At 43.7% G+C, this 143,635-nt stretch overlaps 4 protein-coding genes and 1 pseudogene across 28 annotated transcripts in view; 2 read left to right on the top strand and 3 right to left on the bottom strand.

Moving 5' to 3' along the window:
• Positions 1-13,646: 13,646 nt before the first annotated feature.
• Positions 13,647-16,066, bottom strand: RHOB (ras homolog family member B). Its single transcript, XM_036434691.2, has one exon. It carries the CDS (start codon positions 15,650-15,652, stop codon positions 15,062-15,064), a length of 591 nt encoding a protein of 196 aa, XP_036290584.1. The 5' UTR covers positions 15,653-16,066; the 3' UTR covers positions 13,647-15,061.
• Positions 16,067-34,133: 18,067 nt separating this feature from the next.
• LOC118717735 (b(0,+)-type amino acid transporter 1-like) lies at positions 34,134-41,235 on the bottom strand. Its single transcript, XM_045580491.1, has 6 exons — positions 40,483-41,235; positions 38,328-38,461; positions 37,814-37,943; positions 36,701-36,825; positions 34,952-35,039; positions 34,134-34,437 (listed from the first exon to the last, which is right to left on the bottom strand). The coding sequence occupies exons 1-6, from the start codon at positions 41,233-41,235 to the stop codon at positions 34,204-34,206; spliced, it is 1,464 nt and encodes a 487-aa protein (XP_045436447.1). The 3' UTR covers positions 34,134-34,203.
• Positions 41,236-59,950: 18,715 nt separating this feature from the next.
• On the top strand, positions 59,951-127,816 carry PUM2 (pumilio RNA binding family member 2). Of its 24 annotated transcripts, XM_036434674.2 has the most exons (23): positions 60,088-60,221; positions 75,227-75,295; positions 76,182-76,306; positions 77,173-77,246; positions 81,649-81,757; positions 85,146-85,333; positions 85,880-86,049; positions 89,331-89,601; positions 89,843-89,936; positions 91,200-91,325; positions 94,169-94,311; positions 95,873-96,002; positions 99,809-99,952; positions 100,066-100,356; positions 104,327-104,563; positions 113,522-113,789; positions 116,110-116,239; positions 118,270-118,404; positions 120,140-120,277; positions 120,935-121,060; positions 121,347-121,468; positions 122,234-122,426; positions 124,885-127,816. In XM_036434674.2, exons 6-23 carry the CDS (start codon positions 85,169-85,171, stop codon positions 125,014-125,016), a joined length of 3,015 nt encoding a protein of 1,004 aa, XP_036290567.1. In that variant the 5' UTR covers positions 60,088-60,221; positions 75,227-75,295; positions 76,182-76,306; positions 77,173-77,246; positions 81,649-81,757; positions 85,146-85,168; the 3' UTR covers positions 125,017-127,816. The 24 variants fall into 24 exon arrangements, with proteins under 24 accessions (XP_036290564.1, XP_036290562.1, XP_036290573.1 ...); XM_036434675.2 differs by lacking the exons at positions 76,182-76,306; positions 77,173-77,246 and adding an exon at positions 75,664-75,774; XM_045580486.1 differs by lacking the exons at positions 60,088-60,221; positions 76,182-76,306; positions 77,173-77,246 and adding exons at positions 61,540-61,550; positions 65,289-65,293.
• LOC118717712 lies at positions 96,731-98,285 on the bottom strand (annotated as a pseudogene).
• A 12,728-nt stretch (positions 127,817-140,544) lies between the features above and the next one.
• The window catches only part of SDC1 (syndecan 1), a 22,112-nt gene continuing 19,021 nt past the window's right edge, over positions 140,545-143,635 (top strand). Inside the window, exon 1 of one of the 2 annotated variants that reach the window (XM_036434686.2) lies at positions 140,545-140,897. In XM_036434686.2, the coding sequence (XP_036290579.1) occupies positions 140,832-140,897 (66 nt within the window). In that variant the 5' untranslated portion in view covers positions 140,545-140,831. Of the gene's footprint in view, positions 140,898-141,884; positions 142,395-143,635 lie in introns of those variants that run through there. The other variant, XM_045580493.1, reaches the window with a different exon arrangement.

Below are 143,635 nucleotides of genomic sequence, written 5' to 3'. Positions count from 1 at the left end.
GCCCAGCCCACAGATCTCTGCTCACTCCCACTGCTCACCTGACCAGGAGCTCTCAATGGGTGCGTTCCCAGAAAACGGCTGAGTCAACCTGGCGCCCTGATCCCCAGCAGGAGCTCCCAGACCGAGGGAAGCAGAAGGCACCACGGCTTAGACTTCGACTATTTCTGAAACACCTTGAGAATGGTCTGCCTCCAGCTAGAACTCGTGTTGAGACAGGAGGAATCAGAGAGGAACAGGGCAGAGCCCCGCCCTGGGGAGGCCAACAGAGGCAGTTGGTAGGAAATCCAGACACGGTGCTTCCACGCTCCAGGGTGCTGAGCCGCCTCTGGGCCAGGGAGACACAGCCTCGTTAGCCCTGCTTTGCTCAATCTGCAGCAGGTGTTTGGGGCTGTGGGTTTCCCTGCAGTCGGGACCTCACCCTTCCAGAAGCTCCGGGTGCAGAGGAGGTCAAGGACTTCCCAGCCACGCCCGGGAGGCAGGGCCAAGCACTGCCTTCTGGCTGTCTGGCCTGGAGCATAGCGGACACAGACTCCCACCTCCACAGGGCAGCAGAAAGCCGGATGAGCCCCCAGACTGCAGGGCGGAGACCCCCGAATGGACGTTACAGGAAGGCAGCCTTCCCGATGAGAAGGCCCTGTCCAACGCCGGAAATGGCGCTCCTTCTAAGGGCACCCACATCCTGTCTTTCCCTGGAGGAGTGCAAGCAGGGTCAGAATATTCTGGAAAGAACCCATCAATGGGAAGTTGGGCTCAGTCTGCTTGGAGGCCTCTGGGGCTCAAGGAGTCCTAGTGCGGAGTCCATGGATGGGCTGCGTTACTTAGAGGGAGTGGGAGGGGCCTGTCTTCCCACAGCATCAAAGCCGCCTGCCCTCTGGGCATTCCTGAGCAGCTTTTATTGATGGCCTTTGAAGGGAGAACAGTAATCCCATGCTTAACCCAAAACATCTCCTGGGGTGGGGAGGGGTCTGGGCTTTGAACACACCCTGGATCCCTCCCACCACCCACACCCTAGGTCCTTCCCACCACCCTGCAAGCTCCTAGGGACCCCTTGGGCTGGAGACATGCCCAACACCTGCTCCGGCTCCAGCTGGGGTGTCTCAGGCCTTTGTCAGAGGGAGCATCTGGGGCCGTCTGAGTCTGACTTCCAGGCACTGGGAATCCTCAAAACAGCCGTGACTTCCTGAGATTCTGTGAAGGAACCGCAGGAGACCACAGCCGCCTTGATGCCTCCCCAAGATGTCCTCTGAGGCGCAGGGACATTTCAGAGGAAGTCATTTCTAAGGGAAGCTGCTTCCCGTTGTTCAGTTCCTGAGTAAACTGAGAGTCTATATCCTTTAAGGCAGGGGTGTCGAACTCAATCAGAGAAGGGGCCAAAATCTAAAATCCAGCCTAAATCGCGGGCCGAATGGTTTACTGAACAGTCATAAACTGTCATTGTGATGGAAACGCAGCGGAGTGCAGTGATGACAGCGCGGTGCGGGCCACATTGCAAGGCCTGGCGGGACGGATTTGGCCCGCGGGCCTTGTGTTTGACACACGTGCTTTAAGGGATCTGCTAGCTATCTGGGTAAGGTTATTAACTAATTAAGCAGGTAGTTCAACTGATCTGAGTCTGACCAAAAAGGAACAGACGGTCCAGAATTGACATTCTGTGCTCTTAGGACTGGCTCGGCATGCTGTGTGTGTGTGTGTGTGTGTGTGTGAGAGAGAGAGAGAGAGAGAGAGAGAGAGAGAGAGAGAGAGAGAGAGAGAGAGAGAGAGGGAAAGAGAGAGAGAGATTTCACATCAGTCACGCATGGTCATTTGCAAAGACACCTCTAACAACCACAGTGACAGGCACTTGGGTCCCTTGAATCTGCCTCCAGCTCTGGCTTGAAATAAAGAAGAGAAAGACACCTCCACCTAACGGGATTCTGGAATTGCTAACCACTCTGATTACAAAGTCACTGCACAAGAGCTCTCACAGCAGGTTTCCTAACGGGAGGTGCTGAAACTCAGACAAGTGATCTGTTGTTCAGGATTATATCCAGGGGACTTCTAATTGGGCTCTCTCTCTCTCTCTCTCTCTCTCTCTCTCTCTCACACACACACACACACACACACACACACACACACACACGCACTCCTAGAACAAGTGCCTTAGAACACAGAACGTACATGGTTCTACTTGTTATTCCTAGGACTGAGCACAGGACCTGGCACAAAGCAGCTGCTCAATAAAGAGTTGATGATGGCCCTAACCAGTGTAGCTCAGTGGATAGAGCGTCGGCCTGCGGACTAAAAGGTCCCAGGTTCAATTCAAGTCAAGGACATGTACCTTGGTTGTGGGAACATCCCCAGTAGGAGGTGTGCAGGAGGCAGCTGACCGATGTTTCTCTCTCATCGATGTTTCTAACTCTCTGTCCCTCTCCCTTCCTCTCTGTAAAAATAAATAAATAAATAAATAAATAAAAATAAAAAGTCAATAGAATATTTTTTAAAAAGAGCTGATGATGAATGTATGATGAAAGAACAAATACCCAGAGAACTTTCTGAGGTTACATTGCCCTGGTACTGAAAACATATCTGTGAATGTTTAGTTAGCAACTGAAATATCTTAGGAACTTTTTGCTGAGAGAGAACAGAAACTTGGGGGTGAGGGGGATGACCTGTGCTCTTACTTCAGCTTCTCTAGAGCTGTGTGACCTTGGCCAGCCCCCCAGCCTCCACAGACCTCCATTCTCCATCTTTAGAGTGAGGGCATTGGATTGGATTCTCTGATCTCCCTCTCACTCAGACAGTGTGTAAAATGTAAAAGAGTAGTGTCTCACAGAAAAAAAAAAAAGTCTTAATTCTAATAAGGACATGGACTTTGTGTGCGTGGTAAAGTGTTTTATTTTTTTTTTAACTCTTTATTTTTGAAAGTATTACATAAGCCCACCTTTCCCCCATTGACCTCTCCCAGTTTGCCCTGCCCCCCAGCCCAGGTCTTCACACTCCTATTGGTCATAGACTTTTAAATTGTAAAAAAAAGAAAATGTAGCCGGAGCCAGTTTGGCTCAGTGCATAGAGCGTCAACCTGTGGACTGAAAGGTCCCAGGTTCGATTCCCGTCAAGGGCATGTACATTGGTTGCGGGTACATCCCCAGTAGGGGGTGTGCAAGAGGCAGTTGATTGATGTCTCTCTCATCGATGTTTCTAACTCTCTATCCCTCTCCCTTCCTCTCTGTGAAAAATCAATTAAAAAAAACATACAGGTATATTAAAAAAAAAAGAAAGAAGAAAATCTACCTTCACCATCTCTGTTTTCTATTCACTACCTTGAATTCCTGTTTTTTCATTTCCCAGGAAGCAGTGGCAACTGCGCTTTGCTCCTCTGAAGTCTGCACACCTGCCCTGCCCTCAGCCAGGAGGGTTTGGGGGAGAACAGCACCAGGGACACCCCGAATAAGCCTGGAGACCCACCAAGCAGCCTGTCCAGGAGCCCAGGAGCCCTGTTGGCCCGTCCCAGGCTCCACCCAGAGCAGCCGGAGCTGGGCATGGTGGGTCTGGCTGTCAGGGTCCCCTTTCAAAGCCCAGCTGCCCAGCCCTGTGCAGAGGACGCCGAGAAAGGTGGCTTTCCTTGGGACTGAGTGAGACCCTACCATGGCCATCCCCCCTGCCAGCCACACCGCGGGCACAGAGCCTTGGGGCTCTCCCTGTGAGACCCTGCCCCCAGGCACCCTAGAGGCATGAAGACTGCTGGTCTCCCCAAGAGAAACGAACAAGGCTTTGGGTGCACCAAGATCAGAGTCCTTGAACCAAAGGGAGAGAAGAGTCACCCCCACCCTGAGAAGGTGCTCCAGCAGTTCATAAACTCGTTCTTAGCTAGAACATTCCTTAGGCTCAGCCCTGACGAACTGGAAGGGATTGACATCAGCAAAGAGCACTCTGGGGGTGGCACTTAATGTCCTCCAACCAAGCCAGCGAAATGCCCCGAATTCCACGAGAGGGTAGGGTGGGCCATTCCTGTGAGAAGCATACTGGTGAGGCAACTGTTGACGAAATGGGCCATAAAAGTGTCAGACTCAGAGGGAGAGAGCCATCCCCAGGCCGGTGACAGCGCCCCGCTGGCAGCAGCAAGCGGTGTGAGGTCACCGGCTATGGCTGCTCCGCCACCTCCTGAGGTTATCTGATGGAGCCAAGCAGCTGCAGATCCAGGCCAGGCAAGGAAAAGGACCACCACCTGCATGGCTGCTCAGAGCCCACAGGGCCAGTCAGTTTGCCAGGGAGTGTGTCTGGAACAGAAGGTTCTCCCTTGCTTCTGTGGCCCAGGCTGGAGATTAACAGTGTCCCCTCTGTGGGCGGGACTAGCCACATAACTTGTGGGAACCACAGTGGCCACTAAAGAGCAGCAGCCATGGCTCTGTGGTACTCTATGGCGATGGCGCCTCATTCTAGCAGGGGAAGAAGCATCTTGCTTCTGGCCTTCCTCCAAACCTTTCTGAGATGGCTTTCAGGCCATCAGACTCCGAGGTAGCTCCCTCATGAGTCAACCTTTGTCCCAGAAAGTAATGCAGTTCAATACTAGACTATTCTTTGGATTTTTTTTTTTTTTCACCTGTGTTACTTTTGCCTCCAGAGCAAGCCCACGAGCTCCTTCTCTTACCTGGAAGGTCCTCACTGAGTTTGTCCTCACCCAGCCCTAGGTACCTGGGATACAAATAATTATAAGACAGGTCCCAGAACAAAACACACAAAATAAAAAACTACAACAAGAAGAAGCAAATAACAAAAAACAAAAAGAGAGAGAAAGAAGAATTAGAAGACAGGATCCCGTACTCTAGGAGATCACATTTTAGATGGGAGCCATAGAATTAATTAACAGCTACAATAAAGAGATATGGGACTGGCCATAAAATAGGAACAATGTGTTTTGAGCAGAAGAGGGAGTTAGAGGAAGTCAGGAAAGGCTGATGACGTTTGAGATCTGCTTTGAAGATCTACTGGAAACAAAACCCAGGTTTGTCCCTTCATGGGACCTCTCCCAGGAGCACCCCTCTAGCTAATGGGAGAGGTGGGTGGCTCCATGCAGGCCCCCTCCCTTCATTTTCCCTCATGGGAACACCTTCAGCTGGTCTTGCCTCTTGAGAGTGCCACCGTCTAATACTTAGATTCCTTCCACAATATTTTCTATCGGGGTTAGCCAGCTGTGCCATGCATATGTTCAATGGCAGTGAGCTCATGACCTTGTCCCATATCTCTGGGGACTATTCTGATCCCTATAGTATTCTTCCTTCTTTCAAGCTAAAATCCGCCTCGTGAAAGGATTCTGTTGGTTCTGCCCTGAGAGCCCCACACAGACTTGGTCACTCAACTCATTCACTCAACAGACGCTGGATACACACCTTCCATGTCCCAGCCAGTAGGCTGGGCACAGTCCTGAACCTCAGGGGCTCACGGGCTGTTAGGTGGCTTTTGGGATATGATGGGTAGGTGCTGGTTTAAAGGGAAGGCAAAGTGCTGGAGAGCACCTAGTAGGGTTATCCCATTCTGTCTTACAGGCGTCTTCAAACTACGGCCCGCGGGCCACATGCGGCCCACAGAGGAGTCTGATCCGGCCCGCCAGGTTTTTTGGGCAGTGAGCGCAGCCGAGGTGTTACAGTAGGAATTAGTAGTTCATATAGTCCGGCTCTCCAGCTCTCTGAGGGACCGTGATCTGGCCTCCACTTTAAAAAGTTTGAGGACGCCTGGTTGAGAGTGAAGGAAAGGCTTTCCATAGGAGGTGATATTTACCACACGGCCTAGGCCCCTAAGTCCCAGAGAAGCAGCCACTACCACACCAAATTGAAACACTATTGAAGAGCATGTGTCAAAAGACAATGCAGGGATCCATCCCAGACTCATTTTTAGCACAAGCTCTAAAATCAGACTTTCTGCTTTCAGACAAGGTAAGGCAAGTGATTATTGCTGGCCTTGCCTTCCCCCACTGACCACCAGCGCACAACCTCCCCGGACATGGAGGTCATGAGGTCACAGGCCACCCCCACGCCTGGCCCAGACTCCTCAGAACCCGGACTTTAGCACAGTTAGGTTGATTTAGACATCTATTGCCCAGTCACATAGAGAAAACCTGCCAAAATGAACTGGAAACGGCCAAGTCTCCAGTCAGCAGCCAGGCCTCCCCTGGACAAAGCCCCAGATCCCATCAAGGCCAAGCATTACCAGGAACTGAAGTTCAGGTTCAGCTTTCTGGAAAAGTTGAAATGTGGGGAGAATGAATGCAGAGGGATTTCCTCTTGAATGAGAATTTCCATACTGCACCCCTGCCCTATGCTTCTGCCCCAGTGCTACAATTTTTTGTTCTTATTTAACAAGAAAATAAAATAAAAAATGTTTTTTAATTGGAGCCAACTTGAACAAAGGGCCCTCCCTCCTCCAGGCTGCTCCTGCAGTCTCGTTAAACCCCGCTCCTACCTCTGTGCCAGGAGAAGCAGTTTGCCCAGACTTAAAGCGATTACCGGCTCACTTGCGGTGAGTTTGGTAAACTCCTGCAGAAATATCGGGCTGGGCTCTTGCTCTCAGAGGCGCTGTGTCAGGTGATCAAGTCTCCCTGCTTTGCTTTCCCTTTGTTTTGCTGAGCTGCACAATAGGCGGGGACTTGCTTCCTCGGGTTACAAATGCAGCCCGAGTCCCGGTTCTTGCACACACAGGACTATAGGATGGATCTTTCTAGTACATGTTTCTTGATCACTTAGGAGTGGGCAGCATTTTTTTTTCCTAGCATTCACTTCATCTGGAAGAGCAATGGGCTCTGCTTCCACCTGTGGCCATGTCGGTGAGGCCACCTTGCTCCTCATTATGTGTCCTTGGGTCAGCGGACTAGCATAAAGCCCAGCCAGCCCCTGCTGAGGACTCAGGAGCACCATGCTCCTAGGAAGACATCCTGCTGGTCCCCAGACCCCTGCAGCCTCCCCCTTGTACTCAGGGGGCTTGATTGCTGTCACCACATCTGGGATTCAAGTGGTGGGCACTTCTTCCCTGACTGCCAAGTCAGCCCATGCTCTCCTGAGACTCTCCAGTTTATCAAGGAACCCCTGAATGTGAACTATTACTCAGTAGCTTACGAGTCACCAAGCCCCTACATGTGCCAAACCCTGCATTAGATGCTGGGCTTTCAGAAAGGAGCATGATGTGATACCCTGAGGAGCTTACGGTTGAAAAGGTCTTTGATAAACAACAGAGTTGCTATTATTATACACTCAACAAAATTTATTCCACTTGTACTTTGTGCTGAAGGTACTGAGATGAATCCACTCGAGGGAAGGTAATCACAACGTATTGAGGACTTTGAGCTGGATTTTGTGCCAAGTACTTGGTTTGGCCCTATTGAATCTTTAAAACTAGTTCCATTCTACACATATAGAACCTAAGACCAGGAAAAGGAGAGGGAAGAATGAATGGGCACAAGAATGCACAGATAGTTGTAGACAGAGCTGGGGCTCCAGCTTGTAATCCTTGATTTCCCCACCAAAGACACTCCTCAGCCTGCTGTTGAGCAATAGAGTGGGGAAAGTGCTAGAAGGGAGGTGGGGGGAGGGGCACACCCTCGATGCTACCTTCCCACCCCTGTTTCTTGGAGGTCCCCAGTAAAACCCATGAGCTGAAATCTCTTCCATCACCCAACTGAGGATGAGAGGGTTATGCCCACCCAGGGTAGGCCCACTGTCCAAGCGGATGCTGGTCCCGGGGCCTCCTCTGGTGCTGGGACTTCTGAATTCCCTTGGTTAACGGGCAAGACGGCTCACCCGTTGGCCACTATAACGTAGGAAGTCAGATCCCATCAGCCTATGGGAAAAAGCATGGCTTTCTCAGCACAGTTACCACTCTTGTTCCCTCTGAGTTGTTTATGCCTTCACAGCATTTCATCTCTATTTGTTCTCCCGGATTTGGCAGATGGCCAACTCTACAGTGTGTAATTCACCCCTGGCACAGCTACCCACACCTTCAGAGAGCCCAGGCTGGCTAATTTGCTTTGCTATTATCTTGTGCATAAAGTCTAAGTCTCCATTCGGCCTATCACTCTAGACTTCCTTAGAAGAATTTTTTAGCCACAGGATTACTCAACCTAGAGAAAGGCGGATGGATGGATGGATCTTCCCGTGTACAGAGTCAGCCTGCTTTTGTGACCAGATAGCACACTTTCCCATATTAGGCCATCACTGAAGAGTGTATACTTTACAAGCGACTTATTTTTAAGCACCCGTATAAATAATATATTTTATTCTGTCAGAGTCCCATTTATAACCTTTCTACCATTTAATAGCAAATGCATTCCTGCATTCCTGGTAGGTGCCTCCAGAAGGTTTCGACTGTTTACCCGGAGGCCAAACAAGCGCTGGGATCGTACGAAATCAATCATTAACAAAGCGATGAGACATGTGCTTCTGGTAACATCGATTTCTTCCCTTTTCAGGGTTGAAGGGAGAAGAAAAATGGCTCCCATGACAGCCAGAGGACAGAGGTCACCGGGAGTCATCAAAGCCCGAGGCCGTCTGCCACAGCCCTTAGAATTGCACTTCCAGGTCATCATTTCTAGATTGAGAAACATGGGTCATTGGTGCCAAGCTCCCAACCCAGAATCCAAAGCTGCCCAGCTTCCTCCAAAACACCAGCTCGGCGTCCAGTGACAGCAGCTCAGCACATCCAGCCACCTACCACCCACACGGCCCATCTGAAGGTGCCTGCTGCCCTGGGAACGTGCCCCCTCTCTCCCTGCCTGCTGCCTGCTCGTCCCAGGCTCACCCACAGGGTTTCTGAAGGGAGTGCTTTGGGCCAATCACGTAGTGATCTCCGCCAGGGATGGGGTCAGAGAGGGCCTTCTCCCAGTTGGTGTTATCAGCGAGCACTTTCCCAACTTCCCTGGCCTCAGCTTCTGCCAAGAAAACAGTTGGTTACTTGTCATTGCTCATTCCACAGACATCGTGTCCTAACGGGGTGATTTCCCTGCTTGATTCGTTCCCAGGACCCCAGATGGTTGGACTGTCTTTGTGGGGCCCAATCTTAACACACCTTCTTCTCATTCCCCACAGAAGCTATGCCCAATCATGGTCACTTCCATATGTTTTTTTTCAGAAGCTGGGGCTCTCTCAATGTCTTGCCTTTTCTTTAGTTACGTTATTCATTCCACTGCTACTGATTGAGGTCAAAGCCTGGAGATAAATCCAGCCCCAGCCAGCACGTTGATTCCCGTTTTCAAAGATTCCCTGAGCCAGAAGACCCAGTGAAGCTGCACCTGGATTCCCGGCATGCCGAAACCGTGAGGTATTAGATGTTGCTATCCAATCCATTCATTTTCGGGATAATTTGTTATGCAATAATAGATAATTAACAGAGATTAAATAAAAATGATCAAGAGCTTAGACTAGGGCCTGTTGCACAGTCAGTAAGTATTAGCTATTATAACCACCATTTTTATTACTTGTTGAGACCCACCACTAGGCTGAAGCTCTGTCCGTGAGGGGAGGGACCATGCCTCCCTATTTGTCCACTGGGTCCCAAGTCCTGGCATAATGGCAGGCACAGAGTCCTCTATTAGAGTCCTTTATTACACAACAGTAAATATTTGTGGACTAAGAGGATGACCAGGAAGGAATGAACTGGGGTCCTCCAGACTCTTACCTCTCAATCCAGAAAGGAGGCCTCTGGGAGTTGGGGGGATATCCTGAGTGCCCAGGTTCCTCCTCCAGCCAGAAGATGGGCCAAGGCCCCTTGGTGGTGGCGCAGCCTTCTTGAGCCTGAACTGCCTATTTCCCAGGAACACAGTTATCGCAGAGCTAGGCCTTGTGTCCACCTGGAAGACAAGAAGAAAACAATGAAACCACCATCACCACCTTCTCTCCTGGCCAGGGAGGCCAGGGGAGAGGCTGTGTTTTGACTCGGCTAGGAAACACAGTTTTTCTTGACTGGAGAAATGGATGCTGAGGGTTAAAAGAAGAATGTAGTTCTCACCCATGTGAGTTCTAATCCTCAGAGGCCAGGACACACACCCCACACCCCACCCCTAATAATACACAAAGAAGCTGTACCTCCCATCTACACATCACCCACTCCTAGGCGCTTTAAGACTCAGTTCAAATGTCTTCTCCTCCATAATGCCTTCCCCAACTAACTTCTCTGACTCCTGGTGTGCCCTGGGCCTGAGGCCTTCATTTGAGCGAGCTGTACGCCAGGTCTTAGTGAACGTACTTCCAGAAAGCCCGGCCCACCAGGGCAAGGACTGTGTTTTTCAATGGGAAGTTCTATCTTTAAAATGAAAGGGGGGGCCTGGCTGGTTTGGCTCAATGGATAGAGCGTCAACTGGCGGACTGAAAGGTCCCGGGTTCGATTCCGGACAGGGGCATACGCCTAGGTTTTGAGCTCGATCCCCAGTAGGGGGCGTGCAGGAGGCAGCTGATCAATGATTCTCATCATTGATGTTTCTATCTCTCCCTCTCCCTTCCTCTCTAAAAATCAATAACATATCTTAAATAAAAATTAAAAATTAAAATGAAAGGGGAGAAAAATGTGAGCTGGGAGGTGGAAGGTGAGTGGGGCCCTGTCCCTGCTGTTTGCTTCTGTTTGCAGAGCTGAGGAAGCAGATGGCAGGGCGGACTGAGGACAGAGCTGTTGCAGTCTACATTCAGGAGTGACAGGAACAACCCTCTAGAACACATGTGTCAAACACAAGGCCCGCGGGCCAAATCCGTCCCGCCAGGCCTTGCAATGTGGCCCGCACCGCGCTGTCATCACTGCACTCCGCTGCGTTTCCATCACAATGACAGTTTATGACTGTTCAGTAAACCATTCGGCCCGCGATTTAGGCTGGATTTTAGATTTTGGCCCCTTCTCTGATTGAGTTCGACACCCCTACTCTAGAAGGCATGAGACCCCCTTTGCACAATGTGAGAGAAGATGCGGCTTCTGCGTGGCTGGTCCTCACAGGGAAGCTCTGCGTAAGGATGTCAGGACTGCAGGGCGCATCCCCCGAAATCTGAGCTACTATCTATCACCTGAACGACCTCCCCGCTCTGAGCACTGACAAGGCCTGTCTCTACCGTAGGCTAAGCCAGGGTTTCTCAAAGTGTGGCCGGTCCCCAGACCAGCAGCAGCAGCAGCAGCACGTAGGGCCTTGTCAGAAATTCCAGCGTTCGGGCCCCATCCCAGACCCCCTGTGTCAGAAACAGAAACCGCCGTCAGAAACAGCCGTCGGTGAGTGTGAGCCCTCCTCGTAACCCGGATGCATGGTTAGGCCTGAAATCCACCTTTGGAAAGACACTGCGCCGCATGTAAAAAAAAAAAATTTTTTTAAAGAAAAAGAAAAAAGGCCTTAGAGATATAATCCAGAGTGGTTTAAGGTTAAAAATAAACGAGAACCCCATTTCATGCCCCTTGCTATAAAATGCCCAGGATCCCTAACACTCCCCACTCTTCTCCACGAAGCAGCCCAACAGGCAATTTAATGAAATCAGCACATTTATTTGAAATGTGCAAAAACGGTTTTTCATATCCTAAGAGTAGCACCAGATGTTTTAGCTCTTTTTTCCCTAATTGATTTTCCAGCCTACAGCGATTCGTCTCTGTGTTTTCCAGTTGGATCCTAACGCGGCAAGGAGAGCGTGTTCCGGCAGGATTGCTAAATGCCGTGCATTTATAAAGCAAGCACACCCGGCCGCCCTGCGTCATCCGAGCGGCTGTCTTCCCAATCGCTTTCAGAAAGCCGGGCATCCATAGGTCCCGGGCACCTCGGAGCGGGCAGGAACCCCAGAAAAGGCCCTCCCGGCGGGGGGCTGGGTCTCCAGGCTCTTGGCTGGTTGCAAAGCTGAGTCCTGGGCAGCGAGCCCAAGCCTGAGCTCTTCCCGGAGTCCTGCACGGCCTGGTACGAAGCGTCTGCTGCTGTAAAATCTGCAAGCCAACGTTTTGTTTTCAACGGGAAGTTTTGTCTCTGAAAGGAAGAAAAGAAAACGGGAGCCGGGAGGTGGAAGGTGAGGGGGGCTCTCTCCCCGCTCGCTCCGAGCCTGCGGAGGCCCAGACAATTCCCCTCTGTTGGCCAATGGGTCCGGTCTGGCTGCACTGGGTGTTGAAGTGGGTGAAAGGTCACCAGCAACCAGGTTTGCCTCACTCAGCGAAAGCTCTGGGTGTCTGGGGAGAGGGAAACAGGAGCCTGGAGCTTTAAAGCAAACTTCCAAATGGATCTCGTGGGGCTCTGCCCAGGGTGTGGGGGGGGGGGGGGGGGGGGGGGGAGCCACTAAGTGCTAGGATCCCAGAAAGTGCTGATCCCTAAAGCGAAAACCACACTTCTTAAGGCATTGGGAGAGGCTGGCACTGCCAGAGGACCTCCCCCAGAAGCTGCTGAGGTCTGAGCCAGCATGCCTGCACAGGATCCTCGTGTGGTCTCCCAGTATGTCTGCTTGTCTGGTTCTCAGAGCCCTTAAGTGTCTGAAATTAGAGCTCATCGGGATTAAAGCTTAAACTGGCTGCTACAACTATGAGTAACTGCCTGCTCCTCCCTCCCCCTGGAAACTCCAGTGCTCTGTTCATACAGTGGCCATCTCAGCACTAAGAATAAAGCATTCTAGGCCCTGTATGGACACACATGCAGATGCAAGATCAAGGACAGAAGCCAGCTCCTGATTTCCAGGAGCTCCGGCCCCAAAGTAACAGCCTGCGGTTTCACGGGGTGCAGTGCACGGTGGAACCTCGTTTCTGGAACGTAATTCGTCATGGAAGGCCGTTCAAAAACCTAATCATTTTTTTCCCCATTAGAAATCATGTACATTTAATTAATCCAACCCAGACCCCCAAATGATTCCTCTTTAACCTTTCTTATACACAGTACATGCCTACTGTATTGGTTAATCTATACATACTTTAAAAACAAAAATGAGCCCTATCCGGTCTGGCTCAGTGGATAGAGGGTCGGCCTGCAGACTGAAAGGTCCCAGGTTCGATTCTGATCAAGGGCATGTACCTTGATTGCAGGCACATCCCCTGTAGGAGGTATACAGGAGGCAGCTGATGGATGTTTCTCTCTCATAGATGTTTCCAACTCTCTATCCCTCTCCCTATCTGTAAAAAATCAATAAAATATATACTTTCTTTTAAAAAACAAAAATGACATGAAAATTTAACGGAAAGGGGAATGTACAGTACAGAAATGAAAGTGTTGACACTAGGTGCCTGAGTAACTCTATCTTCCTCTGGAACTGGGACCAGAGTACCCTGGTCTCCCAGGGCCACCCAACCCCCACCCAGCCCAAAGGAATTCCATCCGCACCTGCTACAAATACCACCAGGGAAGAGGAATAGGTGGGAAGACAAGACCTTGCTGGCAGAATTCTTCCCTTGCCCCCAAACCACTAGGCTATTTGTACACACGATTAAACCACAGAAGGGGATGTTGGGGGGCTGGGTAGAGGGATTGAGCAAAAAAGAAAAAACCCACAGACAACAGGATAGTGATTGGGGAGGGGCAGAGGGGGGAATAAATGGCAATGGAAAAGACTGGGCTTGAGGTGGTAAAAACAACAGTGTACTGATCGTGTGTTGTAGAACTGTGCATCTGAAACCTGTGTACTTCTGTTCGCCAGTGTTACCCAAGAAATTCAATAAGACAGGGAAAGAAATGGAACCACAGGAGCCATTTTATGAATGTCGTCATCATAATCTTTTAATATTTTACATAAAAAACTGTATACACAGCTTATAGAACTTTCATGTAAACATCATAAGCTCACCACTTTGTCATTTGTCAGTTTATTTTTAAAAATAAAAAACAAGACAACAATCTAGTAGAAGTACCACTGGGGTGGGGGAGGGTGGGGGAGGAAGAAGGCTGGGGGCAGGTTCGTTCTCTGAGAAATGTTCACATCGCTTTAGACACCGCCTGGTGAAGGACAGAGGGGTTCAATGGGCCCCAGTGCTTGTTACTGCCCTTTCTCACAACAGGGCGCATACCTGCACCAACCAAACCGCAAGACGGCATTGCCATTTTTTTTTTTTTCAAGAGAACAAAATAAAAGTTAGTGGTTTGTTTTTCCTCTCATTTTAGAAATCATCATCACTTTTCCTTTAAAACATCAGAAGTCGATGAGGTTACAGCGTACACGTGTGGTCAGAATGCTACTGTCTTACACAAATGACAAGTGCATGGGAGTGTCCACGAAACAATTGTGCAAAGAACTCTTTCCAAAGGAAAAAAACAACAGGTTTGAAAGCCTTTAAATAAATCGAAAACCTCGGGTTCTTGAACTGAACAATATTTCACTTGTAGGACAGGCACAGAGTTCGCTTATGGCAAAAACAGCCCGCAGCAGCGCGCTCTGCTCTCCCCTCCCCAGGCCCGGGGCTGGCCAGGGGTTTCGCTGGAGGCTGGCCTGCAGGCGACTGTGTCAGTCTGGAAGCTGTGTCCTCGCAGCCCCACGTCAGTTGCAACCGTCTTCCCCCGGGGGCTGGAAGGATGACCAAGTCCTGTTCCTGCTTGGATGGGCGGGCGCCGGCCCCAGAGCTGTCACTCCACCCACCACCACCATTAAATAACAGCATCCTGCCTCCGAAAATAAAATTATATCTATATTTATATAACACCCCGCCCTGCCCTCCCGCAGCACGCAGTTCCCGTGGTCTATGTTACAGACAGAAGACGGCAGGCGCTCGAACATGGGATGGGGCGCGGCAGGCAGCACCGGGGCACCAAGCTCCTCTCCCGGGACCGGAGGCGGGGATGGAGGGGGGGTAGCATAGGGCTGCGGGAGGCGGGGTGCGGGGAGTCCAACACACACAGCCACACACTCTGAAGAGGCTTGGCTCTTCCCAAAAGGGTGCTCAGGGGGGTCCCCCCTTGGCACTCGGTTGTAAGGGCGCGCCTGGGCCTGTGCAACGCAGCAGCCGGACCGGGCGCACAGAACACTGGAAAGGGGACGCGCGGGGCCTTCCCACGCCGGTTCCAGGCTCCAGGGTCACCGCCGCTGGACTTCGGGGGTGCCGGGCGGGAAGGCAGACGCCGGATGGGCGGTCGGTCCGGTGTGGGGTCCCCGGCGGGGGGGAGGGACGGCCCGGGAGGCCCTCAGAGCACCTTGCAGCAGTTGATGCAGCCGCCCTGCGAGCCGTAGCGCTTCTGCAGCGCGGCGCGCGTGGCCGTCTCGAAGACCTCGCGCACGCCCTCCTTGGTCTTGGCCGAGCACTCGAGGTAGTCGTAGGCCTGGATGCGCACGGCCATGGCGCGGCCGTCCTCCGTGCGCACGGGCTCCTGCTTCATGCGGGCCAGCTCGGTGCGGACGTGCTCGTCGCCGCGCAGGTCCTTCTTGTTGGCCACCAGGATGATGGGCACGTTGGGGCAGAAGTGCTTCACCTCGGGCACCCACTTCTCGGGGATGTTCTCCAGCGAGTCGGGGCTGTCCACCGAGAAGCACATGAGGATCACGTCGGTGTCCGGGTAGGAGAGCGGCCGCAGGCGGTCGTAGTCCTCCTGGCCCGCCGTGTCCCACAGCGCCAGCTCCACCTGCTTGCCGTCCACCTCGATGTCGGCCACGTAGTTCTCGAACACGGTGGGCACGTACACCTCGGGGAACTCGTCCTTACTGAACACGATCAGCAGGCACGTCTTGCCGCACGCGCCGTCGCCCACCACCACCAGCTTCTTGCGGATGGCCGCCATGAGCGCGCCGGGGCCGGGGCCGGGGCCGGGCAGCGGGAGGGGGCCCGCGGGCGCCTCGCTGCCGTCCCGCTCGCCGCTCACTGCTCACCTCGGGCTCGGGGAGGAGGGAAAGGGGGCGCAGGGGGCCGCTAGCTGCGCCCGGGCCCCGCGATGGCGCGTCCTCCCGGTGCGCTCCGGCGGCCGCGGCGGGGGCGCGGGGGCATAGGGCGCGCCGGGCGTCTCCGCGCTGCTCCCGGGCAGTGGCCGCTCTTCTCGCCCCGGACCCGGACTCGGACCCGGACTCGGACCCGGACACGGAGTCGGCGCCTTTGTGCGCGGATCGCAGATAAGGCAGCGTCCCCGGCCTAGATCCGCGGGCGCCCACAGCTCGGGAGGGGAGAGGACTCGGCTCCGGCCAGACGGCGGCGGCGGCGGCAGACGCTGGCTGCGGCCCTAGCGCCCGCTATTTAAAGAGTTCGGCCACTTTCTTAATATAGCCGCCCAATGGGGAGCCAGCCGGCTGAGCTCATCGCTGCGGAGCTCGGCTCTGATTGGCCGCGCGCTGCAGCCCCGGGGCGGGGCCGGGCGGGCGTGATTGACGGCCCGGCCGCCGGGCTGGGAGAGGCAGGGACCGGGGAGTGTGCGCCCCCGGCCGCCGGCGGTGCGGGGCGCTGGGGACCCCGGGGTTCCCTCCTGCGGCGCGGCTGGTACCGGCCGGGCCCGGGGGCCCGGGAGCCGGCTGCCTGGAGTCCGTGGGGCCTGGGCGAGCGGTGCTCCGGGAGGCGGCATTTTGCGGGGCGTTGGCGGCTCCATTCCACTCAACAGGCCCCCCTGCTTTGCAAAGTCCCAGCGGGTGGTCAGACCTGTGGGGGGGGGGGGGGGGGAAGAGGCACCTTTAAGGAGGGCTTGTTTTTATGTAAACACACACACACACACACACACACATACAGGTTTGTTTCCAAGCAAGGTGGGGTTTTTTTGTTTGTTTGTTTTGTTTTGTTTTGTTTTAAAAGCGGCCCCTCTCTGGTCTAGCCGGCCACCCCATCCCCCTTTCCCCAGTTCCTCCCCTGGGGCAGCCCTAGGTTTGGGCCCAGTGATTCGAGACACTACTGTGAGCTGTGTGAACCAGCTGGAAGCCCCGTGGCTCCTTCAAGTCCTGCCACCTGCCCCCTTCCCGGCCCCCAGCCTGGGTCTCTAGATGAAAATTAGGGGAAGGGAGAACAGTGAAAAGGGAAGAGTGAAGCTGGTTGCAGAACTCCATGTCCACTTGGAGGATGTTACGAAACAGGGAGCTAGAGAAAAAAAAAAAAGTCAGCCTGGGTTCTGGTTTGCAGGATTAATTCGGATTCTGGTGTCAGAAGTAGATAGTACAATGAAATTTAAAGAGGCCGGGGGAAGAAACTTGAAGATGGGGACCCAGCAAATTGGTGTCTGGAGGGGTGCGAGGTCCCTCGTCTCCTGTCGCACTGAGACTTAATTCACCCATCCCACGAATCCTGCAGGAGAGGACTGCAGGAAGGGCTGATTTCAAAGGGTAGAAGAAGTAGGCAGGAGGAGGGGAAGCAGGGGGAGCTGGCCAGGAAGGAGGAACAGCAGGAACAAAAGCAGAGAGGTGTGAAAGCGGAGGACAAGCTTCAGAGACTGGGACTAGCTTGGTGTGGCTGCACTTGATGGAGGAAGTCGGGACTCAGGGTGGGCCCAGGGCGGGTGGGGAGGGGGGGGCTAGAGCGCCCACGGAGCAGGTGGGGCTATATCCGTTGTAGAGGGATGCCTATTGGTTTTTCTGCACAGGAGGGACCCAGGACATCAAATGATTGCTTCCTCTAAGACTGGCAGCTGTGGGAGAGCCAGGATTCTGTCCTCTCTCAGCATCTTGAAGACCTAGCACAAAGCCTGACAGTCTGCACAAGTCGGTAAGTGAGTGGAGAATTCACCTAAATATTCAGGAACCCATTGGAACTTTCTGGGTGTCTCCTACCTCAAACTCCAGGCTCTGCTTTAACAATACCCAACCCAATCATCTAGCGGAGCCCTGCTGTTTTCACTTCTGATTCTTAAATTGGGGTAGAGGTCTATCTGGATACTACAGAGAGAAAACCAGGTCAACTAAGACGGCATGCTTTGAACCCTGGAGCCCACCCTGGAGAACAACTCATTCAAAGGACCAAGTGCTTCCTTCACAGGGGATTAGCTCCATGGGTGTATCCCAGCTTTCTTGCTTTGTTTTTCAGATCTAAAGACCTGAAGTTTCAACCAATAAATAATTTTTCCGAAGTGGGATCCCTTGGGAGAAAGTGGGTTATTTTGATCATTGGTTTAGTGTTATCGAACAGAAATCGTTCATTTACCAGTGTTAGCAGAGTCAAGCACTGAGAATTACAGTGAAGAAAGATTGGCTATATTATTATGAATGGCACCACCCAGGAGCATGAGAAGCTAATGCAGGGGGAAAAAAAAAAAAAAAAAGAACCCATCCCTGATGCAGGTAGGTTACGGATTATCTATGGCAAAATTATAAGACCCTGTGGGTTAGGGGTTCGAGGTCATGCTAGGAGCTGATTGGTTAGAGATGAGGTAAGAGTAATAAATCATCTATTCAGCATCCCTCTGTCTGGTTTCATGGGAAAGCAGCCAGGGAATCCTTCCACCTAAGGGCTCTGGAGCTGAGACATAACTTAAGTCAAGATGTTGTCTTTAGCCGACTATGACCATGAAGTCCAGCTACTGTCTTCTCCTGCCTCGGGGTTGCTGATGATCCAGGGGCAAAGCTAGGACTCTGAAGAGTATAGAAAGAGATCTCATTTCTAGAGCTAGGATTTAAAGCTAAATTTAATAATAATTAAAAAAAAAAAATTTTTAAAAAAACATAAAAGACCCTCAGTTTTATTAGGGCTCCAATGGAGAAAATTTTTTCTTTTCCGTCTTTTCTTTTTTAGTTGGCCTAGTACAGTGGTCGGCAAACTGCGGCTCATGAGCCTTGGTTTGCTGCTCTGTTGACTAATGAATTTGCCGACCACTGACCTATACTTTCGATTCCAATAATTACAAGCTGTTGTTGTTCCTTGTGATTAAGCCCCTCAATGTCAAAATAATACTAAAAATATTCAGTTGGTAAATATGCCAAAGTCAACAAATAGAAGAATCCATGTTCTGCAGCAACTTCTTTTCATGGTTTTCATTTTTTGGGTCCAGAATATTTTTGTCCAGTGCAAGCTCTGTGGAGACAGGCTACTTCAAAGACTGCTCCAGTCACAGGGTAAGCTCACGAGGTGCTAATCTCCTCCATTCCCAATCTACTCCCACTGAAAAGCAAGGATAAAACTGATTGTCTATTACACTCTATGAGAACAAATCATTTTAATATTTAACTTTATTAGCATAGATTCACTGTATGACAGAACACCCAGACCGGTGAGAGAGGGAAATTATCCTTGAGACAAAGGAAAGATGTTCATCTATCTCCAATCTTCAGCTTAATTTATTTGGTCTTCGTTTTGTCCAGTGTCTCCTACAGGTCCCTGAAACCACCCCCAACTCCTTCCAGAGAAGACCAGACTGGAATGTTCATTAGATTTTAGCGCCACCTTGTGACAATCATATATATATGATTCTAGAAAACCTTATCTAACCTAAAAGCATGAATTTTATGACTATTTTTATTTTGCGATCTTTCATGGAATGTATTTATAGCTGTATTATTAATATTACCTTCAAATCTTTTTGTGAAAGGATGCTTTACAAAATTCTTTAGAAATTCTTCACATATATACTTATACACACATAACTCTTTTCATATATACTTAAAAAAAAAAAACAATTCCTAAAGAGTAACTTATAAAAGAGATTAGGAGAGATAAGGTTATGGAAACTTGATAGTTTAGATAACAATGGACTTCATTGTTCCCTAAATTGTAAAACAGCTTTAACCACAAATACAATTTGCTTCCATGTATCAAATCAACACATTTGTACACCATAAACTTATAGAATGTTACATATCAATTATATCTCAATACAGCTGGGGAGGGGGGGTGGAGAATTAAATGAATACTGGATCACCAAAAAACAAAAATAAAAAATAATGCTTGACTCAATTATTGGGCAACTTTTATATGTGTTTAAAACAACTTAGGTATATGAACCTGCTTTTTCCTACTGGAGCATTTATGAAATTTAAATACAGACTTGGTGTTTTTAATGCAAATTTAGCATCCAAATTGAGATGGGCTATATAATTATAAAACAAATGCTAGACTCTGAAGACAGGAAAAACATGTAAAAGAGTTCATTAATAATTTTCATATTAATTACATATTGGCCTGATAATATTTTGGGCTTAGTAGACATGCATTTAAACATCTGAGACTTAATAGAGTGGATATATAATTCAAAGTAATTTTGTGTTTTTATGTGTTAATGTGGCACCTGGAACATTTTAAGTTATCCGTGTAGTTCACGTTATATTTGTATTGGACGGTCAAGAAAATGTCTAAAAGTTCATGGTGTTCACTGAGTATTCCCTCCCTCAGTCACCTTTATAGGACCCCCTCTCATCTTCCTACGGGTATGATTTCCTTCTTTTCCCTAAACGCAGTGCTGGGTTTCAGAGGGGCACAGACCCTCAGAGGCACACTGTGGTTCAGAACAATCTGGAGCCTCCTCGTCCACTGCCCATCACTGCTCTCCACACCTGGCACCTCCAGGACTTTTCCTCTGTCCCCCAGCCCCTCCCTGCCTGCCCACCTCTCATCCCAACACTCAGCGGTGCTTTCTTCTTTAATGTTATTTTTCAATTGCAGTTGACATTCAGTATCATCTTCTATCACTTTCAGGTGTACAGCCTAGTGGTTAGATAACTATGTCATACACAAATAGGCTTTCTTGGATCAGCGAGGCTGAGCGGGCCTGTTGCATGGTGATTCATTTTCCCTTCCATAAAAAGAGAATCAAAACCTAACCCCTGTCCAATTTTGATAGAAAAGTGGGGCTTGTGGGCTGTTTTCTGGAACTTTCCTATCAACCTCAGTCTTCTCACTTCAGTTCAGTAAACGTGGATTTAGATAAGGTGACCAGTCATCTCGTTTTTGGTGGGACAGTCCCGATTTTTAACAATTTGTCCCGCGTCCCGATCGGGACTTTTTAAAAACGCCGTGGGACACGGGACAAATTGTTAAAAATTAAGGTGACGTCTGGTCACCTTAATTAGGGGAGGGAGTGGAGAAGGGGAGGTGAAGATGCAAAAAATGAGTCAGGCTTATTATGAGGGGGCCATGTCATAAGCTATATAAATGTCTAACCACTGTGCTGCACACCTGAAACTAATATAATATTGAATCTCAACTGTAATTAATTTTCTTTTTAATTAAAAAAAAAAAAGATAAGTGAGGCTTTGGACCAACATATAAGGGGGAACACACACACACACACACACCCCACTGTGGGCCATGCTATCACTAATACATAAACTAAGGGTGGAGCTGGCTTCTCACAGGAGGTCACCCTTGAGCTGGGCCTTGAGATTTCTCCAGAAGAAGGAGCTGCCCATTTGCACCATCTGAAGCATGTCCTGTGCTGATTGTACGCGGAGCCGGCGGAAGGAAAGGAGAAGTCGCCATCAGCAGACGCAGACCGTGAGCTTCGCCAGGTGACAACAGCGGGGTGAGGCTTGTCTGGCCTGGCGAAGGGGAGGGCGGAAAGAGGAAGGTCACAGAACTTGCCATTACATAAGTGCCATCATTACAAAATCCACCCCAGCAAAAGGCTTGCTGGTTCTGTGGCAAGTGCTGAAATTGCACATGCATTTGTCAATGTAGCCAAAACCACTGGGAAGGGGGGTGTGGATGCAGGAAAGCTGTGGGCAGAGAGCCTGGTGCCAGAGGCTGGAGACCTGCGTGTTAGGCTTTGCAGTGGGCGAAGGGTCCTTCCTAGGACTCAGCGTCTCCATTTGTAGATGAGGGGGAGCACGCAGAGGGGGGAAACGGAAATGTACGAGGGGTCCCTGGGTAATGTGACTGAGTGTAAGACATTAGGCGGCAGTCGAACCGGGGAACCAAAGAACCTCAGAATTTAAAAGCAAACTACTGTCCAGCAAGGCCCAGGCAGAGCAGGGGCCACTCGGCCAGCAGACCCAGGGTGTGGCCCCCGACTAGATGAATTTCATTTTTAACAAGTCAAGGGGTGCCCACCTGCAGAAAATAGGAGTTGCTTTTTTCATAAAGTGGGGGAGAACTTTTAAGAGGACAAAAATCCTTTGTATTTAATTCCATTATTCAAGATCTTCTTTTATGTGATTTGCTTATTCTGAGGCCCAAAGAGGAAATATTCTGAAGGATGGAACCTAAGGAAATGGGAGCTTACGTAAGAATACATTATTCTCACAGCTGAGCGCGGGTTAGCGTTCGGCAAGGTGGAGGGCAGTCCAGAGGGCAATAACACCCAGGTTTTTCCTCTTCCCCTTTTTAGGCTTGAATGCAAAGCGAGTGATCTAATCTGAGTATTTATTCGGAGGTGATTCACTTCTCCTGTTCTCGTGAGGTCAGAATTTTGCAAGAGGGGAGGAGTGACATTCACAATAGGTTTCCACACTCCAGTGTGTTGCCACAGAAGATGTGTCTTGACTATTTATAGCACAAGAAGGCGCCTATATTCGGACCCTCTGCTCAGAATCAGGGAATCTGGGGGAGCAGGACACACTTGTGGGGTCGCTCTGATGGATACCCTTCACCCCACCGGCCCAGGCCTCTGCCTCTCACCCAGCTGCCAGACAGGTCAGTGGAATAGGGCTCAGCTAAAGGGACTTCTCTCCCAGGGTCCTCAGTCAGGAAGGAGAACACGGGAACTCTCTCTGGACAACTCTCTGATGGGACTGCTTCCTCTGCGGAGTGTGGAGTCATGTGACTTCCGCTCAGCTCGGTCACAGTGTATGTTTAAGAAGTGGATGCCTTGGAAACTAGATGGCTTCCATTTTAACAAATCAAGGGGGCCTTACCTGCAGGAAATAAGAGTTAATTTTTTAAGCATTCCTTTCCCTTTAAAACCTTGGCAATCCCACTGCCATGTCTAGGAAGTTTGCTCACTCATTCATTCATTCATTTCACTAACATGTGAGGTGCCTCCCGTATGCCTGGGCCTAGCTGCCATGCTCTAAGGCAGTAGTCGGCAAACTTCGGCTCGCGAGCCACATGTGGCTCTTTGGCCCCTTGAGTTTTTAGCAAAGGCCAGCTTAGGAGTACACTAATTAAGTCAATAACAATGTACCTACCCATATCGTTTAAGTTTAAAAAATGTGGCTCTCGCCGAGACCGGTTTGGCTCAATGGATAGAGCGTCGGCTTGGGGACTGAAGGGACCCGGGTTCGATTCCGGTCAAGGGCATGTACCTTGGTTGCGGGCATATCACCAGTAGGGGGTGTGCAAGAGGCAGCTGATCGATGACTCTCTCTCATCGATGTTTCTAGCTTTCTATCTTTCTCCCTTCCTCTCTGTACAAAATCAATAAAATATATTTTTTAAAAAATGTGGCTCTCAAAAGAAATTTCAATCATTGTACTGTTGATATTTGGCTCTGTTGACTAATGAGATTGCTGACCACTGCTCTTAGGGACTCGGGGACATAGTATACTTGGCATCAGACAGCTGTTGACCTGCCTACATCTAATTGAGGTAGGGACAGGCCTTGAACTTGGCAAATATGAAGGAGGTGATGACAACGGCTGTTCTCATTCGATCACAGATTGTGCAAACAAGCTCTGTGCCAGCAGTGGGTTACAGGGAGAAATTACAAGGAGTTTCTGTCTTCAGAGGAGCTCCAGTTCATAAATATAAATGGCAATGCAGGACAACAGTCATAACCAGTAAAATGACTGTTTCCATCCGGTGTGGTAGGCACAGGGGCGGGACCTGAGGAGGTCAGAGAAAGTTTGAACTGAGTGGGATATTGCAACTTCGGTGCCCTCATCAAACTGCATCCCCTCACCCCTTCCATGTACCCATCTCCTGCGTGGTCCCCTCCCACCATGAGTCTGAGTTTAGCCAGGTGACTGGCTTCAGCTGGAGACATCAGTCAGACCAATGCAAGCTGCAGCTTGAGAAGCGCTTGCACAACGGGGCTTGCCTTCCCGGAAGGCTTCTTCCTGGAACCTGGCTGCCGTGCTTTCAGGAGTCCCAGTCAGCCATGTGAACGGGACAATGGTGAGGCTACCCCTGAGACCTGCCAGCAGCCCTGGCAACGCCCCGGTGAGTCAGGAAGTCCTGCCAAAATCATTCGCTCTCTCCGAAGTTCTTTCTTGAGCCCACGTTGGGAAAAACAGCGCTCGCTGGGGGCAACTTTCCTTTCCCTTTAAAACTCTCTCACTTAGCTGAAACCGGTTTGGCTCAGTGGATAGAGCATCAGCCTGCAGACTGAAGGGTCCAGGGTTTGATTCCGGTCAAGGGCATGTACCTTGGTTGCGGGCACGTCCCCAGTAGGGGGCGTGCAAGAGGCAGCTGACCGATGACTCTCTCTCATCGATGTTTCTAACTCTCTCTCTCTCTCCCTTCCTCTCTGTAAAAAATCAATAAAATATATATTTAAAATAAACAAATAAAATAAAATAAAACTCTCTGACTTAAAGCGCCAGTGTCAGAAAATAAAAGTAAGCATCCCATGGGACCTCTTTATGTTGTAAGACTTTACAAGGTAGGGGAAAAAAAATGGGCTGAAGAAAAGATATGCCTGGCCAGTAAGAGGCGGGAAGGAGGACTTTTAGCGTGAGGTGTTTTTGTTTTTATTTCTTTATTGATTAAGATATCACATCTTTGTCCTCATCCCCCCATTCCCATCCCAAACCCCTCCCCACGCATGTTCCCACCCCCCTGTCTGTGACCACTGGTTAGGCTCATATGCTTATAGGTTGATCTCTACTTTTAGATTTTTTAAATCACAGAATGATTGAAGCACAAGGAAAAAATATAGAGAATAATATCTTTGCTAATCTTTGAATCTCTTTCTAATCATTTCAGTACAGATTGAAACTCCTGTGTACCTCTCCCCAATCCTTCTCCTCACCCTCCCTCCAATATGATGTTTCTCATCCCCGTGCACATATTTACATATTTACTATATATGAGTGGGTCCTAAAGAGTGTTTTGAATGTTTCAGATTTTCACACTAATCCTATCAGACATTACATAACCTCTGCAGCCCACTGTTTTTGCTCGATGATTTTTTTGCGATTTCACTATGTTCATGTTCGTCACTCTTGTTCACTCATTTTACCTGTATTAGGTTCCATTTTTGAAATATTTGTCCGTTCTCCTGTTGTTGGGTATTGGGATTATTTCCGTGTTTTTCTCAGATAAACAATGCTACCGTGACTGATGGTGCAATTGTTAGGCCAACGGGCACATGTGGGAGACTTTCTAGGAGGAACACCTGTGTGTCATAGGAGGAGCATTGAATATGACAAAAATCCTGGTTTGCATTTTGAGTTCAGAAGCTGCAGCCCAGGGCATCTGAGATGTGTCTCTATCTCCCACCTTGAGGGCCCCGTAGCCTAGGTCAGTGGTCGGCAAACTGCGGCTCGCAAGCCACATGCAGCTCTTTGGCCCCATGAGTTTTTAGCAAAGGCCAGAGTAGGAGTACCCTAATTAAGTTAATAACAATGTACCTACCTATAGAGTTTAAGTTTTAAAATTTGGCTCTCAAAAGAAATTTCAATCGTTGTACTGTTGATATTTGGCTCTGTTGACTCACGAGGTTGCCGACCACTGTCCTAGGTGAGTGAACATGGCCACCTCTCCAAGAATGTGGTTCCAATCAACTCCCTCCCATCCAGGCTCAGCTGGAATGTTTCTCTTATCTGTCCTCTCTTTTGGATTTACAGTTGGAGATAAGGACATTCCAGAGTGTTCTGTGACTCGTACTGAGTGTGGCAGTAGGAGAGTCGGGAGGGAGGGCTTGACTGTTCAGAAAAGGGGAAAATGGGATTATTATGAAAAATCAGGAGGATTGATGTTCCGCTCAGCTATTCCTGGGCCACAAACCACCCAGCTAAGATTCATTATTCTCCGAATTCTGTGGGTTCCTTTAGTGGTCTCTCCTGAGCTTCTTCACCTGGTTGGTTTCAGCTGGAGGACTGGCTGGGGGGAAAGGCCCTAAGGGTCCTGCTTATGTGTCTGAAGCTTGGTGCTGGCAGGCAGCTGGGTCACCTTACATCCCCACCATTTGGTCGCACCCTCCAACAGGCTAACCCAGCTTCCTCACACGTAGTCTTTGGGCGCTTTCTATGAGAGAGGGAGAAGGCCTTATCACTAACTCTTGCAGGCAAGGCCTAGAATTCACATAGCATCACTTTCTGCTCATCTCCATTGGCCAAAGCAGGTCACAAGGCCAACCCAGGTTTAAGGACAGGACAAGTGGACACTCCCTCTTGTCAGAAGGAGCAGCAAAGTCATGGGACATCGAAAAGAAGCGTGGGACAAATTGTTCCGCCATCTTTGAAAACCATCTTCCCTGATGGAGCGATTTGGGCAGAGATGGAAATGTTAACATTCACCACTGAGGCTTTCACTAGAGTCTTCTGGCAGTTCCCAAAATAGGCCAAGATGATATCAGGCTCATCAGCCTGGCTTTCCTGGCAAGAAAGAGGCTCATGGAGGGAGAGAGCTTTTAAATGATTGATGCTGGCTGGTTCTTCTCTTCATCTGAAAGTTCGATAAGGAATCTACCTTTGGCCTTTGTGAATTAGCTCTTTTAAAAGGCTATTTTTTTTTAACACCTTGTGCTAGCTGCTAAAGATACAGCAGTGAACAAAAGACCTATGGTCCCTCCTACCTCAGAGCTTTTGGTCTATGGAAAGGAAAGAGGCATGAAACAATTAATTACACAGATAAAGATTTAGTGACAATGGTGTAATGCCACAGGAGAAGTGAGGCATGCGGAGTGAAGATATAAAGAGGGGGGTGGGGGCGAGGGACCTGACCTGGTGTTAGGGTCAAGGCAAACTTCCTTGAGGAAAACATGGAGCTAATTTTTTTTAATGTTTTTATTGATTTCAGAGAAAGGAAGGGAAAGGGGCAGATAGAAACATCAATGATGAGAGATAAAGTCATCGATTGGCTGCCTCCTGCTTGCCCCCTACTGGGGATGAAGCCCACAACCCAGGCATGTGCCCTGACTAGGAATCAAACCGTAACTTCCTGGTTCATGAGTTGACACTCAACCACTGAGCCACACCAACGAGGCAGGAGCTAATTTTTGAGGAATAAATAGGCATTACACAAGCTAACACAGTGGGAGGAGGTGGTAATGAATAATTCGAGCAGAAGAAACAGCAGGTACTGAGTTCCTAGGAAGGGAAGAAGCCCACGTGTTTGAGGAGCTGAGAAAACAGAAAAGGAGAGAGTTGGCCAGATGAGACTGGAGATCAGGCAGGAGGCAGGTCATGCAGACCTGGTAGACCACTTAAAGGGTTTGGGTGTGTCCCGAATTGGTATTCTCATAAGACGAGGAAGAGACCCCAGGAGAGCACGTGTGCCGAGGAAAAGCCACATGAGAGAACAGCAAGAGGCTGTGGGCCAAGGAGAACATTCTCACCAGAAACCAGACCTACCAACACCTTGATCTTGGACCTCCAGCCTCCAAGACTGGGAGAAAATAAGCTTCTGTTGCTTAGATACCCCCAGTCTGTGGCATTTTGTTCTGGAAGTCCTACAGGCTAATACAGCTTGTGAAATACTGAGATTTATGCTCCAAAAGATCATCCTGGTTGCTACGTGGTAGATGGACCCAAGGAACAAAAATTGTTAGTTGGAGCCGAAACTGGTTTGGCTCAGTGAATAGAACATCGGCCTGAGGACTGAAAGGTCCCAGGTTCGATTCTGGTCAAGGGCATGTATCTTGGTTGCGGGCACATCCCTAGTAGGAGGTGTGCAAGAGGCAGCTGATCAATGTGTCTCTCTCATTGATGTTTCTATCCCTCTCTCTTCCTCTCTGTAAAAAATCAATAAAATATATCTATTTTTTAAAATGGTTAGTTGGAGATCTATTAGGAGCCTTTACAGACAACTGGGTGCACACACAGACACCCTGTGGTTGTTGTTTAGAGATTCCCGTGTAACCAAGGGAACCTACCCACAAAGCTAGCTTGGGGTTTTCCTCTTTCATCAGCTGGTCGTTTCAGATCCTCCCTACAGCCATGAGCGTGGGGAGGGGCATGGATGTGACTGTGGGGGGTGCCATAGGGTTTCTGGGCTTCCTGCTTGCTGTGCCTTCTGGTCCCACTCAGGCTCAGAGATGCACGCCTCCCATCTCACTGTGGACTGTGGCTGGGCCCACTCAACCTTACCACGTGGTCGTCCTGATGGGACTCGGGTCCTGAGGGGTAATTCCAGCTGCATGTTCACTCAGTGTCCTGTACTCAGAGGAACTGTCTGTCCCAGGACCCAGAAGTATGCAGAAGTTGCTTTCCAAAAGACATTTAGTTCTCTATCCAGAGGGCATGGCCTCGCTCCAGAACCCAAGGTCTGCATTGTTTCTCCCACAGGGACTGGCCACAACCTCTACGTGGCATCTCTACCTCCAACACCATAGAGTTAAGCAAATCGTATGGCCCACGTGGCAGAGGTGCTGTCGCTGCAGCCAGTTTCCCCATGCCCTCTCATGTGGTCCATTTGTATGGGCCGGGCACAGCCCAGCTAGCCTTTCCCACCCTCTGATGGCCACCAGAAGGGAGTGTATATGCCCCCACTAGGTGCTCAAGTCCTTAGCCCAGTGGGCGGCAAACTCATTCATCAACAGAGCCAAATAGCAACAGTACAGTGATTGAAATTTCTTTGGAGAGCCAGATTTTTTAAACAACTTCTTCTAACGCCACTTCTTCAACATAGACTCGCCCAGGCCGTGGTATTTTGTGGAAGAGCCACACTCAAGGGGCCAAAGAGCTGCACGTGGCTCACGAGCCACAGTTTGTCGACCACGGCCTTAGACATTTGCTCATACTTTTCTTTTTTTCCTGTCTTTCTTTTATAAAGTTTAAAATTATTGGAGTTTATTAATGAAGCATGCCAAACACTTTATTTCATGCTTACAACTTCCTATGAAGCAAGTCTAACCTCCAGAGGAGGAAACTGAGGCACAGAGAGGTGAAGAGACTTATTCAAAAATGCCCCACAGTGTGAGATAAAACCAACAAAAGAATACTCGGTGCCTCCAAATAGGCAATGCAGTCTTTTGGAAGATTTTACTGGAGTAGAGAGGATTAGAACATGACAATGGGGGCTGTGATGGCTGGTTTTACTTATGTGTGAGCTGGGCTAGGGGATGCCCACACAGCTGGCAAATATAGGGTTATTTCTGGGTGTGTCTTTGAGGGTGTTTCCAGAGAGATTAGCATTTGACTCGGTGGGCAGGGTGTAGATCGCCCTAAGGAAGGTGGCATCCTCTGGTCTGTGGAGGGACCATATGGGACAGGAATGGGGAGGAAGGGCGGATTGGCTCTTTCCTTGAGCTGAGACCCTGGTCGTCTCCTGCTCCTGGTCCTCTGGTCTTCCCTGCCAATCACAGCAGCCTCTCCGGCCCCTCCACTTCCCTGGACTTTAGCTTCTTTTAAAGTTCAAGGTAAATCATAGCACATAAACTAAAATAAAGAGTTGTCGCTTGGCCCACGTAGCTCAGTGGTTGAGCATTGACCTATGAACCAGGAGGTCATGTTTTGAGTCCCAATCAGGGAACACGCCTGTGTTGTGGGCTCGATCCCCAGTAGAGGGCATGCAGGAGGCAGCCAATCCATGATTCTCTCTCATCATTGATGTTTCTCTCTCTTCCCCTTCCTCTCTGAAGTCAACAAAAATATTTTTTTACAGTTGTTTATCTGAAGTTCAAACGTCACTAGCATGCTCTCCTGTATTTTAGTTTTTGCTAACGTTTGCAACGCTAGCTTCTTTCTTTGTGAAATGGGGTGCCACCCAAGTCGTGGGCAGGTGAGAGGCCATCAGGTGGGCTGCAGCAGAGAGGAGCGACCCTGAGCTGCAGGGAGCACAGTCTTCTAACCCTGAAAGGGCGAGGGTGTGAGTCAGCCTCAGGGGAGAGTGAAAGATGTTAGGGTTCACAGTAACCACAGAAGGATGTCTCCCCCAGAGCAGCCAGCAGTCAACAGGAAGTTCCCTCCCGACCCCTGCTCTTGCCATGGTTAAGAAGATTCTAAACTAGGATTCACATCAGTAGCTGATGCTGGCGTTTGGCAACCCTAAGCTGGATCTCCAAGCTCCCAACCCACAGGTGCCTCCAGTGTTCCAGCCCCCAGGCTGGAGGAGATGCCTGTACCCCACCCTCCTCCCTGGACCGGGGCTCAGACCAGACACAGAACCCCCGATCTGGTTTGGCAAGAGGAGGAGTGTCTCTACAAGTCATCAAGGTCCCCAGAAGTGGGCGAGGTGTTGGGTGGGTGGATTCCCGTGCCAGGGGTTCTGAGATAGTGAGGAACTAGAACTGAGGGAGGTGTGGGGCTGAGATTCCCCCCTCCCCCCCCCCCCCCCCCGTGTTTACTGGGCCCTGTGGGAGCACAGGACAGAAAATTAAACCCTGGCCCACGGGAAGCCACTGCCTGCTTCGCCAGCTCTGCCACTCCCTTGCCGCTTAGCAAATCACTTCACTGCTTTAAACCTCAGTTCGCCTTCTGAGAAATAACAAGAGGAGACTGCCCCTCCCTGCCTGCCTGCCTGCCTGCCTCCTCCAGCTAGTATAGAATCAATTTCCTATGCAAGGGTTTTGTAAACTCTTAAGTTGCTATTTCGGTCACCAGGGTGAGAAACCAGACATGAACCAGATGAGGGCAAAGAGGAATGTGCTGGCTGAGTCTCAAGACCCAGGACAGGGACAGGAAGTGCTGCCCTACTCTCTCACCCAGCAGCTCTCCGCAACCAGCATCTTTCTCTGTCCGTCTGGCTTCTCCCACAGCCTGGAGCATCTCCCAGCTTCACCTGCCAACAGGAGCTCCCCTCATCTATTAGCACCAACTTGAAAAATCCCAGAGGAGGTTCTCATTGATCCCACTTGGGTCACGTGCCCACCTGTGGATGTGGGGTACTATGTTTAGCAGCCTTTTCTAGAACTCTGGGAGGCTCAGTTCCTCCAAAGAAAAGAGGTATTATCCTAGATAGAAGTAATGGGATGGGAAGGTATCTACAGTGGAGGTAGGGTTTGATATTAGTATTATTACCACCACTGGCATCAGTATAAGTTGGCCACATTTTCCTAATTCCCATTATCCTTGGGTAAAATAGTGGCTAAGGCCTAGGCCAGTGGTCGGCAAACTGCAGTTCTTTGGCTGGTTGAGTGTGGCTCTTCCACAAAATACCCACAGCCTGGGCAAGTCTATTCTGAAGAAGTGGCATTAGAAGAAGTTTAAGTTTAGAAATTAGGCTCTCAAAAGAAATTTCAATCATTGTACTGTTGATGTTTGGCTCTGTTGACTAACGAGTTTGCCGACCACTGGCCTAGGGTCTGGATTGTAGACTTTCTGAATTCAATTCTGGCTCTTCCACTTTCTGCCTGTGTGAAATGAGGCAAGGTGCTTAACCTCTCTGTGCCTCAGGGAATATATTTGTAAAGATTGAAAGAGTTGATACACGTGGAATGTGAAGAATCCCACCTGGTACCAGCCTGGTGTTCAATAAATGCTAAGGATGTTATTGTCAGAGAAAAACTGGCAGTGCCTGGGCACCCTGGCAGGAGAGAGAGCCAGCAGCCAGAGCATCCTCCTCACTTACTCCCCAGCTTTCTCCCAGAGATCGGGGTTCAGCAAAAACTTAGTGAGCCGTGTTGGGTGGTTAGCCCCAAGAACGCCACAAGTTGCTTTCAAAGTTTCTCTCCTCTAGAAGCTCACGGCCACGTGAGGGAGGCAGACTTACAAAGAGAGGCTTCCCTGCAAGGTGGCTTGTGCTGGTTCGAAGTGGACTCCGGGTTCTATGGGAAAGGAAGGCAGGCACCGGGCCCAGAGGCAGCTGCCTGGAGGAAACCACACCTGAGCTAAGCCCCAGAGGATGGCTAAGCGCTGGCCACGCCTGGAAAGGGCCCTGTGCTCGCTAGTGCTCACGCTATTGTGTCTCCCTCCAGACCCACGCCAGCGGGTTCCTGGGAGGTCCTATCAGCTTCTCCCCCCAGCAGGAGCCCATCAGCCTGAAAGCGTCAGGTGACCGTGCCCGCTCTCTCCAGCCTCCGAGGAGGGCAGCCACAGGAAGGCAACTGACAAAGAGCAGGGGCTGAACGGCAGGGGTGGGAACAGGAAGAGGAGGGACAGAGGGGCAGGGAACCCAGCAAACCAGTGGGAAGGTAGCCTCAGAAAGGTCCCCAGGGGTCAACAGGCAAGGTCAAGTGTTTAGATGGCCTTCATGTCCATCACTTAGTACCAGAAACGAGCAGCTGGGAATAGGAGCCTGCCCCAGGACCGTTCAAAAATAAGACTCCAGCCAAAACCGGTTTGGCTCAATGGATAGAGCGTCGGCTTGCAGACTCAAGGGTCCCGGGTTTGATTCCGGTCAACGGCATGTACCTTGGTTGTGGGCACATCCCCAGTAGGGGGTGTGCAGGAGGCACCTGATCGATGTTCCTCTCTCATCGATGTTTCTAACTTTCTATCTCTCTGCCTTCCTCTCTGTAAAAAATTAATAAAATATATTTTAAAAATAAATAAATAAGACCCCAGGCTCTGGGAAGTGGGTCCCAGCAGCAGGGCCTGTGCCCAGGGGAATTACGGTGCAAGACAGGGAAACAAAGCCCTCAAACAGCCCTCAGCCACCCGCGAACTGGTGGTTTGTTGAGACACCACCCAGGCCAGACCCAAGGCCAAGACGCTGAGTGCGGTGGGTCAGGAGAGGAGGTGGCTCTGGGCACAGGAGGTGGTGAGTGTGTCCCACACAGCAAAGGAGCTGGCTCTCCTCTGACCAGGCCCCACCCCTACGGTAAGAGGCGGGTTCTTTAAGAGCTTCTCTGTGTAGCTCCCTCCCGATGCTGCAGCCTGGGGCGTGAGTGTTGTGACCGGATACCGCAGGAAGTGAGCACACGTGTACATGTGGTGGGCGGGGACAGTGTGGAAGCAGGCCTGGTGGGTCTCCATGTGGTTGGTCACTCCCTTGAACAGCTTAGTTCCGGCATGGAAAACTGTCTTCAGCACTCTATTCACTTCCAAGGCTCCTGTTTCCCTGCTACTCCTAGGTGTGCATCTCAGCCCTAATGGTGTTTAAGCTCCATTTAGGCAAAAACCGCGCCTGATTATGGCCACAGGAAAGTCCTACAGCATTTCCAGCTGAACACAGTAAGATGCCTCCTTGCCTCCAGCGCCCCTCCTCCCCACTTCCCCATTTCCATGAACCACGACATGAACACTAGGTCAGCTGGGTTCGGACTCTGAGTCATGGCCGACCTCGCCTCCTCACCCACAACCAGGAAGCAGGCCAGCCCTCCCTTGCAGTGACCTCAGACCCATCCACGCCCCTCAGACCTGTGCTGCCCACCCTCCACCCCCACCCCATCCTTACCCTCCGGTTCCCTGGAGAGCCGCTCTCAGCACAAGGAGCCAGATCACCTTCTGGAGCACCCGCTCCCCTCCAAGGCTGCAGTGCACTCCAGCCCCAGTGCTCACCCAGGGCCCCCCTTCCCTGAGCCAAATGGCCCTCGCTTGGCCCTATCCCTCCTCCCTGAACCTCCCAGTCAGCCCCCATCCTACTCTCACAACAGGCCGGCCAGGGGGACGGCCAGTGTGGGAGCGTGAAGCTTGGTGATGCTGCCTTTAGAAGGAGCTGGTTGCCCCTGGAGATGGGCTGGAATCTCCCCCAGTTGGAGGCTCACACTCAGGAGGCCACGCCCTGGGCTGGGATGATTAACAGTGGGGAGTGCACCAGACCAATGGCTCTCACCCAGAGAGGGGGCTCCTGCAGCAGGTCCCCACACAAAGGCAGTAACTCAGGCTGGCCCCGCCCCCTCTGTCCCTCACTCAACCCCAGGGCCTGTGGGACAGGCCTGTGCCAGTGAGAAGGGAGAGCGAGGCTGGTGCCTTCTCTGCCAAGTGGCTCTTTCCACCCCATTGGTGTCTCACCATCGAAGGATTTCTCTGCCTTTTCATCTTCGAGCAGATCAGCTGGCGTAGGTGAAACGCTGATCTGATGGCCGCTAATGGGAAACTAGCTCTAACGATGCCGTTTACTCTTGTATTCAGTGCATCTGTGAGGTCCTGGGCTGAAGGAGCAGTTCTCAGAGAAGGTGAAAGAGAGGGAGAGGGAGAGGGAGAGGGGAACACTGTGCTGAGTGCTTAACCCAAAACTCCACAACGCCGTGTCCGGGCACTTTAGGAGCTTGTTAGAATTATGCTCACGCAGTCCACCTACAGAGGCTGGCCAGAGCAGACCTGCCCAGCCCATTAGCCAATTTTTTTAAATTTAAATTCTTTATTGTTGAAAGGATTACATGCCCTCTTTTCCCACCATTAGCCTCTCCCCAGCCACTCTTCCCCATCCTCCACCCCTGCACATGTCCCGCCCCCTCTTCTGTCCGTGTCCTTAGGTTATGCTTATATGCTTGCATACAAGTCCTGTGGCTGACTAGTCGATGTTTTTAGTGGCTGGAGCAACTTCCAGCAGCAGCTGGAGATGCAGGGTGGCCGTCTGCAAACATTTGGGCTGGTGCTGGAAGTAGACAAACAGGAAGTAGACCAGGAATCCGCTGAGCAGGAACAGGAAGACATAGAGGAACTCCATCTGCGGGTGGTCGATGATGGGGGCCAGCACCAGGTAGAGAGAAGCAAGGAGCACAACGACGGGGACAGCGGTGGGGACCTGCAAGGGGCAGAGCCCTGGGTGAGGAAGAGGAGCCTGGGAGGTGGCATGTGGTCCCTGGGCTCTGCGCCTCCTGCCTGCCTGCCTGTTGCTTCCACCTGCCACCAGCTCCTCTCCTCCAGGCCATGATATGGAAATGATATGATACCTTGCCTGGCCAGGGAAGTCACCTGCTGGGCCACAGAGGGTCCTCCAGGGAGCAGAAGCTTTGGGACCAGCCCAGTCCCCTCTGTGCTCTGAGTCCAGCTGTGTGTGTGCCTCCTCCTGCACTGATCTCCCACTATCCTCCCGCGGGGTCCTCCGCAGGAGAAGTGACTCCCCAGCGAGCAGAATCAATGCCGTGTGAGTCAGATGTCCTCACCCCCACCCAGGAAATAGAGAAATTGTCTACCAGAGATGACAGTGGCCACCCCTTACCCTCTCCCTCTGGGTCCTGAAAGAGGCTGTGGTCCAACGACCGGCCTCACACAGCAGCCTCGGGTTGAAAAAGTCCTGTGTGTCCCCCACCATCTACCTTGTAAGGGCGGGGCAGGTTCTTCTTCTTCATCCGCAAGTACAGGAGGCAGCTGACGGTGGTTCCGTAGGTGACCCAGGCCAGGAAGCTGAAAGGCAGACTTGAGTCACTCACAACCAGGCCCTGCCACAGGCTGGCCTCCCAGGCACAAAGCTGGGGCAGAAGGACAAGCTCATCCAGGGCCTTGCAGCCGCCTCCAGCTCCCCTGATCCATGAAGACAAAGGCAGACGGCAAGGCGGGGGCACTGAGGACAAGGATGCCCTGGAGGGTCAACATTAGCCCATTCCGCCTCCTTCACCTCCTGGTACAAAGGGGCACCACCCCACCACGTGGTTCCTGATCAAGCTCTGGCTGCCCCTGACTGGGCAGAGGAGGACAGCTTTCACGGGGAGGGAGGAGTGTCTGTGTTTTCCAAAGGAGAGTCTGATGGCATCTCAGGGACCCGCACCGTCATAGCCGATCCCCCCACCCAGACAAATCCTGGCTTCTGCTTTCCCAGTGTCAGTCATTGAGTGGCTGGAGTAGGTCTGATGAAAACACCATCTAGCCTTGGAGGCAGGGTCCAGACCAGGCCATCCCTTTAGGCGGTCAAGACCAGAGATGTTGGGTCCTAGCTGAGAGGCAGTGGATTCCTAGCGTCCTCACTCTGGGCTGGGACATTCTCAGTCACACTCCCCCGTCTCAGTCTGAAGACCCCCTAGGGTCACCATAGATTTGATTTTATTCTCAACAGAGAATGATTTTTTTTCTCTCGTAGGGAAAAAAAAATAAGAAAAACCATGTCTGTTACTTAATGTTCTGAAGAAAGTCCCATCAGGCACTGCATATCCTGTTCCCAAAATGTATTACACTTATGACAATGAAAGGAGGGACATGTGGTGCTTGAAAAAATTACCCTGAGGACTCCCACTGCATACAGACCTGCCCATAAGCCAGCTGCAAGTGAGGCTACCAACTTACACCTGGCCAGCACAACAGCCCCTCATTTCTGCCCCAGGGGAGGTGATAAAGGGGAGATCATCTCCCCACTCTGCTGCAATCACTGTGCTTGCCCGTGGGTCTGCCCTGAGTTCAATAGAGACATGTTGGGGCAGAGTCCAGGATGCCGATCAGACTCCAAAGGAAAAACCACAGCAGAACCAAGGGCTGTGATCGTGTGAATAAAGCCTGAATGGTGACATTCTAGAGCAGTGGTCGGCAAACTCATTAGTCAACAGAGCCAAATATCAACAGTACAATGATTGAAATTTCTTTTGAGAGCCACATTTTTTAAACTTAAACTTCTTCTAACGTCTCTTCTTCAAAACAGACTCGCCCAGGCCATGGTATTTTGTGGAAGAGCCACACTCAACGGGCCAAAGAGCCGCATGTGGCTCACGAGCCGTGGTTTGCCGACCACGGGGTTAGAGGAACAGAAATAAAAATAAAACTGAGAAAGACAACACAAGCCTTTAACTTGCCTCTCTCTCGACCTCCTGTTTCATCTGTCTCATTGAATTTTTGTAAACAGAGCACGAGAAGAGAGAGCCACGTTTAATTTGGAAACATAACTGGAGGAGAATGGCTGAAATGTGTGTGCCTGGGCTCCCAGAAATAAGTGTGTGTGGATATTTATAGTGGAGATCTCACACACACACACACGGAACTTCCCGTGTGTGCATGTATGTAGTTATGTGCATAGGTACAAGTATGAGTGTGTACACATAGGGCCCACCAGATCCTCGGCCTGGGAGGACCGTCTCACTTGCCTGAAGAAGTTCACGATGTTGCTGAAGTTCCCTGGGATGACAAGGACCAACGTTGCCGCCGTGGTGAACGCCAGAGCAGGAGTGGGTGTGAGGCGACGGGCGTGAACCATGGAGAGAAGTTGGGGCTGAGGGGGGGAGCCAAGCCAGGTGTCAGGCACTCGGGGAGCCACAGTGGCATCTGCCTGGGGAAGCTGCCAGTCCTCCTCCCTGCCAAACTCACTCTGGACACCAATGTGCCCAACCTAACATTCCCCCGTTTCCAGAGGTGGGTCTGTGGCTTCCAGAGGTGGGTCTGTGGCTCGCCTGGGGTGACCAGGCTCAGGGTGCAGGTTGGAGGGGCCTGTCCCCACAGACCAGCGAAGACCCAAAGAGCTTAGCATGTGGGGTGGGAGTGTGGAGGCTGAAGCAGGTGCCTGGCCAGGTCTTTTGACTTTCTGCTGCTCAGCCTAGGACAGGAAGAGGGACAGGCATGGGTTTGGGGGAGATGGAGAAGGATGGAGGAGAGGGCAGGACACGTGTGCCTGGAGCATGGAGAGGGATGGTGGGTTATTGTTGGTAAACTGTTTTATTGTTCAGCAAACACTCAGTCTCCATCTCCCCACATCTGGGGGAGAAATAGTTTCCCACCCATTGATGTTGGGTTTGGCCAATGAAACGTGAGCAGGAGTAGAGACTCTATATGTGATCATGTGATTGGCTTGATGTCATGAGCCCCTGCCAGCTGCTGTGACAAGACCTGCCCCAGGACTCACATTTGGGATGAGAAGGTCCAAGCACAAGCCCAGCCTGATCCACCAACTGGAGGCAACATGAACGGTTGGTGGTTGTAAGCCTTTGAGATGCGGGGGTTGTCTGCTATTCAGCATGATTGCAGCAAAGCTCACAGAGCATCCGAGAGGGCCCCAGCGGAGTGGCCGGAGGGTACACTGTAGGTCTACTCCTGTGACCCAGCATGGTGACCCTCCAAAGCCGAAGTGAAGGGACTGGAGTTCCGATGCAGATACACCGAGAAAGGGGGCTGTGTCTAGAAGGCAAGTCCTGCTTCGGGCTCCCTGCTAAGCTCCCAGCAGGAGAAAGCTCAGCTTGCAGCCCTTCCCAGACCGCCTCGCTCACCATGTGGCCTTCTCTTGCAGCCACGTAGCATACACGGCTTCCGCTGAAGAACGTCCCGTGGGCAGAGCCAAATGTCGAGAGAGCCACAGCCAACGGCACCAGCCAGGCCCAGGCCCCCAGAACCTGGTTCCTAGGAGACAGAGGGGTCAGGGGAAGAACTCCAGCAGCAGCCTGGGAGACTGTCACAGGCCCCATCTGGAAACCGAGCGAGCGAGACAACCGAGTGAGTTGCTTTTAATTCTTTGATGTAATATATATAATTGATTTTCAGAGAGAAAGGGAGAGGGAGACAGAGATAGAAACATCACTGATGAGAGTCATTGAGTGGCTCCTCTTGCACGCCCCCTACGGGGGGTTGAGCCCAGACCAGAAATCAAACCGTGACCTCCTGGTTCATAGGTTGTCGCTCAACCACTGAGCCACGCCAGCCGGGCAGATGAAGTTCTAACAGCCATGGGGCACTATCCTCCCCCATCCTGGCGTCTGCCCGGCTGCCCAGAAACCCGTCACTCACCCCCAGCTCACGGCCATGGCGTCAGTGGAGAGGATTTCGTTGGGTGACAACACTAGCAGGTAGCTGATGTTGACCAGGATGTACAGGCCCGTGACCAGGGGGATGGCGATCATCAGCGCCCACACCAGGTTCTGCTGTATAGTCAGAGTTAGGAGGCCATGTGTTAGCCCGTGAGCACAGCACTGAGCTCATCCCGGCTGCAGGGCAGGTGCCAGGGCCTGGGACCACACAGGCCACGTGTCCCTCCCCCATGAGCTCAGAGACCCACCGCATGGGCACACACACAGGCATATGCACTGAGTCCAGCCCTTCCTCTCAGTACCAAGCAGCACCCAGGACATGTTACTGACACTTACAATGTGACATGAAACCCAGCCCAAACCTATAAACTCATTAGTCAACAGAGCCAAATATCAACAGTACAACGACTGAAATTTCTTTTGAGAGCCAAATTTTTTAAACTTCTTCTAATACCACTTCTTCAAAATAGATTCTCCCAGGCTGTGGTATTTTGTGGAAGAGCCACACTCAAGGGGCCAAAGAGCCTCATGTGACTCGCGAGCCGCGGTTTGCTGACCACGGTCCTATGAGCTGGGTCCTCCCATCTCCTTTCTAGTTCTAAAACCAGAGAATCTGAGGGCCAAGAACTTGCCCCAGCCACAGAGTACACATAGCAACTAATCCTCATGATCCCAGTCCTGGAAATATGGCTCTGCTGGGCCTTGTGAGGCAGAGTCCTGGGTGCCCCCTCTTGTGGGCCTCATAGTAGGGTGCCCTCCGCGGGTGAGCACCCACCATGCCTGACCCAGCCCCGTGCCAAGTCAGAGGTTGTGCTTCTGAACTTGACTCATCCCAGACAGCCCACCCACCAGCTAATGAGCTGTGACAGCTGCAGAGTCCTACAGGTTTCTGGCAAAGACGCAAGAACAGAGATTTCATTCTCAAGTACCTTAATCTCCCACTCAAACCCTGTGGACCAAAGCCTGCCTGCGGTTTGCTTTTGTAAATAAACTTGTCTTAGGATGCAGCCATTTATTCACTTATGACCCCTCACAGCGTCTCCCATACCCCTACCCAGAGGGTCTTTGCTGAGAGCTGACAGCCCTCATGGCCCTAAAGCCAATCTAGGACAGAAAGGGGATGACTGACCACTTCATCCTGTAAGAACTTAAAACTCCTGCCGGGAACAAGAAAACGAATAGCATCCTGAGCAAATGTATGGATAGCCTCAGCTCCCCCACCACCTGGAGACTCCAAGTGTTCCACATGCTTCCCGGGAGGCAGGGGGGTGGGGTGGGGGCCTGCAGACCCACCCCCACCAGGCAGTGACCAGCCCGCCCACGGTTCTCAGGTGGCTGAGCCAGGCAGGACTGGCCCACTCTCCTGTCCCAAACCATGCCGCTGTGCCCTATGGTGGCCCCCGAGGCAAGCACAAATGAAGTGTGTACTACTCTGTTCCAGAGAGAGCAGCCCAAGAGATAACAAGCTGAGCCATCAAGCATGGCCTCCTGCTAGCGCTATGACCTCAATATCACGTCTCTGTTCTAAGCCTTGGTTTTCCTTCCCCAAAGAAAAATGGGATGCTAATGCCTACCTCTCAGGGCAGCAATATGAGACCATGGGAATGATACTGCTTACTAGAGAAGTGATTATTATCCTATATAATAAAAGCCTAATGTGCTAAAGTGTCTGGTCATCTGGTCATCCGTTCAACCAACCAATCAAAGTGTAATATGCTAATGATATGCTAAGGCCACTCAACCACTCACTATGACGTGCACTGACCACCAGAAGGCAGACACTCTGACCAATAGATTAGCTTGCTGCTGGGTTGAGTCCAACCGATCAGGACTGAGCAAGACAGGCCAGACATGTCCTGGAGCCCTCCTGCAGTCCCTTCTTGGCTAGCCAACCTCCCACATCCCTCCCTGGCCCTGATTGTGCACCAGACCTCTAGTTTCTATATAATTCCATAAACTAATCAGAGTGGACAGTGGCTGGCATTTCATTCTCATGAGTAGAGGTAGGCCGCCCCTGTTTTCAACCAGTGTTTCATGGTTTTAGCTCAAAGGACAATCATGGAAACTGCTGATGCTCAGACTTTACCCACCCCCCTCCCCACCCCCGCCTGCCCCAAGCAGTCTCATGGACTCACTTGTGGGTTCTTGAGCTCCTCCAGCACATAGTTGAGGGTATTCCAGCCATCGAAGCACCACAGGCCCTGGTAGAAGGCCATGCTGATGTGGCCGGTCTGCTGCGTGGTGTTGTGGAAGGCGGACAGCAGGGCCTCGGGGCGGCCTCGCCCCTGGCCCAGCACCACCACGCCGCCCGCCACGATGACCAGCAAGGAGAACACCTTGGCCACCGTGCACACGTCGTTCAGCTGGGTGGCCAGCCTCGAGCTCCAGCAGTTCACGGCCAGCAGCAGCAGGATGCAGGTGACAGCCATGCCCTTGAGCACCGCCTGGGGCAGGGCGGAGCAGCTGGGGTAGAAGGGGGCCACGGCGTACTCGGCGAAGCTCAGGGCGATGGCCGCGATGGAGGCGGGGCGGCCCACCAGCACGAACGTGTAGATGACCAGGAAGGCTGGCAAGGAGCCGAAGGTGTGGAGGATGTAAGCGTACTCCCCGCCGGATTCGGGAACCAGGGCCCCCAGCTCGGCGAAGCACAGGGCGCTCAGAGTGGCCAGGAGACCACAGGCTGCCCAGACCACGAGACTGGCCCCCGGGCTGCCCATATAGACCAGGATCCCCTGCGGTGACATGAAGATGCCAGAGCCCACCATGCTGCCGACGATCAGGGACACGCCACTCCACAGGCCGATCTCCCTCCTCAGCCTCAGCCCCCCAGCGCCCCGCTCCGGACCTGCCACCTGCTCGCCGCCATCTCTCTCCCGACCTCTCTCCATCGCAGAGCCTCAGGGTCGCTGTGTGCGCTTGAGCAGAGGCAGATGCCCTGATACCTGTGTGCCCGCCCTATGGGCTCCCTGCAGCGGTTAATGATTGCAGCGCGTGGGGAGTCTTGGCCAGAGGCCAGAGAGCCAGAGCATGGTGTTTAGAAGGTTCCAAGCCTTCAATGATCTACCAGCCCCCGTCCAGCTCAGAGCCCAGGACAGGCATTGCAGGAGCTGTGTGTCCATGAAGCCCAGGAAAGGTTAAGGAAGGGGAGGGGGGGCGGGGATTTTAGCAGAAATCCCTGATGGCCAAGTCCACAGCAGTAACAGTTAGATGAGCGCTCTGTGCCCAAAACCTGATTGCTGAGCAATGGCTCACACAGGCCTGGAATCTCTACACGTCTTTCATCAGACAAGCACTAAAGTCCCCTTTCCCCAAGTTTCCAATGAAAGCTGCACCAGCCCTTCTCCGAAGAACTGAGATGGTGGAAAAAGGGGGTCCGAATAGTGCAGGGCAAAGCTTGTTCCGCCAGCACAGTGGTTAGCAAATTCATTCGTCCACAGAGCCAAATATCAACAGGACAACGATTGAAATGTCTTTTGAGAGTCCCATTTTTTAAACTTAAACTTCTTCTAATGCCATTTCTTCAAAATAGACTCCCTTCTTTCTCTAAAATCAACCAATAGATTTTAAAATATATATATTTTATTGATTTTTTTTTTTTTTTTTTTTTTTTTTTTTACAGAGAGGAAGGGAGAGATAGAGAGAGCTAGAAACATCGATGAGAGAGAAACATCGACCAGCTGACGTGGCCTGTCTGAGGGTTCTGAAATCCCAGCACTCCTAGGCCTGGCTCCTCACACCTCCCCTTGACCAGGGCTGCTCTCTGAACCCAGAGGAGCCGAGGCCGCCCCTTAAGTGATCAAAGCTCTGAAGCTGGCCTATGGGCTAGGTTTGGGGAGAGAAGGGAAGGGTTTCAGCTGGGACCTGACTCCAGGCAAGCATTCTGATCCCCAACCCAGCATGCCCCCTCCCCAACCAGGTTATTTCATTCTTTCCCCCCTTCCCTTGGAAAAACTTAGTCTTTCGTGGCCTGACCATGTGATGGACTTGTGGTCGGTCACAATGAGCTTTCGGGGGTGTGTGGGGACTCACACCCCGGTGGCCAGGCCTACCTGGGGCTTCCTGGCAAGGTAGACCGGAAAAACTTGCACCAGGCCTTGGACACTCTGGCATCATTAAAACCTGTTATTTCCAGAAAAACTCCTTTTAAGAAAACCCTGGGACACATGTGGTGGGAATAAGATCCAGCCCCAACTGCTTGTGGCTCTGTGACCTGCCACCCCATGAACCAGCAGAGGAAAGGAATTGTCCATTCAGAGGTCTTGAGTACGACCTGGCCTGTCTGTCCCCATATTCAAGGCAGAGACAGCTGGCCCCTCTGCCCCTGTGCTTCAGAGCAGGCAAAGGAGCAGCAGTGCCCGCGCTCTCGCCTGAGCATGCCTTTCCCACCGCACAAGAGCCCTGCAAGTGCTGGCCTGACTCTTGGGGGAGGAGCCCTGAGAGCTCAGGTATTCTTGGTGTTTGTCCCCTTCACGCCCCCCCATCACCACCACCACCACCACTATCACACACCACACACACACACACACACACACACACACACACACACACGGGCAGAGCACAGGCAGAGGCTCAGAGTGGATGCCAGGGCCTGGACTGTGAGCTACTGCCCTCTAATGGTCAGAGGGAGAGAAGGAGAGAGAACTGGACAGAGAAGGGAAAGACAGAGAGAGGAGGAGAGGGGCTGAGAGGCCCCAGAGCAAAGGCCTGGGAGAGCGGGTGGAGGAGGGAGGAGGAGGGAGATGAAGGGAGATACCTCCCCCGTGAGCATCTCCCTCCCCTGGGGAGCGCCAGTCCTCAGCCCGCAGTCCCTATTTCCACTGGGTTTGCACGTCGGCCACTCAGAGGTCCTCCAGGTTGTGTGCGATCAGGGCCCTCACGCATCTCAGAGAGCTGCAATGGAGTTGGGGATTCCCCTGCTTTTTGCTGATCTTATCCAGATGCCTCCGCTTTCGAGACCCTCTGAGGACCAGCTGCCGGCGAATCAGCTCAGATTCCATCTCTCTGACGCCAACTGCCCCATTGGTCCCTCTGACTTCCCCTCCGCTTTAACCTTTTTGGCTTATTCTGTATTTCTGGCCTTCACCTTCCTCCAGACCTACACACCCACTGCCCAGGGGATACCCACCTGCCTCGCCCTTAGACCGGTGGCCAGCAAACCGAGGCTCGCGAGGCACATGCGACCCTTTGGCCCCTTGAGTGTGGCTATCCCACCAAGTACCACATACAGTGCGATTGAAACTTCGTGGCCCGTGTGCAGAAATCGGTTTTCGGCCTGGGCGAGTCTATTTTGAAGAAGTGGCGTGAGAACACTCAAGGGGACAAAGAGCCGCCAGCACGTGGCTCATGAGCCAGGGTTTGCCAACCACTGGCTTAGACACCCCAAACTCAGAGAGTCCGGATAGAACTCATCCCCTTCCCAAACAAACTCCTCCCACGAGCCCTGCCGTGTTTCCTTGCTGTGGTGGACACCGTGATGGGCCCCCCCGGGCCCCTCAGAAGGGATGGGTTTGTCCCCCTCCGCGGCCGGGAGTGCTGCTGGCAGGAAGGCCCGCTGTCAGCATGCCCCTGGGATTTCCTCAGTGACCTCCTTTCCACCTCCTTTCCCAGGGGGTTTCCATGCAGAGACCGATCGGTGTGGGCACGTGACGGCCAGCCCCGTTGCCCACGCTGGCACAGCCCTGCCAGGCCATCCCTGAGGGGTCGCTGCGATTTCCCACGGGGCTGCCCGGTGGCTCCACACTGTTCTCGGTATTCCCAGTCCTGCCTCCTTCCCTGCCATCCCCCAGGGATCCCGAGAGAACTGCCTCATGAACCTTTGGAATGTGGCTGTCTCAGAGATCCCTTCCCAGGAAAGGCCGTCTGCAAGCCCTGATCAGCTGGGCTCGGACTCTGAGTCATGGCCGACCTCGGCTCCTCACCCACAACCAGGAAGCAGGCCAGCCCTCCCTTGCTGTGACCTCAGACCCATCCACGCCCCTCAGGCCTGCTGCTGCCCACCCCCACCCCCGGGCCCCCTGGAGAGCCACTCTCAGCACTAGGAGCCAGATCACCTTCGGGAGCACCCGCTCCCCTCCAAGGCTGCAGTGCACTCCAGCCCCAGTGCTCACCCAGGGCCCCCCTTCTCTGAGCCAAATGGCCCTGCCTTGACCTTACTCCTCCTCCCTGAGCCTCCCAGTCAGCCCCCATCCCACTCCCACAACAGGCCAGCCAGGGGGACGGCCAGTGTGGGAGCATGAAGCTGGGTGATGCTGCCTTTAGAAGGAACCGGTTGCCCCTGGAGATGGGCTGGAATCTTCCCCAGTTGGAGGCTCACACTCAGGAGGCCACGCCCTGGGCTGGGATGATTAACAGTGGGGAGTGCACCAGACCAATGGCTCTCACCCAGAGAGGGGGCTCCTGCAGCAGGTCCCCACACAAAGGCAGTAACTCAGGCTGGCCCCGCCCCCTCTGTCCCTCACTCAACCCCAGGGCCTGTGGGACAGGCCTGTGCCAGTGGGAAGGGAGAGCGAGGCTGGTGCCCTTCTCTGCCAAGTGGCTTCCATTGTTCTTTTCCCTCACCTTTGTCTCCCGTCGCTGACCTCCATGGAGTCTGATTCTGGAGCACTGTCGAGGTGATGCATTGAGCTGATTACCCCTTATGTGCAATCAAGCCCATGCATGCTATTTATTCTTAGATTCAGAATTTTTTCTTTCTTTTCACACTTTTTGTTTTTGTGGTGTTTTTTTTTGTTTGTTTTTTGTTTTGTTTTGTTTTAGTTTTGGGGATTGTTGTTGTCATTATTGTTTTGTGTTTGCTTGTTTTTCAGTCTTTAGCATTTAGAGGTGTGTTTTTTTTTAATTTGTTTTTCTTTTTCCCTTTCGGTCATGTTTTTAAAAGGACAATGTATTTGCTCTTGGCTCTGTAAATTTTGAGATAGAATTCAGACAAAGCTACAAAATTCTGCCCCTTTAAAAACTAATGAGTAGAGAGAAAGAAAAGTTAATAAGCATACAGTTTCACCTTCCCAAAGTATAAAGACTTTGGCTTTTAAGAGGAAAAGATGCGTATATACAAATCTAAAGTTCCCTCTCAAAAGAACACTTCATTTTAAAGGGATTTTCAAAGAGTTACGTGCCTCTTGTTTAATTCTTAATGTTGTTCCTAAGTAGTTTAGATTCATTCCCAAGGACTTAGAATCCGTGTTAAAATTAGGGATCAAAGTGGTATGTCTAAGAAACCCAGTCATTAATAAGGAAAGAAAGAAAGAAAGAAAGAAAGAGAGAGAGAGAGAGAGAGAGAGAGAGAGAGAGAGAGAGAGAGAGAGAGAGAGAGAGGGAGGGAGGGAGGGAGAGGGAGGAAGGAAGGAAGGAAGGAAGGAAGGAAGGAAGGAAGGAAGGAAGGAAGGAAGGAAGGAAAGAAGAAAGAAAGGGAGGAAAGGAGGGAAGGAGGAAGGGAGGAAGCTAGTCATCGTCTTCCATTCTCATTTAGAAAAGGATTCCCCCTCCCCCTCCAAACAACAGAAAGAAAGAAAAGTCATCTAAATAGCGGTCCTTTAAATCAATTAGCAACCAGACCAACATTCGGTGTGCTTCCATTTGCTTTGTACAAACACGTATGCCTACACACACAAGCATGCAGAGATTTTCTGGAAGGACACAGGTGACGATGCTAACTGTTGTTGCCTGTAAGGCGTGAGAGCCTGGGACGTGAGACGTGCTTCTGTGGTGGCTGGTGCTTCCGCTAGCGAGCCTGGTCAGGGGGGTGTTTGGTTTTTGTTTGGTTTTTTTTCTGCAGTTGCAGAAGGAGAAACCTCAGTGGTGGGCGCTAGCTCTGTGGTCACAAAGAGGCGGAGCACAGTGGGATAATGATTTCCGGGCAGGGGCGTCCTTCCTGGCAGCTCAGCCTCCTGCCCTCCAGCAGCGGTATAATCAACGAATTCCCTGCAGTCCGCCTCTTTCTGCTCCAGTTGTCTGGAGTCATCTCTATTGTCTTCGACCATACCTTGAACTGGCATGGGGCGGGCGCAAGGAGGAGAATTACAAATCTCAGAGGAGCTCTGCCTATGATAGGACCAAGGCCTTTGTTTCATGGACCCCCCGGGAGATGAACTCGATGCCCTGACCCAGATCCCGTCTCTGCCCGGCAATGCTGATCCGCCCTTGTCCTAGTTTCTCCACCCCTGCAACGAGATACGTGTGTTTGTGTATTGGCCCAAACGCATTGGGTGTAAGTGGCAGACGTTCGTTCACCCTGCTTCAGACGGTGTATTTGGCATTAGACACGACCAGACAGCAAGGGACAGGGTGGATTTGTCTCTTCCTCTCTGTCTCCTTCCACTCTCTCTGTTCCTGCCTCTCGTTCATGCAGATCTGAGAGCTGTTCTCTCTCGGGCTGACTGTCCCCCACAAACGTGTCATTATCACCACGGGCAGCTCTCGGTTCATATTATCACAATTTGTGAGAGGGACTTTCTTCCCCCAACTTCGGTTGGAAAGAACCCTGGGGAATGATTCTGACTGAATGAGCTCGGTTTGTGGGTTTGTCCTTCGGATAAATCACTGTGTCACGGAGAATGGCTTGGCTGGGTTCAAGCAGGGTCTGACCGCAAAAGACTGAAGGATGCTGAACAAGACATAAATGAACCCCTGACTGCTCCACACGTACACAGCTATCTTTGTGCACACACCACGCCACTCCGGTCATGGTCATGCTGGAAAACTGTGACTCCACGATATACAGAAAGACCACATTCTCTAGGGTAGTTTCAAAAGCAGCGGCAATGCTTCCTCTCTGGGTTCCCATGTCCTCAGATAGTCCTAGGGACATCGTAGTTGTAAACTGGTTCTCGGGGGGGGGGGGGGGGGGGGTAAGCGGGGGAAAGCCTTTGTCTGTATTGTTTGCCAATTGCTATGTGTAAATGTTTCCCCGTGACCGATATCAAGCAAAATTCCTGCAAATGTATCGTCTCTCAAGCTCTCGTGCCATTGCCCTCTTTCGAACTAACCCGGAGTTAGGCTTCGCGTCACTTGACGTGATCATAGCAAACTTGAAGCAAGCAGAGAGACGTAAAAAGTAATTGCACACGGAAGCTTGCCCTCGCTTGCTCCACTTGTTACCTTGACATCAACATGGGAACGAGCCAGATGGTGAGAGACATATAACCAATGGCCTTGTTTTCCCCAGCCAACAGCCAGAAATTCAGAAATGTGCGTGTTGGGATGGGCGGGGTGGGGGAGGGGGAGAAGAAACCCCCCCCCAAACTAGAGAAGGCCACAGAAGCTTGACTGAGCCCAGCCAAGACCAGAGGAACTGAACCAGCCCAACATGTTGACCCACAGAATCATTAACTCATAAATGGTTACCATGGTAAGCCATGCATGTTAAGATAATATGTTACGCAGTAAAAGCGACTGGATACATTAGCATAGTCACCAAAGGGGAGCATCCAAGGATTATATTCAGTCACTACAGTGTGCTGAATCCAGGATTTCTTCCTTTTTCTCTTTTAGAAAGAGATAAAGTGAGAAGAAACATCCATTCATTGTTCCACTCATGCTTTCATTGAATTGATTCTTGTACGTGCTCTGACCGGGAATCGAACCTGCAACTTTGGCATATTGGGAAGGCTCTGTAATGAACTGAGCTACACCGCCAGGGCCCCAGGATTTACGATGACATGAGTTTCATATAGGAAAAGAATTTCAAATGATACTCGACAGTGATGCTTAACTGTTATTATTTTTTGCTTGCTTTGCTTTTTGCTTTTGTAAGGAACATTTCCAACTTCTGTTCATACATTTAATCACAATAGCAACAGTAGGTTTACAGATTGTATCAATAACAGAACAGGAACAAAACAAAAATACTCCAGGGACATCTTGAAAAGTTTGAAAGGAATACACACCAGGCTAAAGACCTACAGCTAACCCGCAGTTGCATAACAGGTTATATTTACTTCTGCGTTTTCTCAGTTAAGTTCTTCCTTATATTTTGCCTGCCTCTTTCCCAACTTGTGGAGATGGGGCTTTGCGTTCCTGCTCTTTGTCCAACTTTAGCCTGGTGATAGGCACCTCGCTGGGGTGAACGCCCACATGCCCAGATGTACCCATAGCCTTCTCACACTGCACCGGTCCATGGACAGGACACCTGTCTTTCTGTACACCTGCTTGACCTGCCACTTTGCTGACCTTTGGAGTGACCTTGACCCGTCTGGCCCTCATTGTCCTTGTGGAGGGGCACAGAGTGGACCTTGTACTTCTGCTGCAGCTCCTTCAATCCACGGTCACGATTGGGGTTGAACCTCAAGGTGACTCGCTACCTGGCACCAAAAACTGATGTTGTTATTACTTAATGCATATTAGTAAAATTCTTTTCTGCACAAATCAGTTCATTATTGTGCTTACTAAGAATGCTGCCAGATACAGTCAGTGAACTGCTAAACAGGAATTATAAGGTACATTAATTGCAAATGAATTATCGGTTCTTTGTAAAGACAAAAAGCACAGGAAAATATTTTCCTGGCCTTAAGAAAGGAGAGTATTTCTTTTTAAAACAGGACCCAAAGAGCATTAGCCATAAAAGATATTATTATATTTTAAAATTAAACTTTTAAAAATCAAATGATCCTGACCAATTTGGCTCAGTGGATAGAGCACTGGTCTGTGGATTGAAAGGTCCCAGGTTCGATTCCAGTCAAGGGCATGTACCTTGGTTGCGGGCACATCTCCAGTAGGAGGTGTGCAGGAGGCAGTTGATAGATGTTTCTCTCTCATCGATGTTTCTAGCTCTAACTCTCTCCCTTACTCCCTGTAAAAAAGAATAAGAATGTATATTTTTTAATAAAAATATTTTTTTTTAAATCAAATGATGCCAATGAAGAACAAGCCACAGACTAGAAGAAGACATTTTCAATTCATGTAACTGACAACAGTATCCGGATTATATACTATGTATAAATCAACATTTATAAATAAATAAAAAATAGCCCAAGTAAAACATTGGCAATAAGTTATAAATAGACTATTAACAAAATAAGTGGGGATGGAAGGGAGTGGATGGCTAATTAAAACATAAGAAGATGCTCTACCTTAAGAATAATTATAGGAATGCAAATTAAACTGTAATGAACAAGATTCAGTTTAAACATTTTTAAACTTCTTGATGGAGACAGGAAAAGAACCCTAGAACAAATGGAAACTCAAACCATGATCTAGGTTAGGAGATTAATTAAATTTTAATTAATTTTTCATTAATTAGTTAGACACACTGATTCTAAAGTTCTTATGGAAACAATCAAATAAGAATGGTCAACAAGCATGCTGTCCTTCTCATGCCTGCGAATTTCCCTCCCCGCTCTCCCTCCTTTTCCCCACCATTCCCCTCACAGGTGCATTACCTTCGTCTTTCTCTCTCCTAAGCTCTAAGGGCCCTACTAATGAATGACCAAGAAAATTCTAAAATAAAAGAGTGTGAGGAAAGATTAGCCATATGAAATATGAAAACATATTATAAAGCTAAAATAATTAAAAATGCCCTGGCCAGGTGGGTAGCTCAGTTGGTTAGAGCATCCTGATGCACCAAGATTGTTCTAAGGTTGTGGATTCGGTCCTTAGTTCCTATAAGAAGCAACCAATGAATACATGAGTAAGTCGCAACAACAAATTGATGTTTCTCTCTCCTTTCCTCTCTCTAAAATAAATAAATTAATATATATATATATATTTTAAATATATTTTTATTGATTTTTTACAGAGAGGAAGGGAGAGAGATAGAGAGCTAGAAACTTTGATGAGAGAGAAACACAGACCAGCTGCCTCTTGCACACCCCCTACCGGGGATGTGCCCGCAACCAACGTACATGCCCCTGACCGGAATCGAACCTGGGACGTTTCAGTCCGCAGACCAACGCTCTACCACTGAGCCAAACCGGTTTCGGCAAAATAAATAAATTAATATTTTTAATAATTAAAAGTATAATACTGGAAAATTATCAAATATGAGAACTCCCAATTGAATATCCAATGGAACAAAATTTAAAATCTCACAAATATGCTCCGATGGCCACGTGTTGCACTCAGAGCTCAGCGTTTTCTTAGAGAGACATGGAGCCTGGCCGGTGTGGCTCAGTGGGTGAGTGTAGACACATGGACCAGGAGGTCAGAGTTCCATTCCTGGTCAGGGCACATACCCGGGTTACAGGCTCCATCCCCAATAAGGAGGCAGGAGGCAGCCGATCAATGATTCTGTTATCATTGATGTCTCTCTCTTCCTCTCTGTAAAAAATCAATAAAATACATTTTTATTTTTTAAAAGAAAAGAGGGAAAGAAACAGCGAAGTCTACAAACCCATAAGATACATCTCTCCTCCCATGCGTTGTACCTGTGAAGCGAGCCCCAGGCCCCATGGCTGGTCATAACCAAAACTCAGGATGCATGGCATAGACCAGTGTTTTTCAACCTTTTTTAGGCAAAGGCACACTTGTTTCATGAAAAAAATCACGAGGCACACCACCATTAGAAAATGTTAAAAAATTTAACTCCGTGCCTATATTGACTATATATAAAGTAATTCTCTTGAATAGGAATCAAATAAACACAAAGAAAGTATTTTATAATTACTTTATTATGAAATATTAAGTAAACAAAATAGTGAAAAATTATAAAATTCTTGTCTTGTCTGCACCTACGGCACACCAGGCAACATCTCGCGGCACACTAGTGTGCCGCGGAACAGCGGTTGAAAAACGCTGGCATAGACCATGCAAGGAGCGCCAAATGATGGAAACCAGATCCCATCAGCCTGTAGGTGTTCTTAGCCTCACCAAGCTGTTTCAGATATGCACCCAAGAGTTCACAGGCGATTCCACCCCCTCCAGCTGCCAGAGACAAGACAGTCCTCTCAGAAGTCCCGCTGCCCTCACAGTCCTTTGGGAAGCCTGAGCTGAGCCTGTGGCTGCTGTGTCTCCGGGTGAATGAGTGAGGCCGACCTGTAAGACCTCAGGTTGTCATGCCCCGCTGCAGACGCTGAAGATCTCCCCTTGCCAGGGTCAGCCTGGTCCTGGGCTCAGTGCCTGAGCTCCATCCTAAACTCCGGACCCAACTGGCTCATCGTTTGGCCCCCTGCCAACTCTGCGGAAGGTCACCTGGCCCAAATACCCTGTCCTGAAGAAGCCTCTTCTTCCATCTTCTGCCCCCTCCCACCCTCCCACCCTCACACACACCCCCTCCCCCGCTAGACACAGCAGTCTTTCTTGCCCTCAGCAAGCCCCAGAACCAGTGCCTGTGGCAGCTCCAGGTGGCAAAGGGAGCCAGTCCCAGCAGGTGGAGCTCTGGCTGCAGAGCACTGGGCTGCGGTGGTGGAGACATCCCTCCTCCCCTGGGGAGTTGGCAGCAGTTAGGAGGAGGGGCCGAGGGGTCCCCTGGTGAGGAGCGGCGATGCTCCAGAGGCTGCCCAGGGCCTCCTGGCAGCCTCGGGGGATGCAGGTCGTGCGGATCTCTGCTGTGGGGTGGAAGGGAGGCTGGCCATCCTGAGCTCCTCCCCCGCAGAGAAAAAAGGAGGAGCTGAACTGCAGGGAGTCTGGGTTCTCCCCATGGTCCATATCGCAGGAACCTCCGGCTCCTCAAAGGCCTAAAACCATGCATGGCACATATATGAAGTAAAAAATACTTTCTGAGACAATGGGTGACTCTGAAAGTAAGGCCTGCTTCTCGCTAGCTGCTGTTTTCATGGCAAAACAGGGTTCCGTCCAGCTTCCATGTCCTCTGTGTGCTGGGACAGTGGCCCATTGCCCTCACTTACTCCATCCCTGTCCTTCAGCCACACGCCTGGAGGGTGTGGCTCGGTTGGTTGGAGCTTCATCCCCTCCACCAAAAGGTTGAGGGTTTGATTCCCAGTTAGGGCACATACCCAGGTTGTGGGTTCGATCCTCATCAGGGTGCATACAGGCGGCAACTGATCAATGCTTCTCTGTCTCTCTTTCTCTCTCTAAAATCAATAAAAACAGGATTTTATAATAAATAAATCTGCATTGTGTTTAAAAAAAGAACACTACCGCTCCATGGGCTGCCACCGTGTCCATTTTGCTGGTCTCACCTGGGACAGACAGCAAGGCTCGGGCGGCCCCGGTGATTCTCTCATTTTTACGAGTCTGGACAGAATCTTGCCCTCGCTCTCGCTGGACTGGTTTTGATGCCTCCAACCCTGAGGCCTGCACTTCTAGAAACAGAAACATCTCCCCCACAGTAAGAAACTCATCTTACTTCCCTGGGGCAGCTGCCCACTCTGCTGAGAACAGAGCAGAGCCAGGTAGCGCCCGCCCGCCCTCCCCTGTCTCCTCAGGGGCTCTGGAGGAAACCCCTCGTCAAGCTTTTCCCAGAAACACTTAGGCAAGTATGAGCAGCCACCTTCCCATGAGGAGCTCATCCACTCGTCCCACACATATTTCTTACTGCTTTCCCCAGGTGTGGGAGCTGGGCTACAGCAGCAAACACAAATCCCTGCCTCCGTAGAGCTTGCCTTCTAGGGCAGGAAGACAAGACAATAAACCAGCAAAGAGCTCTCTGGGAGCCTGCCCCCGAGTATTGCTTTCTCTTTCTCTCCCCCCGCCCCCCCCCCCCCCCCCCCCCCCCCCCCCCCCCCCCCCCCACCGCTCCAGCTGCTAACCTTTGCCTTTCTCTCTCCTAAGCTCCAAGGACTCTCTTGCCTCTGAGCTCATGCAGCCTGCTGGCTCACTTCTACTACCCCTTAACTTTCTATTACTTATTGATTCGTAAGAGAGAGAGGAATTCAGCCAGTGTGGTTCAGTGGTTGAGCGTCGACCCTATGAACCAGGCAGGGCACATGCCCAGATTGCAGGCTCAATCCCCAGTAGGGAATGGGCAAGAGGCAGCAGATCAGTGATTCTCTCTTATCATTGATGCTTCTACCTCCCCCTTCATCTCTGAAATCAATTAAAATAAAAAATATATATTATAAAGAAAGAATCGTAGAACTTTAAAAGCAAACTAACCCACAGAATGAGATCCAACTTCCTTATTCATTGGGAAAGGCTACTGACATAATCTCAAATTTGGTTAACGAGAGAGAGAGAGACAGAGGGGGAGAGAGACAGAGAGAGAGAGAGAGAGAGAGAGAGAGGAAAGCAGAGAGAGAAACATCGATTTGTTCATCCACTTATTTATGTATTCATTGGTTGATTCTTTTATGTGCCTTGATGGGAGGTGGAGCCCACAGCCTTGGGGTATCAGAACAATGCTCTAACCACCTGAGCTACTCGGCCAGGGCTCATCTATAATTTGAAAAAAATTAAAATAAAATGAAAGGATACAACTCAGAATAGCCAAATGGAGGTGAGGCATAGGGCAAGAAATGGGGGGATGGAGGAGTTTCCCTGATCTCTCCAGATGTGTCACTCTCCCAGCAGCCCCACCTTCTCCCATATAGAAGCTCTCAGCACTCTATTGTTTAGAGTTTTTATAGAGGCCTCAGTATGTAGGCATGGCTGATGGAATCATTGGCAATTAGTGATTAATTCAACCTCCAACTCCTCTCCAGAGGTGGCAGATGGGGCTGAGAGTTCTAACTCTCTCAATACCCGGCTGGCTTCTCAGGCAACCAAAGTAACCATATTAACATAAACTCGGTGTGATTAAAAAAGGATTTGTTGCCAAAACCTGTGTGGCTCAGTGGATAGAGCGTTGACCTGCAGACTGAAAGGTCCCGAGTTCGATTCCGGTCAAGGGCATGTACCTTGGTTGCGGGCACATCCCTGGTAGGGGGTGTGCAGGAGGCAGCTGGTCGATGTTTCTCTCTCATCTATGTTTCTAGCTCTCTATCTCTCTCCCTTCCTCTCTGTAAAAAATCAATAAAATATATATATTTTTAAAAGAATTTATTTGAGCCAAATGGATGACAATACTGGAAAGCAAGATCTTAAATGCTGGAAAGTGTTTATGTATTACCTTTGGAACTGAGGAATGAGCAAGTACATGAAAGATTACAGGGAGGTGGGCATTTCAGGTGTGTCAATCGAGATGCACAAGAACAATGGACACAGCTTGCTTAAACCTTTTCATAAAGAAGTTATATGCCTGGGGCATGACTACCTATCATGACCTGCCCAGGTAGGCATTTATGACCAGATCACCCTGTGAGGTTAACTTTTGGTTAGATTTATTAAAGCACTCCTTTTTCGTCCACATTATATAAATCACAATAACTCAGAGAGCCTGCTGCACTACTGAGAAATTTTCTATAATATTGTGTATTTCTGTGGGAATATATCTCTAGTTTAATGACAAAAAATGGAAAGCATAATATATTTTCCTGGCAGTCTATAAAGTACAGGATTCCAGTCGATTTTCCTTGATTTATTTTTGAATTTATGAGCATAATTTGACTCCGTGACTCACCTTCTCACAGCCTCAGAGTCACCCCAATGGTATGCAAGTCATCCTCTGGGAATTATTGGAGTGTGGCATGTCTGAGAAGGACCAGCCTCCTGGTCCAGAGGTGCCCTTGCCTTGGAGACATGGGACAGTCATAGATCTCTCTGTGTCTAGGAACTGAACTTCCTTATTGTGAACCAGGAAAAGCCCCAATTGGAGGAATACCCAGGACTTTCCCCCTGAGAAACCATAACAAGCTGGGAGAACCCCACCTAATCTAAGTATGTTCATATCCAGGGAAATGCCTCTGGCTCGCCCTCTAATGTTCATTTAGCCTCTCCTTCGGGGGTCAGTGAAATGTTTACAATGGCAACAGCACTGGCCTCACACACAAGCATTCAGAGAATACAAGCAAACAAGCCCACAGCCACCATAGCTTATTCCAGCTAGAACAACTCTTCCCAGAACCCAAGACAGGCCACAGTCCAGGTCACCACTGCTTTATTGACGGTCACAGGAGAACAACGGATAGTCAAGGTCTTTATTTTGCAAAGGCTGGAGGGAGTGGAATTCAAGCCTGCACAAGCCATGCTGCTCTTGAGAATACTCCCATCAGAATGACAGAAGGAAGTCGTGGAAAGGACTTTGAGATTGGAAAGAAAAGCTGTGGAGAAATGCTTTCTTGGACGTTTCACTTGGAGAGCAAGGGATTATTCTGTGTTATGCAAAGTCTCCAGAGTAAGAACATCTAAGAAAAACTTCCTCATGATTTCAACAATGGGAAACGGATATAAACCAAGCCTTCACATACATATACTTCCTTAAGAAATGGGGCTCAGTCGTGGAGGGGGTAGGGGGCTTCTGCACAAGTAGATCCTTGCTTTGCTTTAACACTGAGACAGGGTTCTGACAGACCAGGCTGCCACGTCAGGGAAAGCCAGAAAGCGGAACAGATGTCACCAAGATTTGCCAGTTGACAGAATAAGATAACATCCATGGGAACAGAATAGCTCCTTGACTGGGTATTGGCAAAGAATGTTCAGGAGAATGTCTGCTGAGTGAAGAGAATCTAGGCCTTCCAGTAAGAATTGACCTTAGTGCTAAAGTCTTTGCCACGCCAACTACGTTTTTCTCAGACTACAGAAAAGTGGCTTAAAACTATATGCCAGCCCTAGCTAGTTTGGCTCACTGGGTAGAGCGTTGGACTGCAGACTGGAAGGTCCTGGGTTCAATTCCAGTCAAGGGCACATGCTCAGGTTGCAGCTCAATCCCCAGAAGCAGAGGTGCAGGAGGCAGCCAATCAATGATTCTCTCTCATCATTGATGTTTCTGTCTCTCTCCCTCCCTCTCCCTTTCTTGCTGAAATCAATAAAAATGTATTTAAAAAAACACACAACTATATGCAATACTCAAACTATAGGAAAGACACACTGGTCCCAGATGAGTGAGAAAGCTGTCAAAAGTTTTTGAAATCATATATATATATATCCCCCTAGAGAAGGGAGAGAGAGAAATTGAAACATCGATGATGACAGTATCATTGGTTGGCTTTCTCCTGCATGCCCCCTACTGGGGATCAAGCCCACAACTCAGCATGTGTTCTGACAGGGAATCAAACTATGACCTCCGGGTTCATAGGTTGATGCTCAACCTTTGAGTCACAGTAGCTGGGCAAAAAGATTTGACTCGTATTAGCTCAAAGCAAAAAGAAGTGTGCCAGGCTTATTTGTGCTAACCTGGAGTAGCAAGAAGAAAAAGTGGCCTTTCCATTAAACAAACAGACTGGAGGGTGGGGGGAAGGGGCCAGGGGGAGGAGCACATCACACAAAAGACAGAATACTGAAGTTATGAAAAAAATCAGTAGGTAAGTGATAGCTAAAAATAGAGTGTACATGTCATAAATTCTGACAAAGTAAAAAGTATTATAATGTAAGCAAAAGTAGGAAGTACGGGGAAGAAGCAGAAGGAAGTAAAAGTGTGCTAATCTCTCATACTTTTTAGGCTTTTCCATAAGAAAACAGAAACTCAATACTTGCCAATATTGAAGCATATCGTCCTATTAATGATATCTATTATTTTGTTTAACCTTGAGGAACCTTTTATCAACCAATCTCTCTTGCAATGAAGAAACATGCATCTGAGCATTTGCTTCAGTTATTTTATTAAAGGCCAAACTCAACACTGCATTTTTAAAACAGCATGGACAGATTGAGCTTATTCCTGTTCCCATCACTCTTGTCTATGTAGCTCTCTATCTATCTTCTACCTGTATCTATGCAGGAAATAATGATGTTCACCAAATGGGGACATTAGTATTTCAGTGGTATCAAAATTGGAATGATTTGAACTTAGTTATAAGAATTTACTGCCCAGCCAGTGTGACTCAGTGGTTGAGCATCAATCCATGAACCAAGAGGTTATGGTTTGATTTCCGGTCATGCTTGGGTTTTGGGATCAATCCCCAGTACAGGGTGTGCAGGAGACAGCCCAAAAATGATTATTTCTCATCATTGATTTCTCTCTCTCTCTCTCTCTCCCTCCCCCCCCCTTTCTGAAATCAATAAAAACAGATTTTTTAAAAAAAAGAAAATAAGTTTATAAGAAGTCTATAAGCAGTCCAGTGGAAAGGGGGCATTTGCACAGGAAATATTAAAATGGCATTCTGCTCTAAGATGTAATCTGCCTACACTGGTGTTCTGAGGGGCTACGTATTACAAACAATTGAGGAGCTTTCTGAAAATATCAATATCCAGGCCTCAGCTTACAACCATCTCTGGGGTGGGCCCTGGGAGTTGATCTATAGTTCAAGTGTTCCTCAGGTGATTCTGATATGCAACTCTGGTTGAAAACCACTTGTCTCAACAGGCCATATAGACACATTCCTAACACATTGTGGATGGATCATGAGAACTCTCGTGTTTTCTGTTCTAAGCCTTGTGGCCAATCATGAGAATTCTTTAAAAAGATATTAGCTTGTAAGAACATGTAATAAATAGCTTCAAAATGCAATGGGTATTTAATTTTAAAGCATGCCTTTAACATTTATGTAAAACGTTTTTTGTACTTGTTCAATAAAAGCTTATCTGGCCACTGGGTAAAGCTAGCAATAAAACTGCTGGTCTGCAATGTGCTAAGATACAATGCAATGAGAAAGTCAGGACACTCATTCCAACCTATGCCTCTTCCAGCCCACAGGACCTGTTACTAAAGAAGGAGAGAATGGTCACAAGAGGCCTATCAGCAGGAATTGGGGCAACTTGCTTTCTTGTTTACATCCAGAAGAGATGGGTTTTTATCCCAGACTAGAGGTCCAGGGCATGAAATTCATGCACGGGTAGGGTTCCTAGGCCTAGCTAGCTGACAATAAGGGCTGATTGGAGCCTTCTGGCTGCCAGCCTCAGTCTTCCTTCCCCAGCTGCCAACAAAGGCCTTTTTTCATTCCACGCAGCCCCCTGGTGGTCAGCACACACCATAGCGAGTGATTGAACTCCTGGTTGAGGCGACACTTTGCATATTAGCCTTTTATATATATAGATGCTCTGAGTTGGCAACTCTTTGTGTCTCAAAACAGATGATACACCCATTCCAAAGCCACTTACTATCAAGCCAAATAAAACGACTGTGGTTGGTTTACCCATGCTCCTTAAACTTTTTATCATGTAGAGGAATGACCCAGGAATCTTGTTAAAATGCAAATTCTGAATCAGTAAGTCTGTAGTTGGGCCAAGATTCTCCATGTCTCACAAGCTCCCAAGTGATTAGGATGGATGTGAGGCATCAATTACTATGTTCACCTTAACGATCTAATATTTATGGTAGCAGAGGAGTGCATCCTTGACTTGTAGGTAAATCTACAAGAGAAGCCAATTATAATGAGAAGGTGCCTAATGAGCAAGGCCAGATTGCAAAGCATATGTGAACGCTCAGAGGCAAGACGGCTCACTGTGCTTAGGGAATCAGGAGCTAGAGAAAGGTGGAGTCAGATCATGAAAGGGTTGGGCTTTCTTCTGTGTTCTGCGGAACACAAAACCTCTTAAGAGATTTCCCACGAAGAAATGTTTCTAGAGGCAAATTTGGGAAATGTCACATACGCCTGATTTGAATATTGATAATGCATGTTTTGATTTTTAAGGTGCAAAGAATTGTGGTAGTAAAAAAAAATCTTTTCTCTAATAGAGATAATACTTCATAAATAAAACGAGCTGTATGATCTGTAAAATAAAAATAGAGGGTCCTCTCCGAAACCAGTTTGGCTCGGTGGATAGAGTGTCAGCCTGCAGACTCCAGGGTCCCAGGTTTAATTCCAATCAAGGGCACGTTGGTTGGGGGCACATCCCCAGTGGGGGTAGTGCAGGAGGCAGCTGATGGATGTTTCCAACTATCTCTCTCACTTCCTCTCTGAAAAAAATCAATTATATATATATATATATAGATAGATATATAGATAGATAGATATATAGATAGATATATAGATATATTTTTTTTAAACAAACAAAAAACGAGGGCCCTTTTTCCCCCAAAAAGCATTAAGCCTTCCTAGATGCCTAGCCAGTGTGGCTTGGTGGCTGAACGTGGACTTATGAACCAGGTCAGGGCACTTGCCTGGGTTGCAAGTCCAACCCCCACCAGGGGTTGTGCAGGAGGCAGCCAATCAATGATTTCTCTCTCATCATTTGGATTTCTCTCTCCCTCTCCCTTTCCCTCTGAAATAAAAAATAAAATAAAATAAATAAAATAAAAATGCGCCTCCATAATCTTGACGCGGGGAAAGGGTTTGGGTGAAACCTAAAGGCCTGGATGACTGTCGGGCTCCCGTGGGTGCCAGCACCCCGGAAGAGGCGCGCGCGCCGTAAGGCCATCGCAGTCGGGGGAGAAGGAGCTCCCGGAGAGGAAGCGGAGGGGGTAAGCGAATTCGGAAGTCGAGGCCCCACGCGGGAAGACAGCCGAACGCAGCGTTCGGAAACACCGCGCCCGCGCCGCCCACCGCCGGCACACAATACAGAACGCGCCGCCGCCGCCGCCGCCGAGCCCACAGCCCGCCGCGAGCCCGCGAGGTGAGGGCGGGAGCGCGCGCCGGAGGGGAGGGGGGCGGCCGCGGCGCGCGGCGCGGGGAGCGTGCGCACGCGCAGAGCCCCGGCGGGAGCGCGGGAGCGCGGGAGCGGCGTCGCACGCCGCCGGGAGGCGAGCGCCGCCCTCCTCCTCTTTCTCCCGGAGTGCCTTGCGCGCGCCCCGGTGGGCGGGGGGAGGGGAGGGGAGGCGGCGGCGGCAGCCATGTTGTTGTGAGTCTCTGTGTTTCACCCTCGGTACCTCGGCGGTTCGGAGGAGGAGGAGGAGGAGGAAGAGGGGGAGGAGAAGGAGGAGGTGGGGTGGGGGGGAGGGAGGTAGGTGGAGAAAGAAGAGATTGCCGCCGCCACCGAAGGCGGAGGAGGGGAGGACGTCTGAGAGCGACGCCGCCGGGTGCCCAACGGTCGGTGTCCCCGGCTGAGGCAGCGCGGCCGCAGCAGCCCCGTAAGTCAGTCGCGCCCGCCCGCCCCCTCTCTCCGCGCTCTGGCGCCGCCGGGGCTGCGCCTCGGGCTTTGTGTGGCGGCCTGGACGGGAGCAGCCCGCCGGGGGATGGGGGGCGGGTGGACGGGGCCTGCGGGCGCCCGGGCCGGCTGCGGCCTCGGCCCGCTCGCACAATGCAGGGGCGGAGCGGGGGGGGGGGGGCGCCGGAAGGGGGTGTGCGCCGGGCGCTGGGGGCTCTCTGGCTTCCCGCTCTCTTCCCGCCCCCACGCGAAGCCTCGCGGTGCTGGGGGCCCACCCGGCTCTCAGGTTAGAGACGGCGCCGTGTGCCCGGCCGCCGGGTTCGGGAGGCGGGGAGAGGCCGGCGGATCCGGGGAAGCGTGTGCGCTGGGAGTGGGCGAGGAGGAAGGAGTGGGTCTGCGAACAAGTGTGGGCATTCGCGAGGCCCCCCCCCCCCTTCCCTCCGAGTGTGTCCCCGGAAAAAAAAAAAGAAAAAAAAAAGCTTTCCGGCAGACAGGTGTGGGAAGGAAATAAACAGCGACTCGGGTTCGACTTGGGAGGTGCCATTTAGCGAGAAGGTTGGGTTTTTTTGTTTTGCTATTGGAGCGGATTTTGATCCTCGAGGATGTGCAAGTCAAAGCCAAAGAAAAGGCTCGAGGCTTCCTACGTGGTAGCAGGAGTCTCCCTTCTGCAATCGAGCTACATGTAGGGAAAGCAAATGGTTTGTAAGGTTTTATGCCCAGACACGTTTGTTTGTAAAAGTTAGTGCGACTTCTGAGAGCATAGCTAAGGGGAAAACGCACTTTTCTTAACTTTCACAACACATATTTAAACATTTATTTTTGTATGGGGGCAGTATTGTGGACATAATGGGTGTAATAAGACTATCATGTCAATTAAGATCCGGACTTAGTCTTTTGTGAGATTTTTTTTTTTTAACTTAAAACTGGTAAAGGTTTTTAGGGAAAGCTATTTTAGAAAAAAAATGCTTTTAAACGCTTAAGGGAAATGTAATACCTGCAAAGGTATTGAATATCAAGAGTTTTAAGGGAATTAACCCAAGGATTTTAAAAAGCTGTTTACAAGATTTTAAAAAGATTGTTTACTGCGCACGCAGGTTCATGTTTAATAGATGACCACACCATGTGACCCCGGCATATTTGAGGATGATTTAGGGGATTCTGCGTGTAGGGATCCTGTTAAGATAAAAGATACATATTTTTAATTGGCTAAGTTTCTGTTTTAGGGTCGTTTGATATCCTGCTTTAAAAAAAAACTACCTGTTTCATCTGCACAGTCATAAATAGTTGTTGGCACTTTCCTTATTGCAAGGATGTCTTTAAAATCCCAATTTTTGGGTAAAATTAAGTTATTTAGAATCTTTTGGTGTCCTTGAGGGCAGTTTTTGTACCAGAAAAGGCTTTCTCTAATTTAAAAAATTAAAGTTATATATCAGAATCCTGGTTCATAAGCTGTTTAGTTTTTGCTTTTAAAGGTCCATTTTCTTTCACAAGTCTAGCTATTTCGAGTTAGATTTGCTGTTAGCATACTTCAACATCTTCAAACAAAGTAAACTTTAATTTTTAATACATAGTTTTTTCAACTTAATTTGTCTGAGTCCAAAGTTCTCTTAGATGTCCCAATATTTAGTAAGATTCAACTTTTTAAAAAACAGTCTAAATTATTGCCATATTTAAATTGGACTTGTAAGGTTGTCACTTTAATAGGTCAATTATTCTTATGTACATTAAAAGTACATAAATCAAATAATGCAGTCTTAACACATATTAACGTTTAAACCTTTCCTACTTGTTTATAAACCTTTCAGATGGTAAGAGATAATTTGTCTTCCTGTGTAGGTACTTATCATAGCTGGCAGACATAATTGTGAACAGAGACATGGGCCAAGTATGAATCCAAAGCCAATCTTCTCAGTGACCAGACTGTCTCCTTTTTATAGACACTGACAGATCTTCATAATTTTAAGTGGAGGTTGCTTCCGGTCTCCTGAACTCAAGTTCTACACGCTTCCTTATTCAGTGACCTTTAAACTTGCTGGGTTTCTAAGATAGGAAAGTTGTCTGTGTTTTTTTCATTTTCTTAAGACTTACGGATATTTTAAGGGTCTGAATGTTTTTATTTCATGGCTTTGGCATTCATTCAGTTTGAGGCCATTTTATTGACAGATGTGATTGAAATAATTGTATTTATAACTGGGTAAATTAGTTTCTGACATTAGATTTTTATGTTTAGCAATATAGATAGACATTTTTTCATTTAAAAAGATAATTACTTTTGTAATGGGAAAGGTGAATTTATGGAAATATATTTAAGCTTTTCCAATGAAACATGGTATAGCATTATTACATAGGTTGATGCAAGATAAATGTTTTCTCAAAAGTTTCAGGTAGCAGTATGTTTAGAGAATAAGGTTAATATTATATTTTTCCTTGGTGATTTTTTCTGTAACTAAAAATGAAAAATTGGAAGACTTGCCTAAAACGTGCACTTTTCTTAATATCATCTAATACCCATTCTGTGTTCAGATTTCTCTGGTTTTCTCAAAAAAAAAAAAAAAGTATTTTATAGTTGATTTGTTAGAATCAGGATTCAAACTAGGTTTACACAGTATATTTGAGCCTCTTTGTATTTATAATAGTCCTCTCTTCCTTTAAAATTTCTTTCATGTCATAGATATGTTGGTGAAACCAAGTGATCTTCTTCCCCCCTCGCCCCCTCCTTTTTTTTAATTCTGGACTGGAAAATTTCTTGTATCATATATTGATTTTGTTCTAACAGTATTAGATCTGGCAGCTTCATTATATGATTGAAGTTTAGTGGGTTTTTTAAAATACGTTTTTGTTGATTTTAGCTGGGCTGGAGGGGAGAGAGCTAGAGAGAAACATCAGCTGCCTCCTGCAAACCCCCTACTGGGGATCAATCCCACAACTGGGCACATGCCCTGACCAGGAATCAAACCAGTGACCTCTTGGTTCTTGAGTTGATGCTCAACTGTTGAGCCACCCTGACTGGGCTAGTGGGGTGTTTGTTTTTTGTTTGTTTATTTGTTTTTGAGACTAATTCTTTATAGGTTGTGATTCTGTTTCACATTAAATTACATAAACATACAATGTCTGCTTCCACTTTTAGGATAATGTATTAGTAAATAACATAAAATAGTGCTAATTTAGAAATACTGTTTTTGGGAGGCTCTTTTAAAAATATATCTTTGTCATTCCACGTGTATCTTTGACTCATTAGAGCCACTTTGTATTATCTAACAATTTTATAAAGTGTGTCATCTTTATTACAATCTAACTATTTGAGTTGCTTCTTTCAAATGTCTAAAAAGCATTAAAAGCTGGCATTGATTGAGGATGTTTAGTGTGTAGATCTTCTTAAAGCAGTATTTTGTTTTTTAAATAAAGGAACTTCCTTAAGTAATATTTTCTTAAATTGAGACAATGACTTGTAATCCAGGATACGTTGTAAGGACTCAAATATGTGGTGATTCTCCTTTGAAAGAGTTTTAAGGGGAAAAATCTCTTGGCCTTATATTTTGCGTATATGTAAGTATATGTATACTTAACCTATTTTGATTCCTTGAGACTATAAGATTATCCTCAAAATAGCTAAAGCATCCTTGCACAGAAGTGTTTGGTAAATTTTTATTTAATGTTTCAATGCTGGTACTGGAATAATATAATTTCTAAGAATATTTGAACTAGAGTCTGAAGATTTCTGGTTTCTGGGATACTGTATATTGATAATACTCTTTGTTGTTTTGTTGAGGACATTCAAGGCCTGGGCAAAGGATAAAATGCCCAGGGATTGGGGAGGAGGCAAGGTGGCTGGGTTACAGGCCCACACCTGACCCCCAGAGAGAAGTTGGATGGTGATGGGGTTGGCCCAGACACACAGAGGGGAGTACCTAAAGAGTGGACCAAATAGGCAGAGCCACCAGTTTTGTGGGCCAACCCTTGAAAGGTATCTTAAGTCAGATGGTGAGTGCCCAGGCTAGAGTCTGGCAATCAGGGTTGGGGTCTGGTTGGGGCTCCTGGAGCATAGGGGCAGGCATCGCTGATGGCCTCCCCTAGCTGGGCTGGAGCTCCAGGTGAGTCTGCTGGTTGGACTCAAGCAACTCGTGGAGGCAGGTGTGTTCTACCAAGTGGTCCAGACAGGAATTGATCTGGTCCAATCTGAGTTGATGGCAGCATATTCTGCTTCCCCAAAGCCGTCATCCTTGCCGCCTTCACCAGCATGCCCAGGTCCCCACTGAGGCCCAGTGTTGCAGGCCTGGGCGCCGTAGAGGCCACAAGATGCCTGATAACACATTCTTGCCAAATTTGTCATAAAACTTAGCTTGTCGTCAGTATAGTTGAGTCAGTAATATTGTTCTTTATGCAAGTAAAACAAGCATACATAATTCTTCCATGAAATGCATGGACAAACAAGTAGCAAATATCAAAACATGTTGGCATGGATCTTGACTCACCACTAGCTGAGTGACTTGTCCAATATCACTAGAAAAGTTTGATTCAACTCAATTACTCAATAATGGTGATTAGTAGAAATTGCTAATGTTAAATCTTTGAAGGCTAATGATCTATAAATACTTAAGTCTGGATTTAACTTTACATTTCTCATATGGATAAGAAAAAAGCACTGCTAAACATTAATTTTCTTGGCAAATTTGTAAAAGTGATTTAATACACTGAGGAGACAGGGTTCTTCTTAAGGATGTCAGCACCTGTTTGTTTGCTCGATGATGATGTTCCTTAAAAACACTCCTTGTGGTGGTGTGTTGTTGTTTTAATATATTTTTATTGATTTCAGAGAGGAAGGGAGAGAGAGATGGAAACATCAATGATGAGAGAGAATAATTGATTAGCTGCCTCCTACATGCCTCCTACTGGGGATGGAGCCTGCAACCCAGGCATGTGCCCTTGACTGGAATGGAACCCGGGACCCTTCAGTCCGAAGGCCGACGCTCTATCCACTGAGCCAAACCAGCTAGGGCCTCCTTGTAATGTTTTTAATAAATACCCAAGAATAGTAATATTTTATAAGTAGTTTAAGTTACTCACTGTATACTGACTTACATTTATTTGAATTAACTTTTTTGTGTTATTTAGTAATTTATGGACAAGCCTTTAGGTATTAGAGGCCTAATTTGGAGTAGTAGTGCCAATAGGAAGTTGCTTTCAATCATTTTATGTTGGTGTCTTTAGCATCACAAAAAGTCTGAGGAAGAACCTTATTCATTGTCTCTTTATTAAAATGAGCATTGCTTATTTAATATATATGAAGACATTTATCGTCACTCTCCAGATATTAGTTGATTTCATGATCTGAATTTTCATTTTATAAAATATCTTAAAATTTTTCATTCAGCATTGAGCATTTAGGTGGCTGTGAAACAGTTCCTACCCTACCTCCTCTGACCAGAGTTTAATTTCTACTATGGCTTTAAAATAAAACTATAATTTGAAAATGTGATTAGTGTTACATGGTGGTAGAAAGTGCTTTAATACCATTTATTGTAGCTCTAAATGAGTTTTTCTCCTAACTTGTTTTTTATTATAGGTATATGATGAGGAATTGAATCAGATGCTGACCAAGAAAAACTAGTACTCTTAATGATATAAATGTACAGTACTTATGCATATTCTTGGTTCTTCACACTATTTGTAAACCTATTGGAACATACATTAGTACAGTACATCTAAAAAACTGACAGAACTTAACCAAGTTATTTGATGTGCTTTATTTTTTCTCACATATGCAGTAATAATGCTGCTTACAGAAAAATTAGCTTTAGGCATACCTTGGAGATATTTTGGGTTTAGTTTCAGACTGCCACAATAAAACATGGACCACAATTGAGCAAGCGGTAATCTTTTTGTCGATTAAGGGTCTTGCCTTTAAATTGTAAAACACATCTGAGAAGTTCAATAAAGGGAATTGTAATAAAATGGTGTATGCCTGTAATGTTGGATTTTAGAATTTAGTAGAACACTGTTCTTTTGCTAGGAAGCAGAATCTTAAATCTTAAACCTTGATTCAAATTTATCTCAAGATTACACAGGTTCTTAGCCCTAGAAAAGTTTCCATTCCGTATCTTCTATATTAGCGATGTAGGAAGTAATATTAGGAAGTTTCTTTTACTCCCTAAGCAGTACTGTGTACTATATATAAATACTCCTGGATACATTTTCTGTAAGTAAACATAGTTCAATATTATGTAACTGATTGTTAGATATTCTGTTGCTCATTAGAAGAAAATATTGTTCTTTTTCCACCCTAAGATCTAAAATTGTCGAATTTATGTCCAAATTCTTATTCTCCACCCCCAACCCATACCAACATTTGTAGCCATATGGGACATAGCTGATTCGCATTTTGAGTACCATTTAATGGTATATGTGTTAGCATGCCCCTTCAACTTTATTATGGGAATATGGAGGTTATTGCAGGAGAGTTGAAAGTGTTTCTTTTTGTCCCATTGTTTTGCCCACTTTGTTCTCCATTCTCTTTCTTTTGCTTGAAATAAATGATAGCACTCTAAACCTATTATTTTCAACCCTTTTCATTTCATGGCACACATAAGCTAATTACTAAACTTCTGTGGCACATCAGAAAATATTTGTTGCCAATCTGACAGAAAGGCCGTGTAATTTTGATTCATTCACACTAGATGGCTATTGATTATTGTGTTGGCTGTTGTCTTTTTTTTCTTTTTTTTTTTCTTTCCCTGTTTTTTATTGACAGTCCAAGAAAAAAAGAAAAGGAGGCAGTGCCAGTAACTAATAGTCAGGGAGCATGTTTTAAAATTTTTTGCAGCACATTGATAGAAAGTCACGGCCCTAAAGTGTTTTAAAGTTTTCCCCCTGTAACCTACCTACTTGATCACTTAAAGAAAATAATAAAATCACCTTTGGTTAAATGTGAATCTGAAATCTTCATTATTTTTTAAAATGCATATAGATAGAATAATAGAAAAAGCTGAAAACAAAGCCCTGATGCTTAACTTTCTGGTTTCTCATATTTGAGAGTGGATTGTCTACTTTTTTGTGTGAAGCAGTCAAGAGAGTAACTGCATTGAAGGAGAGGTCAGCAAACTGACCTACAGGCCAGATCTGGCCCGCTACCCATTTTTGTTTGGCCCACTATCTATGACTGGTTTTTAAATGTTGGGAGAGGTGATCAAAAGAAGAATAATTTTGTGACACGTTAAAAATATATGAAATTCAGATTTCACTGTTGCTAAATAATATTTCACTAGGACACTCCATGCTCTTTTATATTGTTACAGCTGTTTTTGTGCTAAAAATACAAAGTTCAGGAGCTGCAGCAGAGACCCACAAAGCCTAAAATGTTTGCTAACTAGGTTTTTAGAGAAAATGTTTGTTGATCTCTGCACTGGGCAAACGAAAGAATTGATCCATAGTGGTAAGAGACCTATCACATTTATTCAGAGGTTCTTTACCTTATGACCTCATGTATTTGAACCACGGGTGAAAACCTGAAAGTAAGCAAAAAGAACTTCAGTAAAGTTTCAGTGCTTCATGCTTGGGGAAAATTTTTTTGTTTTGCTTCTTTACTTGTTAATTTGAGAGGGAGAGAGACAGAGACATTGATTTTTATTATTCTATTTGTTTATGTATTCGTTGTTTGATTTTTGTATGTGCCCTGACCGGGGATTGAACCTGCTCTCTTGGCATATTGGGATGACATTAACCAACTGAGTTAGGTTGTACCTAGCCAGGGCAAAAAAATTTCTTAAGTCTATTACTAAGTTTCTTTCTTAATAAAAATCTTCCTTCTCTCATCAGTTACACAGATTTATTGTAGAAAGGCAATAAAATTCAGATAAATAGATAAAAGAATTGGTGTACTCTGATCACATAAGAACTATGGATTTTATTTCCTTGCAGTATTTTTCAACATTACGAACATTTTCCAAATTATTTTTATAAGCTGCATTATACTCCATTTTATAGTAGTGCTGTATTACGTACTATGGGACAGTTATGCACTTAATAATTTCAGGATTGCAAGCAACACAACTACAAATATCTTTTTACATAAAGGTTTTTTATATTTTGGTTTTATTCTTAGGATTGATTCCCAGAGTTGGGGAGATTGGTTCAAGAGATAGATGCACTGATATACAATAGATATGATGCCAAATTGCTTTCTTAAAGGATTGTATTTTTAGAATGTGTTTTTGTGTTTGTTAGAGGCAGTTTCCTTCTTAGAGCTTGTTTACTCTTAAAAATCTATCATACTTGGATATCTGAGGTTACAGGTTACTGTGAATTAAAAGTAACCTAATTAGAAATGTTAGAAGTGGTACTGTTACTTTCAGGTCAACTGATACTTAACCTGACAGCAAGGCAGGAGGCTGGAATACTACCAAGACAAACACTGAGCACCCAAAGAGCCTCAAAAAGTTATCAATTCTTTCTTTTGTTTTTAAGATTTTAAAAAATGATTTTGGGAAGGAGAGACAGAGAAACATTCATGTGATCCTGCATAGCCCTACTGGGGATCCAACCCATAACCCAGACTTGTGCCCTGACCTAGAATCAATCCAGCAACCTTTCAGTGCATGGGTTGACTCCTAACCAACCAAGCCACACTGGCCAAGGTAGTGTCAGTTCTTTCTAGAGTAGTCTGTAATGATGCTCTTGATGATGATTCGTATTTTTTTCAAGTACACTATTAGAGAGAGAGAAGGGAGAGTGAGATAGAAATATTGATGAGAGAGATTGGCTCCTGCATGGCCCTTAGTGGGGATTGGGCTCCCACCTCAGGCATGTGCGCTGACTGGGGAATCGAGCCAATGACCTCTTGGTTCATGGGTCGCGATGCTCAACCACTGAGCCAAAGAACTTTAGAATACATTGCCTTTTTAGTCTTCACAACAGATAAGTTAAGGTTTAGGGATTAGACGCTTGCAGAAGTCAAACTGTGAACTCATATTCTGAATCTAAACCAAATACTATTTCTGCTCTACCACCTTGGGGGTTAATATATATATATATATATATATATATGTGTGTGTGTGTGTGTGTGTGTGTGTGTGTATATATATATATATATATATATATATATATATATATATATATATATATAAAAGCTAATATTCTAAGTGTTTGTCTGACTAGTTACTATGACCTTCACTGACCACCAGAAGGCAGATGCTCTGACCAATAGGTTAGCTTGCTGCTGGGGTCCAGCAAATCAGGACTGGGCGAGATGGGCTGGACACTCCCTAAGCCCTCCCACAGTTCCTTCCTAGCCTCAATTGTGTACTGATGGGGTCTCTTGGTCTGGCCTGCAATCCGAGACCCCTCAGGGGATGTCAGAGCCAGTTTTGGCCCAATCCCTGCAGGCCAGGCCAAGGGACCCACCAGTGCACAAATCTGTGCTCTGGGCCTCTAGTTTACAAATAAATGGCGCCGTGGACCTGACACCAACAAAGCTTCACCCAGCTACCCGGAGTGACAGCCCGCCAAATCGCACCAGTGCTGCCAAGTCCCCTTGTGCAAAATGAGGCCCACAGGCACCCGAAACCGTCACCGTGGGCCCCAGGTAATGGTGTCACATAGTGATGCCCAGCTCCCTCTCCCTAGCAACTAGCCTTGGAGTTTGTTCAGCCCAGGAACACACTTGCTTTATAGTCAGGTGGAAACATTTTACACACTGTAACCAAATGTCTATGAAACGTTTTCCCGTGTCTCATATAATTTGATCCCCACAGAAGTCCCAGAGTAGATAGATAGGAAACTTGGTAGAATCCTATTTTCTTTTCATTAGCCGGAAAACGGAGATTTAGAAAGATTAAAAACTTGACCTGACTGAAAAGAAGTAAGAATTGATGGACCTTGAAAATGATTTCAGGTTTTCTCACTGCACAGAATATAGTCAAACACTACTGCAGTTAAATATTTTACTCTTTGTTCTCCCTGCATTATGTACAATAATAATGTGTTTCATGTTGATATTTATTGCTGTGTTACTGACAATTACCTGAAAGAAGCTGGGGTGCTTCACTGGGCTAGAAAAAGTTAGCTAAATCAGAAAGCAGGTCTAATTAAGCAAGTTTTTATATATATATATATAAAGGCTAAGTGACTCTCACATGTGTGATACATAATAAAGCTTTCGCTGGTGCCAATCGCACATGTGTTTTGATCTGTCATTGTTCATCATGAATTTGGTTGACTTCTATTACAGAGAAAGGGCGAATAGCAATATTAAAATACTACTTCTAATTAATTTCCTTTCAATGTACATGAATTCGTGCACCAGGCCTCTAGTTTAATATATTTTATAAATTGGTTGATGAAGTCAGAATCATGTGGATGTATTGTCAAGCTGATAGGATTTAAATTTGCAGCATTTTTAAAAAATACGTTTTTATTGATTTTAGAGAGGAAGGGAGAGGGAGAGATACAGAGAGAAGCATTAATCGGCTAAAACCCTGACATTTTGGTGCATGGGATGACATTCAACCAACTGAGCCACACTGGTTTGGCTAGGACTATATTTGTAGCATTCTTAAGAAATTAGAAAGTTGCCCTAACCAGTTTGGCTCAGTGGATAGAGTGTTGACCTATGGACTCAAGGGTCCCAGGTTCGATTTCGGTCAAGGGCATGTATCTTGGTTGTGGGCACATCCCCAGTAGGGGGTGTACTGGAAGCAGCTGATTGATGTTTCTCTCTTGTTGATGTTTCTAACTCACTCTCCCTCTCCCTTCCTCTCTGTAAAAAATCAATAAAATATATTTTAAAAAAGGAAATTAGAAAGTTGTGTAAATATTAGGTGATTCCTGATAACGTTAATATTATCATAAGGCTTTCATATGATTCGCCATTAGGTGATCTAGAAAATATAAGGACTATAGATAGAAGAGAAATTGAGATCATAATAGTAAATCTTAGGAAAAAAATATAAAGGGCATAGAATCAAGAGCAATATGAAGTCCTATGAAGAACTTACAGAATGAGTGTACTTTGTCCAAATTTAGGGAAATTTAAAGAAACTTAGAAATCAGAGATGTTTAAAGTAGACTATACTAAGTCGTTAGTGTCTCATTAAGATAAAGAATTTGGATTGTATGTTATAAAATGATAGGACACATTCAGACTAAGATTTCTTTCTTGATAATTGAGGGTATATATAAATATCCAAAGTATATATGTGTATAAAATTTCTTTGTGATAAAAAAAATATTTTGATCTCAAACTGGATTTTGCTTTAAAACTCAGTGTCATGATGGTATGGCTAGAAATATTTATTACAATGGATATTGATTATACAATACATGTAAAGTAGTACTACAAGTGTTATAAAACTCATAATGCAGTATTGAAATTTTTGCTTTAAGCGGGCTTATGTATTTTAAAGAAACTAAGAGGGGGGGGAAATAGTCTTCTGTATTTAGGCATGTTCTTCCATTTTTGGTGCTCTTTATTCATTCCTGATCATCTGAATTCCCATCTGGTATGTTTCCCTTTAGCCTGAAGAATTTCTTTTAAAGCATTTCTTGAGGAAGAAGTCTGTTGTAATGAATTTTCTTTTTATTTAAAAATGTCTTTGTTTTGGCCTTTATTCTTGGAAGTTATTTTCATCAGATAAAATTGTAGTTTGGCTTTTTTTTTTTCTTTTTCTTTTTCTTTTTCTTTTTTTTCTTTCTTTCTTTCAGTACTTTAAAGTCTGGTCCTTTATATTCTGATCCCGATTGTTTCTAGTGCATAGTCAGTGGTCATTTATATCATTTCCCCCTTACTGTAATGTTGTTTTTTCCTCTTGCTGTTTTCAGGATTTTATTTTTATCTTTGGTTTTCAGCATTTTTATTAGTATGTACATGGGTCTTTTCTATTTCTTGCCTAGGGTTCACCGTTGTCTTGAATCTGTAAATTTTGCTTTCATGAAATTAGGGGGAATTTGTGGCTATTCAAATAATTTTTCCACCTCATTCTCTCATCTTTTTCTCTTCAGATTGGACATCTCTATTGATCTGACTTCAAATTCATCAGCCCTTTATTTCCAATCTGCTGTTATGTGCATCCAGTGACATTTAAAATTAATTAATTTTCAGATTTAGGGTTTCTTTCTATAGTTTTGCTTTGCTAAAATTTTGTATTTTTTTCTTTTGTTAGTAGCATGTGTTTTTCTTTTATCTCTGAACAAAATTATAGTGGCTACTTTAAGATCTCTGCTAATTCTAACCCCTGGGTCATCTTGGAGTTGGTATCTATTAATGGAATTTTTTCAGTATCTACGTATATCTGATAATTGGGGGGAGGGGTGTTCTTTTTTTTCATGTCTAATAATTTTGGTTTGTGTTCTAGACATATGTTTACATTGAAAATGCTCTAAATTCTATGGAGAATATTGGTTTCTACAATAATTGTTTTTTGTTTTCATGGGATTGAAACTCTGTGACTTCTGTGGTGGTCAGCAGCAGATATTTTGTTTAGTTTTTTCACCTTAATTGGGCTGCTTGGAATCTATTCCACACATAGAGTATAGAGATGGTCTAAAAATCTGAGCAGAATTTGGTTGCCTCCTTTTTAAGACTTCCCTTCTTAGTTGCCAGCTGTTCTCTTTGTTCCAAACTCTGTTCCTTGGATCTTCAAGCCTTTTAATTGGGTTGTTTATAGAAGTTTTACTAATTTATTTTAAATTATAGCTTAATTTTTGTTTATTTTATCCAGAGTTTGTTATCTCTAGGAGGGTTTGGTTTGATAGGAGCTACTCCTCCAATTACCAGAAAACATATCAGGCTAATTCAAACTCTTTGAGAACAGTAGTCATATTTTAACTCAGTGTTTTCTTTACAAAATCCTGTGCACTGAAGGATTGCTGGTTCAGTTTTCCCAATAGGGGGCATACAGGAGGCAGCCAGTGATGTTTCCCTCTCACATCTGTTTTTCCCTTCTCTCTTTCTAAAAAAGAAAAGTCTTACACATTGAAAATGCCCAGTAAAAGCTTACTGAACTAACGGATGAATGAAATGTTGGTTGTGTGAGAACTGTTAGTGAACCAGCTTTCCTAACAAGTTAAGAGAAAAGAATAGTTACGGTATTTGCTGCCACATAACTTTTTCTTTTTTTCCACAAGACACCAAAAACATTTTTAATGCCCTCTGGTACCACAAAGATCCTGAGGATCTTTATTTCAGTGATATCAAGTAGTACAGTATAGAGTTCAACAAACAGTACAATCAGTGCATTTTTTTGTGTTATCATTTTAACCCTGAACCTTTTTTTAATCTTTATTTTATTTTTCATTTAATAATTCTTTATTGTTGAAAGTATTACATATGTCCCCTTTTCCCCCCATTGACCTCTTCTAGGCCTCCCTTTCCCCCCCCCTCCAAAAAAAAAAAAGACCTTCACTGCCCTATTGTCTGTGTCCATGGGTTATGCATACAAGTTCTTTGGTTGATCTCTTGCTGCCCACCCACCCTCCCCCACCTTCTCTTTGAGGTTGGACAGTCTTTTCCATGCTTCTGTCTCTGGGTCTATTTTGTTCATTAGATTCCACATGTGAGTGAGATCATGCAGAACCACATATTTTCTATATAGTATCTGTTCAGATTTTTTGCCCATTTTTATTTTGGGTTATTCTTATTTTTTAAAAAGTTTTTCATATATTCTGGATACAGATCCTGTATTGGATATGTGATTTTGTATATCTTTCTTCTAGTCTATGATTTTTTTTTTTCTCTTGTGTAGAGTGTGTTTTATTGAAGTCAAAGATAGTTGGAAATTTTGAAGAGGGGAGAGATTTGGTTTAGGAATATGAATATGGAGGTGAGGGTCCTAAGAATATACGTATATTTCTCAAAGCAATTAGAGTGGAAGAGATTGCTCAGAACAAAGGATAGAAAAGAGTATTTTAGATAGACTACTAAGGGAACACTAGCATTTATGGTAACAGTCTGTGAAGAAGCAACTAGATTACTTGTAAGAAAGTAAAAAAGAAGAATTATAAGGGACAAAGTAGCAACAGAGAGCAGGATTACAGGAAGGAAGGAGTGCTTTGTAATGTAAAAATGCTATGGAATTTTAGAGAGAGATAACTGTGGGGGGGGGGGAAACAAAACAGGATTATATTGTAAGGCCCAAAACTTTGAGGGCTGTGAATTTGTTTTAGGCTTAAGTGCTTTTCTCCAGCAATATTTAACACTGTGAGGCAAGGGCCTTTTACTCAAGAACATATTCACTGTCATAGGAAAGATAAAAAACAATTTCAACTATTTGTTTGAAGTGAAAAAGATAGAAATACATATTTTAGTTTGCATTTGAGGGGAATGGAAAGAAATTATTCTTAGGGAAACATGAGCATTATAGTTACAGCTGATTAATTTACGTGTTGTTTTGAATTATATCATCACTAAAGTAATTTTAGTGAAATTTTTTTATTGCAATGAGATCTACAAATAATGAAATGCTGAGGAATTTTGAAAAACCTTAACTGAAATATGTAATGCAAAATAATTTTATAATAGGAACTGCAATGTTAAAGAAAAAGATAACTACACTTTAGTACTTGAGCTTTCCTTCTATTCTTTTGCTCAAGAAACTAGTAGATTTTCTTTTTCCACACAATTTTTAAAAATATGTTTTTATTGATTTTAGAGAGAAACATTGATGAAAGAGAAACATCAACATTGACCGGCTGCCTTCTGCATCCCCCACACTGGGGATCAAGCCTACAACCCAGGCATGTACCCTGACCAAGAATTGAAACAGCCACCTCTTGGTGCATGGGTTGACACTCAACCATTGAACCACACTGGCCTGGCTGTCTCACAGTTTTTAATATAGATTGCTGTTATGTGCTCTGTTTAGGAAAACCTGTCTCCATAGAGAAATTTGTTCTTGCCCATCTAACATCAGTAGTAACTTTAATATAATATAAAAATAGTTAATGTAGTCCATTATTTAAATTTTTCTTTCTAATAATTCTGTTTTTGTTATTCAACAGGTTTGATTTGTGGATGAAATGAATCATGATTTTCAAGCTCTTGCGTTAGAATCTCGGGGAATGGGAGAGGTAAATATTTATGGATGCTAAGAATGTATATTTCATTTTGATTATTTGAGCCACTGATCCTATTTTAACTATAAATCTTGAAATTAGTGGTTAATGGTACAGGTTTTTAAAATATATAGTTACTATGTAGTTGTGATTTTTCAGCTTTTTTTTTTTACTGAGATTTTTGTCCAGTTGATTGGTTAAATAATGTATTATATTTGTAATGATTCATAAATACTTTGCTCAGAAAAGAGCCTTCTTGATTCTTGTCCTTCTGTTTTATATATGTATGTTGTTTGCTTTAGCCATACTAAATTGTTCACTATTCTCTCTTCCAAAAATCTCTCCTTGTTCACTGTTTAAAAAAACTTCTAATCCTCTACAAGACTCTGTTGGAAAAGGTGCTTATCTATATTGTCCTATTGCTGTCTGCAGTGGAATTATACTTCCTCATCTGACTTCTTATAGATCTTTAATTATACTTTATTATATTACTGGTTAGTTTATTGTTTTATATTAGTGTCCTTAGTAGATTGATAGCTTCGAATGATTAGCACACAGTGGGTATTCTAAAATTTTTAATGCTCTTTATCAGTCCTGTTAATATACGACTTTGGAGATCCCATTTAATCTCATCATTATATTTTTTAAGGCATCAAAAATAATTAGTTTTTCATATACCTAATGAGTGTTTAGAAAAATCTTAATTGTTGGTGAAAACCCTGTGGTCACATCTTTATTTTGTCATGTTCTATAGTACTAACATAGCGTGAACTTTGATAAGACAAAATAATCGTGAACAGACCTAAGATGTGTAATTAATTGCTTGCTCCTGGAGATTATTTTACTTTGGTAGATTAGAGACCTTCCTGAGACTCACTCCATCCAATGCTGTGCTCTTCAGATGCAGAAAGAGTGTCCAGTCACTCCTCTGGACCACAAGAGGGCACTCTGCAGCTAGCTAACCCTCCCCTTCTCCAGAACAGCGTTTTCCAAAGAGTTTGTCATTTTCAGAGGACAAATTTAAGGGTGAGTTAAGGTGCTTAAGCATGAGTATTGCCAAAGTAAACTTGTTAGTTCAGTGCATAATGTAAAATTCTGGGCCCTAAAAAATTTTTGAAAAAGGGAATAATTTTTAGTTAGAATTACAGTTTCACTACAGTGCAGTGGAGTCTGCTTAGGCATTATTTACCCTGTGGGTGAATAAAAAGCAGTTGAAAGGGGCTTTTGTTTTTTCCCCTGCTGCTTTAGAAAGAAACATATCTTAAAAGCAGGATTGAATAATATTTCAGTCTAGTCTGTGACAAACTTGAACTTAAATGGTTTTTAAGAGCAAGTAAAGTCACACGTTACCTTAATTCTATTTAGACATACCCTCCTCCCAGCACTTTACTTCCCAAGTCTACATTGTGTATATATTTTCAGATTGGCTCTTTTTTTCCTCTTCATTTCTAAATAATATTTGTAAATCCAAAGGTATTGCAGTTTGTTTAAAAAAAATCATAATCAGAACCAGTAGTTGAAAGTGTTTAGTTATTTGGGGATGGGGGAGGGATATTTGAGGTTTCTGGAAAGAGAGAAGCTGGGATGAATAGTATGTTAAATGATCTAAGCTTAAATCTAGGTTTTCTTAATGGAAATGTCAGAAATGCAGAGTAAAAGTGGTTAGGTTTAGACTTCTTGCTTTTTTGGTGGATAGCAGCAGATCAGTGCTTCTATGACCTTCATCTAGTAAAAATGTATTTTTAAATAAGCTGTTACTCACTAATTAAGTGTTTTCCTTAACAGTTTACCAACTAATTCTGTTACCTCCAAGAGATAGCTAAGAAACCTACCAGGTTTCTGTCTCTGGGTTCTCTCTCCCACAAGTCTTTCTATCTTTCCTCATCTCACAGGCAGCAGGGAACCTTCTGGGATTTCCTTCTTTGCCTGTCTCTCTCTCACCAGTCTTCTCCTCCTTTCCTGACAGGTGAGGTTTTTTGTTTTTGTTTTATCCCAGAATACATTCATTTTAATAAATAAAAGCAGCCTTAAATTTCTGGTTCTTGAGTTTTCTAAAATTGCTTGTTATTTTTTTTTTTAAGTGACATCCTTTTTTAATGGATTGGCCTATTCTTGATTTTTTCTTAAAAATTAAAGTTGTCCTTATTATGTCTTAAATTGTAAACCTCTTATGTACAAAGCACTGTTTACATATAGATCTATTTGCATATGTATTGGTTTTTGTAGATCATGCCCATCATTAGAAGGGCAGTCTCTTCTAGTTGTTTATTCACAAATAGAAACAGGTTTGTATTCATTCATTCATAAACTCATTCCATTTTTTTTCATAGCACATTTTCATCAAAAGACCTATCTATTTGTGTCATGTCATATACTTAAAAAGAGCAAAGCTAATCCATGTACTAGTGTTTTCAAACTATACTGCAGAGACATATACCTATTTTATATATGTATATATAATGGAAACCAGCTATTTCAAATAGTTTTTAAATACCTGAGCATATTTTTGTCTGCATAAATTCCTATCTTAATTCTATCTTAAACTTTATCCACTATAATAAATAACTACATATGGCCAAATATGATAATATCTTAAACTGTTTTATTCATTATTTCTAGTGGTGGCCTATTATTGGAAATTTTCAGGAACATTGATGGATTATACTATGCTTAAAAAAAACCATCTTCTGTGGTAGTTCAATGTAAAAACAGTACCTTAGAATTAAACAGATGGGTTTAAATTTTGATGATGCTATCTACTATGTATATACAGGGTGGGGCAAAAGTAGGTTTACAGTTACTCATATGGAAAATAATATAATAATACATGAATAAACTATTTCTCTTAAAAGATACATATTTTCAGTAATGTGTCTACTATGTGCTAAATGCTGTTCTAAACGGCTATGATATTTCATTCTAGCCTCATAAAAACTTTTTTGACAGTAGCTTTATTATTATTCTTACTTTGTCAATGAGGAAATTGAAGCTCAAAATGGTTAATTCTATGGCCCAAGACTATTAATAGTGCTATGGCAATTTTAACTTAGGAGTGCCTTGACTATGTACAATACTGCTTCATATTGAAAGTAAAAACATATAATAATGTTTACTGATGACATTAAGGGATATTAGAAATGGAGAAAATTTGGGGAAATAGTATGATTTGAAAAAATTAAGCATTGATATCTTTTATTAACAGAAAAGTCCTAGAAGGGAATTACTTTGTGTCTTTCGTGTTCTCTGCACACTTAGTTATTAATATCTTAGTTCAACCTTGTATGAACTTCTGTTATAATCACCTTACATTCTAATTTGCCAAGACAGTCCAGGTACATATCTGTTTTCATGGCATAATTATTAAAAACACAATCACCTCATTTCTCAAAACTGTCCCAAATTGGATGTTGTGTGAACACCTTAATTTAAAACATCATAATGTAGACACATGACCTTTAAATCCTTAGGATTATGTTAATTTTGTTAGTTTGGTGACCTTTAAGTGCCCCTCATAGTATAGACTAGCAAGAGTGTATTTATTTTGAGACAGTACGCTAGGGTGTTAACTGATTTCTTTGGGGATGGAGAGGGCAAGCTACAAATGCTACTTTATGGAGGACTATGGAAGGATGAATTTGTATCTCCATTCAATCATTTCTGAGTTGAAAGGACAGATGAGCAGATTGACAAGATATACTGAGTTGTCTGACCTTGGTTTAGACTTTTGTGAATTATGGGATAATGTATCTTACAGATCTTCAAGATCTCTTAGCCCTTGTTTTCTGTAATGTATTACTACAGTAAAAGAGTCTCCAGGGGCAAATCTCTATTTTTATTGCAGTTTCAAACAACGTACCAATGTAATCTTTTCTTTTTTAACTGTTCTGTCCTGAATGGTTGCCTTTCTGTATATTTAGTCCTTTTAACTTAACCTTTGGTCACAAAGGTAATAGTTTCTCTAAACTAGTAGTTTCTCTAAAAGTATGACAATGTCTACACTGTCACAGAAAGCTGTTTCTGGAATGTTGGTAACAGCCTTTGCTAGAAATATTAATATTATTAACTACTACTAAGTTCTTTTCTTGTGCATGATAACTTAGAAATGTTTGCAAAGTGAAAAGATAGGTAGCACAGTGCTTGGCAGAAAGTAGGCACACTAGATTAGTGCTTGATATAGGACCCCCCCCCCCCCATTTGTGCAGTTTGCATTTTAAAGCATTGGTCTATGACTAAAGCACTATACTGAACCTTACCCAGAAATAGTCTTCTAAAGAGATTCTGTTATTTTTAATATCTCAGAAGATTAGTTTGTTTTAACCACTTCTGTGTCTGGGATAAATGTTTCTATAAAGGTGTTATAACTTTGATTTCAATTTTTCATTTGGTTTCTTCTTTTGATATTGAAACATTTTTCTTCATAAAGTATGGGATAAGAGCATTTCTTTATTCTCTGACCATTTGTCATTTTTCTTTGTCAAGTGGCATATTTATACGATATTTTTAAGGGATTAACTTGGGTTTTTACTATGATTAAGTGTTCAATTTAAATATATTAAGTACACCATTTTGGTATTATATTAGTAGCTTTGTTTTTTGTTTCCATATTTACATGAAACTTATTTAATAAGTTTTTTAAAATTGAAGGAACAAAAAAGTATTTTATTGGGATCCTTTTTAGAGCAGATTATTGTCTAAATTTTAAATACATATTATTTGCAATCCAGGAAAATGCAAACATGCAAAAACTTAATTTTTTAATAGCAGAAGTTAGTTTCCTTTAAAATTAAAAATTAAAGTATATATATCTGTAGATTAAGAACATGCCCAAGTTGAATTTTTCCCATTCTCTTCAAAGCAGTTACTGTGGTTGTTTTTGTTGTTGTTGTTCTGTTTTGGTCAATAGAACAACATTTACCTTGTTAACCAAATTTTAAAGTTCTATCTTTTTTATCAACCCATCCTCATTTGCATTTATATTTTATTGATTCTCCTAAATGCTTCTCACATCCATTCTATTTTCTCACTTTCTGACATACTATTTCAGTTCTTGTCATCTTCACCCTATTGTAATTCTCCTAAACTGATTTCCTTGCCTATAATCTAGAATATCCCTATTCTTACAATGTGCAACTTGAATTGTTTTCTAAACAGTGTCACTCTTGTCAACCTCTCTTGATTCTCTTTGGCTTTAATGTAATACTATGCAGTTTCCTTGGTATGTCTTTAAGGTTTCTCATAATCTGACCTAGATATCTTTATCAGCATCAACTTTGACCTTCCTGTATCTATTCCTCTACCTCACACCCTATTCCACACACTATGCATCTTCTCTAGTTGTCCTTTGTTTATGATTTACTTTGTCTTCCTCACCTTTCACGTACACTTTGAACCCCCAACGCACATAATTTTATCTCTCACATCCAAGTTTTACTATTTATTTTATTATAGTTAATTTTATGTTTCTGATAAAGATAAGGTCTCCATGCCTATAAAGGAGGCAAACACAAATAAGTATATACATGTTAATTCTGAGCGTTGAAAGATAGGCCTGAGACAGATGATAGTCTTTCAAATGCTTTAAAATGCTAAATGCATGTCTCAGAAAACCAATCTGTTCTTTTCAAATAAACATATAGACTGTCAGGGAAGGTGAAGAGGAAAGACCTGAGATGAATATTGGAGTATGGTTAGGAATTGGCCAAATGTACATTTTGAGTAATCAGTGAATGATTCTATCAATATAACTTTTATGTGGTGTGTATGTTGCAATATAAGATAGATAAGAGTACAGGACTTTGAAATTGTTATCTCTGAAGTATTTGATTATCTTTTTTTGTATATCTCTTCCATTATCTATAGCTTCCTCATTTGGAATTGATAGATTATTGGTATTCAGGACCTAGGTAGAGTAGTGAAGGTCACTTCCATTGATTAAGTGAAGTAGGAATGAAAATAATATTTTCTATCAAGGAAGCTGTAGGATAAGAGGTGAACCAAGGGCAGTATTTGGAAGTAAAGGCAAATATTTTATCACTGTGTAGATATTTTTATTATGTATATCTTAGAAATTTAATAAGTTTTTTTTTGATAAATTTATAAAGAAAACATGACTTTCAACCAATATGTGTTTTGAAAAATCAGGAGAAATCAGATGTTGACTTTAATGTTTAGGTCTAGAATTATTAGAGCCAGTACTCAAATATAAGTAGGAAGTTATTTTTTTATTGAGACAAATTAGGTAATAGGTCACTCTGAATTTTCATTGAAACTAACTTGTACATATTAGTGGTAAGTTTGCTTTCCTCTACATATTAGTTATTTGTAATTAGAATAAAATTTAAATGTAATATTTTTCTCCCCCCAAATAGCTTTTGCCTACCAAAAAGTTTTGGGAACCTGATGATTCAACAAAAGATGGACAAAAAGGCATTTTTCTTGGGGATGATGAATGGAGAGAGACTGCATGGGGAACTTCTCGTAAGTTTTTGATATTTGTGTGAGAATTATTAATTTATTTGATTTTTTTTAAAACCCTGCTTACTCCCATGCAATAGTTGAAAAAAATTTGTGATGTCTTGGTTGAAGATTTCATTAATCATTGTAATGCACATTATCAGGTTTAAATTGACCCTTATCTAATGATCCATTTAATTGACTAGAAGTGCTTGTCACAATAAGAATTTATTAAGTTTTTCTTTGAAATGAAAACTGATTATTAAAATTCTGAATTTTTATTAAAATAGAGGCTGCATTAACCATAGAAATTTTAAATTGTATTAGAGGACAGTGACAGATTTATCTAATTGCAGCTTAATCTAGCTTTATAAGACAGTAGCCACACCCAAAAAGAAAGTAAACTTCTTACTAAGATAGAATTACCAGAAGAAAGGGAGCAGAATGAATTTTTTTTAAATATATTTTTATTGATTTTAGAGAGGAAGGGAGAGGAAAGAGCGATAGAAACATCAATGATGGGAGAGAATCATTGATCGACTGCCTCCTGCATGCCTCCTATTCAGAACTGAGCCCGAAACCTTGGCATGTGCCCTGATCAGAAATTAGACTGTGACCTCCTGGTTCATAGGTTGACGCTCAACCTCAGCCACACTGGCTGTGTCTCTCTTCTTCCCCCCCCCCCCCTTTTTCTTTTTTAAGATTTATGTGTATACCATAGTGGCTAGACAATCATATACTTTATCAGTATATGATATTTCAGGTACCCAACTGACACCGTACATAATTATTACATTGATGACTATATTCTCTCTGCTGTTCTATACATTCTCAGGACCATATTGTGACTACAATTCCTTTTGTGGTTTGTGGTTCCCCATTCCTTATCCATTTTCACCCAGCTCCCCAATTTCTCACTCTATTCTCTGGCAGTTAATACTCTGCATTAAAAATGAAAAGAGAAATGAAAGCCCTGGCCAGTTTGGCTCAATTGGTTGAGCATCTTTCCATTCACTAAAAGATTGCCAGTTCTATTTCTGATCACACCCATGCCCTGGTTCAGCAGGCTTGATCCCCAGTAGGGGATGTGCAGGAGGCAGCCAATGAATATTTCTCTCCTTTCATCTCTCTGAAATCAATTAAAAAACACATTTAAGAAAAAGATTGAAAGCTTTGGTAACTACTAATTTAAACTAAATTTTTCTTAAAATAATGAGAATTTTCTTTGAGTTTAACCAGTAAGCATTACCAGTTTATGGTAGTGCTTGATCTGTACCTTTTCCACCCATTTCCCCAGCCAGTAGTAATGTATTCTCAATACATTATGATGTATGATCTTTTGCCTCAAGGAATCCCCCCGTGAATTTTAACTTATATTAGATTGGACTCTTAATTTAAATTATTCATTTAGATACATTTTCCTCCCAAAAGGTACTTACTTTGCTAGAAATCACGTGTGCTTGAGAACTTGGTAGATATACATGCTTTGATTTTTGTTTTGGGAGTTGAGTGATTAATAACTGGATTTACCAGAACCAGATATTTTTTAAAGCATTCCGAAGCAAAGCATCTTGAGCACAACATTTGTTCCTGATATTTCTAATTTATAATTTTAGGTAATTCCTTATACCACTCTCCTGATTATTTTAGTTGTATGGATAAAATTTTGAAAAGGAATATTTTTAGTAGGAGACATGAGAAATGGAGTTATTATATTTACTGAACAAACTTTATTGAATTCCAAGCATGTACAAATATAAATAACACATTCCTGTTCTAAAGGAATTGTTGTTCTAAGAAAGATTATTTCCGTGACTGCAGGAGATTGTCATATTTCCTTCTCAGCTGAACTGAACTACTTGTGATTGTTAATTTCATTTTGTTCTGGCACTTCCAGATCTTTGAACATGCTGGTTTCTCCTAACTGAAAAGCTCTTTCCACACCTAACTCCCCCCCCCCCCCCCCCTTTTTTTTTTTGGCCACTTTATTCATGTCCTTCCTATTGGGAATTACTCTTAAGACTAGAAAAGATTGATACCCTTTTGTTCCCTTCTAATAATATTCTGGATTTTTTTTATTGAAGCACTTTTACTCTGTTATGGTTGCCTTCTGTTAAGCCTATAATATCTTTGAGAGTAGGGACTATCTTCTTTGTTCTTTCATACAATAGACAGTAAGTCAGTATTCAAATTGGGTAAATGAATTGTGAATGATCAAATAAAAAAAATGGCTAAATCTCTCATGGATAAAGGCATTAAAATAGAAATGTTCTCATATGGTTTAATATGGTAGCAATCATTTAAACATCATTACAGCTACAATGAAATAAAGACTGAGTACCTCTCTGATAATTCAGCCCTTTAAGGACTAGACCTCATGTTGAATATTGAATATGTTCACAAATAAGCCAGAGGTAGCTGACAGCCTATTGGTTCCTTTCAAAAAAAAATTTTTTTTAATGTATTTTATTGATTTTTTACAGAGAGGAAGAGAGAGGGATAGAGAGTTAGAAACTTCAATGAGAGAGAACCATCGATCAGCTTCCTCTTGCACACACCCCACTGGGGATGTGCCCACAACCGCTCCCGACCCGAATCGAACCCAGGACCCTCCATTCCGCAGGCTGACGCTCCATCCACTGAGCCAAACCAGTTTCGGCGTGTTTTTTCAATTTTTTATACATCTTCCATACATAGTTTTTGCACCAAGAATAGAAAATTCTGTGTTACTACTAGTTTGTAACTAAGTTTGTGTTTATAGCAGTGTTGCCGTGTGTTCTGCATCTGTCCGGTACATAACAGTGAGCTTGAGAAGTGCCTCTGCCAAATTAGGATTTATCCCTAAAGGTTTTTGTTTTTGAGTTGTTATGAATCACCAAAATAACTAATTTTTCAATTACATTTAGCATACAGTATTAGTTTTAAGGGTATATACCATATGTACTTATTATATTATTCATTATATTCCCTAGGCTGTACTTTATATTCTGTATGACTTTTTATAACTGGTAATTTGTACATTTTAATCTCTGTACCTTTTCCACCCATTTCCCCAGCCCTCCTCCCATCTGGCAACCATCAATTTGAAGAAGCTTCATTTTTTAAGTTTATAGGCAACTGAGCTTATAGATTGTTTCTCCATTGACCTTTTTGGTTGACATATTTAAAACAAAACGAAACATATAAAACTTCACATAGGCTTTTACCTGTTTTTTAACAAATGGCTCTTTTTATCTGGATTAAGACATGTGCCCAGTATGACAGCAGAATGAAGAGCTTTTCATAAAGACTGTAATAACATTAAAAATAAAATAGTATTCTGGTTTTTCTTATTTTAATATATTAATTTGTATAAGTTTATTCAGTTAATTTAAAAGTACAAATATGAAATTGTGTTCTTTCTTCCAAACAGACCATTCACTGTCCCAGCCTATTATGGTACAGAGAAGATCTGGACAGGGTTTTCATGGAAACAGTGAAGTAAATGCAATACTGTCTCCGCGATCAGAAAGTGGAGGCCTTGGTGTGAGCATGGTAGAATATGTGCTAAGTTCTTCTCCTGCTGATAAATTGGATTCTCGATTTAGGAAGGGAACTTTTGTAAGTATTTTGAATAAAGAAATACAATATTTAATAATTGCTCAGTGGTTATTTGGTTATCTTTAAATCAGTTTATTTTTCTGGCCCTTCCCAGAGCTAAAGGAAATTGTGTGTCTTCCTATTAGTGTTCAAATTCTTCTCTTGGCCACTTCTTAAAATACATGAAACAGTAGAACCTCAGGGAAGGGAATATTTATATTCTTAACCATGTAATTTGCAAGATTAAAATTGCTTATTTGTGGTAGTACTTGATCTGAAAGTAAGTAAACAAAATCATCTCTGCATTAAGTAGAATTTTAATCTCGTTCGTGGTGTTACCGCTTATCCAGCACCGCTATAGTTAAGGTTGCCTTAGCCCTTCTGTTATAAATCACTGATGTGTACTCAGTTTTCTGGCCTTTGATAAATTAGTTGACTACAAAATTAAAGTAAGATTCAATGTTTTTGTTGTTTACATGCACCATAGTGTAGTTTTAGGTCACCTTATGGTGCCCTTTTTGTGTGTTCTATTAAATATTCAGAATCAAACAGATTCTTTTTCCTCAGGGCACTAGAGATGCTGAAACAGATGGACCTGAGAAAGGAGAACAAAAAGGCAAGGCTTCTCCATTTGAGGAGGACCAAAACAGAGATCTTAAACAAGGAGATGATGATGATTCTAAAATAAATGGCAGAGGTTTGCCAAATGGAATGGATGCCGATTGCAAAGATTTTCAGTAAGATTTTAACTTTCTCAAGAAGAAAAGCATCTCTCTTTAGGGATTACTACTACTAGTTGATGTAACTGATGTAGACATTTTTCCAGTTTTGGTTTATGTTATTTCCCTTTGTACCTTGTGTTACTCTGGAGGAAGATTTAATTTTTTAAATAAATATTAATGATTATGAGTCATTTTTTAAAAAACAATTCTTAAAAATATTCTCTCTGGTGCATTCCATTGAAGACGTTAATGTTAGAAACTACTGTTACTTTTCTAAATTGTAACTTTTTCCTCCCTGCTAAAGTTTAGTGGATTTCAAATTTAATCTGATTTTTCCTGGCAGATTTCTTAGAGTTGCTCTTTTAAAAATATTTTTTTTTTCGTTGATTTTTTTTTTTTTACAGAGAGAAAGGGAGAGGGATGAGTTAAAAACATCAGTGAGAGAGAAACATCAATCAGCTGCCTCCTGCACACCCTCTTGGGGATGTGCCAAGGTACATGCCCTTGACCGGAATCGAATCTGGGACCCTTCAGTTCGCAGGCCAATGCTCTATCCACTGAGCCAAACCAGTTAGGGTTTCAGGTTGCTCTTAAGCACTTTTCTGTGGAGTTTGCTATTTTTATCCCTGTTTTGTGTTTCCTACCTCCAATTTAATTCTTAATCTTGAAAATAAGGAAACATAATTAGCTCTGAGGATCTGTGACCTTTATATATGTTTGTGCTAATACTAAATATTCCTGAAATTGGAAAGTGGGGAACATATTAGAGGCCTCAAAAAGTTAGCTTTCAGCTCAGAATTCTCTGAGTTGTAGCTTTTTAGTTGTCTCTTTATGGCAATTAAAAAATATTTCTTCTAACCTTTAGTCTTAGGTTAGGCGGTGCACCTTTGTCTAAATATTAGGAAGTTGTCTCTTTGTAATGATTTCCCATACTTTATACTTCAATAATCAGATGCTTTGGGCCTGTCCCTGAAAATGAGCCATTTCTTTGAGATTTTTCTGATCCGTTAACTGAGTGTAGGTACATGTGGGTAGTACACTTTTCATTCATTGCCTTAGTTATCAAAAGCAGAGAAACAGGGCTCTTTAAAAGTGTCATTTTATTTGTCCTATATGCAAAAAAGCATCCAAAACCAGGAAACCTCTTTTGATAAAAAATAAATTTAATGCTAGTCAGTTTGTCTTAGAACTTTATCTTGATTTTGCTCTTCTGTTGTTACCAAATCTAAATTTTTGTCAAGGGCATGCATTTAAAATTGAATTGATTATAAACCCTCAGAGTATACATTTATAATTGAAGTGTTAATACACCATTAACTATAGCAAGAAAAGAGCACCACTGACAGCACATGACTTTTTTCCTATTGTATCCTGCACTTTTTGCTAAATTAGAGTTGTTTCGTATAAGAGGTTATACTTTTCCATATTAATATGAACTTTACATTTATTAGCATTTTAATTTTCTATTGAGTTTGGAGTATGTATTTAAATTGTTTGGGAATTATTTTTTGACACAGTATTGTACCTGACAGTGTAAAAGCATTTTAAACTAATAGCTGTGACCATATGGTCACTGTGCTGTATGTCATTAATATGTACATTAACTGATAAATCCTCAATATTTACATTATCGGAATAGAACTGAAATGAGTGGGGGGAAAACCTCTAGCAGACTGTCTTTTTATTTTTTAATTGGCTGGTTTTAAAGAACATCCTTTCAGTCTCGCTCCCCTCCTCCATATATTCTGAATGATTAATAAACATATGGAATAGTCACATGAAAAGTTAGGTATGCTTAAAGGGGAAAGGAGTTTGAAATTTCTTTTAATATTATATGACAATGGTTGATCTTTAAATAAAATGTAAGTTCACCTAAATATCTGGGAAATCATTCTTATAATTCAGTAATTGCTTTATTAAATGTTCTGTATGTGTTAGCAAATTTATCCCAATGTAAAGTACCTGATGGTTGGGGACAGTTACATAAGTGTAAAAACTGGCATTGAAAGCCAGGTAAAATAATTATTGCCATTTAAGCACATATATGAATATACTATGAACTCATTGTTCCTCAAAACAAACTTATTTCTTGTACGGGGAAAGGTTCTTATTTCAAGTATTTCAGAGGGAAGATGGGGGGTTAGGGATTAACCAAAGAACTTATGTGCATATATGCATAACCATTAACCAAAGAACTTAATATGCATAACACATGGACACATACAATAGTGTGGTGAGGGGGCCAGGAGGGAACTGCTGGGGGGTGGAGGGGGTCAGTGGGGAAAGAAAGGGGAAATCTGTAATACTTTCAACAATAAAGATAAATTTTAAAAAATATTACTGTAGAAAAAAACGGACTATAAATGAGGATTCATTTTATCTGGAAGTAAAAAGAAAGTTTAGATGATGAAAGATGTTGTTTTTATAAAAGAGTCTGCTTAAAGTTTAGTCCAATTTCTTGGGGAAAGTTAAGGAGGCTAGTCTGTAGAAAAACAGTTTTGATCAGTGTTACACATTTTCATTTCTTTCTGATGACTTAATTAAACTGGAGCAATTTGGTGTCATAAAGATTATGCCAAATTGGGGAGCTGTCAGAGGGTGGAGGGGGAGAGGTTTAGAAATAGTTTTTGGTTTGTTTCTTTTACTTGGAACCACAGGTCTTTTTTAGTTTCTTCAGTAAAGAATCTGAGGCCTGGAAGATGAAATGATTTGCTTAAAATCATATTCAGAGTCAGGAGTCTGCCATTGGTCTTAGTTCAACTGCCTTTTTCTGCTGTATTCTACTTTTACGCCCTTAAGTATTGAAGACGATAGTGATCCCGTTAGCCAGTTATTTCTGAAATATTTAGCAGAATATTACAACAAAATTCTGTGCTGCTGGTAGACAGGAGTATAGTAGGTGTTTTGGTTTTGAGCTTTCCCATATTTGCCATTTCCAGTTGGCTCTTTATACCTACTATTCATTTTGTCTATGATTTGAGAAAAATATTTTAGGTAATCTAAGTTGTGGTATTGGCCAGTTTTCTTATCTATAAAATTGAGTGATATCTTTATGCTATTTAAATTGGAAAGAAAATTCATTAATAATTTTTAAAGATAAGACCATGTTAGTTTTAAAGAAGAATTTAGTTTAAACAGACAAATAATATTTTAAAGTGAAATGGTTAGTCACCTGGGATGTCTAATCTGCCCTCTCTACTTTACAACCATGTGTTTTTTATGATTTTGCTTTCCTATTTCAATTTTTGAGTTACTTGTTACTTTTACTTATAATGCCTTTCCGTTTTCTTGTATAGTCGTACTCCTGGGAGTCGTCAAGCCTCTCCAACTGAAGTAGTTGAGCGCCTGGGCCCCAATACTAATTCCCCAGAAGGATTGGGCCCTCTTCCTAATTCTACAGCTAATAAACCACTTGTTGAAGAATTTTCAAATCCTGAAACTCAGAATCTGGATGCCATGGAACAAGTTGGTCTGGATTCTTTACAGTTTGACTATCCTGGTAATCAGGTACCAATGGACTCTTCAGGAGCTACTGTAGGCCTTTTTGACTACAATTCCCAGCAGCAGGTAAGCATGCTCCTCCTTTAAAGACGCTCCTCTTACATATGTATTGGTGTGTAGCCTGAAGTGCTATGAGGCGTTAACATGAATAATAGGGGTGCAATTGAACACTTCATGTTTTATTGAATAAATGTTTTTGTAGTTGAGAAAGTTTTTTAACTAAGTGTGTAAAATAGTCTATTCACAGTTTTCTAAATAGAAATGTAATTTTGAGACTAATTTTTGTATTAAATATTTCCCCAAATAGCTCTTTCAAAGGACTAATGCATTAACAGTTCAGCAGTTAACTGCAGCTCAACAGCAGCAATATGCATTAGCCGCAGCTCAGCAGCCACATATAGGTGAGTTTTTATAAGTTACCATTTTGATTAGACTCAATCCTGTGTTAAAGCATTTGGATGTTTTTCCTTTTACAGAGTGTTATTTCATTATTCCTTTAAACATCTCATTGAGATCATCAAAGATTAATAGATTACATGGCAGGAGTAAAGATTTACTAGGGAAGAACTCTTTCTAATTATTGTGTGTATCCTTGGTTATATAAAAATCTAATTCAGCGAAAAATGTCAGCAAATAATTTTATTTCACAATGTGCAGTTGAGAGAGTCAAACACTTGGAAATTCCAGTGAAATTATTTGTATCCATTATTAAGTCAGAATTTTTATTTTTATAAAAATATTTTTTATTGATTTCAGAGAGGAAAGAAGAGGGAGAGAAAAACATCAATGATGAGAATCATTGATTGGCTGCTTCCTGTACACCCCACATTGGGGATCAAGGCTATATGCCCTTTTCTGGAGTTGCACCCGGGACCCTTCAGTTCGCAGGCCAGTGCTCTATCCACTAGCCAAACGAGCTAGGACAGAATGTTTCTTTTTAAAGCGGTCTAAAAAAAAGAAATCCAAAGAAAAAATTTTAAAATGTTTTATTCCTTCATTAAGGTTTTGGACCTTTAGTCTTTTTTTTTTTTTCCTCAGAGAGGGAAAAAAAGGGGGGGTGGGGAACAGAGAGACATCAGTGATGAGAGAGAATTATTGATTGGCTACCTCCTGCATGCCCCACATTGGGGACTGAGCTCACAACCCAGGCATATGCCCTGACCTTCATGTTAGGAACTAAGACCTCTGGTTCATAGGTCAGCACTCAACCACTGAGCCACACCAACCTTTAGTCTTTAATGTGAATTATTAAAATGACACATTTGTTACTACTAGAGTTCAAGTATGTGTTGTCTGTGCTGGTTTTTTTTTAAAGGTTCCCCAGCTATACTTTACATAATTATAGTACAGTGCCAAAACCAGGAATATGACATAATATATGTGCATGTATAGTTTTATGTCATTTTATCACATGTAACCATTTTTATGCCTATCTTATTTTGGCTAACTTTGATTTATTTTCTGGTTGGAAAAGTGAAAACTTTGACCATCAGAATCTCTATTTTAGAAATGAAGAACCTTTAAATATATTATTAAATGCCCAAGAATTTAAACTGTAAAGTACATCCTCCTCCATCCCAAATTTAGAGTAGAAATGCTTTTACCTAATGACGAAAATCATACTTTACATTTTCATTCATTATTTCTCCCCCTTTTAAATACAGCTGGTGTATTCTCAGCAGGCCTTGCTCCAGCTGCATTTGTGCCAAATCCATACATTATTAGTGCTGCTCCTGCAGGGACTGACCCATATACCGCAGCAGGATTGGCTGCAGCGGCAACATTAGCAGGTAACTTATTGTTCATCCTTGTTGCTTATTATGTATTTAGTTTTAATCTTGGTATAAGCTTTATTTTGGGCAATTTGAAGTTCCTAGGAACAACTGAAACATACAGCATGAGCTGAAATTTCCAGAATTTTTTATTTTATTTTATTTTTTAATTTATTTCTATTGATTTCAGAAAGGAAGGAAGAGGGAGATAGAAATATCAATGATGTGTTTGATTGGCTGCCTCCTGTACACACCCCACTGGGGATTGAGCCCACAACCCAGGCATGTGCCTTTGACTGGAATTGAACCCGAAACCCTACAGTCCGCAGGTCAATGCTCTATCCACTGAACCACGCCAGCTAGGTCCAGATTTATTTTTTAACTGTAATGCTACAGAAGAAACATAAGCCTGAAAACTTTCCTCCTATACATAATTGGTTTACCTTTTAGTTTTTTAGTTTCAGAAATCTTATATTGCCAAACAAATCTTCGTTCTTGTGACCAATCCCATTCATTACCCACAGAGACTATGTAAAATAAAGTTAATTTTCAAAAAATAAAATAGGTTAGTGATGTAAATATCCAGGTCAGGGAAAGTATACGTTAAAGTGCTTCTGTATTCTTTTTTTTTTTTTTTTTTTAATATATTTTATTGATTTTTTTACAGAGAGGAAGGGAGAGAGATAGAGAGCTAGAAACATCAATGAGAGAGAAACATCGACCAGCTGCCTCTTGCACACCCCCCACCGGGGATGTGCCCACAACCAACGTGCATGCCCCTGACGGGAATCTAACCTGGGACCTTTCAGTCCGCAGACCGCAGACCGACGCTCTACCACTGAGCCAAACCGGTTTCGGCTGCTTCTGCATTCTTAAGTTACGAGTATGTAAAAGTAAAGTTTAGCAATACTGAAATTTGCAAGTAAGCTGAGGGACAAAAGATGGGCTGGAGTTAGAAAGAACTTCTTAAAAAACTGTCAAACCTTGAAACCATCACTCAACTGAAATAGACACCAAAACTATATAGTGTTATATGTCAATTATATCACAATAAAACTGGGGAGGATTTTTTTTAGAAACTGAAGCTCTATTTATTCATTTAAGTAAGGAAGAATTGTGTGCTTGTCAGGCACACTCTCCCTCAGCAAAGTACAATAATTTGCTGGTATATAGGAATTTTTGGCAAGGGGTGAGGGGGTGTGTTTTAGGTTGACTTGATTACAAAGACTGAAATGAGTTTGTCTTAGGCATGGTTTATGTTGGTTACCAAGGAAGGCACAGGGTGATGTCATCCACAGAAGTGTGTTCATTGGAATAAGAACAGTCTTTGCCGAGGAGTTTGGGACCTTTTTTATTCAGGAGTTTAAGAAGTGGAAAAAAAAAAAAGTTAATTTTATATTGTTTAATTTCTTACTTTACTGACTGAAACTAATCTATCACACTCAGTCGTTTTTGGTCTATAGCTGCATGTGAGTTTTTTTGGTGCCATTTAACTGGATGTTAGTCTGTAAAGTGCTAGTATATCATTCATGCAGAAATCATTAATCTATGAAACTGAAAGAAGCAACTTTAAGAGGTCATTAGTTTTGAGATGTGCATGCTAGGCATTCTGGACTTCAGCTTTCTAGTGCTGACCAGCAGAAATATAATGTGAGCCAGATAACGTAATAAAAAATTTTCTTATAGCCACTTTACAGAAGTTAGAAAAGATGAAATTAATTTCAATGTTTGATTTATTCCAACATATATAAAATATTTTCAATCTACAATCAATATTTTTTAAATTATTAATAGATATTTTCCCCTTTTTTTATGCCAGCTCTTCAGAATCTGTGTATATTTATACTTAACAACACATCTCAGTTTAGGCTATCCAACTTTTAATTATTAAATAGCTACAAGCTATTAACAGCTGTTAATGGCTACTATAATATGTACTGTTTTGAGCAGAGGTTCTTGGTAGTCTTCTGACTCTTTAAAATCTACAAATCAGATATACTAAATTCCATTTCAGTGAAATATTAGGACATGTTTCTTAGGAATCATGACACCTTGTTTATTAATTTAATGATGGGCTTATTGTACATGATGCTGTTTACTTTCTAGGGATCAAACATATCTTGAATTAAATAAAAGAGTAAGAATTCTATTTTTCTTAGTTTGCTTTCTTGTATTTGTGTTCTTCTGTGCTCATATTAACTAGTTTTTTCTTGCCTTGACTCACTAGTCCCACTTTCCTAACCACATAAACACTGATGTTTTTGTGTGATTTTCAGTTGCCTTGTGACTAAGTCTACCTTAAATATTAAAAATATTTTAAAATTCAAGGTTTGCTATGCAAGTATAATTGTGGCAAGCTTGGTACCAGAATGTTCCTTAGTTTTATATTATAGATTGCAAATCAGAAGATGAATGTCTAGCTTATTTTCAAAATTCTTTTCAATAGTCAGAAAATATTTTTAAGAGAAGTAATGAATAGAGGATAGAGGGTCTTATAATTCTTTGGTGAATAATGTTTTCTAATTAACTTGTTTGTCAGTATCAAACCCATAAACTGGCATTCGGTGAATGTTGAATAGTTAACTGTCCTGTTAATTCATTGGTCCTCTTAAGTTTAGTTTCACATTTCTCCATTAGGGCCACTGTTGTTGCTCTTGAATATACACTCTCTCTCATAATAATTAATGTTTCAATGAGACTTTCTCCCTAATAGAATAAGCAAAAATAAAAGGGTATAGTAGGTATAAGTGGATAGAGGATTTATGTTTTAGTGATGACTGACCTCATTTATCTATTAAGTGTAGTGACTTTTCCCCCCTCCTTTTTTCTTTTTGTGTGTGTGTCGGGGATGTGGGGTTTAGGTCCAGCAGTGGTTCCACCTCAGTATTACGGTGTTCCATGGGGGGTTTATCCAGCCAATTTATTTCAGCAACAAGCTGCAGCTGCGGCCAACAACACAGCAAATCAGCAAGCCGCATCTCAAGCTCAGCCTGGACAGCAACAGGTATAGGCCTGCCTTCATTCTGTTAATATCTGAAAGGTCTGAAATTGTCTGAGCTCTGTGTGTTCAAAATGTGTCTTTCCTCTTTATTTTTTTCAATATGTGAGATGCATATATCTGATTGCCAGAAGTAGGTTTACTGCGCCATTGTGACATTCTTTTTAGTTAATAAAGCTATTTTAATAATCATAACCTGCATGTCTTTTTCCATACAAAAAACTAAACCTACTTTTGTCCATACCTGTGTAGTTAGTGCACAAGGCTCGATTACATGATTTTTTTCTAATCCGTAGTCTATGAATTTAAAGATTTGCTTGTATTTCAATTTTACATTTCTGTTGAAACCTCTAGCAATATTAAATTTTCTTTTCAGTTCCTAAAATGTGCTAATAATGTTTCTATCAAAGTAATTGTCACTTCAATTTTTTTCAGTTTTCTTCTGGATATTTAAATTACTATTTTAAGTATTAACTTAATATAGTTCTGACCAGAAAAGAAGATTACTGGGTACTTCATATTTTTAAGCACGAAAAGATGAAATATTTTCACTAAAGGTTAGATTTACCTTCTTCAAACAAAATGTTTGTCACAAAGATTTTTTTTTTTTTTTAATTTCAAGCACTTTCCTAGAACTATTTTGGTAAATGTAAAACTATTGATAAATTCCAGATATCTGGTTGTCAAATTCAACATATTTATAGCAACGCAACAGTTTGATGACAAATATAGTGTTATTTATTTGCCAGTTAAATTTTATTCTAAATTTTCTTTAACACAGTTTAATACTATATATTGATGTTTTGTTGAAGCTGTTTTTTGGTTCAGTCCTTATAGATACAAAAACATATAAAAATTATTTTTTAACCTAAATTTTTTTCTTTTTAGGCACACTACCTGAATAATGCACCCATGTGTGATGCTTACTTATAGGATGGTCTTACAATGAATGAATCCCCTTATCCTCAATTAAATATTCATCTTTATGAAATTAATGTGTATTGTGCTTGTGTTTAATCACTAAAACAACTACATATTGCAAAGTAGTAAAATTTGACCAGCCCTAAGAGTTTTCACTTTGTTTTGATATAATCTTGTGTTCTTTTGTTCACCCCAAGGTTTTATCCTAAAAAGCAGCTTCTGAATTCTAAAAACAATTGTTCAATTAGAAGTTTTCATTCAACTACAATCTCTAACAGACTAAATGAATAATGATACTTTATTTCCTTAAGCTTCCTATGTTTCAGTGTTCAGCCTTAAAGACAAATAAAACATAAGTTAAACCTTCTTGTCTTCATCTAAGATTTTGTCAGAGCATAAATACTAAAAGTAATTTTTCTAGAACATCCATGTTGCTTAATTTATTGTTCTAGTTGTCAAGAGTCAATGATTGTGTTATTAATGCTAAGTATTTTGTATTTCATGCTAAATTGACATTTCATTGCATATAAATATGTTCGAAGAGTATTCAAAGGCTATTTATGATATATACAAAGTTGTCCAAGATAAATTTATGTATCTGTTACTTTATAATTTCGTTTTTAAGGAAATCATTTGTCCTTTGTAGGTTCTTCGTGCTGGAACAGGTCAGCGCCCTCTTACTCCCAATCAGGGCCAGCAAGGGCAACAAGCAGAATCACTTGCAGCAACAAATCCAACTTTGGCTTTTGGTCAGGGTCTTGCTACTGGCATGCCAGGTATATAATTGGTTAATTGTAGAAATTTTAATAGATATTATTTTATAATTGATTTTTAGAGAGAAAAATATCTATTGGCTGCCTTCTCTATACTCCCCAACAGAGATCGAACCTGCAACTGGCTATTTGAATAGATTTAAAATATTAAATGTGGACTGTCACACTGAAGAGTGAATAATCAAGAAAACTCTTGCCTACCTTGCAATAAATTATTTATAATTCAGATGCCAAAAGTTGAAATTAATACTATTTATGAGATTGAATGACAGCGATAGAAAATATGTATTAGAATTCTCAACATAGCCCCCCACCTCCCCCCCCCCCCCCATACACATACACACACACTTGATTATAGAGAAAGAGAGGAGCAGGGGGAGAGAGAGAAACACTGGTTTGTTTTTCCACTTATTTATACATCCATCAATTGATTCTTGTATGTGCCCTGACCAGGGATTGAACCCAGAACCTTGGTGTATCGGGACGACTCTATGCAGCCAGTGCCATTTTTTCTCTATGGCATAAACTGTAGCATTTTTCCAGCTGAAAATAGCCCAGAATTCTCAGGGCAGTCCTTCGAGAAATAAAACCAGTTAGTTAGGAAACACCTGTTCACCCAGTGATCTTCGTTTTTGCAAAATAAATGTTTTGTAAAAGAAATTGGCAATATGCCTTATTTATAACTAAATAATTATGAATAAAATGTTATGGCTTTTTTAACTAATGCATTCCTAAAGCTTTGAGTTAATTTCTTCATTGGAGATTGTAGCCTTTGAAGTAGAGTAAGATGGTCAGCTTTAGGCAACTGACAGCTTTGGCCATATTTCCAGAAATTTCTATTCCAATTTCATCAAGAACTTGATTCATAGTATCTTGGTTTTCTTCTTCATCAGCAGAGCCATCAAAGATGTCCTCAGGTGTGTCATCAATCATTTCTTCAGTTATTTCCATATTTTCCTACTAGAAATTCTGCATTGTTTGTCATGTCTTTTGTGGATTCATCTTGTCATCTGCCTACCTTGTCTTTGCTATAGCAGACATTGCTCACCCATCTTCATCTGGGAATTTTATCACTTTTGTTTGTGTGGATGTAGAAATGACTTTTGAACTTAACAGCAAAAGTTCGTGTTTTCTGTTTCCATAGTTGTGCAGGCTTTTTTGCTAAAACTGAAAACTTCTTTATTACCAATCTTGGCCATTTTCTTGATTTCTGATTTCACCTGTTTTTCTTGTTTTTCTAATGCTACTTCATCTCTGTTTATAGCTCTCTCATAACTCTTAATTCTTTTCCTTTATTACATCATCCACGGTTTCTACTTGAAGAGGGCTGCCATGGTCAGAGTCTGTGCCAAGTCTGGCACATGACTGGGAAAGGACAGACCCTTGGAGAGTTCAGGGTGGTGAAGTCCGCGGATAAGAAAAGAAGACAGGGTCTCTCGGTAGAACCCACAGAGGGTGGTATCTGTGAAGCCTATCGCAGCCGAGTCCCCAGATTGGCCACATTTAAAAAGCCTGACAGCGTGAAGTGTTATTAAAATCATGGAGTAGTGGGAATTAATACCAAGGTGGTAACAGTGTAAAATTGCGCAACCACTTTGGAAGTGGCTTGGCATTATTTACCAAAGTTGAAAATAATGTACATACTCTATGACTCAGGGTGTCACCTACTATATGTTAGAGAAATATGTATACATAGCTTAAGGATACATGTACAGAAATGTTTATGGCAGCACAGTTGATAGTAGCCCCAGACTGGGAACAGTGTAAATGATGACTGAATAAATGCATTTTGGTGTCCATCCAGTGAGGGGCTATATAATAATGAAAATGGAAACTAGGAACATCTGTATGCAACCACTTGGATGAATTATACATAAAAACTTTTAAATAATCTAAGCCAAGAGATTGTTATAAACAGTAAGACTTTAAGGGAACTCTTTAAGGGAAAAAGAAGACCGTGGTTGAGCCAAGGACATAGGAGAGGTGGGTTCCTGGGCAGTTTCTATTTCCTGACTTGGATAGTGGTTGTACTTTTTTGTGTTACAGTTATTAACACTGTACCTTTTTTGACTATTTTGTGTTTTATTTCACAATAAGTTACATTCTGCTAGTAAAGTACATTTTCTGGTTAAGAAAAAAGTTACTCTCAATACCCCCTTTTTTACAGCAAAATTCCTCAAAAAGCATTGTCTGTACTTGTTTTTGTGTCTTCAGTTTCGTTCTTTACTAAACTTAGCAGTTTGGCTTTTGTCCCTTACCAGGTGACTTCCAGGTTGCTAATTCCATTGCTCAGTTTTCAGCTCATGGCTTTTTAGCAGCATTTGACATTGTTGATCAATCAATCTTCATTGAAATTCTTTTTTTATTTGGCCTTCAAGAAACCACATTATTTAAATTGTTTTTCTTCCTTACTGGCTATTCCTTCTCAGTCTCTTTCCTAGTTTCTCCTCTTAATGTGAAGTACCCTCAATCCATAGATCCCTTTTTTATTTTCTTGATTTCATCTTATCTTATAGCTTTAAATATTATCTTTATGTTGGCAACATCCAGATTTTTAACTTTCCTAAACGTTAGAGTTGTACATCCTATTGGAACTCTTCTGTTGGTGATCTAATAATCTTCTCAAATTTATCATTTCATGAGTTCATTCATAAGGAAAGTGCTTGGAAGCTCTGCGTTCCCTCCTAGATTTTTGCCCTTTGCATCTCTTCCTTTGAGTAGTCCTAATTTATATTTATTATAATAAAAACCATAATTGTAAAACAGTCAAAATTACTTTAATTATAAACAACCTTTACACGTGAAAGTAGTTGTCTTAGTGTTTAAACTTAAAAATATTGAAGGTTGGTAGTACCTTTTTTCAAGTGTACTTTTTCACTATTGAGCTTGAGTCCCTGTTACTGTATGAGGCAGCCTTTCTCTTGAATTCTGGGAGTAAACTAAGCCCTATTGACTTAAAGTATCCACTATTTGTAGTTAACTTCTCTCCTGTGCATCTACAGTGATACTTGTTATGTATCATCCTTGGGAGAATTGGCAAAATAGTTATTTTCTATTCTGTGGTTCAGATGAGGAATCCCCACTGAGAAAGACTGCTAAGAGGTAAACTTCACTCTCCTATAGTTTGGAATAATGCAAATTGTCACCTGCCTTGTGTTCAGGCCTATGAAAAAAACTAATGCCTGCATGATTTTTACTCAAATTTTAGCTTGAGAATCTTTGCAAATAGATTGTTACCTTACGATTTTAAGGTATCTATTTATATCATGATTTAAGTTTTTAAAGAGATGCTTACAAATGAAAATCTAAGGGAATGCTGTTATTTGAGGCATTTGGTTTAGAACTTAGCTAATGTGTAATAAACATTTCTATATTGTGTTATACCTTTTTTTCTTAATCTTTTTCTTAGTCCTCCTCTCAGAAATGACTAAATAGGAATATTTTTTATTATCAACACTTGGTAATTTTTTATAAAGGAAAATACTTTATCATTTTGTGATCCACAAGTGAAAGACATTTTTGTTAACCAGTTAACTGCCATGATATATTTAATTTAAAAAGGTCCGCCGCTTGCGTCTATAGACGGTTTTGGCGTACAAATGTTTAAAACTTAACCTATGCTCTACTACATTTTCACACATTTAGTAATACCTTCTCAGATATGTTTTTCATATAGTAACTAAGTGTTTTATGTAAATAAGTATACAATAGCTATGTTTTTTGCTTGATAAAAACATTCAGGGGAAAATAACTATGCATGTTTTCTACAATAAATGTTTTCATTAAACATTTATTTTAATATTGTTTAGGCTATCAAGTACTAGCTCCAACTGCCTATTATGATCAGACTGGTGCCTTAGTGGTTGGCCCTGGAGCGAGAACTGGCCTTGGAGCTCCAGTTAGATTAATGGCTCCAACACCTGTTTTAATTAGTTCAGCAGCAGCACAAGCTGGTAAGTGTAACTAGCGTTTTCAGGAATAACATTTGTTCTGATGATGTTTGAGATATTTTTAAATTAGAAACATTTTTTCTGAGTATGTTAAGAAGTATCTGCAATTTACTTTGTAGCGGCAGCAGCGGCAGCTGGAGGAACTGCAAATAGTCTTACAGGCAGCACAAATGGTCTCTTTCGGCCAATTGGCACTCAGCCCCCACAGCAGCAGCAGCAGCAGCAGCCAAGCACTAACCTACAGTCCAATTCATTTTACGGGAGCACGTCTTTGACGAACAGCTCCCAGAGCAGTTCTTTATTTTCCCACGGACCTGGCCAGCCTGGAAATACATCTCTTGGCTTTGGAAGCAGTAGCTCTTTGGGTGCTGCTATAGGCTCTGCCCTGAGTGGATTCGGTTCATCAGGTAAGTTTCTTTTAAGATGATGTGCGGTATGTGTATGTTTCTAATGTTAAAATAAGCAATAATAAATAGCTTGTAGTGTAGAAAGGACAGGATTAAAATACTGGTTTATTGGTTTTTGTAGAAGACAAACTACTTCCTGCAAACCTGTAAACATCTATGAATGTTTAACTCATTTCAAGCAGTCCACCCTTTTCTCAAATATAACACATTTTCCCCTGGTTTTAAGAATTGTAATTTTTGTTTTGGTAGGTTTGTTTGGAGCTGTATTTTATGCTAGTTACTAGCTCTTCCCTATTCTGTACATAATGCTTGTGGAAGTAAATACTTTTGCCATCTTAAATTTCTGGTGTCTTTGTGTACTTATTATTTTTATTAAATGCTACTGATTCTTACAGTTTTCTTTATTTCATATAATATATAATAATAAAATTTAATGAAATGTTCTAAACAGAAGTCCCTAAGAAACTACCAGTGTGCTTATCTTTATTTTAGATGAAATAATTAGTCTTTTTATCACTAAAAGTTGGTTTGAAAGGGTGTTTTTCCCAGGGCCTAATTTTATATATAATACTTAAGAGATTCAAATGTTAAATAACTTCATAAATTAAATAATTTATCCTTACAAACTGATTTTGTAACTCAGTGAAATGAGAAGAGACCCACTGTTGACAACACCTTGCCTTCATCATTCTCTAACGTTTCCAGTGTATTAGGAAGCATTAGGGGGAAGGATGCTTACCCTCATTTCTCTCACATCTTAGAATCATTAAAACTGCTTCTCGTCTGTTTTCCCACCCATTAAGTTATATCCTTTTCTGGTGTGAAAAAATGGCAAAACTAACGTGTCAGCCATTATTAATATGCTTTGCAGGTTTCTAAGGAAGGCTCTTCTAAATTTTTTTAAATATTTATAGGGGGAATGGTGTTGAATAGCAGCTATAAACTTCTAGATGCAAAATGCCTTTTTTTTTTTTTTTTTTTTTTTTTTTTTTTTTTTATAGTGAAATACAATAGGGACTTACCCTTGCCTAACAAAATTGCCTAAAGAATGGGCACGATAACTTCTGAGGGAAAAACATAGTGAACAGTTCAATCTTTTAATTTAATTTTTCTCCTTTTTTTTTTTTTTTTTTTTAATCCCTTTTGGAGTTTAGTATTCTTATCTCCAGCCCAAGGACTCTGTTAGGACTAATTTTTTGCTTCTAACACAATTGACAAGCATTTTCCCCAAATAATCCTAAATGTGCCAAAGAAAATCAAAGAGAATATAACAAATTTCAAAATTTGTTGAAATCACTAGTTCCTAAACTATAAATTATAAACCCTAAGTAACCCAAGGAATAAAATATGTCACTGGTAGTCCGGTATAGATTTGTAGGGCCCCTTACGTAATTCTTCCAAATTCCCGTTTGTGTCTTAGTTTTGAAGAGCTTTCCCCTGCATTCAGGAAATGGTTGGCCTGAACATTTTGTTTCCCACAAATGTCCCCTAAAGATGCCTCTTCCCCCAAAACTTACCTTCTTCGTGCCTCCTTTATAAGCATTGCTTACCCAATTCTGATTTTCAGTCGGGGTACCTCTGTTTTATCTTGTGTCAGAGGGTTTTTATAATTGCCACCTCAAGTACTACTTAATAGTTTTATACCATCTCCCTCCTCTTAGACATTTTGTGAAAATTCATTTTCAAGTACTACGATATGTATGCTTACAATTCTATCATTGCCATTTCACATTATGACAGTTCCAGCCTATATAAAATCTAAAATATATTGCAGTATGTGCACATTTATGCACACAATAACATACACAGTCATTCTCTTATATGATGAAATTATTAATGCATAACTGTTAAATACCCTAATTTATAAAACAGTTGGCCAAGAAGTTTAACCATTGTAATATGGTGATTAAATCATCCTTTTATGCCCATTATTTAGAAAGTGCTGTTACAATTGAAAGTTTGTAATTTAACATTTTATATGCACAGTTGATTAATGATTAGTGATTCTATTGTCTAGCTTCTTAGATATTTTAGATAGACTTTGTTTCATATTACACTAGCAGATAATTTAAGCATATAGTAAAAAGGAGCTAGTTTGTATATGTTTAAAGTTATTTCTGAATTACTTTTAAATGTTTGGTTTGGCTTTTCCTTTTTGGAGAAAAATATTGCATGTGTCAAAATTACGGTTCATTTAATTATTTGCCAGGAGAAAGATAGTGCTACTATTCTCATTAGAGAGCTATTGTCTTTGTCAGTTAAATTGTTACTGAAATAAATAGGACTTTAAAATGTAGCCATGTCTTACAAAAACCACTTTGACAGTGTCCTTTTAAATTAGCATAGTTAATGTAGCATTTATTGACAATTTTGGCAAAACCAACTCAAAAGAGCCTTTTACTACGTTAGCATTTACATTTTTTGCTATTAAAATGCATATAGTTATCTGATATTTCCCTGTTATAATGATATCTTAAGATGTAAAATTTTCAATAAAACACATGAGTTTTTCAGAAACTGCACTGGCAGGTATAAATGGTTGAATGAATATTGTTATAATATTTGGCCTAATATAGCTGTGGGAGCCTGGTTTTTTTCTTTATAGAATTTTGAATTTGACAAGAACCAACGTAATTAAAGTTTCTATATGTCTAAATTATAAGCTTAACTTGGTGTACCCATCATGTACTCTGCTTAATTTTTCTCTTTAATCTATACCTTTATAATCTACTTATAATTGACTTGAGGTTAGAAAACCAACTCCAAATATAAACTTGAACATTCTCTTGAAGCAAATTACCATATTGGTCCGAATATAGAGCATGTTCTTAAAAAACGTGACAGGATAAGAAAAGCAATGTGAAATTTCCTTAGATGAAAAAGGCACTTGGTTTAAAAGGACAGTGCTTAGAAATAAGTGGAAGTATACTTGAAAATATTTACACCAAGTGAGACAAGAATTGGGGTTTTGAACAACCCTTTCAAACACTTGGTAAAGAATCCAGATAAATGTTAACGGTCAAATCTTGCTTTCTGTTCATTGCATGCACAGCTATATGATGATGTGATTCTACTATTTTATGATTTTTGTAGAGCACAAAAGGAAAAATGAAGTAGAGGTTAATAGTTGAATTTGGGATTAAGTAAAAAGAATTCAGTATGTAGGACAATAAGGGACATAATATAAAATAATTATATATTATCTAAGGAAAAAAATAGGCTGATCAGTCTTCACTTGAGTAAGGGGCTAACAGGGCCGGTAATAAAATCTTAGGGATGGAAGATCCTGAGGGGTAAGTGAAAGCATGTTTTTGGTGTGAATAACAATAGTGAGCTATTTTCTAAAAGTTAAGTTTTTTTTATATATATTTTGTAATTTAGTTGTTAAAGGATAAGGAGAATGTGTAGTGGAGAATAAGCTGCCATCTATATTTCACAACTGATTAATATTCGGGCCAATATGGACTTAAAGTAACTATGGTTTGAACACAAGGTAGAAGCCAAATTAAATGTGAATGGTGAGGGAAATGTGGTAATATTTTGTATAGTCTTTTCTTGGCATTGAGTTGAAGTCTGAGAACTGGCTCCAGAGATTAGGACACTAACAAAATTTAACCTTATTGGAATTTGACTCTCTAGCATATCATAAAGCAGACTACTTACAATTCCAGGGTTTATAAATCATACCAGGGTATTAAAGCACAGTAATCATATGTGTCAGTGGTAAATATGTGTGAAATAATGAACATATGGCTGCTATGTTAAATATTTGGTGACTTTACTGGGGTGCATTTATACCCTTTTATGATTAATAAGTTAGTATATATAGTTATCACAGTAATTATCTTCTCCATAATGTTTCTAAAAATAATTATTGTGATCACTTCTGTTATTTCCCAGCAAGAGTTGGGGATAGGTTTTATTCAGTTAACACTGTATGTAATTAGGGTTTTTTTTATTTCTTCTTCAGTTGGCAGTTCTGCAAGTAGTAGTGCCACAAGGAGAGAGTCTCTATCTACTAGCTCTGACTTGTACAAAAGATCTAGTAGCAGCCTAGCACCCATAGGGCAACCATTTTACAATAGTCTGGGATTTTCCTCCTCTCCAAGTCCAATAGGCATGCCTCTGCCAAGCCAAACTCCAGGACATTCACTTACGCCACCGCCATCACTTTCATCACATGGATCCTCATCCAGTTTGCATTTAGGTAAAAAAAAACAACCAAAACCCTTTTTATTTGTATGTATACATGTGTGTTTGTGTGTGTGTGTTTATAATATATGTAAAATATTTAATGTTGGATAAAACATGCCAAATTGCTTTTGCTTTTAGATATTAGCCTTTTGAAAAAAAATCTATTATAAAAATTTAAAGTGAGGGTCTAATGTACAGTAAGGTAAAGACCCCTGTTGTATTTATTTCTTTTATGAAATACAGTGGTGTGTTTTTTCTTGTCTGTGCTTTTGATTTGTATGTGTTTTAGATCATCTGAAAAGTCAACTATTTGTACATGACAGAGAAAGACAATTTTCACTATCATTTTTGTACACCAGAAGAAAAACAATTAGTCATATAGTTATTTAACTTCAAATAATTTAGTTTAGTACAATGGTTTTTGCTTTGGCCTTTGAATGTCTGGCCATTTACCCAAAGGGTATATGAATTTGTGAGGTAAAGAAACTGAAGGGTTTGGTCCATATATTTTTCTTTTAAATACGTTGTTTAAGAAAAAAAATGGTTTAAGCTTATTGTACCCATGAAGTTGGAGCATTTAGGACTTTGTTTATATCTGTATATTAAAATTGTCCCCACCCTAAAATTATTGAATTAGTGGTTACCTTTTTACCTTTCTGGGAAGTATTTGTCCAAGTAGTTAACAGTATATTTGGAAAAGTTTTTGGATATCTGAGGCTTAATATGAATCCCTGTCTCCTCTAAAAATATTTCATTAAAATTAGAGTTCGGATTTTTGTAATCCTAATTACCTCAACTGAAAGTGAGAGGTTCTATTTCTGATTTTTATGTACTTGGAAATACTTAAATCTGCTTCCAATTTAAAAAGTAATATTGTCCTTAAAAGCAGACACGTTTGACCTCTCCCCCTCATCATAGGAAGTGTAGATATTTTTTCCCTGAAGCACATTAGTACAGTAAGTGCCATGTAACAAAGATATCTTTTGTAGTAATAATCATTTAGAATTATGTCTCTGCAAAATATTTTTAAAATAAAAAGTTTTTATTGATTTTAGAAAAAAAGAGGAAGGGAGAGGGATAGAGATATAAATATTCATTAGAGAGAAACATTGGTCAGCTGCCTCCTGCATGCCCCTACCAGGGATTGAACCTACAACCTGGGCATTTGCCCTGCCCGGCAGTCAGACCAGTGACCTCTTAATTCATGAGTCAACACTCAACCACTGAGCCACCCTGGTCGGGCCAGATTCCTTTTTAAAAATTGGTCCTCTACCCCAAATTCTGGACCTTTGCTCTATGGGGGATATTGAATGTATATATATATACAAATAATTTATTCAGGCGGGGTCCTATGATCTGCTTTGCACCATTATTTGTGTAAATGTATCAGTTTTTATTTTAACACCTTCCTTCATTTATCGTTTCTTAGTCACAGGAGCTGCTCAGTTCCTGATTTCTATTATTTCTGTTCAGACCTACTTCCTCCACCTTGCTGTAAAACATGCCTTTGAAACTTTGAAGTGGACACACAAATATGGAACATAACTAAGACTAGATCTTTCATAGTAGTTTTATGTTTTATTTGTTAAAATTATGTCATGTCCTGTCATTTTTTTCATAGGTAAGTTTCAGGTCAGATTCCTGTCAACTGTTATTGCTTATGTTGTGCTTTAGAGCCTGTATAAATAGCATTAATTGTTATACACAGGTTGCTTAGAAATTGGGTTATAAATTACTTTTCAGATGTCTCTATGATTAGTAGCAATCTAGGTGTGTTTATTTTAGAATGTAAAAATCTAGCCATATAGATGCATAAGGAAGGAATTCTAGTCAAGTATGAGAAATTATAACTTGGGCCAGCAGTTCTACATTATCCTTGTACTTTGTACCCTTAGTTAAACTCCTTCATCTTGAAATCTGACACTTCAGTATACCTCTGATTGGAATTACCTGTAGATTACTTTCCAGTTTCCTCTGGCTTTAATTGTAGTATGCAGACAATATTGTTAACAAGGAATAGACTACTGGATTGAAAATAATTTCATAAATTTGTTCTTGGTTTAGTGTTCATGGAAATAGTTGATCCTTTGCTTTCCTGTGATTCAATCACGATGCAAGACTCACATGCTCTCTGGTCTAAAAACTATTTTAAATTTTATGTCCTTTAAGTGGATTTCTTTATAAAGTTATCAGGGCTGTGATTATTTATAAAATTCCTGTGGAAATGAATTTGCATATTCGTTTTAAAAATAATTTTACTGAGCTCACACATTAGGAGTATAATATCATGAGATAAAGTTCTCAGTTTCATTAGAATTGTTTGGAATTAGTTCCAAGTTATTGAGATTTTAAGACACACAATCATTATACTTAATGATAGACCTTGATAGCTACATTTTTAAAGTATTGGATAAAACATGTTAACTTTTTTTTTCTTTTCTTTTTTTTTCTTACCAGCTCTCTCTTTGCTCATGCTAGTTACTTAATTCACAGAAAAAGCCTAATGGCACCATTTAGTGCTTCTGGCTTCCCGAGAAAGATGTTTCATTTTAATATATATTTTTATTTATTTCCAAGAAGGGAGAGGGAGAGACATAAACATCAATGATAAGAAATAATCATTGATTGGCTGCCTCCTGCAAAAGCCCCCAATGGGGATCAAGCCCACAACCAGGGCATAGGTCAGTGCTCAACCACTGAGCCATGCCAGCCAAGCTCCTCCATTTTCTTGTATGAAATTTCAAAGAGCGACTCCTTTTTTTTAAAAAATAATTATAACCACAATGTCATTATCATACCTTTTAAAATTAGTAATTTCTCATTACTCTTAATTTCTTAAATGTCATTATTTAAATGTCTTTTTCCAATTGTATTGTTTGAATCAGGATCCAAATAAAGTCCATACATTAAATTTGTTTGATATGTCTTTTTATAGGAACCATTTCCTCTTTGTCTTTTTCTTTCCATGTGTTTGTTGAAGAAACTTTGTTCTTGTTGACTTCCCCATATTCTTGACTTTGCTTATAGCAATAAGCAATTATAGGGTTAACATATTCCTCTATATTAACATTGTTTCTCTGTAAAATGGAATTAAGCCTAGGGGTTTGGTCTGATTATTGGCTTGTTGGCTTATCTTCTTGGCCAGGATATGATTCTGTACTCTTAACAGGAGACACATGTCTGGTGTCTATTGTGAGGTTGTCCATTTGATCATTACCTAAATATTTTTGCAGTTGTAAAATGGTGATAGTCTTAATTCTGTGGCTCCTTCTGCATTTATTAGCTGGAACTTTTCTATAAGAAGAACCTTTCCTCATCAATTGTGCGGTTACCATGAAATATATAGTTCATATATGAGTTAGGACCATGCTTGATTTTTCCCCCTTGATTTTCTAACTTTGAGGATAAGTTTATGTCCTAGCAACATCTAAAGGTGACTGTTTTTGTTGTTATTGTACCTGTGACTTGGGGGATTTTTATGCTAGTTGATATGTTTTTGTTCATTGCAATCTGAGACATCAATTTTATGTCTTTTTTTTCTTTTTCTTTTTTTTTAATCCCAAAATTTTACCATTTGGGGGCCATTTTGAAGATCCTTCAGATTGCCTCTCCTGTTGACTTCAGCTCTACAGGCAGCATTTAAATTACTGCTAGATCAGAGAAACCTGTGGAAAGAACAAGGAAAGAGAACTTGAATGGTTTTTATTTTGAAATGCAAAGAGCAGTCAGTGTCAGTTCTGAGCATCAGGTTCAGTGTTGAATAATAAATGAATTATTTTCTCATGTATTGATCTGTAGTGATAGGGGAAAGTCTTCTACCTGCAGTTGTTACTTACAATCATCCTCTTTGATAGAAGTCAGCATCTTATTTCAAGATGCTTTACTACCTGTGATAGAACATTAAAGATTTCTACTATTATTTATTCTTCTACTAGAATAGAACTAGTTGACTAGTTTATTCCTTTCTTGTGTTTCCTCTCTTTCCTTCTTTCAAAAAACTTTTAAAATATGTTAGTGGTTTCTTATTTACTCCAATCTTTTTATGCTCATAGTAACTAGGTTGATACAGAAATTCTTAGGTAAAAGCAGTATTCTGTATATGTATTTAATTTAGGACATGACAAATTAATGGATATTTTCCCTTGTGCCTTTTCATTTTTGAACTGGCTTGTTTTTGTTGGTTTGTATTTTTAAAATACTTTTATTTAGAGAGGAAGGGAGAGGGAGAAATAAAAACACCAATGATGAGAGAGAATAATTGATTGGCTGCTTCCTGCAATTCCCCTACTGGGGATCGAGCCAGCAACCCAGGCATGTGCCCTTGGTTGGAATCTAACCCGGGACCTTTCAGTCCACAGCCTTACGCTCTATCCACTGAACCAAACTGGTTAGGGCTTGCGTGTGTTTTTTATAAGAAAAGTACACTAAAACATGTAACACAAGCTTTGTATTTAATGAAATTTGTTATCAAAAGGTGGCTATTGGTTCTGAAGATTCATTAACATGTATTTAGTAATCACGTAGTACTTTAGTTTGCTAAGGATTAGAAAATTTTATAACCTATCTTCCCTCTTAATCACAGCAAAAATTTTTATTTAGTGTGTACGCAGGGATAATATTAACTTTTAAGATCATTTTTCCTATTAATAGTAGTTACATGTGTTAAAACTGCTGACATTTGGCAGGATAGTCTACTTCTCTAGAATGAAATGTCTAAGAATTAAAACAAGTGTGTTCAAATTGATTGCAAAGCTGTGTGCGGTTTTTCTGAGTTTCATATATAGTCCTTAAAGCAGAAAACTGATTTTTTTTCAAGCTTTCAGTAGAAGTACCATTATCATTAAATAGTAAGTTCTCTATAACTGAATAGCACTTGATAGTTTTCTAAAGTACCTTCATGCTCATTATTTCATTTCATCCTAATTATTAACATAGACTGGCTGAGTGATATGCCCAGTAAAGATGATAAAACAGGTCACATGAGCCCAAGCGACAGTAAATGACAGAACTAAAGCTAGAACACAGTTCTGATTCCTATTACTTTCCTTGCTTTTTCTGTTATCCTATAATGAACTGAACAACTTTGCCAAGTGTATAAATAACATTCTAATCAGCCTCTCAGACTGTTTATCTCAGAGTGGCATGGTTATTTTTTTAAGTTGTGTATAAGATAACTAGACTTCTAGATACCTTTCTTACTTTAGTTTACTCGAGATTTATAATAAAGTTTTTGTCTAGACATTTAAAGTCCAAACATATTACCTACTTTATGAAGTAAGAATGTTTAATCAGGCAGGTGTCTCAAGCACAGGCCACAGAACAGCATATACAGCCTCAACAGAATATTACCTACAGGTTCTCATGGCAGTGTAAGCACTGCTTCAATCTTTTGGTGTGTCTAAAAGTCGTTTACTTGTTGATGAGTATGAAATATGTTGAGAAGAAATTCTAAAAGTATTACTTATATGGAGGAACTACTTTGTTTCATTTCTGTACTCAGTTATTGATCTTGGTTCTAATTTGGGTTCACAAGGATTGATTTTACTCACTATCCTTTAATACATTAAATGTGACTTTGTGCTTCAGTGCCAGAATGTTTTCACCAGTTAATTCAGTTAAGATAATCACAGGTTAGGACTAGAAAATACTTTATCAGATTCAGTGATTCAGCATCAGAATCACTTGGAGATTTTGGATGATGTGTTTTCAGTGTTTGAAAACCAAATGTTTAATGTATGTTATAAATTGGATTTTAAATAGTTTTTATTGATTTGAGAGAGAGAGAGAGAGAAACATTGATCAGTTGCCTCCCGCACACACACTGACCGGGTATCAAACCCACAGCCTGGTTATGTGCCTTGACCAGGAATCAGTCTGGTGACCTTTCAGTGCATGAGAATGCTCGACCAACTGCGCCACAGTGGCCAGGACTATAAATTAGGTTTTCCATGCTTCTTAATTTGCAGGGAAAAGAAGGCATCCTGCCCTGAGTGAAATTGTTTTAGTTTTATAAGTGAAAACACTAATTAGTCTTCTAGTAGTGAAATTTTCAAGATTTTAAAAAAAAAATTTGTAATATATTTGTATTGATTTCAGAGAGGAAGGGAGAGAGAAATCTCAATGATGAGAATCATCTATCAGCTGCCTCCTTGCACACCCCATACTGGGAATTGAGCCCACAACTCGGGCAAATGCCCTCATCAGGAATCAAACTGTGGTCTCCTAGTTCTGTGGTCGGCAAACTGTGGCTTGTGAGCCACATGCGGCTCTTTGGCCCCTGGAGTGTGGCTCTTCCACAAAATATCACAGCCTGGGCGAGTCTATTTTGAAGAAGTTGCATTAGAAGAAGTTTAAGTTTAAAAATTTTGGCTCTCAAAAGAAATTTCAATCGTACTGTTGATATTTGGTTCTGTTGACTAATGAGTTTGTCACCACTATTCTAGTTCATCAGTTGGCATTCAACCACTGAGTCACACTGGCCAGGCAAAATTCCGAGATATTTTAAACTCAAGGCAGTTTATCAATATTAGACATTTTAAGCTGTCAGAGAGCATGAGTAGTGTGGTGTTAGTTGCTGATAGAATGTAATTAAAGAATATCTAGACATGGGAGGAATTTCTGTTGCATGTTTCTAGGACTACTTGGGAGATACCAAATAAGGCTGCCATGGTAATTTCTGGAGTAATAGTCTTTATGTTTGAGGTAATAAGCAACAGAGATAGTCATAAGAGGGGAGGCAGTGAACAATTAGGGCGGTACTAGGAAATTTGTGTAAGAAATAAATTTGGAATAATGATGTGAAAACTGGACTAAAGAATAGAGGATGGCCCTAGTCAGTTTGGCTCAGTGAATAGAGCATCAGCCTGTGAACTGAAGGGTCCCGTGTTCGATTCCATCAAGAGCACATGCCCGGTTGCAGCTCAATCCCCAGTAGGGGTGTGCAGAAGGCAGCCAATCAGTGATTCTCTCTCATCATTGATGTTTCTATCTCTCCTTCCTCTCTGAAATCAATAAAAATATAAATAAATAAATAAATAAATAAATAAATAAATAAAAGATGTTCTCTAGCAGGATGCCGTAGGTTTTAGTGTAATTGACACCATCAAAGAGGCCCTTTAAGTGGGAAAATATAATTGTAAAAAGAAATTGGAATGCTAATCATAGCACCTCTATCCCGCAGAAAGGTTAAAGAATTGTTAAGGGACTTGAATGGGCTAGTGATCAGTTATTGTTGAGAACAGTTAATGATACTATATAAATAGAAATAATAATAGTGGTCCAGAAGAGTTAATAGTAAATTGAGACAAGTATTAAGACTCTGAATTCTTTCACCTTTTAGATATAACTGGAATGAACATGAGAATTTGATGTTAGTGGTTTTGGTATATAAAATGACTTGTTAAGTTACACACTTTTAAAGAAATAGAACTGGCCCTTAGGCAGTTGATAATACATAAAACACTCATGAATATTTATTGTATACTTAACAGACATGTGTTAGACACCAGGATTCCAGCATGGGAGTGGATGTAATTTTATGGAACTCATATTGGAGAGGGGGCTAAGGGTTCGAGTGAATATGGATGAAGGGAAATTCAATGAAGAAGAATAAAGCTGGGGACTGAAAGTAAAGCAGTTCACTCCAGGATTGTACCGTTTTTACTGCTCCTTGTCCTTTAACTCTTTTGGCCTAGGCCTCTATACCTTTGCACCGACAGTGTGTCCTTGGTATCATCTTTACCCTGTGGCCTGGTTGTATATACAGCTCTGTTCTACATATAGTTGGTTTACAGTAGCATAAAACTGATGGTGGATTTTTGTTAATATGACCTACTGAATCTGCATTTAGCAATTTTCTATACATTTTCTTTTTTAAAAGGACACTGTCAAGTACTTTTAAAATGGTTATATGTATTAAGGACAATTTTCTGCTTTTATATTTTTGTTTCTATTGACTGCCATTTATTGTTCTTATTTAGAATGGTATATAAGTTAAAGAGGATTTTTATTCATTGTCTTAAAGATCAGTATTAGAGCTCTCTAGGAATAATAAATGTTATGTATTACTGTGATTTCTTTTCAATATATATTTTATTGATTTTTGTACAAAGTGGAAGGGAGAGAGATAGAGAGTTCGAAACATCAATGAGAGAGAGTCATCGATCAGCTGCCTCTTGCACACCCCCTACTGGGGATATGCCCGCAACCAAGGTACATGCCCTTGACCGGAATCGAACCCGGGGCCCTTCAGTCCCCAAGCCGACGCTCTATCTATTGAGCCAAACCGGTCCCGGCTATTACTGTGATTTCTTATAAGATAGTACTTAGAGTATTAAACAATATTTTAAAATAGTGTGACATTTGAACTTATTGTCTAATATTGTGGTTTTTTTAACTTACAAAAACTAATCAATGTGTTAACTAAGAAATGATTTTTTTTACACAGAAGTATACACTTCTTAATGCACTGTTAAATATATTACAGATTAGCCTCTAGTGTTCCTTTAATACTCCAAATAAATTTTAGTCAAACTCCTTTTCAGTGGCTTCAAACCTGAGTTGGCTAATTATTTGTAACTTGCTTGTTAATGTAGCTGAAAGTTTTATTGGTAGTTTCAGTATTCTGTTATTGATATTAGTATGTATGACATTAGTTGTTATAATTATGTTTTAAACCATGCTTCCAAGAACAAATGCAGGTTTTGTGTGATATTAGATGTTATAATTATACAGTAAACTGCCAAGAATAAATACAGTTTTTCCTCATGTTTTCTAGTCTCTTTTCCCCATATCTCACAGCACACACATTAAGTAAATGTGTGAGATTTTTCTCCCATTTTTATTTCTTTGTTAAAATGTAAAGGAATTAGTTGGGTGAAAAATTTCTACTGACTGAATTTTTAGTTTAAATACTTTATTTGAGGAATGACTTTGTCAAAACTATTTTCTAACCATAACTGCTTTGTTGTAGGAGGACTGACAAATGGTAGTGGTCGCTATATCTCTGCAGCCCCCGGAGCAGAAGCAAAGTATCGAAGTGCTTCTAGCACTTCCAGTCTGTTCAGCTCCAGCAGCCAGCTCTTTCCTCCTCCGAGGCTTCGGTATAACAGGTCTGATATTATGCCTTCAGGCCGCAGTAGATTATTGGAAGATTTCAGAAATAACCGCTTCCCAAACCTGCAACTTAGAGACTTGATTGGACACATAGTTGAGTTTTCTCAAGACCAGCATGGTTCTAGGTAAGTGGTTATGATTTTGATACTTTCCACTACATTTTTAAAAAAATGTTTAATCTTGTTGGATATATATTTTTATTTTAGAATGAGGGGGGTGGGGGAGAGAGATATCAGTTGCCCCCCATATTCCCCGATTGGCAATCAAACCTACAACCCAAGTATGTGGTGTGTCTGGGAATTGAACCCACAACCTTCTGGTATATGGATCGACGCTCCAACCAACTGAGCCACACCAGCCAGAGCCACGGCATTTTTATCTTAGAAATTGCTACCTTGTAAAAGCCTAATTTTTTTTTTTACTAGAATCATTTAATTTGCATAAAAGTTTAAAGCTTTTTAAAAAATAAATACCTACTATGGATTATATTTTTGTCTTTTATATTAGGATAAATAGTAAAAATACAGGTTTAGATTTTTAAGTTTCCAATTTTCTTTTATGAGAATTGTAGTGCCTTTTTATTGGATTATTTTTATTACATTGACTAAATCATTTAACATCTTTAAATTTTCTTAAAATATTTTGAATTCTGCCTAGCCAGGCATGACTCAATGTTTAAGCTTTGACCTATGAACTAGGACGTCACAGTTTGATTCCAGGTTGGGGCATGTGCCTAGATTGCAGGCTTGGTCCTCAGTGTGAGGCGTGCAGGAGGCAGCTGATCATTGATTCTCTCTCATCATTGATGTTTCTCTCTCCTTCGCCCTTTCTCTCTGAAATCATTAAAATATGTTTTTAAAAAATTTCATTTGTGGACTTGAAGCATCCCTGATGTATATATATCTTTAAAAAAAAAAAAAAAAAAGTTAAAAACCAGTTAAATGCTTTTGTGTTCCTTTATAGATTTACTAGAGGTCCGATGCATGAAATTCGTTCAAGAGTAGGCCTTGCTTCCCTCTGGCTCCTGGGACACAGGCTTCCCTTGCAGCCCCGGCTTTGTCTGGAAGGATGTCCGGTCCAATTAGCATATTATTATAGATATTCAATGTTACTTAGCTTAAATTGAAACATTCACTTTTGTTATAGAAATATTTGGTGCCTTTGTACATTTTATTTTTTAATTCTTTCCCAAAGACATGCTTTTTTAAAATTGATTTTAGAGATAGAGGAAGGCGGGGGTGGGGGGAAACATCAGTGTGAGAGTGGAATATCGATCAGTCGACTCCCTCACACTCCCCAACTGAGGATCAAACCTGTAACATGGGTGTGTACAGGACAATGCTCCAACCAGCTAAGCCACAGTTGCCAAGGCAGTGCCTTTGTACATTGTATGTATATACTGTAATGCTTGAGGTAGTTGTGACCAGGGCTGGGCCGCGGAGGAGCCTGCAACTGAGGTACATACCCTGACCAGAACTGAACCCAGGATTCTTCAGTTTGCAAGCTGGTGCTCTGTCCACTGAGCCAAACCAGCTAGGCTTGAGGTTGTGTGCTCAAGATACAGCACAGAAAGGAGAATGGTAATAGAATCCTAATACATTTATCAAATTGAGGTGTTTGCTTTTTTTATAGTTTTAAGATAAAACTGAAATTTTTAGTATATGTGCTGCTGAAGAGAGCACTAAAACTGAAATTTAAAAAATATAGTTATTGATTAGATAGCTGTATATAAATTTTATCTCTCTCTCTAGTTGCAAGTTCCTGAAGAGTAGCAAATGAACCTGTGTCATTCACAAAGGCTAGCTTATAAGGGATTCAGTTGCGTTGGATGAGCTTTATTTCTAAGGGTTCTTTTGTTCTGTTCTAAAAAGATATTTAATACTATTTTATGCATATCTGAAAATACATGAATAACCAGTAAAATGTTTGTGATTTTCTTTTTGATTATAATACAACTGGAACTAATTTAAATATCTTTACATTCTTGTTTTTTGCCTGTCTAACTAGTAATTTTAAATTAAAGGTGTTGTAAAAGAAATGCTTCATAACTATTTTCTTTTTGTCTTACCTTGGCTGTCCACTGTAGAAATGTGTTAGTACTATTTCTGAAAAGAATTGTGTTTGTGTGGATTAGGGGCGTAAGTACTTGAGTCATACGAATTTTTTTAATATATTTTATTGATTTTTTACAGAGAGGAAGGGAGAGAGATAGAGAGCTAGAAACATCGATGAGAGAGAAAAATCGACCAGCCGCCTCCTGCACACCTCCTACCGGGGATGTGCCGCAACCAATGTACATGCTCTTGACTGGAATCGAACCTAGGACATTTCAGTCCGCAGACCGACACTCTACCACTGAGCCAAACCGGTTTTGGCAGTCATACGAATTTTGAAGGATCTTGTTTTCAGTGTACCGTCATGCATTTAAACTTTTTTTCCATGTAGGTTCATACAGCAAAAACTAGAGAGAGCTACTCCAGCTGAGCGACAGATGGTTTTTAATGAAATTTTACAAGCAGCATATCAATTAATGACAGATGTTTTTGGCAACTATGTTATACAAAAGTTTTTTGAGGTAAGCACCCATTCATGTTTGTATAACTAAGTAAGTATGTGCTCAAAACTTAGAAAAGCTCAGGAAGTTGGGTAAAAATCATTTTTACATAAAAATATATGAGCTTAGGTGGAAATATTTGCAAATTATATAAAATATTTATTTTATATACACACTATTTAAAGAACAACTAAAGTTCAAAAAAGACAACTCAATTGAAAAGTGAACAAAGGACTTGAATAGACATTTTTTCATAGATGATATACAAATGCCAATAAGTATAAAGCTCAACATCCGTATTTATTGGGGAAACATTTTAAAACCACAATGAGATTTCGCTTTACATTTATTAGGATGACAAATTTTAAAAATGGAAAACAACAAATGTTGGTGGAGATGTGAAGAAGTTGTAATCCTTTTACATTCATTGTTGGTGGAAATGTAAAATGGTTCAGCTGCTGTGGAAAAGTTTTGCATTTCCTCAAAAACTAAACTAAACATAACATTGCTATACAACCCAGCAATTTTGCTCCTAGATATATACAGGATGGGTCAAAATACATATTATAGTTGTGAGTAGGCAAAACAGTTTTTCTTGTATTATTAATTATTATATTTTCCATATAAACAACTGTAAACCTACTTTTGCCCCATACTGTATATACCCAAAGAAATGTTCATTATAGTATACAGAATAGCCAGAAGGTGGAAACAACCCAAATGCCCAACAGATAAATGGATGGGTCTACCTTAAAATGGAAGGTTCATGTTTATCCTAATTAATAACTGAAAATACAAAGCATTGGGAGTAAGTCTTTACTTGGATTTGTTAGATATTATCCTTCCTATATAATAAAAGGCTAATATGCAAATTGTCCCCTCAACTGGGAGTTCAACCCGGAGTTCAAATGGGGACGGGGAAGGCTGGCCCCTTGCCCCGGCCAGCCCTGTCCTGCCCTGATCAGCCCCCAACCCTGACTGGGGACAGGGCTGGCTCGCCAACTACTTGTGGTTCTGCCTCCCAGCTGGCCCGGCCCAATCCTATCTATTGGGGTGGGCCAGCCAGACTTCACCCATGCACAAATTCATACACCAGGCCTCAAGTTTATAATTTACCTGATTATTTATAATTAAACATCTGTGTTGTAGTTTATGTCAGAATATAGTTGAGAATTAATCAGTTTGTATGGCTCAGATTCATTATTAACCCTTTGCACTCCGAACCATTCTGGACATTGGCTACCAGCTACTCGACTCTACTTTGCGGCAGACACGTGCGTTGAATTAACTCAATTCCCCGTAATCACTAATTAACTGCAATGTCTCCCCTGAGAGGGACATCCGAGTGATATGCTAGAATTCCGATGTCCCCTGAGAGGGGACAGCGGAGTGCAAAGGGTAAAATCTAGAGGCCCAGTGCATGAAATTTGTGCACAGGGGTTGGGGAGTCTGTTCCTCAACCCAGCCTGCACCCTCTCCAATCTGGGATCCCTCTCACAATCCAGGACTCCTGCCTTCCAACTGCTCACCTGCCTGCCTTCCTGATTGCCCCTAACCATTTCTGCCTGCCAGCCTGATCACCCCTAACTGCTCCCCTGCCAGTCTGGTCCCCCCAGCTGTCCTACCCTGCAGGCCTGATCCCCACCAACTGTTTTCCCCTGCAGGCCTGGCTCCCTCGATCCCCCAAATGCCCTCTCTTGCAGGACTGGTCTCCTGCTGACCTGGTCATCAACTGCCCTCCTCTGCTGGCCCGGTCACCCCTAACTGCCCTCCTCTGCAGGCCATCTTGTGGCAGCCATCTTGTGTCCACATGGGGGTTTGAAATGAAAAGTGAAGGCGCATGTTAACATTTTTTACCCCAAAGAAAGGAATACACTTGTCATTTCAAGCATTTCTGAATCTTAGTTAACTTTACCTCAATGTCTCCTCCCTTCATAATACCCAAATGTGGTATTTTAAAAGTCGATTCAGTAAGTTACAAACAGTGGGTTGTTTAAGTTTAGCAAAGTAGCTTTATGATCACTTTTTAATATTATTTTTCTCTCTGTCAGTTTGGGAGTTTGGATCAAAAATTAGCCCTGGCTACTCGTATTCGTGGTCATGTTCTACCGTTGGCCTTGCAGATGTATGGCTGCCGTGTTATTCAGAAAGCATTAGAGTCTATTTCATCTGACCAGCAGGTAATTGTAAGTTAAGACAAAATTTTTGTATTTTTTTCAGTTTTTAAATTACTTTTTTTTGTCTTACAATAATTTTGGAGTGAAATATTACGTTTTCAGTTAAACTAAAAGATTTTTTTAAACTGTATTAAACAGTAAGTTATTAATTAAAAGTTATACAGCAGCCCTAGCTGGTTTGGCTCAGTGGATAAAGTATTGGCCTGCAGACTGAAGGGTCCCAGGTTCAATTCTGGTCAAGGGCACCTGCCTGGGTTGCGGGCTTGATCCCCAGTAAGGGGCATGCAAGAGATGGCCAAGCAATGATTCTCTCTCATTATTGATGTTTCTCTCTCCTTTTCTCTCTGAAATCAATAAAAATAAATATATTTTTATAGTTATACAACAGATTTTTGCTCTGCTCTCTATTTTCTTCATCATTTCATCTCTTTCATGAAGATATCTTATTACCTACTGTGTGATAAGCAGAGTGCGAGACAGTGGATGTTTTGCTATCACTTGCTTATTTGATTTTTTGTCATATTGGGAATACATTTTACTATTTCCAATGTTTATTTGGATTATATTTATAATTATAAGAATGAAGTTTTGTAAATCTCACTCATCAGGAAAAGTAGCCTAAGAATTAACAAGATTTATAATTCTTTAAAAGAAAATACATATAAATTAAATGGTAAATATGCCTACCATGTTCTTGGATGGAAAAGTCTAAATATTTTAAGTTAAAGGATTAATTGCAATTTGAAAATCGCATACCAAGAATTTTTTTTAATAACTGATGGAAATAATTTTTTAATTGAATATATGTTACAATGAGGAAATATCAATAAATTTGATAATGTAGTACCTTAGACCTTCTCTGTAGGCTCAAACTGGTATAGATACTTTAAAGTTATTTTAAGTTTCTTTAATATTTAAAAATATAAAGCTCTTGGGAGTAAGCTTTACATGAGCCAGTTAATGAATAATGAAGGGTAGTGTTTTTGGATTTTTTTTTTTTAAATATATTTTTATTGCCCTAAATGGTTTGGCTCAGTGGATAGAGCATCGGACTGCAGACTGAAGGGCCCCAGGTTCGATTCTGGTCAAGTGCATGTACCTTGGTTGTGGGCACATCCCCAGTAGGGGGTGTGCAGGAGGCTGATAGGTGTTTCTCTCTCATCAATGTTTCTAACTCTGTTCCTCTCCCTTTCCCTGTAAAAATTAGAAATATATTTATTTAATTGATTTCAGAGAGGGAAGGAGAGGGAGAGAGAGATCAATGATGAGAATCATCTGCATGTCCCCTACTGGGGATTAGCTCACAACCTGAGCATGTACTCTAACCAGGAATTGAGCCATGACAATCACTGAGCCATGCTGGACTCATACAGTCATTTAAAATAATTATTTTAGGGAAGAGTAGTGCTAAGTAGAGGAAAAAGTTCTGAATGAGTTATATTAGTTGTCAGCTGAGAAAGATGAATAGAGGACGTACACAGTAAAGATAGTAGTTTAAATATGGCCAGTTCATCACTAGATTATATTTCAGTTGGTATAATTCAAATTATAATCTTGTAAAAATTTTTAGTAATTTTCACCTTAATTGGCTTCTGCAAATTATACTTTGTTGGGGAGGGTTAAACTTGGATATGAAAAAAAATTGCAAACAAAATTTTGATTATACCTTTGTTCTCGTTTCAATATTTGTAATCCTGTTATGTTTGATGAGGCAGTTATTTAAACGTCATCTTCTCTTCTTCAGAGTGAAATGGTAAAGGAGCTAGATGGTCATGTACTCAAATGTGTGAAAGATCAGAACGGGAACCATGTTGTACAAAAATGCATTGAATGTGTTCAGCCACAGTCACTCCAGTTCATCATTGACGCTTTCAAGGGACAAGTAAGATTTTTTTTTTTTTTTTTTGCTTCTACCTAGTTAGCCTATGTAGTGGTGCATTATTTTAGATTTTGAGTGTTAATACATTTTTCATAAGTCACAAGATAATACCCAGTACTTTCATACAAAAAATAGGAGACAAAATAGTGAATGTACACTAATTTCTGCCTCTGTCAATACCTCCATTGTTTTGAAGCTGAGAAATAGAAATATGAGTTTAATTACATTACTTTAAGAAGTTAAGATAACCTCTGTTAGGATTGTACACCAATTTTTCCCCAAATTTCTTGGGAGAAAAGTGAGGAAAACTTAAATCTATATAATAAAAGACAAATATTAATTAGTAACAAATACATTGTAATTAATAGTTTCTAATTACAGTGTGCACTGTCCTCATTCCACAATACATTTCTTCTCATTACATGTTTTTCATCTTCTGTTTAGGTTCCTTTTAATCAAAATATCTATTAACACTTAAATTGAGCCCCCCATGGATTAATGCAATTTGAAAATCACATAATTTTTAAATTGAGAATGTGTTACAATGGGGAAATATCAATAAATTTGATGATGTACTAAATGTGAATTCCCCACCATTTTATTTAAATTAATTCATCGGGTCAGAGAATGGAAATTTTAATTCTTCCCATTTTTTTTAAGGTGTTTGTACTTTCAACTCATCCTTACGGATGCAGAGTAATCCAGCGCATCCTAGAGCACTGCACTGCAGAACAGACCTTGCCTATCTTAGAAGAACTCCACCAACACACCGAGCAGTTGGTCCAGGTAAGCTCCCTCATAATATGGAGAAAAAAAAAAAAAAAAATATATATATATATATATATATATATATATATATATATATATATATATATATATATATATATATATATGGTTAATAACTTCCTTAAATTAATACACTGTAGGCACACTGTGAGACAAAAGCTAGTGTATTCTGACTACATACTACTACTATGTTTTGTTTTTTAGAAAAATGCTTAATATTTTTTTAAAGAATAATCATTCTTAAGGAATGACTTAAAGAAAATAATTTTTAAATATCTTTACTTAGGATCAGTATGGCAATTATGTTATTCAACATGTACTGGAACATGGTCGACCTGAAGACAAGAGCAAAATTGTTTCCGAGATCAGAGGAAAGGTCTTAGCCCTGAGTCAACACAAATTTGCCAGGTATTGCATTATTTTCTAGTTCTAAAGATCTGTTCTTTCAACTCTTTGGCTGTTATTAATAAGCACAGAAATGCATATAGAACGTAACACTGAAATATAATCTTTAGTAGAGCCAAAAAGCACATGCAGAACATTGCTTTTATTCTTAAAGAATCAACATGACAAATTAGTTTGCCCACATATACTATTTTTGAAATCTGTAGTTAGAAAATTATGTCCCCAAGACCTCTGAGTAAATGCAAATTTATTTATACATGTTTGTGAAACCTTATTAGTTCCCCATTTTAAAATTATAATATTAATTACAATTTAATTATGATTTTAAGAGGCCCATAATTAAACTTGTGGAAAGTCCAATATGTGTCCTTCTATGATATCAATTTGTTTTAAAAGTAATTGTAAGAGCTGAAACCAGTTTGACTCAGTGGATAGAGCATCGGCCTGCGGACTGAAGGGTCTCAGGTTCAATTCCGGTCGGGGGCATGTGCCTTGGTTGCTGGCACATCCCCGGTGGGGATGTGTGCAGGAGGCAGCTGGTCTCTCTCATTGATGTTTCTAGCTCTCTATGCCTCTCCCTTCCTCTCTGTAAAAAATTCAATAAAATATATATATTACTTAAAAGTAATTGTAAGAGAATTATAAAAGATTTCCATCTTGATTCTTCTGTCTTCCAGTGTATTGAACAAATTCTTCAAAAGTCAAGGAAAGTTTGCTAAAAGGAAAGAGTAACAATATAGTTTTTTGTGTATGTGCTTTAATTTTCAGCAATGTAGTAGAAAAGTGTGTTACTCATGCCTCCCGAGCTGAGAGAGCTTTACTGATTGATGAAGTTTGCTGCCAGAATGACGGTCCTCACAGTGCCTTATACACCATGATGAAGGACCAGTATGCCAATTATGTGATTCAGAAGATGATTGATATGGCTGAACCTGCTCAGAGAAAGATAATCATGCACAAGGTAATGCATTTACTAGCATTGAAAACAGTTAATTCGATTTATGTGGCTTTAGGCTATGCATCTGATTCCCCTAGGTTTTAAATTTCCTTGTCTTAATATATAAAAACCCAGAGTCCATGGCGACCAAAGGCTCCACAGACTAGAAGTCTGTCCCACAGTCAGTGCTGGCACTGTCTGCCCAGGAGGCTGCGGATCAGGCCCAGAGAGAGACCTGGAGGGAGAAGCAGGGTCTGAACCGTAGCCTCTGTGGCTGCTGTTGATCAGTCCTTGCCTCTCTCTTTCTCTCTGGGCCTGGCCAGCAGCCACACCTCTTTTTCTCTCTGGCCTCCAGGAGGGCTGCAGATCAGCCCTGCCTCTCTGATCAGGCCTGGAGAAAGGCCCAAAGCCGCTGACTGACACAGAAACTGACAAATCGGAACCAAATCTGGGTAAACTGCGAAGGTGGAGTCTAAGGTGGGATTTTAAGGGCCACAGCAGTTTGGTGTAAGGTGTAAGAAAACCGCTTAATTTTTTAATGACCAATTTGGCAATGTAGTGCATATAGCTGGTTCTCAGTCCATATATAGGGATTATGTATTTTTGTCTGCCAAGAATATCTCCTGCTGAAAAAGGCCTTCCTGCCACCCCCCCCCCCCCAACTGAGCAATCCTATTCTATATAATTTATACCAATAATAGGGTAATATGCTAATTAGACCGGGTCCACAGACCATCTTCCGGACGTTGGAATTCCTTCCGGACAAAGCCATGGTGGTGGGGGCTGAGGCAGGGCAGTTGGGGGTGAGATCAGGCTGGCAGGGAAGGGCAGTTAGGAACTAGTGGTCCCTGATTGCAAGAGAGGTAATCCGATTGGAGAAGGTGCAGGCTGGGCTGAGGAAAACCTACCCACCCCCACCCCCTGTGCACAAATTTTGAGAAACCAGGCCAGTAGTATATGTTATAACTAGGGTGGTGGTGGAAGGTAATAATACCCTGATTTTACATTAGTATAGTGTACCCTTTATTAAATTCTTAAGGTGATGTGTTCAATAAAATCAAATTCATTTCTTATCTATTTATCTACCTTTAGCATTGTTCTTCTCTTCCCCATCTTATTTTGGCATACTTGATTTGCCATTTTACATGGGAGGAACATCCTATTTTAAAAATCTAATTAGATTTTCTCAATAACATAATACATTTTCCAGAGACAGAGTTTATGTTTATTTAATTGTTTTAAATCAGGTTGTTTTTTCTAACTTCTTCCTGGAATCTAATAATTTTGTAAAGACATCATTAAGTTCCATAGAAAAATTTATTAAAAAGAACACTGGAGGAAATAATATTTAAAAACTCTTGATCTTGCCGAAACCGGTATGGCTCAGTGGATAGAGCATCGGCCTGTGGACTGAGAGGTCCCAGGTTCGATTCCGGTCAAGGGCATGTACCTTGGTTGCAGGCATATCCCCAGTGGGGAATGTGCAGGAGGCAACTGGTCGATGTTTCTCTCTCATCGATGTTTCTAGCTCTCTATTCCTCTCCCTTCCTCTCTGTAAAAAAATCAATAAAATATATTTACAAACAAACAACTTTTTATCTTTTTCTAAATTTAGTCATTTAAAAAATAGAATAACATACATAACCTCTTTGGATTCCTCCTTATATTAAAGAGAAAATGATCCTGTGTGATCATAAAAATATTTTTGGCCTTTTGATTTTTAAAATTTTTCAGCTGATGTATTAAATTTTCTACTGTTTTATAAATATATTTTTATTGGTTTCAGAAAGAGAGAGAGAGAAATATCATTGATGAAAGAAAATCATTGATCGGCTGCCTTCTTCATGCCCCAGTTGGCATGTGCCTGACTGGGAATTGAACAGTGATCTGGTTCATAGGTCAAAGCTATTTGGGCAATTTCTAATATTTTAACTGTAATCAGCAGTGCTTTATATGAATGTCTTTGCATTAATGTTTTTGTAAGGAAAATATTTAGAGTGGAATTGCAGGTAGAGCTACGTAAACATTTTACTTCATTTTAATAGGTACTGCCAAGTTGCTCTCAGTTTGCACATCTATTTAGTCAGTATATGAAAAGGGTACCTGTTTTACATTATCTCATAACTTCCAATTATTTATAAAGTTCTTGCCAATCTAAATAGGAAGATAATGTTGTGATTTCTTTCATTTATATTTTCAAACATATTAGTAAGATATTGGACATCTTAAATGTATTAGCCACATCTGACCACTTGTTTATGTTTTCTGCTTTGTTTTGTATTGAATTTTTGTCCAGCTGTCTCGTTACAAGATTCTGCCTTTCTAGACTGGTAGCTCACTAAGGGTACTCTTCTGCTGTGCTTAGAGCCCCACTGCTATTCTTTGAAAATCCCAATTCTTCTAAAGTACTCGGATATGGGGCACTTATTTAAGAAATCCGAAACTAAAAGAACTTATCCTAAGCAGAGCGTTTGTTTTTCAGATTCGACCTCACATTACTACTTTGCGCAAATACACATACGGGAAGCATATACTGGCCAAGCTGGAAAAATACTATTTGAAAAATAGTCCAGATCTAGGGCCTATTGGAGGACCACCAAATGGAATGCTATAAACGAAAAAGAGAAGATATGTAACCATAACCACGTGAAAAGAACGTTTCTTTTGTGAATTATCAAAACACAACTCAACTATGAATCTTCAAAATTTTTTTTAAAGCAAAACTATTTATTGACTTAATTCATCCATTTGTAAATTTTTTAAGGTTCTTGTGTATATTTGGGGGGTGGGAGTGGTGAATTATAAACGATATTTCACCCTGAGTGGAGACCTATCAGATTGGATTGCTGGCAAAGCACAGAATGCCTGTATATGATGTAACTGTATCAAAAAAAGCTGTCACATATTTTGTAAATTTTTACCTTGTAAAGCCACAAAAATAGTTTTTAAAGGAAAAAGTACAGTATTCTTTTAATAAACTGGCTTGCAGTCTGGTAGGTCTGTGGACCCCATAGCACAACAGGTTTATAGAGATGTATATAGAAATATAGTCTTTTTTTTCCTTTTGTCCTTTGTGTGAAGCCTTTTATAACAGATTAACAATCAACTACATAAATATTATTCATATTTTTAAAAAGTTAAGTTGTATTTTGGTAATTCACAATCAATCATGCAAATAAAATTCAGCAAGTAAGATAAGAATTAAATGATTTGAGATGAAAAGAACTTAACATTATTTACAGTGGATGTGGTTTTAATCAAATACTGCCCTAAAATGTCTCTGGCAATGTACAAAAGTATTGTATATACTTAACATATGTAATTGTTGTAAGAGATAGGAAAAAAAAAATCATGGTGACACTTCCATCCAGTTAAGTGCACTAAACAGAAAGTTAAGTCCTATTTTAACTTTTCGGTTTGGTTTGCAATGAAAAAGAGTGGAAATTTGTATATTGTTTTGCTTATAGAATTACAAGGACATGTTGAGGAAGTGTTGAGCTTTATTTTGCTTTTTCATAGTAGATTTCAGAAAGTAGGAACCAGATAGAGGTGAAAAGGGGGCCACTGAAAAGTGAGTTTGATAGCTCAACATTTAAGCATGATTACATATTCAGATAGCCTTTTTTGCTTCCTATAAATATATGCATTGTGTGTGTAGTGATAGATGGTAAGTTTCAATTTGGAAAAGCAAATCTTGTTTCAGTGTTTATTACAGAAGCCTTGCTAATTTAATAGTAACGCTTTCCTTGGTTGTACAGGTGTACATTTGTAAACCATCATGCTGTAAATGGAATTTGTTTTATCTCTTTGGGAAACATTTGCATTTTAGTGTACATTTATGTCCCTGCCCTCTCTGACCTGGCATATAGTGTTGTATAATGTAAATTTATTTCTCCAAATCAAGAGTGGTTTTTTAAAAATTTTTTATCTTTATATGATTTCAGAAGTATGAACCAACTTTCTTTTTATTATGATGAGAAACATTTTGTTTTATAACATAGTTAATACGGACATGCTAGGATTTGGATCCCTTTCAAGAAGTCAGGGTATTGTGCATAACAGAAAGTATTGGACTGAGATATTTGGTTAACATATAGGCCAATGCTTTTTCCATCGATTAAATGTGATGTGACTTTTTTCTTTGTACAGAAGAGTACTGTATTTTTGGATAGCCTACTCCCAAGTAAGAGCAAATCTGTATGATAACATTTTTTTCTCTGGACATAAGACATAACAGTAACACGATGTACATTTACAAGCGGCCTTATGTACATTTCCCAACAATCTTTTTAAGGCAAAATTGTGACCATATGTGTATAATTAAAATCGTTTTTAATCCTTTGCCTATGAAAATATTTTGGAAAAAAAACTTGCTTTGTATATTCAGTTTCTGAAAGATAAAGAAAGTGCTTTGTATTTTGTTGAAGTCAGTATTTTGTATAAAACATTTACGTTGACCCACTTACGTTTAGTGCTGAAAACTAATGAACCATGCTATCTCTTTAGATTGAACATTAAGGGATTTTTACTAGGAAGTCTGCAGAAGAAAAGCAATCTTCTGAGCACAATATTGAATATAAAGGTTTTTATCACTTAGCTGCTCGTATCATGAACCTAAAAATAATGGCATGAAGTTTGGGGTGCCAGGCATACTTTTTCATATTTTTTTTGAGTTGCTCTGGTTTTTTTAACCCAACATTCCATGCTGAGGCCATTATATCCAACCACTTGTCACTGTCACTTGTCAGTCACACTGGTTCATCATGTCCCCGTCACAGTGGCAGTGCTTCCCCCACAAAGCTGCTCTCCCACCTTCCCGCCTTGGTTTTGCCAGCCTTGGTGTCTTGTCCCCGCGTCCAATTTTTGTTCCCAGTATCAAGTCAGCTCATGGTTTCAGGATCCAGTTGTCCTTGTTGAAGATTGGAAGTGACTTTCTTGGATTTGCACAGTTGGATTCCTGATTTCCCTTTATCCGCAGCCTCTGTTGGCACAGCAGTTACCTAGGGAATAGCACACTGGGAGGCAGCCCTCTCCTGGGGCCCTGATGGTCCCATGTGTCTTGACAACCTAATCCACCCAGTACTTCAGGGCCTATTCTAGAAAAGGAAATGTCATTGTAGACATGTTACGGTCTGCCATGGTGGGTACCCACCTGTGATTTCACTTTTAATAAAAGTTGGCTTGGAGTTTTGGTAAAATCTGAAAATGGTATTTCACAATAAAGAATCTTAACTGGCAGAGCCACTTAGGCTTTACTCTTGAGTGTCTCCTTTCAACATGGATTGTTTCTGGACCAGTTTGTCTTAAGTCCTGGCTCTTATTGGTTCATATGAAATAATGTTATCTTCACTTCTTTGTATATTATGTATAAATTAGAAAATGAAAAATGTGTGAATAACATTGTATGAAATAAATCTGGTCTTGTGTTTTTCTCTAGATAAATACCCCCTTGTACCTCAGTTTAATTCAGATTGCCCGTTCAAGTGTACTCTGACTAAAGGAAAACAAAAAATATTTTTATTGCATGGCCACCAGTCTGGAGCCACTGATCCTCTGATGGTATCAATCCCCTCTTTTGATCAATTTCAGGATTTCTGTCTAATTACATAGCGGGTTTATACACTTTGGGTTTGTGAACTCATCAAACTTCAGTGCTTTACCCTGGGGTAGTACTAGTTCTAAATCCTCATTGATCTTAAGAATTGAGAAGTATTTAAAGATACCCAGAACCTAATTCGCAACTAATGCTAGTACTATTTCCCTTTTCCTGTCCCTGCTATACCTATTTAAAATAAAACCACACATAATTTGATAGCATCCAAAATGGAGATTACATAAGACTAAAAGGGAAAAGGAATTTTCATTGTATACATTGTTTATCCTCAGTTTTTATGTTACTTTGGCTCTTATTTGAGCTGAAATCAACCCTTCTGAAATTGTTGACCTGCCCCACTTTGCAGTGATGAAATTAAGATTCTGTAAAGGAAGTCAATAATACATCCTCCACTCTGGCTACGTAAGCATGGTATTCTTGCCCTCATGACTGGTTTCTCTGGTTTAGAGGGGAGGGCAGAGAAACCCCTAGGAGCAGTATTCACTGTCTACCGCAGTGTTTTTCAACCTTTTTTGGGCAAAGGCACACTTGTTTCATGAAAAAAATCACGAGGCACACCACCATTAGAAAATGTTAAAAAATTTAACTCTGTGCCTATATTGACTATATATAAAGTAATTCTCTTGAATAGGAATCAAATAAACACAAAGTATTTTATAATTACTTTATTATGAAATATTAAGTAAACAAAATAGTGAAAAATTATAAAATTCTTGTCTTGTCTGCACCTACGGCACACCAGGCAACATAGTGTGCCGCGGAACAGCGGTTGAAAAACGCTGGTCTACCGTACTTACGCGGACCCAACTAACATCTGAGGGGGAGCTGGTGCCCTGACTTTCAGCAAATTCACTTACGATAACAGGTGAGGGAATAGAGTTTTGTGGCATCCGGTGCTCCCTAGGAGAGAGGCAGGCCTAGGTTGGGCCCTAAGGAATATGGGCAAATGACCCTCCATGCCACATGTGTCAAACACAAGGCCCGCGGGCCAAATCCGTCCCGCCAGGCCTTGCAATGTGGCCCGCACCGCGCTGTCATCACTGCACTCCGCTGCGTTTCCATCACAATGACAGTTTATGACTGTTCAGTAAACCACTCGGCCCGTGATTTAGGCTGGATTTTAGATTTTGGCCCCTTCTCTGATTGAGTTCGACACTCCTACTAGGCCTTGAAGTTACCTATAAAGGAGGAAGAATATCCTGACTGCCCATGAATGTTGGGTCTGAGGGGATACTTGATGCTAAACCTAACAGCTGCAGTATAATAAAAGCATAATATGCTAATTAGATTGGATGTCATGGACGACCTCCCAGACAAAGCCAGGCTGCAAGGGAAGCCTGGGTCCCGGGTGCCAGAGTGAAACGAGTGCCGGCAGCCAGGGGAAGTAAGGCCTACTCTTGCATGAATTTCGTGCATCAGGCCTTGAGTCTGATATATATATATATATATTAGCCTGTATATGCAAATTGACCTGGCTATGACGTGCACTGACCACCAAGGGACAGACAATGCAATATATATATATATATATATATATATATATATATATATATATATATATATATATATATATATATATTAGCCTGTATATGCAAATTGACCTGGCTATGACGTGCACTGACCACCAAGGGACAGACAATGCAGGAGCTGCCCCCTGGTGGTCAGTGTCTCCCACAGGGGAAGTGCAGCTCAGCCAGAAGCCCGGCCCGTGGCTGGCAAGCACAGTGGTGGTGGTGGGAGCCTCTCCCACTTCCCACAGCAGCACTAAGGATGTTGGACTGAAGGCTAAGGCCCAGGGCTCCCGGACTGAGAGGGTGCAGGCCGGGCTGAGGGGACATTCCCCCCGCACCCCCAGTGCATGAATTTTGTGCACCGGGCCTCTAGTAGATTATACAAGCTTAAAAACATAGTTGAACTTTACTACCTCCAAATTCTGTAGACAATTTCTCACTTTTACATTACAGTAATAGAAGATTTTTTTCCTACTTATTTACCAGTATCTTAAGCCAGATGAAGTTGCCCTGTATTCTACTTGGTAACTGAGGAATTTGCTAGGCTAACATTAGTTGAAATTTTGTCGGACATCAGGGTGTAATGCATCAGTTTGGACTCTGGAATTAGAATGCCCAGATTCCAAACCCTTTTCGCTTTTACATCGTCAGGCAAACACTATCTTTTAAGCCTTAGTTTCCTGGTGGTGTGGGAAAGGGAAATGATCCCCACCTCCTAAAATTGTGAGGGTTAAATGAGAATGCGGACACATGGCCAGTGAGGACCCTGGCTCCTGCTGTAGTGAGTTAAAAAAGGTGTGGTTTTGTTTTGTTTTTTAATTTGCCTCATAACGGCCTCAAAACATTTGGTTTAGAGTGCTTTTATGTTTCTGCAAGCAAGATCTTAAAGTTGCAGAAAAATCACTGACTCAGTAGGAAAACTTTTGAAGATATGATTAAGTAGTTTTACAGCATTTTAATGTTTTTTGCTGTTGTTCTAATATAAGTAATGGTTATGCTCAGAGGTATATGGCTGCCAGAATGGAGAGATGACAATGAAGTCAAAAGCAGCGTGGTGGAGACACACACACACACACACACACACACACACACACACACACACACCTGCGCCACTGGAAGAGCATCCGAGACCCAGAAGCGGCTGCAGTGTGGAGATCACCCGGGTGAGGACATCGCTTGGTTCCTGCGTTCCTCACAGAGCCTGTGTTGTTCCCGCTGAGCAGCGAGAGACTTTGTGCGGTAATGCTTCGGGAAGAGAGAGGTCTGCCAACAAGTCAATGTTTTGCTGGTTAAAGAGCCACCATGGATCCCTGGTAGGTGTCTGCCTTGAGAGTTGAGCCACAGTGAGAGCCAAGTGGGGAAATTTAGAAAGCTGGATTATGGGCAATTCCCTTATGGAAATCTTTAAAAAGTAAAGAAATGTTACCGGTTTGAGAGAGAGAGGAAGGGAGAGGGAGAAGCAGCGATGCACCAACACAATTGGCTACCTCTTGCGTCTCTCTGCTGGGCATCAAGCCCAGAAACCCGACCAATGAGCCCTGACTGGCGATCGAACCGGGGACCTTTTGGTACGTGGGTTGACATTCAACCACTGAGCCACACAGCCCAGCAAAAGCCTCCTTTTAAGCACACTGAGAGCAAACATCTACAGGCCAAATGCAGAGCTGGGGGCTACCCGTGTGTAGCCTTCACCTAATACAGTCTGAGATGGAATGCAGGGATGGAATCGAGCTGAGGAGTGGGTTTGCGTAGGTATCCTGAGGCCGGGGGAAAGCTCACGTGTGTGCGTGTGCGTGTGTGTGTGTGTGTGTGTGTATCCCACACACAGGTACCTGCTACATAGCATTATGTCTTCTATAGCCTGGTTACTGTGAGCTCGGCAGTCCCTTCGGAACCCACTCCAAAGTCTCCCCTGAGGGCTTGAGATGGCCTCACTTCTCTAGGAATTATTTCTATGGCCCTGGTCTGATGCCAGGTAAAGTGCGTTATTTCACTTAGTCTGCCTTCAGAATGCTTCAGGGACGTTCCCCGGGTGGTGTGGGGAGAGGACTGTAAAACTACGGCTCAAACCCAAGTGTGTCTGCCTCTCCCAGGCCCACGCTCACACCTTCCACATCACTGATGCTCAGGCAGCACGTACCTGTGTGCCAGCTGCCATCCTCGCCCTTCACGGTGCTTATTTAACCCTCGCCACGGCCATCTGAGATAGGCACTAGCATTTCTCCAATTCATGGAGGAACAGATTAAAGCACAGAGAGGTTAGGTTACTCGCTCAGGGTCACACAGCTAAGACAGCCGCTATGAGTTTGCCAGAGGAAAGTGCCTGCATTTGCTGGCTGAGAGGGTAAGCGGGTGAGAAAGAACTAGCCTGCAGCCTTCCTGCCCTGAGAGCAAGGACTCAACACTCCTTCCCGGCGGGGACTGAGTCACAGCCCGCCCTGAGCGTCTCAAACACCAGCTCAGCTCGTGGGCAGGAGGGCAGCGAAGGGGGGGATGCAGGTTTGTGGCAAGCCACCCCACCCCACCCTCGGAGGTGGCTCAGGGTGAACCAGGCCGAGTACACCTGGGAGGGTGTGGCTGGCACGGGCGCGCCTCCCTCCGGGAGAGCTTCCGGTCCAGGCCTCCAACAAAGGTTGCTCTGGAGATGACCCAGAACTGAGTCAGGAGCCACAGGGGGGAGCTCACGGAAGACTTCCGTGCCAGCGCTGCCTGGTCCCTGCAGCCACTCACCTCCATCTGGCCTTTCCATCCTGTTAGCAGAAACCGGATGGAAAGACACTACCCCTGGCTTTCCCAATCTCACACTTCCCCTCCCGCATCCAGCCCCAGCCCCACCGCATTCTTTCGTTCTTTTTAAAATATATTTTATTGAGTTTGTACAGAAAGGAAGAGAGAGTTAGAAACATCGATGAGAGAGGAACATCAATCAGCTGCCTCTTGGGGATGTGCCCGCAAGCAAGGTACAGGCCCTCGACAGGAATCGAACCCGGGACCCCTCAGGCGGCAGGCCGACGCTCTATCCACTGAGCCAAACCGGCTTCAGCTCTTCCATCGTTTTCATTCCTGTCCCTTCCCCATCTTCACTGCCACCCCTCGAGGCAGGCGTGGTCCTTCCTCTCTGTTGCCTGCCTCTGTGCCCACCTGCAGTCTTGTGCTCCCCCCACCCCCTCACCCCAATAGCAAAGGGCCTTTCTAACAGGTGCAGCTTGTCATCCAGTCCCTCTGCTCTGGAAGCTCAGTGGCTCCTCTGGCCTAGGCCCCCCCACCGGTGGCACGCAAAGCGACACAGCTGTCTCCATGGGACCCAGCGCCAGCCAAAGGGCCCGTGCTCTGGCCTGTCCAGGCCACACGGATTCCCTCCGGTTCCTGAACATTCTGAACCTCTCTCTTACTCCCTTGCCCAATCTTCGCTGGGTTTCCCACCTGGCATGACCTCGCCCTCCTCTGTCTGCTGGTGGGTGGCTAAATCATGGTTCCCAAAACAGCCATGTCCCAACGTCTGGGACTTGTGTGTGTTATCTTCCGTGGCAAAATAAGTAAATAAACATAAAAATGGAGGGAGAGGGGTCTTTGTAGATTTGCAGATGTGATTCCGTTAAGCAGCTTCAGATGGGGAGGCTCTCCTGGATTATCCACGTGGGTTCTAAATGCAATCATCTGTATCCTTATAAGAGGGAGGTTTAAAAAAAAAATTTTTTTTATTTTATTGATTTTTTTACAGAGAGGAAGGGAGAGGGATAAAGAGATAGAAACATAAACGAGAGAGAAACATGACAGAAAAACATCGATTAGCTGCCTTCTGCACACTTCCTACTGGGAATGTGCCCATAACCAAGATACATGCCCTTCCCAGAATCGAACCTGGGACCCTTCAGTCCACAGGCCGATGCTCTATCCACTGAGCTAAACAGGCTAGAGCATAAGAGGGAGGTTTTTTTTGTTTTTGTTTTTATCACAGAGAAGAGAAGACGATGAAGCAGAAAGAGACTGGAGATGTTGGTACTTAAGGTACGTGTGATGCCACCACAAGCCAAGGAATGCTGGCAGCCACCGGAAGCTGGGAGAGGTAAGGAACAGATTCTCCTTCAGAGCCTCTGGAGGGAGAGCAGGCCGGCTGATCCCTGGGTTTCGATCCAACAAAACTGACTAGGGATTTCCGGCTTCCAGGCTGTCAGGGGGTAAAACCATATTATTTTTGTGGCCGTATAAGAAACGTCCAAACCTGTAGAGGGTTTTCATGAGTTAATTTGAGCCAAGCTGAAAACCGCCGGGATTGAGGAAATGCTCCTGGAAATGGCAGTTTTGCGGCTTATTTTACATGTTGGAGCCAAACGAGGAGCGGTAATTACATGGCATTAATCGGCGGTAGATGAAGGGGGTGGGAGAAGGCAACGCGGGGAAATCGCCAGGGCTGGCTAAAAGGTAAAACGGAGAGACACACTTTCATGCTGGTGAGTGCGGATGGTTAATAATCGCCATTTGCAGCTCGTGGAGATGGCACTGGGGGAACAGGACAACAATGAGGGATTGTGCGGTGTCCTGCTCTGGTGTGTGGGTGTGCCCTGAGGGGCGCGCTAACATTTCAAGGCATGTTATCTGAGATGCAGAGAGACAGACATACTTAAGGGAAAGACTGACCTTTGTCAGGGAGCGACAAGCCCAGGATGTGACTACCAGTCGCGACCTGCCCGTAGTTAGGAATTGGAATGTGCAGACGGTGCTACGGGGTTGCCTCTGGCCTCCTGCGAGCGTGTCAGCTTTAGGACGTGGCCCCTTTGCATCCACATGCTAAGCTACCAAACTCGTGGGCAGTGACTGGTGTCAGCAGCCACGGGAAATCGATCCACGGCCCAAGAAGGAAATCATCTTCCTTCATCGGAGCACAAGCTCTGACGGCTTCTCCCTCTCCCTGGAATCTTCCCGAAGGTTTTCTTTGTACTCCGAATCCCTTTGTCCCTTCCAGCTGCCGGGAATACAGGCTGGTGTGACGGGTACTTCTTTGTGTTATGATGATTGTGTACATGTCTCTCTCCAAAGGGTGCCACCTCCTCGGATTGAGAATCTTGTGTTCTCATGTGTGGACCTCCCGCGTCCGGCGGGGCCCATACGTCCTCCGGGAGCTGTCACCTGGCAGGGCCCCCGGGGCCACCATTCAGGCTGGTGCCAGCAGAGGTGAACTCGAGAGCACAATTCCAGGAAACCCATTCACCTGGGAGGCGCTGGGGCGGTTGCTTCCCGGAGCTGGGCATTTCTGTGGCTCTGGACACAGTTACCAAAGCAATACACTCCACCCTCCTCAAAAAGAAGAGGAGGAGGGAGAGGAGGAGCAGGAGGAGGAGGAAGCTATCCTGGGCTGATGGGATGGGCAGCATGGGTCTCCCAGCTGGGGAGGTGAGTTTCCCCATTTGCATGTGTACTAGTAAATCCCAGGGACCTAGTCATTCTTCCTCTCCCCTGCTGACATTCTAGTGAATATAAGAGGCAACTAAGGCCGAAACCAGTTTGGCTCAGTAGATAGAGCGTCAGCCTGCGGACTGAAAGGTCCTAGGTTTAATTCTGGTCAAGGGCATGTACCTGGGTTGCGGGCACATCCCCATTAGGGGGTGTGCAAGAGGCTGCTGATCAATGATTCTCTCTCATCAATGTTTCTAACCCTCTGTCCCTCTCTCTTCCTCTCTGTGAAAAATCAATAAAATATATTTATATATAAAAAAAGAATTTACCCATTTGGATGTGTACTAGTAAATCCCAGTGACCTAGTCATTCTTCCTCTCCCCTGCTGACATTCTAGCGAATATAAGAGGCAACTAAGGCCGAAACCGGTTTGGCTCAGTGGATAGAGCGTCAGCCTGCGGACTGAAAGGTCCCAGGTTCGATTCCGGTCAAGGGCATGTATCTGGGTTGCGGGCACATCCCCATTAGGGGGTGTGCAAGAGGCTGCTGATTAATGATTCTCCTTCAATGTTTCTAACTCTCTATCCCTCTCTCTTCCTTTCTGTAAAAAAAATCAATAAAATATATTTTTTAAAAGAGGCAACTGAGAAGGCGTGGGAAACCATTCATGAGATTTGAGGGAGAGCGAGGGGCTCGACAAGTTGCACGTCTTAAGTTTTTAAAATTTAAATAAATTAGCCCTAACTGGTTTGGCTCAGTGGATAGAGCATTGATTGGCCTCCGGACTGAAGGGTCCCGGGTTCGATTCCACGGAGCTGGGCGGCCAGGGCCTCCAGACCCTTCTCCTCCGGCACCCTGCCGGTCATGTGTGGAAGGCGGAACTGAGAGCATCGTAGGGTTAGGCTCGCTGGGAGGAGACAGAAACCACAGGACACCAGGCAAGCAAAGCAGAGGTCTATTTCTCCGACGTGTGCATGTCTGGGTGGGCAGTCCAGGGCTGGCGTGACGCTTCCTGGGCCAGGGACCCTCGCTCCTTCTAGCCTGTCCCTCGGTCATGTATGGCCTCTGTCCTCAAGTTCGCCTCAGGGTCCAAGATGCCTGCTCCCGCTGCCGCCATCGCATCTGCATTCCGGCCGGGAGGAGAGAGAGAGAAGGCCCGGAGACAGGCACGCCTCCTTCCGCGGACAGTTCCCCGAAGGGACAAACATACACCCCTGCTGTGCTCAGCCTGATCACGCGGCTGATGGAGCTGCAAGAGATGCGGAGATAGTCTGTATTTCCAGCTGGCATTTAGCAGCACTTTTGTTGGAAAGGGGAGGAAAACAGACATGGGAAGCCGCCAGCAACAAAAGGCTCCGGCAAAATGTTTCCTGACGGGAGGGCCATTCAGCCTCCAGGGACAAGGAGCCGGCACGCTACCTGCGTCAGGCAGGCAGATAGAAAAGGCCCAGTGCATGCCACGTCATGCAGAGGATGGAGAGAACGGGAGCTCCCGCAGCTCTTGCTGGGAGTGCGAACTGCTAAGAGCCCTTGGGAAGGCGGTGTGTTGAGAGAAATCGCTAGAGCAGCGCCTACGAAAGGTGACGCCACTCATACCTGAGCCCCAGGAGCGCCGGCCACTTCTGGGGACAGGCTCACGTGTGCCCGAGGAGGGGGCGGGCATGGGCGGGGCACTGTGTGAGCTCTGAAGAGCTGGGAACAAGCAGGTGTCCGGGGGTTCAGAAAGCACGGCGTGTGCACCCAGTGACTTCTACTACAGCCTTGAGGGTAGATGGCCCGGAGCCACGTGTGCCGACACGGACACACCTCAAAACACGAACTGCGGGAGCGCAGTGGAATCTGGAATGTTCCGTTCCATAAAGAAAGAAAAGAAAAAAGTCACCATGTTCAGAACGGATGAACTGGGTGGTAGTTGCACAGGTGATCATTATTTTACCTTTTAGCAATTGAGGGTTGGTTTTTTTTTTTGGGGGGGGGGGGGGTGTTGCATTTTTTGTAATCTATACATAGCATAAAATTTTACCATTTTAACCATTTAAGTGTCCAGTTCAGTGGCATTAAGTACATTCACATTGTTGTGCAAAAACCACCGCCATCTATCTCCAGAACTTTCTTTGTCTTCCCAAAATAAAACTCCATGTCCATTATAAAATAATGCCTCATGCCCCCACCCCCCCACCCACTTCCTTCCAATCCCTGGCAGCCACCTCTCTGTTTTCTGCCTCTGAACTTGAACTACTCTACATACGTGGAATCATCAAGTACCGGTCCTTTTGTGACTGGCTTATTCACTTAGCTTCAAGTCTTCCAGGTTCACAGGGGTTGTAGCATGTGACAGGATTTCCCTCCTTTGAGGACTGAATAAATACCCCATTGTATGTATTTACCACAGTTTGCTGATCCGTCTAAAAAAAAAAATGTCAATGGACTTTTGGATTGCTTCCGCCTTTTGGGCTATTGTGAAGAGAGCTGCTGTGAACATGGCTGTGCAGCTACCTGCTCAGTCCCTGCTTTTAGTTCTTTGGGGCACCTGCCCACAAGTGGAATTGCTAGGTCAGGTGATAATTCCATTTTTTGTGTGTTTTGTATCATCTCGAAGCAGAATGCCCTTACACGCATCTCATACTCTTTAAGAAGTCCAAGTACTGAATGGCCGTGGCAAGGGCTCCCCCATATCCAGGCCCTCAGAAGGCTAATCTACCCCCGCACTGGTTCTGAAGGTCTGCTTCCTAGAGATGGCTTCATGAGGGCATGGGGCCCACTGCAGGCCAGTGAGGTGGGAAAACAAGTGTGTGTGTGTGTGTGTTGTGTGTATAGGGGTGACCTTCAGGGAACTATTTCCTCATTCCTAAGGAAAACACTAGGAGAAGGAGGCCTTGTTTGTGGACACGACTCCGCTAGCTGTGATGCCTGGAAACAATGGCCCGTCTCGCTACCACTCTGAGGATGGGGGTGGCAGAGCTGAAGGGCGGGAGAGACTTCTGTTCCGGTGCTGTGGTGGTTGGGGTTGTATAGTGGACAATGCCAGTACAGGCACGTGCAGTAATTGTTCCATTTTTAACAATGTGTGTTTTTATTGATTCTAGAGAGAGGAAGGGAGAGGGACTCTGACACAGAAACACTGATGAGAGAGAATTATTGATCACCCACGCCCCCCACTGGGGATGGAGCCCTCAACTGGGGCGTATGCCCTGCCTGGGAATCAAACCATGACCTCCTGGCCGGGCGCAATAACTGCCCTATGACTCAAACAGTTTGAATGGGAGCGGTTATTTGAGGTTGAAAGCATCCTCACGGATTCGGGAAACAACTTCCAATGTAAAACATTAAATAAAGTATACGCTCTGATAAGCATTTAGGAATATATAATAAACTTAAACGCTCTCCTCGCTGCCCCCACCCCATTTTCCTCCCCTAGGGAAATGTCCTTTTACAGGACATCCATGTAGACTGTGTACACTACATGTAGGATTGTAAGACAGTGTGTGCTGCCCACGCTGAGGGTGGCAGCTGGCATGCTGCTTCCTCGCGATGTGTTGGATGATCCCAGCAGGCCAGGGGTCCACTGGGTCCAGGCGAACCCTGACCCTTTGCTTCCCTTCTCTGTGTAGGTGTCATGCTTGGGGCCTGCCTCTTCCTAATGGGCCCAAAGAAACACACATGGATCTGGAGCAAATCTGTTCTGAAAGAAACAATAAACTGGTAATTTCTATAATACAAAAATTAAAAATTAAAAAAAAAAATGCCTTCACACCCTCCGGACTCCAGTTTTGTTTATTTTGTGCGGTCGAGAAAGACCAGATTCCACACTGACCAGTATTTCCCCCATATTGGGTGAAAAAGACGAGAGAGCTAACCAGACGGTGGAGCCGGCCCTGGAGACACACACAGCTTTCTGCCAACGGTACTTTCATACCCGGCAGGACTCCCTGAGCTGCTGCCCTGAGGCCAGGTGATCTGAGGAGCAGGGGGGCGGGGAGGGGGGCACCCGGGACTCGCATCAGGTCCCAAGAACCCTGATGAGGACCTATCATTCCCCATGGACCCAGAGGAGAAGCTGAGATCCCAAAAGGGAGAGCTGCCCGAGGCCCCATAGGTTCTCAGGAGCAGAGGCCAAACAGGGCAGAGTGGCGGAATCCGGTTTGGCTCAGTGGATAGGGCGTCGGTCTCCCGGACTCAAGGGTCCCAGGTTCGATTCCAGTCAGGGGCATGTGCCTTGGTTGTGGGCACATCCCCAGTGGGGAGTGTGCAGGAGGCAGCTGATCGATGTTTCTCTCTCATCGATGTTTCTGGCTCTCTCTCCCTCGCTCTTCTTCTCTGTAAAAAAATCAATAAAATATATTAAAAAATAAAATTATAAAAATTAAAAAACAAAAAACCAGGGTGCGGTGCTGTGGGGGGCCTGGCTGTCAGTGCTCAGGTGGAGGAGCGGGGCTTGAGATGGGGATGCAGGACGCTGCGGGGAGGGTGGGGAGAAGCCAGGGACTCAGGCCGGTTGTTGTCCGGAACCACCTAACCCAGGACCCAGAAATGTTTAATCCGTCAGGAGAGACCCCGAGAGGCCCGAGGCTCCCAGTGCGGGCTGCAGAGGCGGCCTGGAGCGGTGGGTGGGGAAGACACTGCCGTTGGCCTCCAGGCTCAGCGGGTCCGGAGGTCGTTTGGCACCATTTCTCCTCCTCACAGATTGCAGGCAGGGCCAGGCGGCTCTTCCCGCTTCTCTCTCGAGGCCCTTGGCACTCCGCCCGCAGGCCTTCCAGAGCCTTCTGCACCAGGCGCCTGAGGGGGATGGAGACACTGAGGCCCAGCTCAGGGAACCACCACCACCAGGAGCTCAGCGGCTGCCCCTTCAGCAGGCCGGAGGCGATCCCCTGGACACCAAGCCGTGTGTTTTCCTTTTGTGCTCTGAGGATCAAGAGAGGACACCGCCGAAACCGGTTTGGATCAATGGATGGAGCGTTGGCCTGCGGACTGAAAGGTCCCAGGTTCGATTCTGGTCAAGGGCGTGTACCTTGGTTGCAGGCACATCCCCAGCAGGGGGTGTGCAAGAGGCAGCTGATCGACGTCTCTCTCATTGATGTTTCTAACTCTCCATCCCTTTCTCTTCCTCTCTGTAAAAAATCAATTTTATATATATATATATATATATATATATATATATATATATATATACACACACACACACACACACACACACACACACATACACAATATATATATATGAGAGAGAGAGAGACAGACAGAGAGAGGATACCGTCTTCCATAGAAAGATCTGAAAACTCCTCCCCCCCCCCCCCCCCCCCTTTCTCACCACCTCTCCTGAGCTGCTAACTTGCTAGGTGCAGGCAGGACGCAAGCCCCTGGGGCACCTGCGCTGGGAGGGAGGGAGGGAGGGCGCGGGGCACCACCTGCGGTCGGACAAATGCGGGGGGACCCGTCGGTTAAGGCCCCCTCCCTCGGGATCCAGCGCGGCCCGAAGCGCTCCCCCGGGACCGGGGAGGACACGTACCTGGAGGCGCCCGTGTCCGCCCAGAGGGCGCTGCAGACCGGCGGCCGGCGGGCGGGTCCGGGGCGGGGCCGGCCCGGGGACCGGCGCGCTGGGGGCGGGGGTCTGGCTTTCTCGCCGGGCCCGGGGCCTGTGGGTTTATTCTAAGGCGGAGCTCGGCGGAGAGGGGCGGGCGCCAGCGAGCCGGGCCGCGTCGGGAGGGATCGGGCGGACAGCGGACTGCGGCCGGCGGACCCGCGCCCGGACGGACAGCCGCACGCGGGGCAGCGCCCGCGAGAGCCGAGCGCAGCGCAGCCCCGGCCCCGCCGCGCCCGCCGCCGGCCCGAGCCCCGCGCAGCCCCGATCCGGACCGGCCGAGCCCGCCGCCCCGGCCCGCCGCCCCGGCCCGGCCCGGCCCCGCCGGCAGCATGGGGCGCGCGGCGCTCTGGCTGGCGCTGTGCGCGCTGGCGCTGCGCCTGCCGCCCGGCCTCCCGGTGAGTGCGGCCGCGGGCGGGAGGGCGCGGGAGCCGGGCTGGCGGACCCGCCGGGGCCGGCGGCACGTGGAGGGGGAGGGGAGCCGCGGACCTAGCTGCTTCCCGCGCTAGCCGGGCGACGGGGCTCCGAGACCCGGGCTCCCGCCGCTCCCCTCCGCCGTCGGCGGGCGCCGGGTGGGTGGGTCCTGCCGCTCCGGGATCGGGCTGGAGCGCCCCGCGGAGCGCAGCCTGCTCCGGGCACCCCTCCTCTCCGTCCCCCCATCCCCGGTCCCCGGCCCCCCGGTCCATTATGTAAAACGGCACCGGGTCACCGGCCCCCAGCCCGTCACCCCGGGCGCCGCGGCGGCCGGGATCCCACCGGTGACCCGGGAGGGTGCAGGGGCCGCAGCCCCTGGTTCCAACCGGGGACCCGCGGGACCGGCGCCGGCCCCTCCGGCGGAGGCAGGTTTGGGCGCCGCGGGGCCGGGGCGCGGGGCCGGGAGCGGCCGCCCTCCGGGGGCTGTCGGCGGGCAGCGGGCCGCGCCCGCAGCGGCGGCTCCGGGAAGGTGGCCCCGAGGCGCCGGGAGCCGCGGGCACCAACTTCTGCGCCCAAGTTGTGCGGCCCGCGGGGGGCGCGCCCGCGCTGGGGACGGCGGCTCCGGAGCGGGGGGACCGGCCCGGCGACCCTCCCCGGCCCGGCGTCCCCCTCCCCGGCGCCCCCTCCCCGGCCCGGCGCCCCCCTCCCCGGCCCGGCGGCCCCTCCCCGGCCCGGCGGTCCCCTCCCCGGCCCGGCGGCCCCCTCCCCGGCCCCGCGCCCCCCTCCCCGGCCCGGCGGCCCCCTCCCCCGCCCGGCGCCCCCTCCCCGGCCCGGCGCCCCCCTCCCCGGCCCGGCGGCCCCCTCCCCGGCCGGGCGTCCCCCTCCCCGGCCCGGCGCCCCCTCCCCGGCCCGGCGTCCCCTCCCCGGCCCGGCTTTGTGCCGGGGCTGCGCGCCGGGAAGGGAAGGCGGCCCGCCCGGCGGAGGAGATGGGAGAGCGGGACGGAGTGGAGCCCGAGGCGGGGGAGGAGGACGCCGGCATCCACCGTCCCAAAGGGGGCCTGGCCCACAAAGAGCACCCGAGGGTCCCCAGAAAGCCACCTCCCGCCCTGGCCGCCCGCCCGCCTTCCCCGCGGGGCGCTTTGTTCTCTCCCGGCCCCGCAGCCCCCGGAGCCGCCCGCCGCGCCGCCCGGACGGGCTGGGACCCGACGCCGCCAGGTGTCCGCGCCGCCGCCCGTGCCCGGCCGCCCCCGGGGCAGCGGGAGGGGCGCGGGGCTCCCGCCGGAAGTGGCCGCCCCGCCGCCGCATCTGGAGGCTCCACTTCCCGCCGCACCGGAGGCACGTGGGCCGGGAGGAGCACCGGCGGGTGGGCCCTTCCCGGGGGGCGCGGGGCCCCTCCGTGCGCCCCGCCCGGGACTCAGCCCCCGGACGCACAGCCCCGGTACGGAGGGCTCGGGCAGTTACAGGGCCGCCTGGCCCAGGGGGTGAGTCCCCAGCGGGTTTGGGAAGCGCCCTCTTGCCTCCCAGGTTGGGAGCGTTTGGAGCCCCAGGCGGAGGTCCCTGGTGCCTCCTGAATTACTGATGGGCTGGAGTGTGCCTGTGCCTGTGTGTGTGTGTGTGTGTGAGAGAGAGAGTGTATGCATGCCTGTCTCCGTGTGTGTGTGTATGCATGTGTGTTTGCATGCCTGTCTCCGTGTGTGTATGCATGTGTGTTTGCATGCCGGTCTCCGTGTGTGTGTGTGTGTGTGTGTGTGTGTGTGTGAGAGAGTGTGTATGCATGCCTGTCTCCGTGTGTGTGTGTATCATGTGTGATTGCATGCCTGTCTCCCTGTGTGTGTGTGTGTGTGTGTGTGTGTTTGCATGCCTGTCTCCCCGTGTGTGTGTGTGTGTGTGTGTGTGTGTGTGTGTGTGTGTGAGATGGTGGTGGTGGGGATACCTTATTAGGGAGCCGTGGCGGCAGATAGGATTTCTGAGCAGGGCCTTCAGTGCTGTCCTGGTCCAGGTTTAAGAATTGGATGTCTGTCTTCTCCTTTGCCGGCCTCTGTGGGCCTCAGCTTGCATCCTGAGTGATAGTGGCTGTTCCAGAGAGGAGCGGGGCTATTCTGGAGAAGGCTTACTCCCTGGCCCACCAGGCTGTACCCGGCCGCCCCACTGTCTTCGGGCCCGAGGCAGGGCCCCTGCTGAGGTGGGTTCTCCGCCCGTTTTCAGCCAGAATGGGGGTGGAGGCCGGGGTGGCTGGGACCACCTCGGGCGAGGCTGGCGTGTCCGGGCGCTCAGACCCCAGAGTGACCGTTACCAGGGGAGCAGGTGGGATCTGAGATTCTCTGGAGACCACGGTGCCCAGGGTTCTTGTGTGGGGAAGGGCAGAGGCCACAGAGTGGGGGCGTGTTTTTATTTTTTCTTGCCTAGAAACTTGGACACATTGTGGAGACACGGGGCCCAGGGGCTCGTTGAGTCTCAAGGGAGAAAGGAGGGAGGGAGGGAGGGAGGGAGGCTCCTTAGAGCTGAGGTGGTGGGAGGCCTCCTGGAGGCCGTGGTGGAACTGAGACCTGAGACTGAAAGCCCTAAGCGCTGAGGGAAGGCTCTGGCTGGGAGCTCAGGTCTGTCTGTTTTAACTAAAGTTCAGTTTCTTTCCTCTTGCCCAGCCCTCTTCCGCTCCAGGTTCGGGGAGAAGGGGGTGTCTGAGCTGCTGTGTAACGCTCTCCTCTCCCCGTCTCCCGGGAGA

This window comes from Pipistrellus kuhlii, unplaced genomic scaffold, assembly GCF_014108245.1.
Source record: "Pipistrellus kuhlii isolate mPipKuh1 unplaced genomic scaffold, mPipKuh1.p scaffold_m20_p_13, whole genome shotgun sequence".
Lineage (NCBI taxonomy): Eukaryota > Metazoa > Chordata > Mammalia > Chiroptera > Vespertilionidae > Pipistrellus > Pipistrellus kuhlii.
Note: the sequence above shows the minus strand (reverse complement) of the source record. Positions and strands in the feature narration are given on the sequence as shown.

Excerpts from the sequence above, each read along its gene's own strand:
- RHOB (XM_036434691.2), bottom strand. The coding sequence starts at position 15,652 with ATGGCGGCCATCCGCAAGAAGCTGGTGGTGGTGGGCGACGGCGCGTGC.
- LOC118717735 (XM_045580491.1), bottom strand. The coding sequence starts at position 41,235 with ATGGAGAGAGGTCGGGAGAGAGATGGCGGCGAGCAGGTGGCAGGTCCG. Across the intron at positions 38,462-40,482 it reads AGGAGCTCAAGAACCCACAA|CAGAACCTGGTGTGGGCGCT; the intron begins GTGAGTCCATGA and ends CTGACTATACAG. Across the intron at positions 35,040-36,700 it reads AACATCGTGAACTTCTTCAG|CTTCCTGGCCTGGGTCACCT; the intron begins GCAAGTGAGACG and ends TCTGCCTTTCAG.
- PUM2 (XM_036434659.2), top strand. The coding sequence starts at position 76,166 with ATGCTGTGCTCTTCAGATGCAGAAAGAGTGTCCAGTCACTCCTCTGGA. Across the intron at positions 85,334-85,879 it reads GATTTAGGAAGGGAACTTTT|GGCACTAGAGATGCTGAAAC; the intron begins GTAAGTATTTTG and ends CTTTTTCCTCAG. Across the intron at positions 116,240-118,269 it reads TTATACAAAAGTTTTTTGAG|TTTGGGAGTTTGGATCAAAA; the intron begins GTAAGCACCCAT and ends TCTCTCTGTCAG.